The sequence below is a fragment of the Larus michahellis genome, chromosome 2 (assembly GCF_964199755.1).
Source record: "Larus michahellis chromosome 2, bLarMic1.1, whole genome shotgun sequence".
NCBI classification, from domain to species: Eukaryota; Metazoa; Chordata; class Aves; order Charadriiformes; family Laridae; genus Larus; species Larus michahellis.
In genome coordinates this window covers 40,495,177-40,639,355 of record NC_133897.1, presented here as the reverse complement: position 1 = coordinate 40,639,355, position 144,179 = coordinate 40,495,177, and the positions used below count along the sequence as shown (strand labels likewise).

At 41.2% G+C, this 144,179-nt stretch overlaps 1 protein-coding gene and 1 long non-coding RNA gene across 9 annotated transcripts; one reads left to right on the top strand and one right to left on the bottom strand.

The window, feature by feature from the left end:
• Positions 1–25,002: 25,002 nt before the first annotated feature.
• On the bottom strand, positions 25,003–38,651 carry LOC141738892 (uncharacterized). Its single transcript, XR_012585515.1, has 2 exons — positions 38,087–38,651; positions 25,003–26,144 (listed from the first exon to the last, which is right to left on the bottom strand). It is a non-coding gene; the product is annotated as an uncharacterized LOC141738892 (long non-coding RNA).
• SATB1 (SATB homeobox 1) lies at positions 38,210–132,358 on the top strand. 8 transcript variants are annotated; one of them, XM_074574997.1, is made up of 12 exons: positions 38,224–38,427; positions 60,607–60,842; positions 64,662–64,838; positions 65,659–65,785; positions 66,513–66,636; positions 84,467–84,578; positions 87,227–87,681; positions 96,141–96,353; positions 104,599–104,754; positions 127,220–127,423; positions 127,929–128,024; positions 130,635–132,358. In XM_074574997.1, the coding sequence occupies exons 2-12, from the start codon at positions 60,632–60,634 to the stop codon at positions 131,121–131,123; spliced, it is 2,364 nt and encodes a 787-aa protein (XP_074431098.1). In that variant the 5' UTR covers positions 38,224–38,427; positions 60,607–60,631; the 3' UTR covers positions 131,124–132,358. The 8 variants fall into 8 exon arrangements, with proteins under 8 accessions (XP_074431099.1, XP_074431098.1, XP_074431093.1 ...); XM_074574992.1 differs by having other exon boundaries at positions 130,632–132,358; XM_074574995.1 differs by having other exon boundaries at positions 38,234–38,431; positions 130,632–132,358.
• Positions 132,359–144,179: the final 11,821 nt, after the last annotated feature.

Genomic DNA, 144,179 nt, shown 5'->3' with positions numbered 1-144,179 from the left:
ACTATGTGCTATTCTACTGAAAATTCACTATGTGCTATTCTACTTATATACTCACCACACAAACACACAGATGTGCACATACACTCACTCCTATCTACATCAGCGACCAAAGCTGAAAATAAAACTGGTTTTCATGTTGCCTGTACCTATATCACAGTGATGTTGCAAGGCTGGGAGTTGAAAATACCTGCCCAGCTTGCAGCTGTCATATAGGAGGATTCCTGAGCTCAGCACGGAATTTCTACTTCTCAATTTTCTTATTGTTACAATAAATACATGAAAACAAACAAACCATGCATAACTCAAAATAATTTGATCTAACTTTTACTTCCCTATATCTTTACTCTTTCCCTATTTGAAGACCTCTTGCCATATTTTCCTAGTCCTTTCCCTACTATCCTCTTTACTGAGCTCCTCACATCTGTCCTCTCCCAAATGTTCCCTATGTTTTTAATCAGATCATCCATGCAGAGACATAGATGTGATCACATACTGCATTCCTCATCAGAGGACTTTGAAGACATCACCATCACCCACACAACAGTGTCTCCTTTTCCCAGAACATCTCCTCTCTGATCACTACAGATGGACCCAGTCTCAGGCTTCCTTTGAACATCTCTCTCCTCGCACAAAACTCATCTCTGTTTTCAAAAATGCTCTCTTCCCTCTGTGGATAGGGGATGCATTTCTATTTACAGTAATCCATGTATAGTTGGTGGCCAAAATTCACAAATATCATACAAGTATCCAGGCTTGAAACAGCTAATCTCAAGAAAGTTGATTTAGATCAGAGCAGCCTCTCTGCTGAAAAGATGTCACACCATCACTTCATTTCCTCTGCTGGCTTCCTGTTGAAGACAAGGTCATATTCAAGATTTTAGCCTGTATTTTCAAATCCACATATACGACTAGTCTGAATTATGTGTGGGATTGCTTTGTCCTCTGCGATCATGACACTTTGCATCAGCTACTCTCCAGATGTGAACAAAGTGTCTCAGTGCAGAAGCATGTTAGTGCAGGAGACAGAACTTGGCTGGCAGCTGGTGCACATAGCTAGAAAGGAATTCACATCCGGTATGCACAGGAGGACCACAGACTCATCACCTCAAACACAACATATATCCCACCACATAGCCCACAACATACATCCCACCACTCATTCCTAACGCAACACTTCACAACAAAACAGTCTGAAACCAAAGCAAGCCAGAAGATCGATGGACAAACAGACATCTTTGCATGTATAAATGACAGGCTAAAAACATGAGTTGCTTTATCCACAAAGGATAAAGCTTTAACAAATATACCCCAAACATACCGTTAGGTTGCTTAAACCACTGGCCTAATATATTTGTCATACATACACTTTGTCATGCAGATAGTGTCCACGCTGCCCACACATGGGCACATACCTATAGGCCAACCACAGGTCAAACACATCAGTGTCACACCAAACGAATCCCCATCCCACTGTGCTCATTACAAGTGCTTATTTATACATTGACTACTTCTGTGACTGAAAGCAGGTGGGATCTGGACATAGATTTGCACAGTTTGCACAGTTTGCTTAAAACCTCTTACGCAGGTTTTAACTTGTGTCTTAATTCCTTGTTTCATATTCATTTTTCACCAGCTTGAACATAAGAGCAAAAAAAATATGAGTCAGTCAGAAAGAGTATGTTCCTTCATAACTAGGAGCTCAGATTTCAGACACAGGATCTGCTTTAGCTTTTGTATAGCTCGAACAAATTTACATTAAGTGACAAGTGATGTCATACAGCTGAAGGACATAAATGTCAATATGTGATGTACGGTTTATATAGTCACAGACTCAAAAAAGAACTGTAGTAGGGAAACTGGAGTGATTATTTTTTCAATACCTCGGAGAATCTTCAGCCCCATTTATCTCCGCAGGTGCTGCATGTGCTCTGCACTTTTCAGAATAAAGCCCCGATAGCCCTATTGCTGTAAGGACAGAAACACAACCAGAGTGGTCTCCTCCTTCAGATATGGGAGAATTTACTCAAAATGTTTGTGAACAAACTGTCTTGTATATTTTCTGCCTTCAAGAAATGTACAAAGTAATCTATAAGGATGTATAAATGACTCACTTCTCATTAGCTGTGGGACTCTCTAGCATCCTTCATGCATTTAGAGATTGGAAGCTGTCTATGTTACTGGGTAAGCCCATCACAACCAAATCTGCATGAGGTCAGAGCTGGAGCTTCAGAAACCACCAGGAAAACAGAGGTTTGCTGTTCATGCTGGGCTGCATTAGCCTTATGGTATCATTTCCACCAATGTGTGTGAGGTGAGGTCTCTCTGAGCTCTTTGTAGCCCTTTCCACTCCAGCCCCTGGTTCCAGCCTCACAGAGAGCGGTTTGTGAGGCCCACAAGAGAGGAAAACAATGAGATGATCATGAGTCCCTCCACCTCCACAGGAACGCATGAACCTACATGGAAACTCTGTCTTTGCTGTCGATATGGTGTGCACAGTTTGTCCTTGAGATAAGACTTTAAATTATGACTGAGGACTCCCACTCACACAAGTGCCTCCAGCTTTGGCCTTGAACACTCACAGCTGCCCAGCAGGCTATTGCCCTTTGAAATCACCTCAGTCAAAATACACCAACATAAAACTGGTTTCTGCCCTGAACCACATTACAACAATTTCTCCAAACAATGATTTTGCCAAACTCAATCTAAAATAAAAGGACCTTTTATTTTAAAGTGCATCCAGTACCTTCCTTAAAGTTCCATCCAAAGCAGGCAGGTGTTACGGAGTGGGTTTTGAAGACCATTTTCTGACTTCTAAGTTAAATTAGCACTTTTAATACAACCAAAGTAGCAATGTGGTAATGGAAACCCTGTATTTGTACAGGGAAGGTAAGACTATTAAGAGAAAGTCTAAAAAATCCCCTAAATATCACCAGTATGCAAAATGGTATGAAAATACAATAAAAATACAGCTATTTAAGGGAACAGAACATTAATATGACTGGGTGCATAAAGAAAACTGATATACGTGCCTATCAATATGATGTTTAACCTCTTGGAAATCAGTTAAATCAACCAAGTGGCTGAAACTATTAGTCTAAAACAAAGCGTTACCACTTCAAATGCACAAATAGGCAGATTCTGATAATGGGGCTGCTTCTCTGGTCCACAGTTTCTTGCCATGCTCTATGCTTCAGGGTTGCTTGAGCAAAGTGAGCTGATACAGTGGGAATAGGAATGCTTAATCTCAAAGGCAGCAGTATTTTTAAATATATTTTTTAGCACTTTGTGATGTATTTGCCTGTGTCAGGAGACTTAAATATTTAAACAGGGTGACAAAGTTCATTTCAACCTCAATGACAGTCAAACCCCTTGACATCCCCCTTTTGTAATGTGAGCAGAATTTTCTTCATAGAAATAGCCTACCTCAAAGCAGCAAGGGGAGGAAAAAAAAAAAAACACACACACAAAACCCATCACCAAACTTCTGTTCCAACTTTTAAAGCCCTGAAAGCCTTTGCAATGCCTCTCTCACCTTTACCCAGTTAGCCACCCCACCCATTTCCTACCGATAGCCATTTATTTTTTAAACCAAGCTGTAAATACTTCAGCCGTGGAAAACCAGCTGCCTAGTTCATGGCTTAGCACAGAGGCGAGGGGAGGCTGGCCGCAATGGGTGACCTCCCCGGCAACCGGGGCCTGTTTCACCCTCATCTCCGGCCTCAATCTTCCCGGGCCAGCCCGGGCTGCCTTTTTTCTGTTTCCCGAGCACAGCTTTCAGGTCTGCCGGAGGGGTGTGTCTGTCCTCCGGCAGACCCGGGGATGAGCAAGCGCCTTTAAAATGTGACAGAACAAGAAACGCGGATTTTGTTTCCTCACGCGGCGCGGCCTCCCGGGCTATCGGCGGGCCCCGGGTCACCCCCGCAGGGAGCCATCTTGTGGTCCGCCGCGGCAACGGCAAGCGGCGGGGCCCGGCCGCCACCGCGGGCCTCTCCACGCCCCCGCACCCCCCCGCTGCTCGCCGTCCCGAGGAGACGGGATAAATCCGTCCCCAATTTTGGCTTTTCCGTGTAGTGCTCGCCGTCGCCCCCGGCGTACCTAGCTCTCAGGCGTGCAGCAGGACTTTGGCAAGAGCCAGAGGCAACATGGTGCAAGTTAGCGCGTTAGTTTTTCCAGCTGAAACGCTGAAGGGAAGGCCGAGCCATGTGGCAGAAAACATTTTTACTTATATGGGAAAAGGTGATGGTTCTCCTCAGGTAAAGTGCTTGGCTCATCCCCTGGCGTGGTCACCACCAGCCTGAGGGGAGAGGCAGGACAGAGCTCTCACAAGCCCCGCTGTCGTGCTTTGAACGGCCGGCCCAGCCCAAACCACGGCGCCCATCCTCACACCATCCCTGATTTTGAATTCCCGGTACCAGAGGCACCCACCGCAGGGGTGAGCACCTATGGCCATCCCAGGTGGGCTGCGAGGGGACATGGCATGGGGGAAGCTCCCCTTTGCCTCTCTGACGCTGGGGGAAGGATTAGCCTCGGTTTAGAAAAGACCATTCACAAGAAAGGAAAAGGTATTTGTTAAGTGAAATATGGTTTATGCTTAGTAATACAAGGGTATGAAACAGATAGTGTATTTTGCATGGAGAGTGAGTAGCAACCACGCTGACAAATATTAACTGTAAGGGGAAATAACCTCAAGAATGGCTCAGTCAAAAAGAGTTTAATCCGCTAAAAGGGATTACTTTGGGGCTTTTTTTTGTTGGTTTTCTTTTTTTACCAGTAATGAGGAGTGGGTGCATGGAGGGGCTGAGAGGATCAGGGCAGGAAGAGAAGCACCTGGAGCTCCCCTCTTGTTGTTTATCTCTCCTTGAAATGGGGGCCAGCGTGTAAACCCCCGAGCTGCCGGCGGAAAGAAAACAGAAACCAACCCACTCCCAAGCGCACCTGAGTGCTTGCAGCCCTGTTCTTCGCACGGTGAATCGAAAAGCATAAGGAAATGGGAAAATGATGCCCTGTGCTCTTCCAGAGCGTTGCAGTCCAGTACCCAGCCAGACCTGCTTTTCCAGCACTGGGGTGTAAAAGATGGCTCCCTACACATGGCACAGTGAACACAGGAGTCCCCCAGACCCCATGTCTTCACACAGGAGCATGACTGAAGCAGCTGATCTACCCACTATTTTGAGATTTATGTACACCTTGGCCTCTTCTTCCTCCTTAGCTTCTTCCTTCCGTAATCAGTCAAAATGGACGTGGTCTTCCACACAGTGGATAAGATTTTAATTATGTCTAGTGGGAAATGAAACAGTCATTGCCTCCCTGCCATACAGCCCTGGGAGTGAGGTGGGAGCAGAAGCTTCACAGGGACTTCTTCAGGTTCCTGTACAAGCAGGGAGAAGGCAAAGAAATTAAGTTTCTTCTTCCCCCTCCGCTTCCAACTTGCCCTATGCAACAGCCAGTGTGGCTAAACAAGAACAAGAGGATCTTGTTATTCCAACATATTACTCTAGAAACAAAGCAAGTCTGACATGTTCCTACCTCTCCCATGCTGCAAACCCTAAAGACCATTATCAGTCTCTGTCCCTCTGTCATGCTTGTGCAAGTGTTGGTGGAGTTGCTTACTAAAGCAGTGACAGAAACAACGCAGCCTGAAGAAATGCTTTGAAAATAAAAAAAAGAGTGATTGTCCACAAAACATTTGTATCCATTGCATTGCCTCATGGAGTTGTTGGATGAAGCATAAAGACAGCAGCCTTCAGCAAGCTTTCGCAAGACAAAATGTCTGCTGGTCTCCACCATTGTTAAACCATCAGAGTCACAGTTTACAGGAAAAATGTTCCTATCATTCCTCTGTGTGATACAGAGACGTGGAGTTCAGGTCCCTGCTTGGTGACTCTCAGGGGTCCTGCAAGCCCCACGGAGCCTCAGCCTTCCACCTGCAAAGAGCAGCTTCCCTGCTTGAGACAGCAAATAAATAACCAAAAGACTGTGACACACTCTGACATAGTCAAGGTGGAGCCCATAAAAGCACTGGAGCTAGAAATTCCCCTGCCACCCTCAGGCAAGGGGTTCTGGGGAGGATTTCTGGCTCTGAGGGATGACGACCACCCAGGCCGGCACAGCAAGCTGGCACAGGGCGGCTACGTCAGTGTGGCACTGTGCCCAGCTCGTCAGCTCTTCCGAGAGAGTTTCCTCACTGCCCTGGGTCATGTCTTTCTCACAAAGATTTTACAGGGATGTCATAACTATACAGCCTCCCATATGCACAGTTAAGAATTAGAGCTTTCCTAACCCTGCATAATTATTAACATGAGAGCAATTAGATAGAATATCAAATAGCTTGTTATTAAAAGACCAATGAAGAACATAAAAATCTACCAATTGGCATAAAAAATCTTGATTCCAGAATACTAAAGCCCATAACCTGTGGAGTGTTTAGTTTCTATCAAATGATTTATGTGCTATGGGGTGAATTTTTCAAATTCCACCTGTCCTGTGCTATGTGTGAACAGTACAATTCATCATGTAGGTCTTCAGGTAAAGGGGAATTGATGCCTAGTGTGGCCGGCTTTTGCCTAATCCCACACTTTTATGGTCAGACCTTAGAATATTATTTTAAGTTCAGCTAAAACATTAATTGGGGATTCTGATTTATAGCTGATTTTTTTTCCTCATTGAACTGATAAAGTAAGCTATTATGAGAACTTTCTGGATGATAGATGTCATTCTCTTGAGCGGTGTTATTAGCACTTGTCCGGTTTCGGAAATATGTATTAAAGAAAAAAAAGACACACTTAGGGGCTGGTGTAATTATGTAGCCCTTCAGAGTAAAAGAACTATTACAGAGAACACAGCTTCATAAAGTTATGTTTATCTTCTTTTAATTTCTATTACTTCTTCCAAGTCTTGTCAGCTTTACATATAATTTTACATTTTGTCAAATGAAGTTGATAACACTAATTTCACAGAAATAAAGGCCAACATTCATAAACTACAATAACAAGCTAACACATGCCTGCGTCTGTGAATGGGAAGGGGGATAAGAAAAAGGCCTTGTTTTAGTAGGCAAACAAATTTCAGTTTGCATTTCACAAGGGATTATCATTAGTCTTGAGCAAACTCAATGTCTGTGAACATCTTATATTATTCTTATGGTCCACAAGTTTTGCAGAGCTAGCTTGACTTTGCAGACATTTCTTTGATGTAATTTAAACTTTTTTTTCTTTTTTTTTTTTAAGTAAGAATTAGGACTGTACCATGACTTAGCAGGTAGGAAAAACCACACAGCTACCTAATGTGCCAGATTTATGGATTTACACAGTGCTGTACTTTAAACAGTGGTTGGGTCAAATTCTAGGGTAAGTTGCTGTGATTTATGCTTTCTTTATCCCGAAAGTATTTTACAGTGTCTTGGCTCTCTTTTAGTGTACTTAAACACCTTCAGACTTTCTTAATTACCCAGAATCATTTGGATTCACAATCATTGACTAATGTGTGAGTTACATTCTTATCCCTTCACATGAATCCTCCACCCTTAGTCTATTTTACTATAAAAAGCTTTGACAAAGTTATGGTGCGAGTCACAGGATGTGCTGCTGTTACACTAATGAACTCCTAGTGAATAGTACAAATATTAAAGAATTGTTACTCTGTTGTAGGAATCGATTACAATTATTTTTTTTTTTGCAAGCAACGGTGGGGTTTGCAGCTCTTTTCATAACACATTTCTTTAGAAGTGAAGACATACAAAAAACTTCTGGCAGAAAGTTACTTTCCCATTGAAAGTTACTACAGCTTGTCTGTGGGGAGAGAGATTTTCATATAATAAAAAAAGTCCAAGAGAAAAAGACATAATTGTAAATAAACAAAACAAAACCACTATTTCATTGTAATACCCATGGCCCTTGACCACAGATGATCCAAAATTTGGGGGAAACTTTCCTTAACTGGCATGAACAATGTAAATCAAGCCAGAAGCCCAAGCCTGCCGAAATGTATACCAGCCACTGTTTGTAAAAGTGAAATGAAAACTAGCACATTGAGAAAGGAACAACACATCTTTGGTGTCAACCTTTCTGCAGTCTTCTCTGTAGTGATAACAGTTGCTCTCCCCATTTTCCAGAGAGGTGTGATGGACAACAAGGAATGGGAGAGTGCCTGGAACAAGTGGTGCATCTGTTTGAAGCTGCAGGCAGCAGCTGGGCTGGGTTCAAATGAGTTCGTTGATGGTAATTCTTGAAATGACTTATTCTTGGTGGTGTACTTTGATTAACTCTTTGAAAAAAGTTACATTTAGATTTTATGAGGCAGGAACTGACAGTCATTCTGCAATAGCGTGGAAGTTCATAGTTTACTCAGCAAAAGCTTGCATTCTGGTGTATTTTAGAAATGTTGGTCACCTCAGTACTTGAGAATCCATTCTTGCTGGATTCTCTTAGTTCTCTGGAACGGAAATTAATTTCATAGTTTCAGAGTTTGAATTTCACTTATTATTCGTCGTATTCGTAGAACCATGACCTGAGCAAGGTCTCCACTGTGCATTTAAGAACAGTTATGAACTCGCAACAGGCTGTCCCTGACCCAGCAAACTCATCTAGTTTACCAAGAGCTACCAGTTTAAACCGTGCACCGATAAATTCAAAGGATGGGGCCTTTGTCTTGAGGAACTGACAACTGATCCAAAGCCCTCTGATGGCAAGGGAAGACCCTTACTGACCTCAGTAGACTGTGGATCAAGCTGTGGTTTCAGACATGCCAGAATAAAAGAGGGCAATGAAAAACAGGAATGGTCATTAGTACCATAATCTTAATATAGCATATTAAACGTCTTTAGATGCATGGTGTAAAATCATTAAGAACACATTTCTACACACATGCATTCAGGATCAAATTTCAGGCATGGTCGCTGAAGAGCTATAACCACTAGAAAAGACACACAGCATAATCTTATCTGCAAGAAATCAAAAAGCTGCTTGCAACAGCATGTGTCAGAGAAGAGCTTGTTAGTTTTATGAGGAAGAGAAGTAATGGGCTCTCCATAACGACTCAGTCACAGTCAGGTTTTTCCTTGACCAGACTGCATCTGTATTCTCATCTCTACCTGCCTCCTGTATTACTTGGGCTGTACACATTTTTGTTGGCGTTAAATTCACATTCCCAAAGGCCTGTTCTACACATTGTGGAACTAAGGTTCCTTACATGTCTTTTCCACTGTCTTTTGGGAGTGTAGGAAGTGAATAATATTCTTTCCATGACACGACACATGCCCACATCCCTGTGTTGCCAGTTGGTAGTAGACGCAGATTATTTAGCTCAATGTATTTTACCTGCCACAGGAGAACATGAATCTGGTTGAGCCACTTACATCGCGCTATGCTGGAAATGTCAGACAGTGTATCTATATATATCATATGTGTATGCTATAGCAATAGGAACAAGAACAGCTCTGGCTGGTTTTGTTGCTATTGTGATAATGCTGCTAGCTTGTGAAAGTTATTATGGGAAAACTCTCTTTGAATAATTTTCATGGTGAATCACAACCACTAGGTTTGGAAAATGATTAGATGATGTAGACCAGCATTTCTCAGCATTGCAGTGGCCAGTAATACCACTGCAACATTTAATTACCAACATTCATTTCCCCTTACATAAGGAAGAAATCAAACAAAATGGGGGAAATACAAACAGTAAAGAAATATTCACCGTTGAGTCTAATTGTTATTTGGTTTTAAGTGAAAAGTGTGGACACACAAGGAAGTCGGTTTTTCAAAAAAATATTTCTAGGCTCTCTGTTGATTTAAAGAAGCTTAAAAACTGTAGGCTCAGAAATACTTGCAAAAAGTTAAGCAAATGCCTAAACGTTTGCACGCTTGAGAGGAGCCTACTTAGTTGTCAAAATTAACTGATAGTCTAACTTTTAAAAGTAATGAACTGTGTGCATATTTACACGCTCTTTTCATGGAGAAACACAGAAAGCATCATCTTCCTGTGAATACCTATTCGCTGCAAGAAGTTTCAAGTGTCATCAGCAATTGATAAAATAAAAGTTTCTCCAATGTCTTGCAGCTTCATTTAAAGCCATCCTACAGGATATTTAAATGCCAACAAGTTTGCTATTTCTTCTACAGGGAATAAATTTTGTGCTGTTCCTTTCTGAAAAGTTCTTTCTCTCCTGTGCTTCCCAAGGCGAAGGAGTAGTAAAAGTACTTTAGGTACCCAAAGTCACGTATGCAATTTAAAAGAAATAACCTACCAAGAAGAAAAGGCAGTGTAACAGCCAGCTGTTGTTGCCCACTACGTGCAAAAAATGGGATCCATAAGTAGATATTTTCCACTGTTTCACAGGTGGCTTGTTCTGTGATGCTCATCACTCTTGCCGTACGTGTTGTTGGTTAAGCCATTCTTATGAGTTTTTACTGTAAAATTTCTCCTCCAAATGTCTGTGAAGGGAAAATAGTGATTAAATCAGTATCTTTTGAGAGGTGGAAACCTTGAGGCCACGTCAAAATTAGTCTTGGTGACCAATAGCTGACGACTCAGATTAAACTATGCTTTTCCGAGACCCACATTGCAAAGCAACACAAAAGCGAAGGCTTTTCTTTCCTCCTTGTTCTTATGGCTAAAAGTTATAAAGAAAAAAATGACTTACAGTGTGATGAACTGGCTACCTTGTGATTCGCTCCCAGTAACCAGAGGAAAACTTTATCTGACCTTGTAGGTGTGTGGGGAGAGCTGTGAAAAAGCACGCATCACTTGTGGTAGAGACTGCATTCTGATTGCAAAGAGGTTAATGAAAGTAGAGCCCAGGCTCTTACCTGCCCTCCCTGGTTAATCCAGCTGGTCATTTTATGAAAAGGAACCCTTGTTTTGGACTAGAAGGGGTTTGGTGCAAAAAACATTAGGGAGGAATGCAAGTTGTCTTTAAATGATACAGAGGAGTTGGCAGCGAAGAAACTTTCTATTTCCTCCTTCCCACTCCCCACTTCACAGTTTGCCTCCCCCTGGTCGTGCCGACACAACTAGATGTTAGGCTGTGAGATAAACCAGATCCCTGAAATGATCCAAGTAAAAATAACCCTTCTGACTGTCTTATGACTGAAGTATTACTCTTCCAGAGCTCTTGGAGACCAATTTTAATGCTTATTTTATTTAAAATAAATAAGACAAAAGTGATTAATTGTCGTATCAGAAAAACACTACTGTTAAGCATTATAAAGCAGCGCATCATGCCTTTTTCAATTCATAGATTTTTTTACGGCCAGAAGGGACTAGACATTATGAAGATGATTTCAAGTTCATGGAGAATAAATGAATCAAATTTTGAGTGAGAAGTAAAAATTGACACCCTAAACTTACAACTATATTGGCAGGATACCTAAAAATGCAAGACTGCTTATTTTAAAAAGAGAGAGTGAGAGCTACCCTTAACAACAAGAAAACATGCAAGACCAAGTGTAAGTTTTTGAAAGATAAATTTATCCCACTTACATATTACTGCTGCTTGCTAAAGCTGTCTCTACCTAGTTTAAATAGATTGTTGAAAAACCTGCTAAATAATAGAAATGAAAAAGTGTGCATTACATACAAGGGAAGCGGGAGAGAATAAGCAGATTGCCTGATAATCAATGTCTGTCTAAATGCTTGGCAGGGATAATTTTAAAAGCCAGTGCTCAATGTCATGCAAAAGAGAAGAGATGGAAGATCATGGGACAGCTCCTTCAATAAAACGGCAGTGGCATTTTGGTTGCTAAATTGTTAGTATAACATGCACCGTATTGTAATTCTGTTACTTTCACAAAATGCGTATTATGCTGTCTATGCTAAAACACTTTTTTAAAGAGTTGTCCGTGAAAGACAAGGCAATCAGACCTTAGCAGAAAAAAAAAATCATTAAAATTTTGCCCTTATCAGTGCCCTGATAGAAAGCGTAGTCTCAGAGGGAGTTTTGACCCTTAAACTGAATATTGCAACTTTCTGCTTTCAGTCTAGCGTAGTTTCCTGGGTTAGAGAGCACAGTTACGAAACACTTATTCAAGGAAATTTCATTTTGATTCCTGCAGCCGAAGAAGATTCAGCATCATTTTCTCATCTGCTTCTCCATTTCACTTACTTACTTGGACATCTTTCTCTCCTCAGGTTGAAGCAACCTTTCACCGGCACCGTTCCAACCATCTCTTTCTTTCAGCTTCATCACTCTCGATGGTGTGGTGTAGTATTAGCCTGTTTACGTTTTAGAGCCTCTTCTCCCACACGGTAGGTAGCTGGGACTTCTTTGGCTACAGAAAATTAGTGGTGGGAGAAGCTCCACCATTTTCTAGAGATTTTAGAAGAGTAAAAGATGCTCTATATCTTTCAAGGTAGAAAATAAGCCCAGATTTACCGAACCCTTCTAGATTGCAGGAAATTTTATAAGCCTCCCAGAGCTTAGAGTAAAAGAGGAGCAGAGAAGAGCTTATCTACGATGCAATATAGTAACTAAAATGCTTCACTATTTGAGCTTATGGCAGTTCATCCTTTTCTGGAACAGAAATATAACTTTTGAAAATGTTACTGCCATTTGAAAATCATTTATTGCTGAGCTTTAATAATAACTTTTTCTTTCGAGTGCCATTTTACTATTTGCCTATTCATTAGGGTCTTGTTCTCAGCCATAACTTCTAAGACCTAATCTAACACGAACAAAATAATATTTAAATCGAAAAATTTTTGAACTGAGATTAGAGCACTTGTATCTTCTGCAGACTCTTTGCCTCAGTGCCAGGTAGTCTATTTCTCCTTCTGACATGAATACACACATGGTTTTACTAAGTTCTATGTGGCAGATACCTTGGCAGTATTTCTTTCCCACATCTGTACTTATCAAAAATCTTTACAAAATGCTAATATAATCTGAAATGCTGGGAAGGAAACATTAAATAAAGGGACAATTTACAAAAGGTTGATTTTCATTCCAGTTTATTGGTGGACTTTATTTTCTTAAAATGTTGACTTTTAACACCTGTTATTTTAATCTGGATTCCAGGCCTTTTGTGGCCATTGTTACAGTTTGGAGACAGACAAGAGGACAGCGAAAGCCTGGATGAAAAAGAAGATTTACAACACCTTTTCCCTCGTTAGTTACATCCGTGTAATTATAGCAAAGCACTGAGTGGGTACCACTTTGCCATGCACCTGAAGCATTTTTTGCTTGACAGTGCACTGATAGTTTAGTAACACAGCCCCTACTGTGACTGACAGTTGGTTTTGGACTAAATCATGTAAAATTGAATAGGAGACAGTGGCTATTGGCTAGTTCAGCCAAAGTCTACTTGGCAGGGTGTGTTAACCTCCGTGAAGCTCTGCATTATTGCACAGCTCCATGCGATGCTGCTGTCTGCAGCACAGGTTTACCCGTAGTTTGGCTACTAAGAGTAGACAAAGGCAGTGCTGTAGAAAAGCAGAGAATCATTGAAAAAGTTTTCTTTAGCTGCAACAAAGATTACACATGTGCCAAACACATCAATATGGCAGATGACCTGACAGAACTGGTAGTTAAAACAATTCAGGCTTCTTAGGAAAGTTGTTCCTGGGGTAAAAGCTTAAACCTCAGATCACTCAAAAGAAAATTATTCTAGAGCATCATTTCTGTATTTAACACCTTGGGAAGAGAAAATGAGTAAATTAAGACTGTTACTTCAACACTTTTGTCTGTTTTATTTAGTATTTTCCAAGAGACAGTTCAATGCCATCTGAATCTCTAAATTACTGAAATGGAAAGCATTTAAGTCTGTTGATTGGAAAAGAAACTAATACCATATTTCTATTGAAGAAGCCAAATCTGAAGGTGATCCAAGAAATTGCATTAATGTGAGCTTCAGCCCAGAATCACAGATGAGGCTAGTCATCAATCACCAGGGAGAGATGAGAAAATAAAGCAGGAGAGTGAGAAGAGGTTGGATGGAAACATGGTGTAAGTCCTGACATCTGATCTCTGCCAGCAGAGCCCAGTGTTGATGGGAGCCCCTGCCTGAGCTTTCCAAATGAAGTTTGTGCTCTTCCCAAGGGTGCCAGGACTGCAAGATTCGGGCTCCCAGCTGATCTTCTCAGACCCCAGGGAGAGAGGAGATTGTAACACCACCCCTTGTCCTGTTGCGATAGGACAAGGGGTAATGGCTTTAAACTAAAAGAGGGTAGATTTACACTAGGTATAAAGAAGAAATTTGGTACAATAAAGGTGGTGAAACGCTGGAACAGGTTGCCCAGAGAGGTGGGAGATGCCCCATCTCTGGAAACAATCAAGGTCAGGTTGGACAGGGCTTTGAGCAACCTGATCTAATTGAAGGTGTCCCTGCTCATTCCAGGGGAGGTTGGACGAGATGATCTTTAAACGTTCCTTCAAACCCAAACCATTCTATGGTTCTATGATTCTATTCTATATAGGCATGCTTTTCTCCAGGCATCTAGACCAGTTGCAATTCAAGGTAATTAAAAGTAGCAGCCCAGGATTCAATTACTTTGTTCAGAATTAAGCATCAAGTGCTTGGAATAATTTAAGGTAGCCAAGATATCAGCCCAAGGCTCACAGGTATAACCCAGGCACTACGGGAGAGCTGTGCCTTTCTGCTGCAACAGCTGCAGGCCAGGCAGGTGACACGAGGGTATCTCAAATGGTGCTAGACTCCTACGTTCAGGCAAGTAGGCTCTCTGATCTGAGAGCTCAATTTCTCTGTATAGCCCACAGGAAGATGTAGGCACCTGCATCGGTTGGTTCTGGGCACTGAAGTTAAACAACAGGATTACAGCCCTCTGAAAGCATTTACAGAGGCAGGCGGCCTTGCCTCTTCACCCTCACAAATAGTCATCCTCTTCTCTGTGTCAGTGACCTGTCACCGCACCATCAAAACTAAGATGGGATTGAGTCTACTGTTGGGTCATGATGCAGTCCTTTTCCCTTTGCTATCACCTGTCCTTCCCCAGGAGGGAACTTTGTTGAAGTGAGGCAATGAAAAAGCTTTGCCTAATGCTGAAGCCTGCAGCTTCAGGCTGTCTTAGTCCAGGCTTGTGTCTCTCACCTCTTCTGCTTGGCCTCCCTCTGACTGCCTAAACAATTCACACAGGGTGGAGGAGAGATTTGTGCAGAGAGGTCGGGAAAATCCCACCCTTGAAAAAATGCTAGGATGGTGAAAAGGGGACATCTGTTGTACATGGCCTCTGGCAGGTCCAAATGTCCAATTTGAATGAAGCAAAATCAGGGCTTGCAGGACAGGTCTCTATCTTCCATGTGCGTGTCCTACTAACCTCTAGGTTACTGGCTTCTCCAGAGTCACCTTAGAACACTTGTTTCATCCTGATACAAAGAGGGAAATTTCTGAATTTTTGGCAGGATAGTAAAACCACCCAGTTACAGTCTCAAGACATGCACCCTCTCTCCATGGGAGGTGAGCAATCACGCTCCACGCTGTTCCCTCAGGTACTGGCCCTGCTCCACAGGCTGATAAGGAAGGATAATAGGTCTATGGCCCCACCTCCTTCCTTTGCCTTTTTGACATCCTGCTCCCCAAATCTGAGTGACAACAAAGGCTAGTGCCGTAGTTCTTGGGCTGCCTAGGACACCCACAAGGCAGCCTGTCAGGTCCTGCATGGATGCCAGGGATCGGCTGGGAGCAGATCCTCCACAGCAGAAACAGCTTTGGAGACTCAAAAGCACTCGCTTTCATTTCCAGCCACTGGCAGCATCACCTTGGGTTACCTGAATTACTCCGGGATCCAAAGTTTCCTTCCTACACTGCCATCCCTCTGCTGCGTGACATATCCCCTACGGGTACCAGCCAAACCTCACCTGTTCAGAGGGCAGGAAAGAGAGGGAAATTAAACAGACGTTGAGAAGGCTCACGCAAAGCGGAAAGATAATGACTGCTCCAGCCAGCACTGGCAGTCGCTGTGCAAACTTCCCCGTGCAGCACTGCCAATGCAGCTCGCTCCTGACTGCGACACACCTGCTTGCTGAGAGCTGTGCTTCGCTGTGCCAGGGCTGCCCACCCCACCGACTGCCCGCCACCGCACTCCCAAATGATACATGTGCAGTGGAGGGGAATCAAACCACCCCGTTCACTCTGCTTTTACATGCAAAGAGACAAATTGAGACCTACAGCTCTCAGTCCTGGTGTGGTAACCCACCCTTCACGTCCTCACTGCATGGATACGTGCCACACACCAAACCAGGAAGTCACACTTTTCTGTCCGTAGAATCCTCTACGTGATTTGCAGAACATCACTGAGCTCATTTTAGAAGAATTCATTGCTGGAAAATGATTTTCAGTGAATGTTTTATTAATCAACACATGCCAAATCATATCTGCAGGAAAAAAAAAATAAAAATACTAAAAGAAACCCAAACAAAAATAATAGAACAATTATTGCTTGAAGATTCTGATTGCCTATAAATTATAACTCTATTCAGCTCCATGACAATTTATGTTTTCATTTATGAAACCATTCTTGTTATTAACTTTCAATCTTGTTTACTGGGGAAAGTAGGAATACACCAAGCAGGCAAATCATTTTAAACCATGTCTTGAAAACCTAGGGTTATGGCACACGGGACACATTTATTACCACTGTTTTAGAGCACATGATAAGTTTCAAATGGGGCCCTATTTCAAAAGGCAGAGGTTGGTTAGGACAAGGCAACTTACCATGACCGCAGTTCCTAATGTAAAAGTGTCAGTGTGCTTGGTATATTCATAATGTGTTTATTCTCATTACAGTTTTCAATTTGTCAGTGTTTTACTGGCATGCAACCACAGAGCAGAGACTGCTATTGCTGGTTAACCTTGTTATTGCAGACAAGTTACAAGTCCTGACAAGAGTTTGATAACTGTGCCTACTTATTTTAAGCCATACATGAGGAAAGGGTAGGAGGTTCAAAGTAAGTTATGCTTTCCTGTGTGAGTCCCCATATGATCACTCAAAGTTACTGTAAATATAAAAGCAGAAGTGCCCGATTGCCGTTTTGTCACTATGACACTAGAAAAGAAGGTAGTCAAAAAACAGAATCAAATATGACGCTGAAGTTACAAAAGTGTAAAACCCTGGAGCCTTAATCCTCTAAAGCAAATGAGTGGATTTGATCACCTGTACAAGTGTTTGCAGGATGGAGGACTCATTTGCTTGCAAATAATCTTTCCTGGAATCTATATGCCAGAAGAAACAGTGACCAAACAGGTAAAGAGTGGAAATTACTATTTCTTATGGAAAAAATATGCTTTTCTCCTCCTCCTGCTCTTTCTCTAGACATGTGTACTACCTATTCATCTGCCTCAGCCCCTTCTTATATCTTGTTGTAGACTTCGATTATAAACTTGCTGGGTCAGAATAATCTCTTTCCTATTAATTTAACAAAAACAAAACAGCTTGCAAAAAAACCATCATCCAGCCCTCATCCTTGACTAAGGCCACATATCACTACTGGAATGTGAATGTAATCTTACTATTTGACCGAATGCTCCACAGCACTTAAATAACAAACATACAGTGGTGGAGAAAAAAAAGAAATTAAAAGTTTAGGCAGTTCTTGGATGCCATTTCACAGATCATGGTAAATCAGCTAACGCTTTTACAGCTTCCCCAAAAGAAATACCTAAATAAAATTGTTTTGATATTCAGAGACGTTGGCCATGTGCTGTTCTTTAGAAGTGAGGATCATGGACATGCAGCCCTACAATTAATAGATTCAGTTCCTATTTACATTTTGTTTTCTAAATTAAGAGGCCACGAAAGACTGACAAAAAAAATATCAAAGGAATAAAAACCATGAGAAAAGGTAAAAAAAATAAAGGAAAAGTCATCGATCTTTAACAAGCATCTGCCAGTGGCCATTTGCACATCAATTCTGATTGTTGTCCTGCTGTGGTGCTGCCCCGTGTATACCTTTGGTTTGAGCAGAACTTCCTTATCATTAAGGTCCATTAGTGTTCATTAGTGTCCTACAACATGAGCAGCCGACATATGGGAGGCAGAGCGGAGAGAGGCAGGATTCTGTTCCCAAACAGCATCTGACATGGCTTGGAAATCCTGCTTCTTCAGTCTAGGAGCACACTGCCTCTGTATCTTACACATTACTCTATATCAAAGGAGGTCCATTTTACCAGAAAGTTTAAAAAAAAAAAAAAAGGCAGCTAAACTTAGAGAGCTGTGGAGCTGCTGTAAAATTAAGAAAATCCTTTTCTCATTCATCTTTTAATGTTCCCTCAAATTAGATGGAGAGGAAAGATAGTTACTGGCTTCACCCTCACCCTTCTCCACCCTATCATTTAACCACAGAAAAGACTGATTTATAACAACAGTAACTTCTGTACTATCAGACATCTACAAGTTTTTCAGTCTGCAATTTTACCTCACATGAATAGATACTGCAGACTTAACACGCTTCAAAAAGTTAGAACCATTTTAATGAACTACTTCTAATGTGACTACACTTCTGAGAACATGCAGTTCTTTCAAATGTGTTTCCAAGTGAAATAACGCTCCTGAGATATATTAGAACACATATTTTTTCCTGAAAATACAGTAGAATTATGCTTGAATTATTCTTAAGTATTTGAAAGCTGGTTATTTTCTTCTTTGACGTCTGTTTTGACCCAAGCTTGGTTTTAAAAAAAAATAAAAATTAAATGCAAAACTGTCCATTTCTGCATTCGTTGTTTGCAGTCCTATGGATGTTCTGCATTAGGGTACTCCACCTCAGAGTAGAAATTTCCTAAATAATTTTACAAAACTTCAAGATGGAACAACGATTCTTCTGGTAAAATGTTTGTTTAGAAAAACTTCCTCTTTTAGTACAAGCTCCCTGGTACCAATTTTGCCACCTTGGTAAATATTTGTAGATGAGTCAGAAGCCTCCAAACAGAAGCTTTGGATTGGGAGCCTGACTGAAACACTGACAGTAATACGCATATTCATGTTTCACTTGCTGACCTTGTATCTGCTACTTTTATGGGAAAATCAAATGCTTTTCATTATTACATTCAATTTCTGCCCTATATTTCAAGCCACGTCTAAACTCTGCTTCTTGAGGCTCATGCTGATGTGTAAACAGAACGTTTCTTTATGAATCATACAGAGATGTCAGCACCATGGGTCTTGCGTAAAGTTCACACACTTGATAAACCTAAACCTGCAGGGACTTTTTGTTGGGTCTGTGAGAGTGAAATGGCACATTTAAATTGATTCCGTTTACATCCAGTGCACAAAGGAGACTTCTTTTTATACTCTGATACACCTCGATATCAGGAGGTGAAACATCAAAAGTAATAAGGAATAAAGGGAGTCATGAACATTCCACCAAAACACGTATACTTCATTGTACATGAGATGCCCTGCCAGGGTTAATCCCATTTTTGTCTCCATGGCTGGCAGTCCATAGGGACTGTGATGTCTCCAACACAGCTATGTTACACACACGGCCTGTGTAACTGTCATTGGGCCAGTAGATTTACATGGAAACATACTGTTTTGGAAAAACATTGGAGTTTAATTCAGGTTGGTTGTTGTGTTTTGTTTTGTTTTTTTTAAATGAAGTGACAAGAACTTAAGAACTGACAGGCCAAGATCATTCCATATATACCAACCCCGATCCCGTCAATGCAACTGGAGAGCCAGGGAGGTCAGGCACATCTCTGCAAATGAATGTTGGGGACATGAATCCCGACAGAAGCTGCATTCAGAATCTGAGTCCCCTACAGAAATGCAGGGAATATGCTGGAAGGAAGAGGCTTTTCCCTCAGTCATGCAAGGTAAAACCACAGCAGGTATTGCCTTGCAGGTCTGTGCACTACCCAGAATTTTCAGCTGTCAGAATGATATACTTCCCTTACTTACAGCACAACAAAAAGAAACAATCTTTAAAACAAAGAAAAGTGTTTATTCCATTTTTTCCCCCAGGTTTTAGATTTGAAAAGATGTGGCAGAGAAACCCTAAAGTTCAGGGAAAACAAGACAAGGGAAATCATGGCTACATGATTAACATTCTCACTGTTACAGCCACAGCAGTTGATGGACTATGGGCAGGCTCCTCATGATAAGGTGGGATATATAGGACACGACAGAGAAGGGTTTGAGTGGACAGTAATACAAGTGTTACAGAGTAAAAAGGTGAGTTATATTCCCATCAGCGTGCGACCTGCTGACACGGTTTTAAACAGCACTACTCTTACTTAAAATGAGTGTTAAAACACAGTAATTAGCCTGGATTGTAGAATAGCTCATTTTCCTAGCGTTAGCAGGATTGCAGGAAGAAAAACTGTGAAAAGCATAAACCAAGTGCAAGCCAATATGGGAATACCTCCATGGTTTGTGGGCAGACCGCCCCATTTATTGCAAAGGCATTAACTCTGACATCCTCTCATGGTGTTTGAAAGGGTAACAAGATTACCCTTAGCAATATCAGAGTTAAGGAAGTATGCAAGAACAAGCTGATTATCAGAACCAGCACAAATATTTTATGTTCCTGACTGAAAATAGTTGAAAGCAATAGGAACAAGTATCTGGTGCCAAAAAAATAGGAATAATATCACTCCAGCATGGGATTCATCAGCCAGCTCTCGAATTTGAGCCCAAACATTACTGACAATTCTTTAAAAAAAAAGTTCAGTAACATGTTTTTAAAAAATTCAAATGCTTCTGCAATTACTGTTTGCATCCAGATCACAAAGAAGAAGTATCAGAACGCGAAGGGAAAGGTCTGGCAGCCCTGCTGAGCAAGATGAAAACACAACAAGAGCTGGAAGACTCACAAAAACAAACAGCCCCTCCCAAGCCTGTTTTTTTGGTTGGTGTTTTTTTTTCCACATTTCCCCAAACAAGAAATTAGGAAAAGTGTTTACATATTGAGGAAATTATCCCTACAGGGTTTGAGAGATACTTCTCAATACTGATTATTAGGATATTATTTATTCCTGCTTGCTGAGGGTGTCCTTTTAAACTGAATGAAATCAAAGGCACATTAAGGCAAACTTCCCCCCTTCCTGTTTTTGGGGCAGCCATGGAGAGCTGTAAGAGCCCGTGGTGGCAGGAGACCAGCTAATCCCTGGTGGTGCCTACACCTGCCGTGTGGCTGCGGGGGCAAGTGAGGGTCCCAGCAGGTTCACAGACATCTCCGCCATCCTGATAGAGGGACCACCGAGATCCATGTCCCGACTGTGCGTGTTGCCGAGCACTGGACTAGCTGGGGCAGCCAGGCAGTGGCTCGTCACCGTTGTCCACAGGGAGGAGAGATGGAGGAAGATGCCTGAGCAGTTCCCAGGGCAAGATCTGTGAGAGGAGCAGGGGCCGGGGCTCTGGAGGCAGACAGAGGCACAGGTGTCCGCAGCCGGAACGCCGGAGGGAGGGTCACCTCGCCAGCGTGGGCCCAGATGGCACCACACATGGCTCTCCCCCTGCCGGAGCCGTGTCCACTGAGGCAGCACCTAAGGTCACGGCAAGGCTTGGCAGAGACCTTACAGAGCTCCCTCTCCCCCCGCAGTCACTTGGATTTGGAAGGCCAGCGGGTTTGCAAACGACAAGCTGCTCTCCCCTGATCCGGGGAGGAGTACCTGGTGACCTTCCAGAAGACAGTGCCCACCCGCCCTTGCCCTGTGATGGGTGACCTGCCTGCTCCAGGCACAAAAAGAAAAAGCAAAACAAAGGACAGTGGTGCCCCTCCACCTATCCCAAAACTACAGGCGCAGGGTCGGTCGTTCCTTGCCTGGGAGGCCACCGCAGCATCATTTGGCTTGTGATATATACCCAGAGCAGATGAGAAATGTCAGGCCTGGGCTCATGGCGGCCGCTTTCATCTGCCTGGTGCTTGTGCACCTGGCACGGAGTTAATGCCGGTGCTTGTCAAGGGGCCTTGGCCAGTAGGAATGGCGCCTGGTCGGCCTGTTTTGATGCTCCCAACAGAACTAGTGCTTTCTGTCTCATGCTTGAACATTATATTCCTCCTCCCTGCCTTTCCCAGCCATGTGGGACCTGCAATACGTGTGCCTTAGATCCTGTTGGTGGACAGGGTCTCTGGTGAGACCTTGGGCCACGTGTGGGACCAAGCACTAGAAGGGCTTTGCCAGGGATACAACAGCAACTGTGGGAGTGGGGACAAGTCCAAGGGCACATCACACAGTAAGTCCCAGGAACGAGATTGGGACACTCCAGAGATACCGTAAGGGTATGTCTGTCATGAGGATATAACAAGAGTCAGAGTAGATGATCCTGTCTGGCTTCGTTAAGGAAGCCTTGAGAATGACGTAAAGTGGCAGGATAGTCAAACTCCTGCACAGGACCACAAACTCCAGGAGTCTTGTGACTTATGCATAGTTTTTTGGGGCTTTTTTTACAAGTTCCAAGAGCATGAAACATGCCCTGAATGTAATGAATACAGTTCAAATATACATCACTCAGCCTGAAGCAAGAGAGAGAGGACTGCACTATGCATCTCAGTAAAGTATTAATATAATAGGAGGTGTACCAGCTCAGCTAATAAAACATTTCTCATTCTCACCCTTGAGTTTAATTTGTTGTTGAGGCACACACCAAAGGTTGAATATTTCAGCTCATTGAAGGAGTTATGACCCAGCACCGTACCGGGGCTACCGTATTCCAAAAGACTGAACATAGCTGTTAATCACAGCTTCCCAGCAGATCCAGAGAGGGAATACCATAAAATTTTTTAGTAAACAGTGCATCTGCATTGAATAAAAACAAAAGCTCAGTTTGAAATATTTTAAAGTAACTTTCAAATGAAAAGAAAAGGCATGAATTCTTATTACGCGTTTCCACAAAAGCCTTTTCTGCTGCTATTATGGTGTACCTTCCTGGGATAAAAGTGTGGTTTGCAGCGTCTACTTTACAATGTATAACTTTTAGCACTCACACTTTATGCTGTAACACATGCACAGACACTTTTTTTTTCTTCTCTGTCTTCTTTTGGATATGATTTCTTAAGGCTTGTCTACACGGGGGAAGTTAAGCAGCATAGCAATTCTGGGATAACTACTCTGTGATAGCTCCCTATGGACACTTCATTGCAATAAAAAAAAGACTTTATTCGGGAATAATTACTCTGCATTGTGAGTGGAATAATTATTCTAGAATAAAAATCAGCCTAATTCCAAGATGAAGTGTGTACACCCATGCAGGAGTTTTTGTCTATTTGTTTGGGGTTTGGTTTTTTTACCTCAGAATATGAATACTGAACGAGAATAGATGGAACATTTTTTTTTCCCCTGGAATAGCTATGTTAGGCCATTTTTCCTTAAAGTTATGAAAGAAAACGTCTGTCACCTGGATTCTTGTTAGTTCAAAGTGCAGTTTTTCTCAGTCCAAAATATTTATGTTGGCAGCCAGTAACAGGCTGATGGGCCTTTGCTTGACATGGTTTTTCTGTTCCTTGGTAACAGGGGACTTGTGCTCCTCAGCATATTCTTCAGATAGGAGATCTGTAGCTGGAAGCCAAAGTGTTACAGATATTATTTTGCGGGATCATGCTGCAAGTATATTCTTTTTTGTACATCTCTAGCAAACAAGAATAATTGTCTCTGCCCCATAAATCCAGAAGAGTCAAATTGTGACTGGCAAACTCTTATCTAATAGTGTTTTGTCTCTCCTTTCTCCTTAAATGCAACTGGCTATTTATTATAAGCAGTTAGGTAATAGACAGAGATCAGAGAAGGCCATGATGGTTTGCCTGTAAAGCAAAGCTGAAATAGCTCTCCACCTGGCCAAGACACAAGCCAACCACAGGCATCTCTCCTCGTCTTTTATCACTGATCTTTCTCCAAGTTCACTCAAGCATCCCTTACCCTCCTGTATTTATGACCTCTCCTGCCTTTGTATTTTAACTGGCTCTGCTCTCAGGCTGTGGGTGGAGTGAAATGTGTAAAATCACCTGCCCATGATGCTGTATTTCCATTCAGCTTCAGGAAAAAAGGTTTATTCAGTAATTAAAAACTCTTTTTTACCTTTAGATGTGTCTAAGCATTTCTAGCAGAAACATAAGTCACGCAAACAAATCCATTCCTCATTCATCTTGCTGGCCCGCCTCTCCCTTTTAAAGACATGTAATTCTGTTTGAAGGTGATCTTCAGGGTCCTTAGTCCTTTCATAATATGGCCTTTCATTTCCCTCCTTACCCTTCAGCATTTTTAAGGCGATCTGGCAGTAAAGGCTGTTTCAGATACAGAATGGGTTCATGATACTACTCGTGTTTAATGCACAGTCCAGTGGAGATATTTAAAGCATCACATGAACCATAAGGAGTTAAATTCAACTGGCTTCAATATGAATCAGCTTTATGTGCAGATAAATTGCCAGGCAAAGAGCAAACTGCAAATGGTGCTCTTGATTCTGTGTACAGCAGCACTTTTGGTAATTTTTAAACATTCTATATTATCTTTTAAACAACAGATGGTGTTAATAAAATTATAAACCACACCCCATAAAATGCCAAACAGCAATAGCATTTTCCACGGAAATAATACAAGGTATAATATTTCCGCATTTATGAAAAGCTGAGCATGAAAAACATTCACGTTGCAAAAGATAAGAACCAAAATACTGCTTTTCATTTCTTGTTAATGCAGCTTCAGCATTTTAATTAGTATCAATTACTGCGAATAGGGGTTTGGATGTGTTTTAACTTGTTCAAAAGTTTCAAAAAAGAAAGTTTTTATTTGTTTTCTATGAGTCTCTCACTGCAAGTTCAGATGTGCAATGAGAAAAAAAAGGATCTACTTTAAGAAATGGAGCTTGCTTTGAATCAGTTAAAATGAAAGAGATGGATGACATGTTAAGTTTTCTGTGAGCTCTGAGTATTAAATTACTTAATAAAGAAAAGTTAAATTTGGCAATGCTGGGTGAGTAATCAGAAAATAATGAAAACACTCTTAAATAGGTGACAAGTCAAAGCTCTATCAAGGGCCAATTCTTATTCCAGGAAAACTCACATTAACTTTGATCGGAGAGCTTTTGGTACTTCCACAGATGGAAAAGAATACAGACTAGTTAACGTAGAGATCTTTATTCTACTGACATTTTTCAAAAGTTTATAAACTAGATGGAAACAGACTGGCTTTCCCCTTCAGATTAAACTCGCTGTCTGAATATCACTTCAGGAGAACACTACAGTAGTTTCTTAGCTACAGTATGGAGACATATGGACAAAACAAGTGTCTTCTATACATGCAGGAGAATGCCACCAAGCCTGTCATCACTTGGGTCATTCAGCACTTCCTCTGCCTATTTTGAGCCCAGCCTGCTGCCTTATCGCATTATGCTGGAGGGAGAATCTGTTTCTTCTCTCCTCCATCTATCTTTTTGGTATTCACAAGGCAGTACTCTTCCCCCCACGAAGCCCACCAGTCATGGCAGCTCAGCTACTTAAAGAAATGAAAGCGAAGAGTGTTTGGTAGAGAGCTGGGCAAGAAGTCTGGTGTTGAGGATCTGAGCATAGCTAGACTACAGCACAACGAAGTGTGAACCCAGTCAGACTCTGCACTTAATTATGGAAAGTAGTGATTATGCAGGATGAAAGTCCCGTCTCAGCCAACTGCTGCCAGGTCTACCTGTTTTAAGGTGTTCCAGCAAGGTGTGTGGCTAAATCTTCATAGCTCCACCCTCCTTTCGCAGTCTCCTGTGGCATGTGTGCATCTTCATTTTATAGTCTTCAGGGCTAGTCCTCTGAGTGCAGTTTATATGAGTCAAGAGACTCACGCTGGCGTTACCGAGATCAGAATCTAGCCATTTGTATGTCTGAGCACATATTCTCCTTGAAACAAGTTTGTGGTAGTATATTCAGGAATGTTTCGCACTTGGGTTCAGATCTGGTTCCAGCTGGAGTTCCCTTGTAATGTTCCAAATCTCATTAAGTTAATGAGAGGGTTTTTTTCCAGCAATTCAACGGGATTCCCTGTTTCTGTGCCCACATCCTCGGCTCAGCCTCGCACACAGGAAGCCAGGGCGAGTGTCGGGAACGAGAGGTCATGCTCCATCCCTGCCACTCCCTTTGCAGTCACAGCAGACAGGCCAGAGCTGACCAGGAGCCACGCTCGCCCACCTCCCTCATGCCTTGCCTTTCTCTGTTCCCCAGTTTTCTCTGTGTTCTGGTATGGTCAGAAATTTGGATTTCGGAATTGGAGCCAGGAAAGCTGCACAAATAAAGAAAGGAAAATTAAACAGGAATTTTGCGTGTTACCAAGCTTGGGGAGTGCACACTGACATTACAGTGATGGGCAACAGTGTGACCCACACCTACAGGTCAAGCGCAGTCATTTAACACATGCTCTTCTCCTTTCCAAGTATATTACCAAATTGACCTGTCACATTTGGCTGCCTTGCTGACCATCCCAAAAAAAGACATTGCAGACAGAAAAGATTGCCCTCAGATGAACTGAGGGATGGCTGGTGACAAAGCTGACTTATTTTCATGGAAAGAAGACTGCAGCAATCAGGACAGTCAAACCAGTATCTTTAATGAGAACTAGATTCACCCACACAAACAAGTTGTATGGACTGAGAGATACATATCTTCTCATATCCAAATCATATACTTCCTATTAGCACTACAATTATTATACAGACTCACTAAGAGAAGACAATCTTCCTAAATATTTATTTAGTGATGGTAGAATTGCTTACAAAACCTCTCTCTCATTCTGAGAATCTTTTACAAGACTCCCTTGTTCCCAAGTTCATTATAGTTACTTATATTATTACTGTAAATCTTTCTAATGCCTCAAATGTTTGGCTCTGAAGAACATTTTTATAATGAGGGTGGGGCAATGCAAAACTTTTCCTCTCCTAATTCATTGCTAAATTGTATTTGCAAGTTCAAATGCCAGAGTGATGAAATCACAATATTATTCATTGGATTTTGTTTGATTATTTGGTAGTGTTGTAGGGAACGTATCTATAAAACAACATGAAAAGCAAAGCAACAGAGCTTTAGGGGTTTTCCGGAACTTCTCTTCCGCACACATCAATTTTACTGTATGACTGTCCTGAAAGATTTATGCTTTGTGTTTTGAGGGCCAGGTTTTAAATGGCTTCACAGAATAAAAATATTAAAATTTAAATGCAACTTTAAAAATGTGTGTTGGACCTTTGGGCCTTCTGAAGAGGTCAAGTTCAAGACACTTATAAAAAGACCATTCCCAGAGAGACTGCATGGGAAAGCCTATTAACATTACTGCTTTCCCTTTATTTCCCCTTTGATCATAAAATAAGGTTATGGGTGGCAAAAGCTGTAATGGTGGGAAGATCCCAAATAGGATAGTATGATTTAATCTACTGAATATAAAAAAACCCAAACCACCAACAACAATATGGTGGGTTACCAAGCAAGACTATGACTACAAAGTGCCTTGCTAAGGAGAAACAAAAACAAAACCAAAAAAAAACACACGAAAAAAAGCCCTGTACAAGTCCACAAGAGGAATTAAATTTTAAAAAAAAAAAAAGGAAAGAAGAAGAAAGACCACTTTCATTCTACTTCTTCTTTAATTAAATCCCATTTTGTTCATATGACAAAAAACATAACAACTATTATTTAAAGAGTTCCTAAATCCTGAGTAAAAATAAATAAGTTCCGCATCTAGCATAAGACATAACAAAGGACAATTATCTGTTTATGCTAGGGACATGCCTCAAAATCTACATATTCCATATGGAGAATATCAAAGCCCTCCTTTTCCTAACTTCTGCAGGCCTAATAGTGACAGTGACTGATTTAGGGGAAGAGAGGGAGAATATACAAGTCTGCATGAGCACTTCTGGGCTCATTTTCATCCAAACAAACTGGTTTTTGACTTGTTATATATTTTTTATTCTAAAAGCTGGGGGCTTCTTCTGAATTTTGCTGCTTGAAGTATAATTTGGAAAATATACTATATGAACTGTCTTCCATTCTTCCTCTGGCCATTTTTTACTATGTGGGTATCAAAAGGTCCCTAGCACCATATAGACTCAAGCTCATTGATTTTAAATAGTCCCATATAAATAAAAGCAAAATTTGGCTCTGAACACCTCTAGCAGAAAACTCTGTTATTGTCATGAATATCTTAAATGTAATCGTTTTTCTTTTAATTAACATTCTAAAGAGAAGAGGAAGTTGGAAATCCAGATAAATCTGTTATGAGTCAATTAAGAAGCCAGGATTAGCATATGCAATCAAGATGGGTGCAGCAAGATTTCATGGAAGAGTTCATGAGGAAGCAACCAGGATGTATCATTTGCATGGGCAACCTCCTTGGTTTGTGTTCTTCTCAACCTCAGTATTGTTGACTTGACTCACTGCATGAATATTGCCAAGCAGTAGCAAACCACGATTTCATTTTCCTGCTTGCACGGATACAACTTACCTCAACATGTGGTTTTAAAAAAGACAAATCATATGGACTACGACAAATAGTAGTGGTCCTTTTCTTCTTTCTGCAGATATCCTTTTTTATAAAATCTCTTTCTAAACCCCGGTTGTATAAATATTATCAGTAGATACAGCAGTCTGCCCTACTCTTCCTTGATCAGATAGATCATATTGAATACCCCTCAGGGACTAGAAGTGGGATACTTCAACACAGATCACCTGAGTAAGTGAAGCTTTTATCAGGGGGTGACTGACAAGTGGAAGATACAAAAGGAGTTGATGAACTCACACCGGCTACTATCAAGATGAGTATTTCTATTCTAAAGCCGATGTCAAATTTACAAGAGAATGTAGCGATTTGTGTGTGTGTGTGTGTAGTAAAACAAAAAATACATGAGCTTTATGGGTACAAAGCCTGAAACCTTTAACATTTTTGAGCTGATTATCATAGAGTCAGGTCACCATGGAGAATCTTGCAAGTCCACTATCCATGGTGTGTCTTTTCTACAAATAAACTGAAGGCGTGAGTCTCCTGGGACAAAAAGTTAATATTTTCCTCACTTCAGATTTCACAGAAAGAAGAATTCAAGGCTTTTAAAATATGATACTCAATGGAAACAAAAGCAATTTAATATATATCTGTGATCGCAATTGTCCTGAAAGAAGTTGTCCATGGCGCTGCAGAACAATACAAATTTAGCACAGCAGCTGAAGGACAGTCACTACCAAACTCATTTCCAACATATGGCGTAATTTTTCTTAGATCTACAGATTTAGGAAGTTTGGTGAAAACTAAACAATTTTTCATAAGTCTCAAGCCTCAGTTACCATGGTTCATGTGAAGCCATACACCTAATACCAGTTAAGACGACTACTTGTTTTGAAATGACTAGGACAAGGGTATAGAACACGAAGAAAACAGAAAAACTGAATTTCAGCCACCAAAGATAAAGCTGTCTTAGGAGAAGCTCATGTCTGCCTTTGCTGAACTTAATAATCAGTAGTTACAGTAGGCTTTGCACACCAGCACTTTTCCTCATATTGACTAAGATTTATATTGATATTAGTTTAACACAAGGTGTCATCCCTTCAAATTCAGCAAAGAAAATTCCCTTCAAATTCAGCAAAGAAGATTATACTATTTCACAAATGTACTTTCCTAATTCGAAGTTTCCTGAAACAAAATACAATACTGGGGTTTTTTGGATTCTTTAAAACATGCTGCACAACTGAAGCTATTTCAGTAAATACGAAAGATGGCATGGCCCTGACATTGCAGTAAAGACTGACCACTATAATCATGGCAATGATAAGCCCTTATTTTAAGACAGGAACTTTGAAGTTTCAAAAGAAACACACCCACTAGACTTTTTTTTTTCTCTTACGGAATCTTGCTCCATTATGTTTCCATACATCATAGTCAATCCAAAAGGTAAGGAACCCTGAACATCAGAAATGCTCTACGTGGACTACATTTTTAGAGGGTGTAAATAGATTTGAATATATCAATGTATATGAACAAATTAGGGCGGAAGGGTGTGTTTCAGATCCTTTTCAATGTGTGCACACTATTAAAATCTGTCTGAGATCTGTTTGGAGAAAGCAACAATTATATTTCTTATTAAAGAATATGCAATTACAGCCCTCTTTACACTTCCTGCTTCCTTCAACAATGAAGACCTGTCTGCATTGAAGATTATAAAGTCCTGCACTGTTTCACTAGGTCACCAGACTAAACAGGCCAATCCACTTTCACGGCAATTTATTCCAGATTTTCTCTTTTGGGCCAACTTCTTTTATAATAAAACTGGGCCTAGCTGGAGATTTACAGCATTGTCACTGCAGGAGAGTTAGCCCCTGTGAAATTAAATAGAATGCTGTTTTAACTTAAACACCAAAAATTTTTGTGAGGTCCCTAGTGTATTGTTCTCATGTCTATTATCTTTAAAATCTTCATCAGACACTGAAAAAAATGATCTTCAGAATTCCCAGTTTTCCACCAAAGTTACCACAGCCACAGCTGGTGCAAACGCTTTATGTACTAAACCATTATTTTAATTCCTTTTTGTTTGTGGTATTTGTCTGTCATCAGAAAAACCAGAAAGTCTACAGTTCAGATTTCTCAGGATCATAAATGGTTTGATTAAACTACAGATGTTAATTAAGACCCAAATCTGTATCTTCATGCATAGCCAGAATAACCAGCTTGTTAGCTAGGGAAAGCCCATGATATTTAGAATATTCCATATTGTAGGATGCAGATCACAAGTGGAAGGGTTCCAGGGCAGCTTTGTAACCTCCTCTTCAGTTGTATCAAGCAGGTTTGAGGAAGGAAACATGCATGGGACAGACTGTCTGAACTGTGCCCAAACATCCTATATGTGGCAAAAGCAGTCAGTTACGCTGTGGCAGGGGAAATCTGTGCACTGGGCTGCTGTCGTGTTATTACCTTTTTATGGAGGAATATATTGTCCCCTGATTTTGGAAGTTTGCAAGTAGGTAAAATGAAATTATTTTTAAAGAAGAAATAAGCATCTTTGAATAGCATTAAACTTTTCCTAAAAAACAGTCAAAATTTTAGTATGTATTTTCAATTTAATTTAGTTAAATTCCTTAAAAATATAATTCCAACCTTCTATCCCACAGGACTCAAATCAATATGAGTGTCTAGCCATGCTAGCCATTACGGCTTCTAATGGGAAACACTTATAGTGAGAATTTTCATTATAAATAATATGCAATCCAACAGTTTCCAGTGCTATCCTTTGTGATACAAAATAAAAATGGACCGGAAAATCTACTGAGAGAACAGTTACCAGCAGATACTAAGTACTGGTGTTAATATGAAACCAACTGTTATGAATAAAGAGATACTGATTTATAAGGCTTATGGCCTAATCCTATAAAGGATTTTGGTGCTCCAAAAACTTTGGTGCTCCAACATCAATTTTTTTGGCCCATGGTCCCCTACCAGGTACCCAGAATCATGTTTTAAAAGCACGACTTTCCTGCAGTGTACAAGGAGACTGGAAAACAGCCAGCACAGCGTGTCTTGACCTCAACATAAACTGAGTGGAATTAACCAGGGAAAAAATGAGGTTTGTCCCAAATCTAAAATCCTGTCCCCCTCTAAAGCTAGAGCTCTACCTGAGGGTTACCTCTAAAGACAGGGCTCTACCCAGGGCTGTCTGAGAGATGCATCCATCCACTCAGTATCTACACCCTGATTCTTCTTATGAAAATAGGTTCCTGTGATCTTTCCTTCAAAACTTATGTTTTATTAAAACATAGCTGGAGGAGAAGCTGGCTTCCCATCTCCCTCTATATAACAACTCTGTGATTAGAGCACTCACGTAATCATGGGATTCATCTCTCCTGCCCTGAAAGGCCCCAATTCACAACTCCTCTCACCCCAGGGAGGACTCTGACCATCAGGCTGATGGTTATTTTAGAAAAGGCAGTCTCGACCCTTCTGCTAAAACAGTGCCCTTGAGCACAAACAAATTCAAGATTCCTTAGATCATAATCTACTGTTTAGGTTATTCCCAGGGCCGGGGCGCAGATTGAGTTTTCTTGGGATTATTTCTGTCTTTGCTATGTTAAATTGTTGTGGAATACACAAAACACCCCCCTCAAAAAAAAAAAAAATGGTCCTGGGAGTAAGTACCATCATTACCACTGTGACCTTGCTGCATTTTGTCAAGCCAGTTGTGTCAGGGAGCCTGGGGCATGCTCCAGGAGTGGTCAGGAGGTCAAGCTGACCAGGACAGTTGGGTAGAGGAATGTAGTGGTCCTGGTGTCCAGAGGACTTGGCCATGAGCACTCCAGAAAGGCCGGTCAGGAGTCCCAGGTGGAAAAGGAACTAACTCCAAGGCATGATTCATGAGAGGCAAACGTAGTGCTTTGAGGTTTAGGCAACTGCGTAGCAGAGGTTTTCTGAATCACACCTGTTCGTTCACATGCTTAAATTCCACCCAAGTCCCACATTTCCCACCATCCAGACCCTCTTATTGACCAAAACACAAGTATTGATGGAGACATCTTTGTGCTCACCAAAACGTCTTTTTATTTATGAAAGCAACAGCAGCAGTTGCCGAAGACAGTTAACATTGAAGTCATTGAGTTGTTACCTTCACAGCATAATCCTTGTCATAGCTCAGCTGCCAGATTGATTATTCAAAGTATGGTGCACTTATGGCCGGGAAACATATTGCAAGGCTTTACTCTAAAACTGCCCTGTCTGGAGATAAACCCCAAAGGAAGAATTGTGCGTAAATCCTCTTTTCACTTCACAATATTCCTGAGGTGAAAATATAATTTTGCGGAAGTAAAATGTTTATTTTGACATTGTGACTAATGTCCTCCACGTCATGACAGAAACATTAGCAGAAGGCCTTACTAACTACATGCGGTAAACTCCAGACCAAAGACACATTGCTTTAAAACTTCCTTATTCTGGGCATGTTCTGTTTAGGCCTTTACAAAATCTCTACATTTCTAATGACGAGATGTACTTGTGTCTCTAAACAGCTGAGTGGTGAGGTGTTTATATTATCACCTATAGCAGGAAACGCCTTTCCACTGGACTTACCAGGAATACAAGAAAAAAAGGTGATTTTCTCTTATTCCTTCTGGTTTTATAAGCCTATTTACTAAGATCTGGTGGCACACCTTGTAACTCCTAGTTAGGCATTCAGAATAGCAACTTGACTATAAGTTAAATATAATTTGTGAAATATATGCCATATTTGATAAAAAATGCATGTAGTCAGAATCATATGATGATTTAATTTGCATAGATGTAAAACCTGAATTTATTATACACAACCTATATTCGTAAAAGTAGACAGTCACCTGGTTTCTCTTCACTGGTTTAATTTGGTAGTCCCTTACTAGAGGCAACAGAATTTTTAAAAGCAGCCAAGACGAACCAGACACCAAGGGGAAGGAGAAAAGAAGAACAGACAATGTGCAGAAAAAGTGGTTCACACAAATATTAATACAACTCCTTCAGTTCTTTCAAAAATGATAATTTTAGACTGGCAGATGATGGAGAGGGCAGTCAGGCAAAACAGAAATGAGTTTGGTGTCATCAATGCACCTCCAACCAGTTGATCTTCTCTTCTGTAAAGCAGAAGTTTTAAGAGGAAATCTACAGTTTACATTCTAGGTAATCGAAAATACCTCCTGTAAGAGAGATGTGGAGCAGAAAGTAGTTACCATCTTGGAGAGAAGCTGAATGGACTGAGGTGCTGTGCGGCAAGGTCTGGGAACATGAACCTTCAATGAATGATTGGAGGAAACTTAGAGCCAGTCTGGAGACGGACAGATGAATTTGTTATTATTGACATGATGCCCATTTCAGTGAACAAGTTTTCAGCAGAGACATTCAGGTAGTGAGGTGGCATAGGCCTAAGCTGAAGAGATTGGTGTCTAACCAACAAAGAGTAGAATAATCAAAAGACCGCAGAAATACACTGAAAGCAGCAGCCACATTCAGAAAAAGTCACCTGTCTTCCACTGAGCCAACAGCGAGATGAAACACCAGACAAGGTTATGGTACAGCTGATAATGGCCACTTGCATTTAAAATACGCACAGAAGGCCACTCATGGTTGTATTTTTTCACTGCCATTTTCATCTACAACAGATAACGCTAATACCGGTTGGAACACAGTTACTCAAACCAAGTCTTAATATTTCATCAAGCTGCTGAGACAGCTATGTGTAGACCATGCTAGTAAGCAGGGTTTTTTGCTATGTTTCACAAGTACTAAAGTATAAATAGATTACAAAGCTTAGGCTGCTGTTTTTTGTATGTTAAGAGGGAAAAAAGAATCAAATGTTATTTTCAGTTTCTGATATGCAACCATGAAGAAAACAAGCAATCATAAGAAGCACTAGGTGGCATGTAGTGTTTTCCACTGCTGTAGCACTAGCCATATACTACAAGATGGAAATAAACCATACTTGATAAGGTACATATTACTTGGGAATGACGTAAGTATCTGAGCATTACTGAGAGTTCTGCTGATCATCTGTAATTTCAGGCAGAAGATGGCCTTTTGTATCAACCATGGGTCAACATAACTCTCAAGTTTGCACGTGTTCATGCAGCGTTTCTTCTTAATAATGAACATTTCATTTCAAGCCCCAGCTAACATCAGATACAGAAAAAAACCACAACCACACATGTATCTATTTGGTTCCTGGATCTATGTGGATGCTTTTAACCCCACTCCACTCCTCGTTCTACTTCACTTCCCAGCCCTCTCTACTCATGTCTAAACATAAAGATATTTACATGTCTGAAAGGAACTGGAAAGCATCTGTGATATTTCCCAGAGGATCTGATAGCTCTTCTCACACAAAAGCATATTTCCACACCATTATGTCACAGTAGCACTTCAATAAGGGGCATCTCAGGAAGGGCCTCTGACATAGCTTCAATTAGCAAATTCACCACTTTCACTACCTCACTTGAAAGATTCGAACAGAAATATGTTCAGTTAATATTGTCCTTCACTTGAATCGGACATGTCTATAATCCTTATAGGACGGGTCAGTAGTAAGATGGTCTTTGGATAAATGTACTTTTACACATTGTTCAAAGTCTCTAAAACTCATGAGACTTTGAAATCATGTGGATTTCTGGTGTTCCTTGGCAGGCTCTAAATCCACAAATTCATAAGTGGCTGTGTTACTGTGATTCATATGCCACTTTCATTTTTGGCAGGTAATGCTAGTGGTATTGGAGAATGATTATTTGAATGAGATCTGCACCCACTTCCCTCAAATTAGGACTCTAAAAAAGCTCAGAATGGAGCTTTCAGCATAAATATGTAAAAATATATGTGAACACTTATTCTGCATATGGGTTGACTGTACAATTCCAGCCATCAGGGATGAGCAGGATGAGCAGGACTTTCTATAGTTCCTGTAGAAGGTTGGGCAAGCAAACATCTGGGGGTGGACATTGAGGAAGAGGAAATATCTACGTGTCAGTAATAGGAAAGTTATATTGCACACCTGCTTTTTAGGCATGCCATCTGCGCTCAGTCATACCATAACACAGCTTTGATGACACGCCACAGCTAAAGGGCAGGCAATATACGTCTTGCTTCAGTGACATGAATGACACAACTTGGTAAAACTCACTGCTTAATGACATAAATCATAACTCTCAAACACGGTATATGGTTGTCCCGTGTGTTTTTCAATGTTTAGACCCATGCTAAGTATTTTGATACTGAAAGCACTGAAGGAGCATTACGGTGGAAACTGATGCACACTAGGTAAGCAAGAGCACCTTATCTATACTAATGCCGGACTTCTCGTTATATTTTGTTGGCCTGGAACTACACCGTAACATCCAGCGAACATTGTTTACAGTAACCTAATAACGAGCAATTCTGTTCCCATTACTGCTCACAAGCTCATATTAAATGTTTCTTGTTTCCAAAGTAAACTGCCCTATGTAGTTGAAAGGTGTCACCACACTTTTAAAAAAAATTCGTGTCTTTAGAAAAGGAAATATGACCTAAAAAGAAGTGTGTACATTTTGACTGATACACAAAAATGATGAAAAATAAGGTTTATATTACATTTCTTTTTTAAAGAAGCATTTTCTATAGTGCACTTGAGAATCTTTAAGAGGGAACTTGGTCTAAATTCAGTTCCAGTCCTGGATCTACTCTTAAATCCATATGTGGCCTCAGGCAAATGTGTTAATTTTCCTGTTTCTGTCTCCCTGCCTTTAAAGTGGGGATAACGCGACTAACCCAAATAGCTTAGCTGCAATTTATAAGAATGAGTAACTCGATTATTAGATTTTTGAGACATGAAACATGATTATTCTTAGGATTTACTGACCAGCCAGTCAGAAGAGTGTGATAGAAATAAAGGAGATGGGTCTTTGACAATAGACGGATGCCAGCTGGTCAGTCAGTCAGCCTGAGTAGCTGTGCGAGGAGGCAGCTCTAGGGAGCGGATAGTTGGCCTCATAAAAGTGAGAATGCCCCCTTTGTACCGACTTTCTATTTATTACCCTGTGGTACCTAAAGACCGTAAAAAGTTAAGTCGTCTCTGAGAAATGAATGGGTCCAAAGCACTACAAGAAATCAGATGCAGGCAAATAAATTTTTATCTGTGTAAGAGCTAGATGTTATTTTCTAGTGCAAATGTCAGAATTGATTAAAGACTTAGCATTTCTGTTTAAAATGAGCGAGTAGTGGATGATACATTTTAAAGGCAGAAAAAGTCAGGAGCCTGATAACATGGACATAATGGGGTAAATTAATTTCTGCTGTTGCTGCAGTAATTTGGTACTCAACATATTGGGTCCAAATTTACACCACTGTACATAGTATACATAGGAGTGCCTTTTAATAACTGACAAAAATACTCTCCCCGCTGGCAAGGTCAGTATTATTAATTGTTATTCCTGTTATTAACCTTTGGGCTTGTGTATCCTCCATGGATTAATGATTATTCAATAACTGTGCTACAAGGCTGCACTTTCTAATAGCAATTAATAGAAGGGCGTACCACCGGTTAACTAGGAGAAGCATTGACGTAGCAACTTCGTGGTCTTGGTCTTGTTTCTGAGACATGCACAGGTGCTTACAGGGATTGTACCTGTCAATTCCCAGAGCTGAAAAAGGAAATCTGCCTCAAAGTCAAAACAAACAAAAAACGGAGATCGGGCTGACATCCAGGGTCCCCTCTCTTCTCAGCCTCCTAGGGAATAAAGAAACAGCCTCAGCTTTCAGGGAAACCTGCACTCATTGCCAGGTTCACTCTCCAGGAACTCCACTGCCAAATCCTGCATCAGCGAAGATGGGAAAGAAGGTCTTAAAAACAAAAGAAGAGGGAACAAGTCCCTCCCCGAGGAGAAGTTACACGAATAAAGGCAATTCTCAAACAGCGTTCCTGAGGAGCACATGGTGCCGGGTGAAACACCAGGCGAGAGAACCGGGGGTGCTGCGCGGCGGGGCCCGGCCCTGACGGGGCAGCGGGGCGGGCAGCGACCCCGGAGGATGCCTGCCCGCACCCCGCGCATCCCCGTCCCGCGGAGGCCGCCAGCGCGGCCGCGGAGCTGCTGCCTCGGCCGCTTTAAATCGCCGGTGGCGGTGGGGCGCCGCCGGCACGAAAGGGGGCCGCCGCTGGGGCGCGGGGAGTAGCGGGCGGGGGGCGCGGGGGCAGGTGTGGAAAGAAAGGAGCGGGGGGAAGGATGGAGGGATGGGGGCAAGCGGGGAGGGGGGGCGGGGGGGCGCGGTGCCCAGGGGAATGCAACGCGGGGGGGGTCGGCAGGGATGGACACACACACACACACACACACACACACACACACACACACACACGCAGCCGCCGCTCTCCAGCCGCCGATCCGTGTGTGCCCCCCCTCCGCCGCAGCCCCCCGCCGCCGCGCAGGCAGAAGGCAGCAGGCGCGGAGCGGGCAGCGGCGCAGGGCGCGGAGCCCCCTCCCCGCCGCCCCCCCGCGCCGTTCCCCCGGCCGCAGCCGGCCTCCCGCCGCCGCGCTGCCCCGACGGCACCGCCGCCCCCTCCCCGGGGGCAACGCGCACCTCCCCGCCCGAAGGGGCCGTGCGAGGCAGCGGGCGGGGGTTGGGGGTTGGGGGGGGTTAGGGGGGACGCGGGCACACACAGATAGACAGACAGAGAGACACGCACACAGACACACAGAGGCAGGGCTGCCCCACGCCGGTACCTTGCTGCCCTGGTGTTTTCCGTCCGGGCTCTTCCTTGCTGAGGCAGCTCGGGAGCGCAGCCGAGCGGGCGGGGGGGTTGTGTGTGTGTGTGTGTGACTGTGTGTGTGTGTGTGCGCGCCTGTGTGTGTGTGCATGCGTGTGCGTGTGTGTGTGTGTGCGAGAGCGAGCGAGAGCGAGAGAGACTCTCCCCCCTCCCCCTCCCCCTCCTCCTCCTCGCTCTCCTTCCTTTAAACGCCCACTCCTGATGGGTGAAAAGACAACTTGAACTTCAGTGCAATTAACTTCGCCGGCGCCTCGGAAGCCGGAGGTGTCGCCGGCCTCGCCCGCCGCGCTCCCATGAGTGAGTCGGTCCCGCTCCTTCGGCGTCGCTCCTCGGGGACAAGGAGGGGGAAGACGGAGAGGGGGGGAGGGACGGGGCCGCGACGGGGGCACCCGCCGCGGTGATTTACGGTGCCGACCCGGGAGGGCGGGGGGAGGCGCGGGGTGTGTGGGGGGGCTCCGCTTGTCGCTGCCGGAGCCGGAGCCTCCCGGTCGGCATTGGGCACACACACCTGCCGCCGCGCCGGGGGCGGCCGCCGGCCCCGCTGCGCTCCCCTGCCCGCCGCCGCCTCGCCCGCCGCCGACACCGGGGGAGCGAGGAGGGAAGGGGGGGGGCGAGCAGAGGGGGGGGTAAAAAACAACCTAAGCAAAAAAAGCCTAAAAGTTTGGCAAACTTCTTCCCCGGCCCCGCGCGCCTCCCGGCAGCGGCGGGCGCAGGGCGGCGGCACCCCCGACGGCGGGGGGCGCGGGGCGAAGCGGCGGGTCGGAGCGGGTGGGGTGAGGGGGGGCGCAGATGGAAGTGTGGGGGGGTCGTGGGGTGGCGCTTCCGCAGGGCGCGGGGAGTCGGCGCGGGGCTGCACACCCCCCGAGCGACGGCGGCGGATCGGCCCCGCCGGGGGCGCGCCCGTGGCGGTGGGTCGCATGTGTCCCTGTCCCCCGTCCCTCCCCCCCCGCCCGCCCGCGGCACGACCCGGCGCTGCCGCTGTCACGGGGAGCGGTGCCAGGATCTCGCCTCTGTGCTCCAGGATTTTATTTTTGATTTATTGTTTTTCTTTGCCGCTCCGTCTCCAAACCCACCACCCGAGGTTTTGCTCAAAACCGTCGTCCTTTTGTCGCCGTCTCCGCTCGGTGCCCGGGAGGAGCGCTCCTGACAGGCACCTGCCCGGGCCGGAGTTTCCCTCTGCCAGTCTCCGGGCTTCTCTGACTGCGAGAGAAACTTCGCTAAAATGCAAGTTTGATGCAATACTTTGCAGCAGCTCCTAAGCTGAAATTGAGTTGGATCTGACGAAAGCTCTCTGCTGGTTTTAGGCAGCCCAACTGAGCGCAGCGCTTCCGTGCAAATAATTCCCAAATTCAGATGCAGAGAGACTCCAGGGCGTATGATCTGGTAGTGCCCTTTCGTTCCGGTCCCTGCTACTTGGGTGAGAGTTAGCAGCAGTCCCTTCTTTCTACTTTGTATTATTTTGGTACGCTGCATTTCGTATATTTGTCTGCTGTAGTCTGCTGGCAAACATTAGCATTCAAGCTTACATTTTTGACAAATGTGCAGACAGGAATAGCATGAATAGGCATCTTAAATATTAACAACCTAAGCATCTGTTGTGAAACAAATTTAATATATTTACTCTGTTTTTCTCACATTGTTAGAAAAGGTTACAATAAGTGTAAAATTTCAGCTGTAGTTAGCACAAGGAATGCTTGGATATTTCACTATCTCTTCAAGCATTTAACACAATCACCAGATAGAAATGTGTCAAATCAGGCGCACTATTCAAAAACAACTTGAAACAGTAAGCGTAGAGTATAAAGACATGAATGTAGGATGTTCTCTGCAATTTGTATCTTCTAATTACTCTGCAGCACTATTTGTAGAATTTTAGAGTGCTCTTTTCAGTCCCGTATTCCTATATGCTCTTTTATACGTTTATACATACACTCATTTTCTAATTCATTTTCAATTTGAGATTGTTACTGGTATTACCTTGCTTTTCAAGTCAAAGCAATGGTTTGCACAGAAATGTGTAATAATGTAGAGTAGGTAACAAAACGAGCAGGCAGAAAATGTAACGTGTTTACATATAAGCATGCGTCTAAATAGACAGCACACACACACATAATAAGGCAATAGAAGAGAAATTAAAATCACTGGCTAGTATGCTATGTATGCCCACTCTTGAATACAAACGGCTAGTGGAAAAGAAACAACTGACTCCAAGGAATTCCTCCGTCCCTGGAATAAAACTGTTCTGAGTAGAACAAGAGCACAGAAGAGTGAAGTCTCCGAAAGGACAGTAGAGTTATTTCAGGAATCAGTGCATTCCTTCCCTTTTTCCCACAAGTTCAAATATGTAATAAATAAGTCCTTTGTATGCAAAAGAGTTTACTGGAACAAAAAAAATATTTAAATGGAATGCTTTTTGTGCGTGCGCTTTGAAAAACTGGCCGTTTCCTTTTTATATTCTTTGTTCTTAATACTTTAAATGGGAAAGGAACTCTCGCAGTTTCTCCTCTCCTGTTATTTCAGCGATAACGCGTGAAGCCTTAACCTGCTGCTGCGCGCTCCCGAGAAAGCGCTGTACAGCAGAGAGAGCCGATCTCTTAACTCGCTCCTGGGACGGTGCCGCTTTGGCAGAACGAGGGGCAGAGAGGGTCTGCCACCCATAGCCTGGGTTTGTGCGGGAGCAGGGCACCTTTCTGGTTTGCAGCGTAGGCCCAGCGGGTTGGCTGGTGAGCATCTGCCCTCTTGTTGCTGTGCTTCCCAAGGCAGGGCAGGCAGCGCCAGCCCTGCCTGCAGCCCTGCCTGCCTCCCTGCCAGCATCCCACGGGCACCTCCACCTTCAGTCCTGCCGGGGACGGCAGGCACATCCACCCCTTCAGCACAAAAACATCGTGAGAGTAGGAAAGTCCTGAATAAGCATTAACTCAGCCCACATTTCAGGTCTGGGATAGAGAGGGGTTTAAATGTGTGCGACTGCCATTCAGAAGATGGTCAGCTGAAGTCTGATGTCCTTCGGAAACAAAAAAACAACCAAACCAAACAAAACCCAAATCTTTTAGTCTATCAACTACTCAATTTTTGGAAGCATTGTCACCTTTTTACTGTCACCTGTTTTTTCATCTAAGCATTGTCAGATAAACTTGAAGTCTTTCTTAAGGTTTCCAGCTGTATTTGGGGAAAAAAAAATCAAGGAGATTATTTTATTAATAAAATAGTTTGTAATATATAGAAAATATATATTAAAAGTAGATTTCTGAATTAAAACTGGAGGAAATATGACTTCTGAAATGTTTTAGTCATATTTCTGGGAACTACGCTGTTTAAACATAGATACTACTGAAGCATTTTATTGCCTTCTTGTATATAACTGCCATGCTCTCTCTAGATATATTTAATATATATCCAATGAAGCCACAAACTTTCCTTCTACAACAGTTTAAACACATCTGGAACATTTTACTTTCTTATAATTTATGTTAATAGATGTAGAGTGTATATACAATCTTCTCAGAAATCATTGCTTTTTCCAAAGGGGATTTTTTTTACTTTCAGTCAGGGAATATATTTATAAGAACAAAATAACTCAAAGTATAGGCAATTCTATATATCATTTTATTTTCTGTTATATTAGGTTGATTATATAAAGCTCTCATTTAGAGCGATGGGATGATGAAATTACAGAGGAGTGATTGGCTTTTGTTTTTTCGAATGGATCAAGTTGAGGGCTGCAAAAATGACTGGTTTTGGTAAAGTTCTTTGAGTACGTAATATTTTTCATAGAATTCTGACAAATTAATTTAATAGAAAAGCCACAAGTCTCTTAGCACGGGAGGCTATATTTTCAGGTAAAATGGAAGTTCTGCTTTTGCCATTATAGGCATCAGGCTTCAGTAATCTGCTCCTCTTGTGGAATGAACACTTTCTACTTAAAGCTATCATGCACCTACTGTTTATTTACGCTGCATTAAACTGACAGCACGGCAATCAGAGGAAAAATATGGCTTACTTTCCTGAAGTAAACACCAGTTTATAGGTTAGTGCATGTATTTATATTCCTGTCGCCACTAAATAATGGCTGTCTCCATTTTAATATCTACCTGTGGTGTCATCCAGGGCAGCTGGCTCTTCCTTGTTTAAAACGAGGAAAAAAAGGAAGGGGGGTGAGGAAGAAAAAGAAAGTTGTGTTATCATTCCACTCCAAGAGGAACTTAATAGAAAAGTGATTCGGTATTCCATTCTGTGGCATGCAGAAGCCAGTTTTAAAGGCATAGCATTCAGTTTTACTTGGTGTATTTGAATTGCATCTCAAACAGGGAAAACAGAATTCCTTAACAGTATTTGTCTATCCAAGTCACTGAAATTGTATATTCAGGCAACGGCAGATTAAGGGCAGAAGCATTTTATTAATAACTGAAAGCACATATGTGTGTGTGATGAAAAATGTTCTGCAAATCTGTCACTATGCAATCAAGTGCATTTTTTAAACTTTAGTTGTCACAAAGTTGCTACTGATTCTAAAAAAAAAAAAAAAAAAAAAAGTAGTAAAACAGTTTGACGGTTAAAGAGTAACTTACAGTTCTTATTGCTTGTTATACTGAAATTTTGCAACTTTGTAAAGTCCATGTCAGAAAACCCTATTGATGTTACTTTTAACCTTGGGCTAATGCCTCCAAGTAGCTGGCATTTGAACTGGAGATAACCGCACTCAGAATAACCCACAGTTTGCAGAAAGCTTCCCTAAATTCTCCATCGGAGGATTCCATTAATAACCTCTACCCAAGCCCTCCGTTTTTTCCCCAGATTCTGGAATCGTTATATTTAACATTAAGTTAGCTTGTGTGTCAGTTTCCAAGTGAGAGTGGTATCATGAACTCTCAACAGCCCTGACCACAACTTGTAACTGTTACTTCAAAAAGGATATACTATAGCGTTCCTTTCAAAAATGTAGGTGTTTTTGAACATTTGGCATCCTGTGGCACCTCAGCTTAACACAGTTATCACCAACACTTCATTACTTAATTGATACCCGTTTTGTTGCTTTGCAAATGTCAACTTTCTAATGGTTTCTGCACTGCATTGCTCTTGGTAAGTATAAACTTTGACAGAGATTAATTTTAAAGAGACTTGCCTGTATTGATTTTCTTCGTATGCCCTGATCTGGTCCTCGTGCCGTGTATTGGCTGTAATCTACCCTTAATCTCTGTAATCTGGTGCAGTATAGTAGCAATGGCATAGTAATAGTAGAGTACAGTAGTAGAGTGTAGTAACATACCCCAGGCACTGTCTGAATTGTAAATATCTGCTTTTAAACTTGCTGGGCCTGACTTTCCTCCCATGCTCACTGGTGTATCACTGCGGAGGTTGGTAGACCTTTGTCTTCACAGTCCTGGCAGGGGGTCGGTGTTAGGTGTTCAGATGGGCTGAGGGACGTGCTAACACTTAGTATTTATGCCAGGGTCACCTTCTAGCTATTCATTTAGAATACCGATACGCAGCCATCTCTTTGGGGATCGATTTTCCTGTGAGACTGCATGCATTTGTGTATGCTGGACAGGCTGTAAGAAGGTTTCCTTTCACCGGACCGTAGGCTATCTCCTCACTCTGACCTGTGGTAAAGCATCGCTGGAAACAGGTCTCCACCTCTGTAGGTTCACAAGAGTTAGCTCTCGCCACCTCGTGCCTTTCTGTTGTGAACTGCAGGTCGGATCGGCAGAGGAGTCTGCTTGCCTGCAGATGGACCTCAGTCACCCCAGCTGCACCTGGGTGCAGAACATCAGGATGGGCCACGTCTATCAGCTGTGTCGGCCTTGCATAACTCCCAGCAACTATCTGCTCTATCTCTTTCCCTTGGCACCTTATATGACATGATATGACCTGAGGAGATGAGGGAGGTGCTTTAAACCTCGAGTGCATCTCATCTTCCCAGGATCCTGCTCTGACAGGATTTATTTGGCCAGCAGCAATCATTTGTGTGTCGTTCCACTTGCTGCTCACTAGAAGAAGTGGTGATGCACTCGGATCATATATACCTGGAGGATTGTCTCATAATCTTTTCTGGTGTCTGAAGTCCCGGTTCTGGTTTCAGCCCTGACAAAAATGTGTGATCTCGGGTAAAATAACTGCCCGTGCCACGTTTGCAGTCCTTAATGCTGTAAGCCTGATTTTGGAAATGCTCAGCATTCGCAACTTCATATGAAAGAGGAGGAAGCTGCAGCACACAATCCCTCTATAAATGCGGCCTTAATATGCCCCTGGTTTATTTCCCCAGCTATAAAATTAGTAATATATACGTTTCATAGAACACTGAAGGATTAATTAATTCTTTGTATTTGTAAATCAGTCCTAGAGTGGAAAACATTGTACGGCACAAGTGCAAAGAATTGCTGCTCTGAACTCAAACCCACATGCAAAGGTACGACAAAGGTATTTCCTTTTCAGTAACTGCATTTAGAATATATGTCTGTTTGAAACAGACAGGTAATTAAGAACATTTGCAATGAACAGGATAAAAATTCTAAATATTATACACGCCCTGGATTCCCAATTCTAATACATTAAATAAAAGACAGAAAGAGAGGAGGGGGGAGAGAGTGTGCGTGGATGCAAACTCACAGAAGGACCAGAGGCAAAAAATGAAGCAGAGGGAAATCACAGAGTGAGTTTTAAAATGTTTATAATCAAAGATTAAATAAATATTTTTGTGGAGAGCCATATTAGAAAGTTTTTTAATCATTAACGCTTTTCATCCTAGGTGGGCTTCCTTGATAAATGTAAGAAGTCTCAAGAATAATTAAAGGCATCTTAAAACTTAAAAAATGACAGTTTTAGCTTCTAAGGATTCATTGTAACATAATAATACTGTATGCTTCTTAGTGTTACTACTGCACTAGACATTTAATTACAGTCTTTGTGAGACATGTTATCTGTATAGTAACCAGTGCATAAAAAAGAATGATATATACTTTTACATACAAGCTCTTGCTTGCCAGCTTTCTTTTTAAGATTAGATTAAGATCTCCAATCCAGAATGTTCATGTCTTCAATGAAACAACTTAATTTTACACAATTTTTGGGAGGAATGGGGCATTTATTGTAACTGTATTTCTTCTGTAGTTACACTTCTTTTGCAGTAATACTTGAACAGTTGTTTAGCAGTTTGGGGTTTTTTTTCTGTTCAAAGGCCCAAACTCAGCATTTCTTTGCTTGATCAAAGGATAGATTTTAGAATACCAAATGAAAAAGCATGTTTAAGCTATATATTGAGAAGTAAGATTAAAAAAAAATAAAAATCTAAGAATAGTTTGGTAGGTTTTTCACATGTACAGCTTAATGTTTACAGCTTGCCTTTCCCACATCAGATATTGAATATTGTCTGAAATATGCTCTGGATAATGTAAATTTATGGATTCATAACTTGGTCCACACTTTGCTGTGGAAAAGCAAGTACGTTTGCAAGGAAGATCAGGTGCATAAAACGAGAGTTTTTCTTTTGCTACATCTGAAGATTCCTATAATTGTGCAGGTTGTGAAAAGTGCTCTTCCGCATATGGATCTCCCCGCAGTTCCCCGTGTTTTGCACTGCGGTCACTGCAGGACGAGGCACAACGGGAACCGCATCCAAGCATTTTAGAGCAGAGCTTTTCAATCGATCATATGTGTGTCCTCTTTTGGGTTTTGTTTTTCGCTTCTCAACTAGCAGTCTTGCGCAGGAACGGTACAATATTGGTGTCGAGCCCCTAGTTTCAGTATGCTTTGTAAGAAAATCTCACAGTAAAATCAATCAATCAAAATCAATCTCTGTCCTATTGACTGTATGTTATTGACTTGCTTTTTCTTTCTTTTTTTCTTCACTTGACTCACTGAATACCGTAATCCTTTTGGCCGTTCCTGGAGAATTTTGTTACAATCTTTTTAAGATAGGAGATGTAATAATTTTGTAACATTTTTACATTTGAAACCCATGTTTCCACTACTTCCTTTATTTGGACTGCATGGCCTAAAAACAACAGTTAGGATACTCATAGGTGTAGTTACTATTTTGTAGGCGTTCCAGATGAATTTTATAGGTACCACGCAAGAAAATTGAACCAGCAGATTTTTTTTATATGTGTGGCATGATGATGGATATGCCTTAAGAAGCATTATACTGCCTGATAAGTTGTATTTCCAAGCAGTATTTCATATAGGTTCTGTCTCTTTAAAAATGCAGTCTCCTCTATTTGCCCTATTAATTGTTGATATGTTGCCATCCACGAGACAAAAATTAGAGCTGTAATTAAATAATCATGTGATGCTCCTTAGTGCCAGTGAGAGCAAACTCATTTTTCCAGGCCCTGATGGTCACTGATTATTGTATTACTACTGGCTTGCTTTATTTTTTTTTAATGGCTCTATATTGCTGGGTTACCTAACCACTGCCCTTCTTTTCAAAATTAAAGGAATTGAAGAACATTAAGTCACTTAATTGGCCAGTGGTCTGCGGGGACACAAAGTAGTTGTACCTTCTCTGCTTTTTGGTCACTCAGTTGGTTCTACCGGGAGAACTACATCAGTGGTGTGGTTGCGTGCCATTTAATTTACACTGGTGTTTTGGCTGGGATGGATGCATATAGGGAATGCCAGGAGAATTACAAAAGGAGCAGGGTATTAAAATTCAGAAATGATTAAAATTGAAATAAAAGGATGCTGCTTCTTTGCCAGTACTCTGGCAGTCATAATGACACATAGAGATTAGTTTCCACCTTCATCTTTTCCTTCTTTCTCATTTCCTCTTGTTTATTGTTGACACATTTTCCTTATGTCTCTGCTTCTCAGCGCTTTTTTTCACTGTTACATGTTCCTACTTTTTCTCTTTCCTTAAGCATGGAGAAGCTTACTTAACCTTATTATAACAATAACAGAATCAGTTATTAATATTTAATATGCACATGATTAAAATTTCTCTCTTAAACATAGGTCAGCTCTATTATTAACTGACATGTTATTTTTCATTAAAAAATTTTTATTCTGCCCTTACGGTTTCTCAAACACCCTTTACTTTGGTGGTGATTTAACACATAATGTTTAGAAAACTGTGTTAGGCTAGTGAAAAAAAAGAACTTACCAGTCATGGATAATCAATTATGCATGAATTCAGATATAACAGATGGAAACTGGTGAGTTAAAGTTTCTCTTTAGCTTCGTGATTTTTTTGTTTTGTTTTTGTGACACCTGTCTCTTATGTATAGATAAACATCTAACATAGCATGCTGCTTTTCATGCATCTTTGTGTTTTTTGCTTTTTGGGTTTGGGCTTTTTTTGGTTTCTTTTTGGTTTTGTCAGTGTGGCATAAACTCATTTTCTCCCGTTTCTAACTTACCCTTTTTAATTTGTTTGTCTGATGGCATTTCTATACTGCCTTCTCTAGGCCTAAATTGTCCTGTGATGCAGCCGGCATTTAATCTTCTAATAAATTACACAACGTCATTTAACCTTAAAATTGTGTCAGCACTATATTTTAAATTCTATGAGTTCACTTCTGCCTTCAGCTGCTCATGGCCTATAGTGTTATGACATTAAAGCAACAGGGTAGACTGTGGCTGTGCATACGTATTCATGTATGCATATATGCACATTCTTGTGATTGTGATACTTATATAGGCGTTCCCTCCAAAGGCATTAATTAAATTTCTTTCAATCATTTGACAATGAAGCAGATTGCCTTACTGCTTTTTATTAAAAAGTTCAGTACGGACTGGGCGTAATATTTCTTTCGGTCATGGAAAGATTTTCACAGACCTAAATCAAGCAAAAAAGACGATACCACTTTGCGATATGCCCACAGCGACAGCCAATTGGTATGAAATAAACGGAGAGCTAAATGTTTTCTTTTTCTTTTTACACACAAAATAAAGAAATCTAAAAGAGCTTTAAGCATGGGCTTGGCTGTGAGATGATAGGGCTTTTGCGTAGTTCATTCGCGGCAGAGTATTGAAGGATTCTTGTATTTGAAGGTGTCCCCTGTTTCAGAAACACGGGGGTAAGCTGATTTGGACATTACTTTTCTATGACTGCAATAATTTGGAGCATTTCTTCACCTGGCTCCACCCGCCTTTGAAGTGGCACGTTTTCAGATGTGGTGCAGAGAGATTTTCCATCTGTACACTTAGGAAAGAAAAATGAGTTGAGAGAATGCACCATATCTTTTTCACGAGCAGAATATTTCAAAATTTCTGGTGAGCATCTTACCAACGTTTCCGAAGAAAGAAAATCTAATACAGGAAGGAGTTTGTAGTATAACCTGCCAGAAACAAATTATATAGAAGAAATCCTAAGGAAATGAACACGGGTGCTGTGAAAATAATTAGTTTCAAATGTTATTTCTTCTATCACAGCTGAAGCTCTGCTAGGAAACTTCATGTGCATGCCTCCATTTCTTCTTACTCAGCTATTCTTACATCAATGCAGAATGCAAACCTTTCCCCCAAATTTTTGTATTTAATGCGGGAACTCATTTTTACACACTTATCCAGGCATTTCTTTTTAGTGCTTGCATGAGCATAAATGAACTATCATAAATATTAACTTAATTTTGCCTTAAAAATATAGTATTCTGGTGGGTTCCCAACTCCTGCTTTCCATCTCAGTTTGTTTCCATTGTAGCCACTTAGCAGGAAATCTAGAAATGCAGTTGTTTTAGCAAGTACATACATTAAATACTTGAATACATTTTTGTCAATTTCTCCTTTTTTTGCTGTTTTTCTAAATCGGGACAAGTACTTTGAACATTTACAGGGTACTTGGAGTAACATTTTGAAGTGACTTGTTGTTGCTTTATGTTGTTTGCATTTAAACTGAGTATACTCTGACACATGTATAAATGACCTTTATCTTAGTGACACTGCATATGCTAAACCTTTTTTATGTTAGCGCCTGAATATTAACAGGTACCTTATTCCTTAAAAGAGCTGCGAATATTAACAGCTAATTGTTCCTGAAAAGAACTGTGCAAAACTCATTCATTTAGTCTTTGTTACCGTGGAATCATCGGAGTTTGAGATTGGAAGGAGCCCTAGAAGAAAAAGCGAATTCGGCCAAAACCACCAACTTTCAATTTGTTTTACACCAAACCCACATATTTTGCATGTATTTTATGTACAATGAATATTGACTCCTGTCAAGTTTGGCCATAATTAGATGCGCAGTTTTACTTAAAAGGTTTTGAACCTTAGAAAAAGTGTAGCAGAACCTGGGCAGAGCTCTGAGTTAACAATGAAACTGGAAACAGGACATTTCATGTGGTTTTGGGTTTCATAATGAAAGTTTGACATAGTTCAAGTCATCAATCAGTTCTAACCATTTCCTTAAACTCTTCCACATTTTCAATTTTTATTGGTAGGTTTTATTCATACTATCAGGTCAAAGAAAAAGACGATTGCTTGCCCGTTGATGAAGTATTCCTGTGTAACAAGTCACTGCTGTTTGAGCTCAACGGCGCGAGCATCTGAGCTCTAGCTAATAATGCCGGAATAATCCTTCCGTAGTGCTAACCGCAAGGGTTCAGACTGTTCTCTACCATAATGTGCGGCTTTGCTTGGGCTGTGTGAAAATCATCCTCACCCAGAATTGTTGGATTAACTTCTGGATTCCTAAATGCATCCTTTTATTTTTTTTTTCTTTTTTGACTGGGAGAGAAATGCGGTGGTTGGAAGGAGTCAAGAAAGGGAAAAGAAGCGGAATTGGTCAACAACATTGCAAAACATTTTGGAGAGAACTTGGTGCTACTTTCCTTTTAACAAGTAAAAGTAACTGGAGCTCTGCTGATGTATATGTCTGGGGATCATGATTTACACACTATTAAATTAATAGAGTTTCTATTCAGACACATCCCTAAAATAACTGCTTATCAACCAACTCTTCTTTCAGGGAAGAGTTGTATGCCCTTCTTACGCCTAGGAGTTACCTAGTGCTGTGACAATGAAGGTTTCAACAGGAACCACTCTTTTTTCATCTCCCCATGACCCACATTTAACATCTTCACGAGAAGCCTAAAAATTATACCTCTGGGGAGAAAACTGTGAAATTCACGACTTGCTGAATTTATGACATAGGTTATTTGGCTGATTCTAAGATGCCAGCTTTCCTCCTTTCTTCCAGCTGCCTAATTGCATTAAATATTATTATATAAAGTTCTATTACATTTTTTTTGTTTGTTCTTTTTTGTGGAAGCAGTTGGCTGTAGCTGCCACATGGAAATTACGAGCATGACTCATCATGGATCTAGTCTACTGTTACGGATGGAAGAGAATATGGTCCACAAAATGCCTTTTTTTTTTTTAAGCTGAAGCTTTTTATTTGAAGCAGTTCTGAAATCCAGAGTCATAAAAAATATTGGCTTATATTAAATAGCATATAGATAGTTGAACTGCTGATACACTTAGGAAGTGAACTCAGCTTGTCCGCATAGCAGGTAGAGACTGTGCAACTACAGAGCAAGATTTATGTGATTAAGCCATTAATATTCATTACTGTGATCTTTTATGGGAAGGTGGACACCTGTCTATTACAACTGCAACCAGATAGGATTTCTTGTGGCAGCCAGAGGTGAAGGGTATTCTCATTAGTGGTCACGTTCACCCTTCTCTTCATTGCGCCAAATGGTTTTGTTGGGTTTTACTCCATAATTTTCTTCCAGCATTTTGCTTCTCCGTGACTCATCTGGCACCAAGGGGCAAACTGAAATGACTGTCAGGGCCACATCAGCGAGTGTATGCAGGTACTTCAGCTGTACAAGCATCTTAGTCAAAATAGACGTACAGCTGTGAAAGGGACTCAGGCAAAATGGTGCGGTAGTTTGATGAAAAGTAACTTGTTTCACCCAAACCCACATTTTGCATATTCTTATTCAACTCTATTTTTAAAAGAAGATTCCGTGATTGAAATACACTGCAGAAAATGTTTGCAGGAGTAAACGAGCCTCGTCACAGAGGCAATCAATAGGGAGATGTCTGTTTGTATATGATTTTTCATATCTGCAAGCTAGCTGAGACATCTAACTACAAAATGCTGCACCATGGGACACTGTGTAGATATCTGATACTTTCCAAGGGATTTGGGGTCCGTAAACTAATGAATGCACTACATGTAGCCATATATGTAGGTTTTTCACCTCTGACGAATATCGTAAGGATAATTTACTGCACTTAATAAGCAATTAAGTGCAGTTCGATACAGCTGACTGTTGTAAGTTAAATATTCATTTTACGTAACTGTTTCAGGACATCGTGTGTGAGAGCACACAAACGAGCAGAAATTGCTCATGCAAAATATGAGAGGGGACGACAGCTTGTGTGCGATGCCTTTCAGTGAAATGAAATTCATAGCACTTTTGCTTTTTGACAGGCATCCTATCCAGGCTGGGGCAGGTTGCAGTCAAAAAAAAAAAAAAATAAAAATCTAGGTTGGTATGGAACTTTGGAGCTCAGTGTGGGGGATGTCGCAGAACACTGTGATTCACATCGGTGCACATCGGCTTCTTGGGTCGTATGTAAATTGAGATTGCCGCAGTCAGGTTGGTTCAAGTGTTTTGAGTGGTGTCAGGCAAGTATCGTTGTTCAGGGCAAAGCGGAGGGGAAGTCGATCTGAGGAGACTGAAAAACGGCTTCAATCAGAGGTGCGGAACTTGTAGGGGCCACGGGACTGTTTCCGCGCCGCAGCAGTGGCTGTGCCAAGGCTGGCGCAGACAGACATGGGACAGGGCAGCGGGGTGCATCCTTCCCCTTAACCCACGCTTCTGGCTAACCCTTAACCCCGGCCGCAATTTGGCACAAGCCCAGCGGGGAGCCATCCACCTTTTGGTGACAGATCTTTACCTTCAGAAAGCCAGGGACTGGTGTTATCATTGCCTTGCTGGCCAGCAGTTAGCCTTAGCCGCGCATCACCCCTTGCAGTGGGGAAAAGGAGTTCAAATCCCCACGGAAGCGAGTTTCCCGGCAGTCCTGCTGCCGCTGCACAGCTCTGCATCACCTCCAGCATGGGCTGGCGCTTACCAGTTACCCAAATGGCCACAGAGTTGTCAGAAGTACGTATGTATAAAACCCAATCAGCCTCATCTCCCCAAAGAAATCTGATAAAAGCGAATACACAGCCATGCTGGTTTTGCTCCGCTGCCAGGTCATTTCTGTTTGCGTTGCACAAGAGCCAAGCCGCAAGACTTGGGCCCATATTTCCTAATTTATTTTGAACAAGAAAAGATTGGAATAGAGACCTTAGGAGGCACCGAGGCAGCATGCCACACTGGAGAATTCGTTTTGTTTTGCAGCTACTGAGACTGCTGCTCGAGAGTTAATTCACCCCGAATTGAAAAAATGCAGTCCAACTTTTTAAGTATTTGTCTTATTTCAGCACAACCCAGTGCAAAATGCACTTATATATCATAAACACAGAGCAACAACTTTATTAAGGATTAATAAGCTTTATTAAGCATATATTTGTCCGCTGTATGTTGACTAGAAGCTATGAAAAATGTGATGTTACTATTGCCGCATGTTTAAATGATTGCCTGCATATGTATCCATGACAATATCTATTCATCTTCTGTTCTTTATATATGTTTTTATTCTAAATATCTTTATTCTGGTGGAACATTTTAATATCAAAGTTGACAACAGTGAAGTGCAAATTGGAATAGGTCAAATGAAAATCAGATATCTTGAATCTTGAATTTATTCCAAGTAGTTTGGTATTGATAAGAGAAATCTGATTGTTGTCTATATGTCAAGACGCAGCAGTAATTCGTGCTTTCTAGTCAAAGCAAGGGGTTCCACGCTCAGCCTTCCACATCTAGTAAATACTTTACCAGGCATAAGTGATGCACGGGAATTAGATTAATCCATGTTGTAGGGAGTTTATAAGGTTTAGTACATATATGCAGTTTCAAGAAGAGAGTTATTTTCCATAATCATCTATCTCAAGCATAGGAAGCATATGCATGATTATATAATTAACAGAATATTTGTTTGTCAGTGTTTGGTTAGTGTGCATAATAATATCATTATTAGGCCTTCTGTGCTCCTGTATTATCAGATTGTTATCTCCCTGCTCCTTTAATTCACTGTCTCTGCTTTTTAGATTAATCACTTTGTTTTAATCTGAACATTTAAAGGGTTTTTTGACCATGAAGGGAATGGTTTGTATACACCAAAGCAAAAGTTATTTTAGAACAGATTTTAACCTTTTCTGTTGTTGCTTTTATTGTCGTATCTGGTAGTTCTTTTTTAAGGTGATGTTTTAGTCCCAAACCTTGTTCCAAATCCTATTTTTAAATATCTGTTCTATTCTAATCAGCTCTGCATCTCTCCAATTGTCTTTACTGTCCCTTTTCCTTCATCATACTGCAGGCAGCATACTGCCAGCTGAAACTCTCTCATCTTTCCTGATTGTCTTCTTTAGTGGTCAGTCTTGCTCACCACTGAAGTTTACTCTATCAGACTTTCCTGAAAAGGATGAAAAATTATATAATGTTTGTATTTTCCATTTTGCCCACAAACTTTGAATTTAACTAGTTAACACCGGTTTTCCTCCAAGCATTCAAATGTATTGGGAAAGAATAATTCTCTCGGTTTTTTCTCTTCTTTTTTTTTTTCTTTAGAGGGACTGAATAATACTCAATCTATCTTGTTGGAAAAAAAATTGGTTTCTAAATAAACAACCCCCTAGACAGTTATCCCTTGATCATATGGTATGGAAGACGTCATCTACTTTTTCCCTTGTTTTTCTCTGTGAAACGAGGTTCTTGGGTTTTGGTTTTTTTTCCTTTTCAGCACTCTCGGTAACAATCTTAGTAACCTTTTTCAGGACATGCAACATGTGTACAACTTTCCATGTTTCCTATGTGTTCCACCTCCACTTGCGCTGCTTTGAAAAACAGCCGTATGTAACAGCGCGCTCATTTTCGAGCATTGCCATTTCTTTGCTTCTGAGATTATAATCTATTTTGTGCCTTGCTGAATATGATAAATATTTCATGTATTTCACCCTATTACCATTTTTCTTTTTCCTGCATGCCCTGTATGCTGTTTGTGCTTATTTCGGTGAACGTCAGCTTGTTTCTTTACCTAGTCTGGATGCATTCCTCTTGTTTTATAGGAAGCAATATATGAGTAGTGATAACTCTGCTCCTCATAAGTTTATCGATTTGCCTTTTCTTTGTTCAGAGTCTGTGCTACTTTGTGCATTACGGAATTGGTATTGGCCTCCCCACTTGCCTACTTTGGCGGCTGCTTCAAGTTTGTATGTGCAGTTTGGCATGGGGTTTTTTTTCGTTGTTTTTAGGTTACTACCCTAAACATTTTGGCGATATATCTGCCTGTGCGATAATTCATGTTTGCTTTGGTTGATGATGCAACTTTTCCTTTTAGGCATGGTATACTCAAACACTATGCATTTTATCAATAAAGAAGTTTATTTTTTCCCTTATCTCGCAGCTTGTACAAACTTGTTGCTTTCAAGTTTGTCTAGTTGGGTTACTTTTTCCCCTCTCCCAAGTGCATTGTGGGAAACAAAGTTATGCCTGTCTCGCAGTTATTTATTTTGTCAATACATTACCACCTTTCAGCTTTTTCACCTCATACGGGTGGCCTTCGGGTCCCGCTCTGCAGAGGTGACGCAGGGCGAATTTCTGTGCCATCCCGCGTGGTGGTGGGGTTACGAGCACGCAGCGATGTACGTATTGCTCTTACCTAAAGGTACCTTTGCGGGATGATTCGGCCACACTCATCCTCCTCGCGTGGATGATACCCCCCACGGAAGCGGGGGGGGCGACTGCCTCTCACCCAACCTTTGGTCCTTTTAAAAACATGCCTGGTGCTTTTCGCTCATCGCTGACGATATCAAGGGGCGAGGGGGTTGGGGGGGGGAAAGGAAAAACTTCCTTCTCCCCCCGCGCTGCCTGCTGCCTCCCCGGGGGCCGCCCCCCCCCTTTCTCCTCCCGCCGCCGCCGTTGTGCACCTGCCCGCCGCGGCCGGGCCCGCGCAGCCCCCGCGCCGAGGGGCGGGGGCTGCGCAGGCAGCGCCAGCAGGATATTGTTCAGCCTTCACCCCCGCCCCTCCTCCTCCTCCTCCTCCTCCTCCTCTTCTTCTTCTTACCCCCCCCCCCCCGCCACCGCTTCCCCCCCCACCCTCCTCCCCCTTCCTCCCCACCGGCTCGCCCCCTCCGCCGCGGGGCCCCATCTGCCGGGCGCGCGGCGCGCAGGGGGGCGCGCTGGCCGCGCGGCGGGGCGCGGAGCGGAGCGGGGCGGCGGGCATTGTGCGCGGCGCAGGCTGGGCCGCCTCACCCGCACCCGGCTGCCTGCAAATTCGTGCGCGCCCGGAAGCCGCACGCCTTCTTCCCCCGGTGTCGTTCCCCCCCGCCCCCCCCAACACCGCCATCTCCGCTCACCTACCGCCGGCCACCCCCCCCGCCCCCGACCCATCCCGGCCCGGTGCCCCCTCCCCGCTGCGGTGCCCCTCTGCCACCTCTCCTCTCCCGACCCCCCCTTTCCCTTCCCCCGCCGGCCTCCCCTCCCCCACGCCTCTCTCCTTCACCACCGCCACCTCCTCATCCTCCTCCTCCTCATCCTCCTCCTCCTCCTCTGCCACTTTCTCTCTCTCTCTCTCTCCCAGGACGCGTCGGATGATCCGGGGCCGCCGGGGAAGGGCTCCGGGCAGCAGCGGGGGGGAGGCTGCCCTCCTCCTCCTCCTCCTCCTCCTCCTCCTCCTCCCCCCGTCTCGGGGCTGTTTTTTTTTTTTTTAAAAAAAAAAAAAAGGCAAAAAAAAAAAAGCCGGTGGCCTCGGTGTTATTTTGTATTAAAATGAGGAGGAGGAAGAAGAAGCGGCGGCGGCAGCAGCGGCGGCAGCGAGCGGTAGCGGAGAGGAGAGGAGGCTGCGAGCAGGGGACGGCGGCGGCAGCAGCGGGAGGAGGAGTAGTGATGAGTCAACTAATAATTTAATGGGGACAGAAACAGAGAGAGAGGGAGAGGAGAGGAGAGGAGGGGGGGCGAAGGGGGGTGGGGGGGGGAAGAGAGAGAGAGAGAGAGCAGAGCAAGGCAGCTCCGTCCGGGGACACACACACACACACATACATACATACATATATCCATGTAACATCCAGCAACAACCACCAAACCGGCCTAAATAACAACCATAGTCGGCCAGCCAGGGGAAACGAGAATTAAAAAAAAAAAAAAAAAAAAAAGAGAGAGAGAGACAAAAAAAACCCCAACAAAGCCTACCATTATTATTCTTTTCAAATTATTATTGTTTTTTTTTTTTTTCGCTGGCTTGGTTTTTGTTGTTGTTGTTGGCTTTTTACAACCTTTCTATTTTATATTTTTTACCCCTTCTTGCGAGTAACTCTTCTCGGAGTTCCCAGATTTTCTGCCTTTTTTTTTTTTCTTTGCAGAAGCAGAACCAGTTTTTATTGTGGTTTTTTTTTTCTTCATAGAGAGGGTTGGTATTTTGGGGGGTTGTTGTGTTTTTTGTTTTTTGTTTTTTTTTTTTTTTTTAATTATAATTTCTCCCGGTTTTGGACTCGGAGGGAGTGAAACCTCGTCACTTTTTGTAGTGGTGGTGGTGTGCCTTGTTGTGTGTGTTTCCTTCCTCCCCTCTGTTCTTTTTCTCTCTCCCCTCCTCTCGCTCCCTCTCTCCCCCCTCACTCGCACAACAGCCCCCGGTAAATGAGAGGAGACAGGTCCTCTCTGCTTTTTTTTTTTTTTTTTTTCTCTCTCCCCGGACTGCAAAGGCGAGATTAAAAGTGGCATTTTAGTGCCTTTTTCCTGCAATTTTCTCTACACTTTTTTTTTTAATTTTTTTTTTATCTACAGTAGCGATCTCTGGGGCTGAGGTTTCCGCAGAAAGTTTGGGGGCTGTTACGGTGTGTATTTTTGCGGAGGGGGAGGGGAGCGGGCTCCTTCTGTGTGTGCTGCTCCTCTGGGTGCCTATTGGAGAATAATAGTGTAAGTGACAACCTAGAAGTAGACTTTCTGCTCTTCACACTGGATAGAAAAGCTGCCTTTTTTTTTTTCTTTGCTTTTTTTTTTTTTTTTTAATAACACCCTTTCTCACTTGCTCCTGTACGCGTTGCTTTTATTTTTGAAAGGATAGCTAGACTTAAGTCACCCTCCACCTCAATTTAGACCTGCTACTTTATTTTTTTTTTCAATTATTATTATGAATTCCTCGTTTTGAGCGTTACACTTGTCTGATCAATTTGATCTTCAGCTCCTTCTTCCGTTGCTAAACCTCGAGAACTGGCTCTCTCAAAAGATATTTAATCTGTATTTTTTTTTTTTTTTTTGTCCATTGCCATTTTTGCTCATGGCTACTCTCTTTCTCGCTATCTATTTTTGCCCCTCCCCGCCTAGAGGAAAATAGCAACAAGAAAAAGAGAAAAAAAAAAAAAATATTAGGGGAAGTAGTCCTCAGGTCTGCTGCCCCCCCCTCCCTCCCCCCCCTCCAAAAAAGGGGGGGGACCTAGAAAACATCAGTCTTGAACTTCTTCCTCTTCAAGAGATCGGGCTGCAAAGGAAACCTCCTTTGTTTTTGTTATTTATATGCTGTCAAGTTTTGAAGTGGTGAGTTTCGGGTCGGTTTTGCTAATTTCACTCAGAAAACTGCAGTGTTTCTGTTTCTAGATAAGTACTTTGCTTCTTTGTCTCTTTAAAAGGTCACAGGGAAAGCTTGGCCTGGATTGTGAGAGCCATATGGAACGGATAAGTGCGGAGCCTCTCTCAAATGTGATTATGGGTTTTTATGGGGGAGGGAGGGAAGAGGAGGGGAAAAGGCATGGGGAGGGGGCTGATTCCGGAGGAGAGAAAGAAATAATATAATACCGGCGGCGTTACATCGCGACAAAAGGAGATAGCGCACCGACTCTCATTCAGAAATTGCGCGGTGTGCCCGTACGCGTACGCCCGTCTCTGGGAAACGCTGCCTTGAAATTGTGCTCTTCTCTCCATATGCCTGTGCTGAAAACTTGTAGTTGTGAAAGATGCCTCAATGCGAAAGCCGGGGAAACTCCTTGGCCTGGCACCGGCGGAGATGCTGGTTCTTCCCTTGCAACCCTCTCCCTGGGCAGGCCACGCTGGTTGTTGCTCATCACTATTCCAAACTGAGGTTTCAGTGAACTTTAGCCTTGGGCATGGAGTTTAAATGAGTAAATTAGGTGTTTTATGTGCATGTAATTTTGCTTTGTAACATAAAGCTTTTTACAAGATGACTAAGCGGTGAAAGGATGCCGATGGGTGGGTATTCTCAGGCCAAGCGAAAATGACCCATTTGGTGTTTTGGTTGTAGTCAGTGTATTAACTAAACTGCGATCTATCACTTTTATTCACTGTACGTGATGTAGTGCGATTCTGACTCATGATGACTAGATACTTTTTGTTGCAAAGAACCTCCATGCCTTAGAGTACTTCTGAACTTGCCAAAAGTGACAAGGATTTTCTTGTTTCAGGCTGCTGCTTTATTTTTTTTTTAACACCCCCCCCCCTTTTTTTTTTCTTTTCTTTTTTTGTTAATCCCCTTATTCTTGAGAGAGACCAGTCTCAGAAAAGCAGCCCTATAGTGTGTTAGCATCATCAGAAACATCGGAAGATGTGTAACGGTTTGAGTCTGTAATTCTTTGCTTAGGCTGCAGTTAACACAGTAAAAAAAAAAAAAAATCTTTTCAAAAAGTGGCTAAAACAGGCACGTTTACTGTTAATGAGACACACGACCTAAAACAGATGGGATCAAGATGAATGGTAAATCTTAGCCTGTCACCTTACAGCATAAGGAAAAAAGGAAAAATAACGATTTTCTGAACTTCAGCTGTTCAGTGGCATTCTTGAGGTTGCTTGTAAACGTTCAGATTAATATATTACCTCTTACTTCACCATATCGGGAAAAGCAGCACGGTGTTCAAACAAGAAAAAAAATAGTTTACGGGATGGTCATTGGCATATAAACTAACAACATAGAAGTATAAAAAAAAATCCCAAGATGTTTAGGCTTTAATAGCTTTGCTATGAAATGTGCAGAAAATGTATTGAATTACTAGGCAACTGAAAGAAAGTAGCAATTATCAGATTCACACTAGTCTTTCTAAATATGACTTCCCCAGTGTTAGTATTTGTACTTGCGAATGTAAATACTAGTTCATAAATTAATGTCTAGTCACCTGTCCTTAGTGGTGATTATATTATATAAATAACATAATTGTCAGCATAGTCACACCTTTCTCGGGTAAAACACATAACAATCACACCAGTATTGATGAATGAAATCGTAACCAGAAAGATGTCTCTGTTCTCAGCAACTGATTATTAATTTTTTTTCGATCTACTTGGCAAAACAGATTCTGATGAGTGACAAAAATCCTCAAAACTTACTCCGTTATGTTCTAGGCTTGGGAGATTTTTTAGTGATTTCACTGGAATTGTTATTCCTGAACGGAGGTTTCAAAAGTTTATAAAAAGGGGGAAATATAGGCATGCTAACATTTTCTTAATTTGCTATTGAAATTAATTCTGGGTTTTGGTTTCAAATAGCTGTGCCAGCACGTAATTTAGCATCACTCAGGGTACGGTTTGGGGTTTTTTTTTAATATTTAAGGGCTAGAAAAGTACTATAGAAATTGTGGGTTTTTTTTCTAGCATTGTTTTGTGAGACACTACCTTCTCTTCTCGGTTATTTTTCTTAATTCAATGAACTACTCCATTTAACACTTAAAAGCTTAACATCTGAAAAATTTCATATGCATGTTTTGAACTTTGCGAAAGTTGATAAACTCTTTGTATAATGTTGGTTAGTAAACTCAAAAGCAACCATCTCCCGCCACTGCTTTCTGAAGTTAAATGCTAAATTCTTTTCTAACTTTTGGTTTTAAGGGGGGGAGGACTTGTAAATGGTCAATATTCTACATGTCCAATAAATCTGTTGCTCCCTCAACTGAAGTTTTAACAGTGTCTCTATTGTTGTGCATCCATTTTTTTAATCGAGTAGATCGAGAAATGTTTCACTTGAATCTTTTTCTTTCTCTATCTCTCTCTCTCTTTTAATGCAATAAAACCACCTGGGATTAATAAGAAACCTTTCTGTGAGATTTGTAACAATAGCTGTGTTGGAGCACATACCTTGACAATCATCATCATTTATATGAGTCTTAGTCTTTCTCAGGTTCGGTAGAATATTTCTGAAGTTGTTTGTTTTTTTTTTTTTTTTAAAGGGGTACTATAGTTGGCTTTTAAAAAATATTTCCACCAGATTATGATGCGATCTCTCTATAAACTGGGGTATGAGGTCATTTTTGGAGAATAAGTTTGTTTCTTTTAAAAAAGGCATCTTCTTTCCAGTTAAAATAGATATTTATTCTTCTTTATGAGCTTACGATACATATATATCTCTCTCTGTACATGTGCAGGCTGTGTACGTATACATATGCGCACACGTGTACAACATATATATTTTTTTTTTGAATCATGGCAGGTGATCTTTAGAGGCGGGACTGAGTATGGATCATTTGAACGAGGCAACTCAGGGGAAAGAACATTCAGAAATGTCTAACAATGTAAGCGATCCGAAGGGTCCACCAGCCAAAATTGCGCGCTTGGAACAGAATGGGAGCCCATTAGGAAGAGGAAGACTTGGAAGTACAGGAACTAAAATGCAAGGAGTGCCTTTAAAACACTCTGGACACCTGATGAAAACTAATATTAGAAAAGGTAACACTTTTGATAATTCTGCATTGGAGAAATATGATTTATAATATTTGGGGGGGGGGAAGCATACTTTTGCAGACTCTGCTTCATTTATATTTCAGGATTAAATCTCCATTCTAAAATACTATATATTCCCAACTCTGATATAAATCACATTTGGGAAATGTAAGCTTCATGCTTGGGTGGAGCATCTTGCTTTACAGGGTGGAGTCTGATTTTTGTTAAGGTAAAGGCTAGCTGCCCTGATTAAAGCAAATTCCTACATTGCAATAGAAGTAATACAATGCCTTAATTCTTTGAGTGAGCGTTGGGCTAACGCAAAAATCCGTAAGAGTAAATAGCGAACCCCCAAACCAAATTCTCGCCTTTCCTCTTAATGATGGTCCAAGCTTGGAAGGGCAGCAGTATTTCCATAACAGTTGCAAGTTGGTTGAAAGGAGAGAGTGTAAATCTTTAGGTATCACATTGGAGAAGTCATTTATGATGTCAATCTTCGCAGTTTATTTTCTTAAGTACAATTCATTATTGAACAATGAACAACTTGGGTGTCATATTTTTCAGTGGCTGGTTTGCTGTAATTAGACATTTACACAAGGAAAAGGCACATTTAGAGTCATTGATGTTTGTATATGGATGGCTTTTGTTTGCATTGAAAATACTTTTAATGGACAGTAATCTATAAATTTTGCTTATGAAAATGTGCAAGTCTTTTTGACCGTGTCCTGCAGGTTTTCTAATTTAAATCAAAATATCCTGCATGTAATTTGGCGTTTGTTTTAAAACAGCCTCTACTTTTCTCAGTATAATCGGTGTATGTTTATAATCCATATTTTTCTAGCATTTGCTAAGCAGAGTGCAAAATGCAACCAAGACTGTTAAACGCACAAAGTTAGAAGGCAGAGGAATTTCATTGTGTCCGATGCATAACATTTATCGTACAATCATTTATTTTTTCCTCGGTTTGACGAAAACAAAGAATATATTGATCCTGAAATGAACAGACACAGCAGTCCGTATTGTTAGATCTTTATCTATTAAAAATGGAAAAACAGCACTTCAGCAAATTCTTTGGCCTCTGCTCATGATTACCCTATTTATTGATTGTTTGCCAAGAATGTATGCATCTTAAGAAAGCCAGGGTAAGAGCATTAAAAATATAATTTATTACGGCTTTTCAAGCAGAGTGCATTAATATTGTACAGTGAAGCAGTGGGGCTATATAAAAAGGACTTTCTGACGCCTGCAAACATATAAGTTCCATAAATTCCTAAATAGGAGATTTCAGCTGTCTCTGGTATTATGTGATATTTGCACAGCAAACTTTAATGCCAGGACAGTTTTAGACAAGGATTCTACAGACTTCACTGCTCCTTATGGCAGACGTGCTGTTTACACAGACTCGTAAACCTTCAGCAAAAGCTCTAACACTGCCTTCAGGTTTAAATCATGCTGTATTTTTAGCAGCGAGCACTGACCAATGCTCTCCCCTTTAATACTAGAAGGTTATGAAGTTGCTGCACTTGGAGGTCTTGCCAAGTACTAGCAGGAGCGATCAGCCAGCTGAGATTGTGCTCTCCTGTATAACATTTTTCACATTAACAGAAGGACACTAGTGACAGTTTGCTAAAAGATTTAGTGGCTCGATTTGTAGTCAGACGGTACCTGTGTCGCACTACCAGGATCCACCTCTGATAATCTAATCTACGCTGTACATCAGAATTTAGCCAGGAGGTTGGCTCTCCCGGGTCGGTTAAAGTACCACGTTTTTCAGGACGCTGCACCTCACGAGTCCCTGTACCTGGCAAAAAGTGTGCTGACGTGCAGCGAAGTACCTGTGCGTTACTAGTTTTGTGTCTGACCGTAGCTTAATTTGTAGGAACCGATAAGGGGGGGAAAAAACAAATACGCTTTTAGCTGTCTTGGAGTGTATCTGCACTATTTGTTAAAATGAAGCTTTGTTTACATTTTATCTTCAGGTATTAACGGTGAAACTACTTAAGAATTTTGAGCCCTCTCTCGGAGTCAGAGGGTAGTAGGTCAAATATCAATTGTGAGAGCCTGGAAAGGGGGGAAGAAAAAGCCCCACCACGTTTTTGCAGATGAAGTGTGTGTGTGTTTTAGAAAGCTCTCCATAGCTTAATTAAAACCAATGAAGAAATCACCAATTTGCATGTACTGCTTTTGCTTTGGTCTTCTCTCCCTTCCTGACCAGTCTCACTTAGGTTTAAAAAGAGAAAAAAAAAAAAAAAAAAGAAGAGAAAAAAAAAAAAAGCTCCTTCCTGCACTACATAAATATTGGCAAGCTTTTAGTCTTGTCTTTCATGCTGAGCCTATTGGGCAAACTGGAGTGAGTTTGTGAGCTTTTCCAAGCGAGCCTGAAGGGGTTTGTTTGCCAGAGATTGACTCTCTGGTGAACAGATGTAGTTTAAATATACGTGCTTAAGAGGTATCTTTTTTATCGTGATTTCTTGCTATACGTTAGAGCACAAATCAACAGACGCGGTCTTAAAAGCGTGTATCTATTGTCAAGAGTAAATCTTCTTTTTCCACTCTGGTATGTCTGGTGCACCTTAGCAGATTAGGAGGTTTCCGTAAGTCTAGAGGGCAGTGGTTATAGAGGCATTAACATTGTAGGACTAATTGGAGTTCCTGGGTGCCCTGTTAAAATAACCCTTGTCATCATTTATGCTAAAGATGATACCCCTCTGGCAGGCTGCCACAAGACAGTTCTGTACATCTGCTTTTAACCCTTTTGCTTTCTGTCATTAAGAGATCCTAACCTGCGCCGCTGGAGGCAGCGGGACAGGACCGGGGCCTGAACCCATGGGTACGAGGTCATCGTGTCATCCACCTCCGTCCGGGAGGGATTGTCACAAAGTCTAGAATTCTGATTGTCGGGAGAGACTTTGTCCCTAAAACAGCTTAGGTCATTTGTTACTCGCTGGCTGTTGTCAAAAGGGAGGAAAAAAAATAAAAATTAAAAAAAAAAAAAAAAGAAAAAAAAAAGAAAAGACGAAAGGCAAAAAGGTTGTTTGCTTAATAGCCTACGCAGCATAGGGAAGGGGTTGTCGTATGATGCTGCAAAACTAGAAATTAGTAATTACTTTCAGGCATACCAAAATAGCAATGAATACCAGAAATATAGAATGTGAAGTGCTGGAGGCAACAAACAAACAAAAAAATACCCCAGACTGCAGGTACACTTCTTAAACCGGCATTGAAATCATGATTTGTTTCTTAAAGATGCGACTGAAAGTAGGGCTCAAGTGCACTCAATGAATGAAGCACGAATTAGTGTTAACTTTTGCCTTGTTTCCTTGTGTGCTCTTTTCAGAGCGAATGTATAACACGCAAGGTGATTTGTTGTTGACGTTGAAGGCAATTAAATATTTTTGGCAGGACTAAGAAAGTTTTAATGTTAACGAACAAAATTATGTAGCTGGTACTAAAATGGCTCACAGTGAAGACATCTGCAGTATGTATTTAGGTTCTCGTGCTGCCTGCTACTCACAACAAATCAGGCAGGACACAGAGAATCAACTTCTCTTCAGTCAACCTTGTTATTTCTATAGAAGGTAATTCTTTAATCTGTATCCGATCAAGCGAGGTAAATTTGCATTTCTGCTTTTCAGAGAGATGGATGTTTTGTAGAACTTTCTCTTTTGGGGGGAGGGCAAGGGGAATATGTTTATCAAATATTTGTGATGATTCTTGATGCCTCCTCTGCCTGTTCGTACAGGTTCTATTTACATAACGCTGTATAGACCCACCTACTCTACTATAACTCAAATTTAATATGTTAAATTTAATTTTTTTTAATAGGAAGTATGCTTCCAGTTTTCTGTGTAGTGGAACATTATGAAAATGCCATTGAGTACGATTCTAAGGAGGAGCATGCAGAATTTGTGTTGGTGAGGAAGGATATGCTTTTCAACCAACTGATTGAAATGGCATTGCTATCACTTGGATATTCTCACAGCTCTGCTGCCCAAGCAAAAGGTAAATAAGATTATGAAATTGTACGATGAATTATGTTTGTTTGTGGGGTCTTGGGGGAGGGGCAGGATTGATTTCAGGAATGCGATGCAGATTTCACTTCTGAAACTTCTTGCGGATTCTGTCTCTGTATATTATTTTTTTTCCTTAATGTATTTTTGTTTAGTTAGTGCACGTTTTGTTCATGGGGAATGTGGAGGTAGATTCTTTTTTTTGTTGTTGTTGTTTAAAGAAAAAAAAAAGACTTCAACTGAATCATTAGTATGCTTATTGACCTTAATAATCTGCTCCACTGAGGATCCACAAGGAAGTGTAAAGCATATTTGAGCAGATGGACTGTTGAGAGTCAACTTGCATTTATGACTGAACATCCAGCTCTATTTCTTTTATTTTGTTCCTGATGGTTTTATAGACTGCAAATATTATTATTTTTTTTTGTTGTACTCAGTCCTTGCATTGCAAAATCCTCTCTAATTTATTAAGAGGAATGCTAACTATTATATCATGTCCTATTGAATTCATGGGAACTTAGGAAAATAGACTTCTATACATATTAAAAAAATCTCTACTGTAATGCATTTGTATAATTTCATAATATAGATAAAGCATATCCTTGGTGGTGTGTGGGTGGGGGTTTTTGGGGAGGGTGTTCTTTTGTTTTGCCAGATTTAAGAGGCTAGAAACAAAGGTGGTGATCTTGTTAAAATCAGATATTTCTTTTGCCCCTAGGAATTAACAGGTAAATTACTTTTTTTTTTTTTTTCAATTTTTCCCTGCCCTTCCTGCCCACTCCCTCTCTCCTTGAAAAATAAAAATCCCACAGGGCTTATCCAGGTTGGGAAGTGGAATCCAGTTCCACTCTCCTATGTGACAGATGCCCCTGATGCTACAGTAGCAGACATGCTGCAAGACGTGTATCATGTGGTCACACTGAAAATCCAGTTACACAGGTAAGTTGCGTACCAGTTCTGGGACGTGAACTGTTACTTGTCTGCTCTCACTGTTAATATTGCTTGTATTTAATTCCCACTGTGCTGTGCGCTCCAAGTACAAAGGCTTATCTAAATTCCTTTTTAGTTACTCCGATTCTTGTTCAACTTACAGTATAGTATTGCAGAAAACTTTTATAGCTCTGATACATAGGTTTTCTTTGGATATCTCATTAAAACTATATTGCATTTTAGTCAATTAAATGATGCATTACAAGAAGGCATTTTACATAAAGTTTACTTAAGAGAAAAATATTTTTGCATATCATGAACGGTACCATCTGTGTGCATTTTGTAAAAGAATGACTTGCTCACACTTATTGTTGCTGTCTAGGTTCTTAAATTTCACCGTGACAAAAAAGAAAAAAACGGTTAATATATTAATGCTTTTCATGATCAGTCGTGAGAAAGCATTACACCTTAAATTGTTTTACCAAGCGCATCAGAGCAGGAAGGTAGAAGTAACATGAAAAAATAGTCGCCACATGCAGCTGATGTATAATTCATGCATCAATACAGCAGATGTGTTGTATAAAGTAATTAACTAATCGGAACAATCAGGAGACCGAGAGCAATCTCCAGATGCATCTGCTTGATGCGCAAAATGAAATCTGTCTGTCTTAAAGGAATGTTCTGCAGCAGGATGCAATCTTGTAATAATCCCTTTTCTAATCTGTGTTTCAAATAGTTGCCCTAAACTAGAAGACTTGCCTCCTGAACAATGGTCTCACACAACAGTAAGAAATGCTCTGAAGGACTTACTGAAGGATATGAACCAGAGTTCATTGGCCAAGGAATGTCCCCTTTCACAGGTACTTAGCATAACATGTAATAAATAATAAAGCACTATAGGCAACGCTGATGTGAGATTTGAGATTTCCACAGGCTGTAGCAAGTGGTACCCGTGGAGTGAATCTGCCAAAAATGCAAATTCATTTGACCACTTCATGATCTTTATAAATACGCCTGATTCATTTTGAACGTAGTCTTACAACATTTCCCATGGGGAGTCGTGAAAGGTTGTTTACACCACACTAAAATTGTCTCACAGCAAACTGGATTTTAACTGGTTTTTGTCTTCAGTCTTTGAACTGCTTTGATGTAACTACTTTTTTCAAGCACATGTGTTCAAGACGTTAAAAGGCTCTTTACTTACTGCTGTCAAAAGTACTATTGAATCTGAATGCTTGTTAGATAACCTACAGTAGTTTTAAATGCTAATTCATAAAATGAGACAGTCTTTGGCATGCTATATGAGAAGGGAATAAAGAATAAAGCTCTTTGGATGATGTGTTGTTGTTGCAAACAACCAAAGGAAAATCAGCCATTTATTAGCTCTAATCAAAATATACCTAAACAAAAATGAAACCTCAATTTATGCATTGCTAAATACTGAGCTGATGCTTTCCTCAAGCCTTAGTTGTATTGTTCTTTTTTTGCCATTCTCTTCGTTGTTCTTTTGTCAAATTCCTGTGAAGGCGCAACTACTTCTGCGCAGTACAGTGTCCAGTGATGCTGTGGTGGGAACATTGTATTTATTTTCACCTTTTACATTTTAAAATGTATTTTGTTGTGGTGCAGTGGAGATAAATTCAGTATACAAATAAATAACGCTGGTTGTGGTAGGGAGGGGAAAAGGGAAATTAAGGAAGTCAAGGTATTTTTATGGGGATTTTATTTCTCTTGCTCAGAATCTTGGAGACTTTGTCTCCAAAAGACTTCAGTTAATCTATAGAGGACAACTCTCTTTGTCTATCTGTCTTTCCAGCAGATATATTAGCAGGCTGTTTTCCCGTCACTTTTTTTTCTCCTATGGTTAGATTGCTTTCAGTGATGTGGCTACAATATAGGAAGTTTTGAAGTGGAAATAATCAAAATTATCTTCACTGGTTGCAAACCATTCCGGTAATATGTCTGCAAAGTTATCTTGTACGTACCTACTATAAAAGCATGTGATTTTTTGCACTGCTGGCTTATGCCAGCACTGCAGATAATTTGGGATTTTTCTCCATTTTAATCTAATAGCGCTAGTTTTTACTTGGTACTTGATAGAAAGCAAGTAAATTCTGTCAAAATGGAATATTTCATTTCTATTTGGACATCGTGTTTCACACAACAGCTTCCCTATATATAGGTAGATGATGCAATGAAAAAGCATAAAAAAAAGTTCTTAGATACTTCCCTAGAGACGGTATCATGATACTGGAGACAATTCAATAATTGTACTCTTTTAAAAAGTTGTTTTTAAACTATACTGAATTTTTCTATTCTAATTTTAATGGACAAAAACAGTCTTGCCTAATAACAGCTTTTGAAGTTAGCACTTGAGATGACCAAAATCCCAGATTACAGAACTCTGATTTGGGGCTGTTTGATTATTCTTTTGCACTTCTTTGTTTGTAAAAGAATATACTTAAAGCCGTGAGCTTCTTTCTGTTATTAGAATCGTGCTTATTACTTTTGTCGTCTCTATCTTCACCAGTGTTGCAGTTTTTGGGTTGCAAGAATTTAAATAGCTACTGCTTCTCTCTTTTTTCCCTTTAAAGATCAAATCACATTAAACTTAAAATACATTTATTTATTCTTAACTTTTGGAAAAACCAGCTGTTACAGCAGTTGATTGAGAGCCCGTCAGTCAGTCTAAATCTTCCCGTTTCCCTCGGGGAGCTTGAGGGAGGACGCCTTGATCTGACGGTGTCCTTTTCACATGATGAAACTGATCTGAATTCTTCCTGTATTTGCCTAACTAATAACTCATTGTGCATCGCTCCTATGGAAAGGACACTGATTTGAGAGTGCCTGTGTTTTGTTACACATATTAAATCTGGAGAATTGCCCTGCAGTGGTGTGCTGCGGCAGCAGAGGTGAGAAGTAAGAGCGAGGCGGCGGTTAGGAGGCAACGTTCCTGTAGAGGGTCCATCAAAATGCCAGCGTGGGAGACGACTCTGAGAGCAGAGAAGTGGCCTCTCCTCTTATGTACTTCCACGGGCATAGGTAATGCCATATGAAGTGCTTCATCACAAATGCAAGCTAATGCAGTGACACCGTACCATAACTTATTAACACTGTTATGGATATAATTTATTAACCACAGAAAAATGACTCAAAGTGGAAATGAGAGTAGTTATCGTTTTCTGTCACTGTCATTAGCAGTGCTCTGTTTTGTGTAGGTACGGAAGGATTTGTTGCGAGGTATTTAAGTTGCTGTGCTCAATGCGTGGCATCTCTGAAGCCCCATTTAAGCATGGAAAACTGAGAATCATTGTCCTCACTTAGAATTTACAGTATTTCCTTAATTAATCTTGCATTTTGCGTATTAAAAAATTGCTCATATTTATTCAGAATACCGACATTCTATGTACTGAAAAAAAATACCAAGCAAACTATTTTTATAGTGCAGGTATATTTAAGAGCTTGAAAATACGTGAGCAAACAAACTTTTAGATCCAGTTCATCTTAATTATAGAGTCTTGAAAACTTAACAGCATCATCTACTTGAGTGGGTTTTCTTTTCCTTTTTCCTTCTAATTTTTTTTGCCATTCTCTTTCTTGTCCAACTGAAACATTGCGGCATACGGGTATGAACTCTTCATGCCTTCTGCAGTAAAATACCAGTGTGACTTTTGCTCTCATTAGGAGAGTTGAATACATGGTCTCTTTCGAATCTACTGTAATTGTCCCACCCCGCGACTGCCGGGGCCACCATGAAAGGCCAGGTTTATCGCTCGCTATATGAGCCCGTATCGCGGGGAATCCCCATTGACATGACTTGGAGTTCTCAGGACGTACTGGAGCAAATGCATGGCTCTGGAATCGCAGAGGTTTTGTCTCAAATTTTCGGTATCAAGCAGGAAAGGTAAAAGGATGCTGTGAATTTTGCATGGGAAAGCCAAGCCTGTTCTGCATTATGCGCTGCAGTGTGTATTTTCGTGCTTTACCTTGGGTTTGCAGATTGTATTACTAGAGACTAGCAGCATACGCAGATGCTGGGTGAAAGACCTCTTGCATTTGATATGCGATACCATTTCTGCTTCCTCTCCAGACCCCTTTTGATGGGGAAGGCAACTTGGAATTTAATCTAGGGCTCAATTTTGGGCCATCTTGTGCATTCCATTAAATTGGTGCATCTTGTGAGTGGCCTAGATCTCATTTCCCTCCTGTTTTGGCTCTTTAGTCTCCAAAGGGTTGTAAAGAAATTGTTCTACCATCAGTTCTTATTTCCAACCCCTCGCACAGAAGCTCTACTCTACCTTAGTCTGTTGGGACCTGCTCTAAAGTGATCAGGCAGGCAGGCCTGTTGCATTTATTTATTTAATGCTAGTCCTTCCATCTCTTTACTCAGTCTTCGTCCTAGCATTTTCATGCTTTGTTTTCACAGTTGTACTCTATTTTGGTTTTTAGTGCAGAACTCTCTTATTACTTCCACAGTTAAAATAACTGAAATACTACAGGGTGTGTTTATACTGATATTAATAAGGGTTTATTTTGTTTTGTCCCTATTGAGTAATCATCTCTCTGTATATATATAGATAGATAGATAAGCTTTTATGAGGGAGAGGAGAGCAACATGGGCTATTTGCCCAAGAAAAGGCTGGAAATTCTTTTGATAATTCTGGAACAAACTCACTATGTGCTTTTGAACATTTAGATGTACCCATTCTCTTGAGTTCCTGTCACCTTTTCCATGAAAGGAAGATAACAAGTCACCTACCAAACTAAGAGATTGTAGAGATTAATTAGTATCCGGGCACTGTTTTGAAAATATGGCAGTGACCAAATGACGTTGACTTTCCCACTGATATTATCTCATGTGAATTTTTTCTAGAAAGATTTTCTAAATGATTGTTGTTAGTATTCTCAAATAAGCTTGGGTTTTTTAAAAAAAAAAAAGAAAAATTTTTTTGCACTTTATCAAATGACTGCAAAAGCATTTCTGAAGCAAGATATTAATTCTTTCTCTTCCCCTGTAGTATAGCTAGCCTAACTCTCAGGACAACCAATAGCCAGTGCATTATAGATCAGAGAATCCAGGCCTGATGTGTAGCAAAATCTCAAGTCTCATGGTTTATTGTGTTTTAAAATATTTTGTAGGGACATGCAATATTGCCATGGAATATATCCAGAGTCTGTGATACTTACGGACAGTAATTTATGGGCATTGTATTACTATTTTGAATTTTTTGGAAGATATTTGTGTGTGACACCCCCCTCCATCCCCCCCTAAGTCTGTAATGTCTTTTAGATAATTTTGCTCTTGATGCTGAGGGAATGGCATTTTTCCAGTTAGAAGGATATACGATCGCATTTCGTAAAACGTATGTGCGCACAGAACAAGTGCTGGTACGATACCGACGTCTGAATAGTTTTGCACTTGTGATAAATATAGCTATCCTGACTGCATTTTGATCAAACTTCCTTGCTGTAGCGAAGGATTGTCTGCATCTGACATGGGCATAATAATATAGATCATATACTTCCCTTTTTGTTCAGACATCCTGCCCTGAATTTGCATGCTATTTTATGCAGGCGTCGTGCAGAGACACCAGGCAGAAAGCTTGCTCGGAACATCGGTGTTCTCTCAGTTCACCTGATCTGAAGGCATCTGGCCATTGTAGCAAATAAGCAGCATAATAGAAATACTCTCGCATTTCCTCGCTGCTGTTCAAACCCCCTCCCCCCAAATTCCCAACCATAAAAAGTGGGGTTAGCTAAAATTAAAATTTCCAGACCTATAAATAACCAAGGAATGAGGTATCAAGAGTTGCCAAAATACATACTTTTTATGAGCAATTTTTAATTCATGCTTACAAAACTGAAAGGTGTTTTTTGCCCTCCCCTTTCAATTTTACCTGCCTAGACCTGAGATCAAGTCCTTGGATTTCTTTGTTGCTTGTGATTCTCTTCTCTCCTTCTCTCTTCCTCCTCCCCCCCTCCCCCAATAATTAATAACCTCAGTAAGGAATGCAGCTCCTTTTTCTACTTTAGAAGTTGCTGTACTTTAGATTTTAAAGATGTCATTAATTATTTCAGGGGAGTAAATCCTTGAGGGCCTGGGCTCAGGTTTTGGCAGGCAGGGCCTTTCAACCCACCCCTCAGTTGCTCAAGAGCGTTCACTCTGATGTCTCTTCAAGCTGATGTGGTATCTGGATTATTTTTTTTTTAAACATTTTTGATTAACTATTCAAATTTGTGACCATGATTTTTAGTCATCCAGGTAGAACGGGCCGTACAGAGCCTATTGCTGGTGGGATGGGGAAGGTGAAATGCACTGCATGAGGACACTCGCAGGGTGCTCAACTGCTGTTTTGGTCACCGATTTATGTTCTTTAGGTGCATCTGAATGCTCCCAGTGTTAAAGCTATGTCAGTCTGTCTACCATTGTTTTATCTGGGCAGCACCCTATTAAAAGAGGAAAAAAAATAGCTTTTTTTTTTTTTCCTGCCTCTTCATTAGAACTATAATGAGGATGTCGAAGTCCCTTTCCAAAACAGTTATAGGGTCTGGGTTTATTATGGGCGGGAGGGGAACATACCTTGTTTCTCAAATAAATGCAGTTTCTGACTTCAGAGGTCTCTGCAAGGTGTCAGCGTGTCCCTTAGTATCTGTCCTGTCATGAGGTCTTGCGTTTCTGCTTCTGAAAGAGTGGAGAAGAGTCCAATGGAGGGATGGTGCTAGTTTTGATTTTGTGGTGTAGTTTGGTTTTGGTTTTCTTTTTTTTTTTTTTTTTAACAGTCCTAAAGTCAGCTGCATGGAGATATAAGCAGCTGTCTTCCGCTAGGCTCGCCTGTGAACAAAGTACAGAATTCATGCTTTTTTAAGGGAATAACATTTTTGGGACTGTGCTCCCCACTTTGTGTGCTAACAACTTGGGATTGTATCTTGGCAATTTTGAGAACTGTGTCATGTGAATGATTATCTGCGTCATATGGACTTCAAGTTTTAGGGAAGTGACAGAATAAAAAAGGAACACAGCACGTTTTCTTCTGATACGTTTTCCGTCTAAAATGTGCATGTGTTGTAGAACTGATCCCCACTCCACTTCTGTTTTCACTCAGTGATCCTGAGAATGGTACATAGAATAACTTGCATTTTAAATATTTGCGGTTATGTTCTTCTTGTTTTATATATATAAAATCATGCTTTTTTTTTTATTTTTACATTCACTGGGTTAGGAGGCAGCCAAGTAATGCACTGCTACAAAATTCTGTATTCATTCATTCATGTTTCTCGCATACTTCTTAACACAGTCATGGCCAAGTGTGAACCCTGATTTATTTATTTTTTTCCATAACTTTATTAGAGGGTTAGCAAGCCACTCCTCCAGTGTTCTTTAAAGCAAGATTGCAAATAAGTCTCTTTTTTTCTTCTTATTGGCAAATTGTTGGCTGTAGAGTACTGCACAAGTATAAACAACATGAGAGATCCTTTAACATAACATGAGAGAGCCTTTAGTCGCTTTGCTCCCTAGCTTTGGAACTCATTGCCAATTGAAGCAAGGAAAGCTCTGGCTGTTGGGACTTTTAAATCTAGACTTAAAAGTTATTTGTTCTGTTTAGCATTTTTAAAATGATTCTATTAGGAATTGTATGTGCTTCAGTTTTAATTTTAACTCATAATGATTGTAAAGCACCCTGGGATGCTTGCATGAAGGGCGCTACAGAAACCCAAGATTGTATTGTACTGTGTTGTAATGTATTGTATTATTACATGGTGCTGGAGTTGGACCACGGACAATTCATATAGAAAGCATTTGAATACTTAGCTAAAGATAAGGAGTGCGTGTGTGTGGGGGGGTACTGTCGCTTCTTGCTTCTTTTCCCCCTTTTCTGTCAGTTATTTTATTAAACTAAATTAACATGGCAGTTATTCCCTAAGAAATGCCAGCATAATTTACTGCTGCAAAGGGGCTCAAAATGTAAACCAGATGATAAACTAAAAATAAAAAAGTCCACATTAAGATTTAATTGCACTTCCCTTTCTATATTACGTTCTTATGTAAAATACATTACAAAACAGTACTTTCTTTATCACTTCCTTCACTTTTAACTGAATTTCATTAACAATAAAGAAATATATTGTCTCTGTTTCAGTAATGTCATTTGACAGTTAATCCCTTAACTTGATGTACATGTCTTTAAGATATTTTTTTTTCTAAATATTTTTTTTTCTAAAGAACATGATAGCACTGAGTGGAGCCAAGTATTGCACAATCATGTGATTTGCAAGTTTCCCAGCTCGCAGCTTTGCCAGTGCAGGTCAATTCACACCTGCCACACTTATGCCATTCTGGTCCTCATGTTGCTTTTCCTTGGTGATTGTCAGAGGTAGAGAGAGTTGTGCGTGCGGCTCCTTCCTTCCCCCCCCCCCCCCCCCCGCTCCAAATGTGTGGTAAACCTTGTGCATTGGAAGTGTCTGCTCAGGAATTAAATGGAGTTTAATTTCTGTCCATTAGGAAGCTGCTATCCACATCGCCAATTAAGCCTTCTATTTAAAGGGCAAGGAGATACGTATGTCTACGTCTTAATCACTGCTGCGACTGGTTTGCAGAGACCTTCCCTGACTGGTTCAGTTATTACTAGCAGTGGTGGGAGGCACAGAGATCGGTGTGGTTATAAAACCTACCCAAAAGCTGAGCGAATTCTGTAGGTGCTGCAGCGTCACTGTCAGCAGATCTAAAGCTGAGGTACGCCCGTGTTAGGGGACGCAGGGCTGTAGGCATAAAGATGCGTCTGGAGAAAATTACTTGAATTGGTAATAATCTTTTACCTGACAGGAATGAAAGCTAAGCAGGACCCACTTACTGAGAGGCAATGCTAAGAGACGAACACCTCTTACCTTGTCAGACCAGACTCATTGCAGGTCCTCACTCTAATCATAACTTAGAAGAAGAGAGATGCATTTCTCAAACAGACCCTGAGCAAAATTCTCAGAGCTTGCTTCCTCCCCACTTTATTTCCGCCGCCCCCCCCCCCCTTTTAATTAATAATTAGGTTCTTCCTTTTCATTTCCCAGAAATGTGGTAGGAAAACCTAAGGCGAGGGTGAGCTTTGTCTCTCTCTCTCCTTGGACACTTCTTTAAGAACAGCACAAACAGTATCAGATTCACCTGGTGCCTTGCAGCAGTGATCGGAGGACAGGTTTTTCAGGACAGCAGCAACCTCAGACCTGCCTCACTCCAAGCCATGGAATAAACTACTCAGAAGGGAAAACTTCTGTTCCCCAGGGGTGGGAGCACATGAAAGGTTCTCCTCATATACACCTGTCTCTTAATTATTTTTATTTTACTTTCTAAGTACTAAGATTTCCTACATTGAGAGCAGCAGTTCTTTCGTAAGCTTGCACTGGAAGAGGGGCAAACTGCGTTAAAGCATAATCTGTGCTTGGCTGTGCCACCTTTCGAAAGGATTTGATGCTCTTCAGTAAACTGTTGTGGAGAAGGATGGGTTTCATGATGACGACAAACTGAGGGACATGCGAAGGATGCTAGTGTCAAGGGCTTTTCTAGGGATGGAGAGGAGATTTCAGCTCCCTAAGTTTACGTAGTATATTTGTATTTAAATCAGTACATCTGGATTCTCTCAGAATTGTGTGGGGTTGTGTGTGTATATGTGTGTGTATATATATATATATGCACACGCATGTATCACAATAAAATTCCACCAAAATATACTTGCCAGCTAGTATGTCCCCAAGCTCTTAAAGCTGTGTTCCTTATTCTGCACTTGTTGTAGGGAGGAACTTTGTTTGCTAAACCTAATCTAGCTACACTTTTTCCGTTTCTATGTTTTAATATAAGGGGGGACTCAGAAAAAAATCTGAATAAATAAATCCTCAAAGTGCATGTGCATATTCCACATGGAAGGTTAGCCTGAACATTTCTTTTTCGAGATATGTTCATCCAATCTTGCATCTTTTTATGAATTCTTCAGAGCATCTATACTTTTCACAAACTCTTGTCAGTGAAAGGCAGCAACACAGAGGTGAAACTAGTATCTTGGCTAATATAGCTGCTTAAAATGTCCCCTTCATATGATTTTACTTAGCAGAAGTTAAGAACCCATAGCAAAATTTATACTCTAACTCATTTTTCTCCTGAAAAATTTTTACATTTTACTGAGGACAGAAAGTTGTTTGCTCATGTGCTTTTAGCCGCATAAATAGAATTTGGGTCTATATGATTAAGAATAATCAGACGTACAGGTGGCTCATAAAGAGGCACGTGGCCTGAAACAATAAATCTGACACTTAACCATTTAAACAAAGGGTAGGCAAGGGATGTTATGTTTGGCACTAGAGGAGTGTTTAAGCAAGCAATCAGAGGCACGAGAGATGCACTGACTAGGAGCGGAAATCAATGAAGTTCAAACTAAAAGCTAGTCATACATTAAAAAAAAAAAAAAAAGGGTACCTATCTAGTGAAAGAGATTACCGTGGGATGTGGTGAAAGAGCCAGCACAAGAAGTTTCAGATCAATATCAGATGTTTACTCTAGCTCAGCCACAGGTAACTTGGCTGAATTCAGAAATTGCTGTATGAACTCTTTATGTAGAGTCCAAATAGATGCTCAAAATGGTCCCTTTTGGCTTTAAAAATCTGCAAAAACTCGTGTAGGAAAAGGAAAAGAGATCAAAGAAAGGGCTTATCCTAACCACCAAAAGAAATTCAGCAAGACAACTGTTAGTGCTACTGAGTCTGATGACTTCTTGTCTGGACATTGTGCCTTAGGGCTCAGCTTCATGCCAGACATCTGATGCTTTGCCTAGCAGAACACTGGAATCCGAGAAGAGACTTGCTGAATATCATGTCCTATTTCCCAGCAAGGAAATCTTCCCTAACGTGGTGGATAATGCTAAGCAATTTTGAAGAGCCTTTTGCAAAAACTGTAGTGAAAACAACCATTGCAGCTGGTTGAAGATAGAACAATTGTCAACGTATCTATCAGGAGAATGTGTATACTTACATTTTGTGGAAAAGTTTTACATGCCCAAAGCTGAATTTCATGCATTCATAGATCTAAAATGTTCCCTATCACACTCAGCATTTGCATTAGGATAGCATTTGGAAGCATGCGCATTATGATTAGCATTTCCAGACAGGGAACAAGTCAGAAGCACTCTGACCTGGCTGTAACAGAGTGGTTGGAAATAAAAAAGGAAGGCTGAAGGTGTCTCTTACTCCAGATTTTCACCAGATCAGTCTGTGAGATCTCCAAGGCCCCACCTACCCCAGCCTTTATTCCTGTACAAGAAATGCTGGTTTGCCCTGTCCACATCTGTTGTGCATGATCTGGATTGTCCTCCTGGACTCCAGCTTCCTCTAGTCTTGTTCCTTGTGTCCCTAGAAGAAGAGGTGAGCGTAGGCGTGCAGGCTTCACAAAGTGCATTGCCTTGTCAAGGAACAGCAGCAGCCTGGAGAGGGAAACGGTTGGAGCTGAGGACCCCATCTCCGCATTACAGGACTGGGAAGGAAGGATGGAGCTTAGCCTAGAGTAGCTCAGCTCTGCTCCTATGAACTTGAAGTCCACCTGTGGTTGGAGCACGGCGTCTCAGTTTAGCTGCGTCCAGCAGAAATGCTGCCTGCGCGCCTTGAGATGGCTTTGTGATGGGCATGGAAGTAGGAGCAATGGAGAGAGCCCTGGAATATGTGCATTCCCAATTCAAGCTAAAAGAGCAGTTTAAATCAATCTACTTGCTTCATAAAAGCTTTTTCAAACAGATTCCTGGCTAAAATGGATAGTGTTTTCCTTACCCATGGAGCTCTCTGGTTTCAGACCTCTTCCAACAAAGGCACTTGCAGAGTCAACATCTTCACCCCTCAAAATATAGGACCATTTTCATTCCATGAAGTAAACCAAGAATTAATTTATCAATTATTGATTATTTTGTGTTTCATATTTTATCCAAGTTGATTTTAGGAAGTGTTTATCTAGGACTTCTACTACTAAATACCTGCCATGTACAAATAGTGTGCAATAAATATAAGGATCCTTAAAAAGATTCGTGTTGGACATCTGACAATGAAGACAAACGTGTCTTATGTCTCCTTATCTCTTACAGGTTGAGGTTGTGACTTCTGTTTCTGTCTCTTTTTTTTGTCTGAGGTACTATGCCGTAAAGCTCGTAAAGCAGTTATGAAGTTCTTCAGATCTGAGTTAACATTTCCCACCTACCTATCTTTCTCTCTTTTAAGCTTTTAACCTTTATAGATACAAGACTAGTATCTGGGAAGCAGCTTTTTATTTGAGCTTTATTTATATCCATCAGTGGGAGATGCTCGGAAAACATTGGGAGAATGCTGCTCTGTCATGCAGCAACTGGGAATTTACATTACGAAATGGTAAAAATAGTGCAAGGATCAGTTCCTTTAGATGCTGAATCCTCATTTCTGATTTTCAAAAATCTTCTTGTGTGTGGGTATATTTCTATACATATGTGAGCATACATATATATATGTGTATATATGATTGGGTTTCTTTTTGTTTTATATCTTCCCTCATTACATTCAACGTAGTTTTAGGTTTATGTTAATATGGGCATTTCTAATACTTAAAGACAACATAAGGCAGAAAAGGAGGAGGAGATAATTTAGGCTATACAAGGATAGGAGAAAAAGAGGAGGAAAGACATGATTATATATTGGAAGAAAAGCTTCTGCCATCATTTAAAATCTGCCTTTAGGCAGTTTTAACTTATATGACCAGCATTTGCCATGCAGATCCTTACTTCTCCTGACCCTGGCAACAGTATGGAGGTCAGATAGCCATCCAAGTGCAATGCCAAAGGCACAAACAAAAGTTTTTTTCTTCTGTGTCCATCTGTGGGTTTTTCCTTTATCCTGCGTGTTTATAGGGCATATGACAACAAATTCCATTGCATTACTTGTTATAGTTCAAGGTAATGGACCAAGGAATTTAACATAATTCTTCATATGCAATTAAACTGTCCATTTCATGATTCCTTGTCCAAAAAACAGCTAGTGGCTGGATATATTTGGTCTTTTACTCGGAGTGGCAGATGATAATTCTCTGCCATAGCAAAACACTAGAAACTGCTTTGCCCTGGTTGGGTTTTTGCAGTATGTGGGCTGGCATAGGCTCAGGCAGGCTAAAATATTTTGATTTGGGGGATAATCTTGCATTATCTGGTCAGGGCTTGAAAGTTCCCTTCTCATTTGAAAAATGTTAACATGGAGCCTCATGAGAAGTAAGCACTCCTAAGAGTTTGACTTGTATTAAAACCGATGCTGCGATTTCTACGCAGACAGAAGCCACTGATAGCAGCTAGGACCGCTCCCCCCCGCCCCCCACCCCCGCCAAATCTTTAAGTTCTGTTCTGCAACTTTATCACTATTCAAACTAGGTCTAGGGACAAAGGTTTGTAGCTTTTTTTTTTTTTTTTTTTTTAAAGGCATGTTAGGGTTGCAGCATTGGAACATGCTACCCTGCTGATGTCTGGGGATGTAAAGTGGAGGATTTATGGAAGAGAAAATAGAATAGAGCCTTAAAAGTTTGGCTTTAAAAAATGGAGCCAGTAGTTTGACAGATTGTTCAGTAAATGTTCATTTTATTGAGAATTATAAAAAAGGTGCTTAACGCCTCTGTGCCATTAATATAATACATTAAAAGGTTACTGTCAAGATTAGTGTTTCAGCTCTGAAAATTGACTGTAGGGTTTATGGGCAGCACTGCTCATATTCTGCTTGGAAGATGAGGTATCTTCTACTTACCACTTGACAAAACCATTATGCTGTTACCAGGCTTTCTACTGAAAAACTTGATAAATAGTAAAACATAAATAAAATCTTACTTGAAAAGCGGGAGAATGGTTCCTGTTTGTCTTATAGCCAGATTTAGCAGATGTGGGTTTGAATGTAAAACAGTTGTGAAAATAGCCAGTGTCAAACTAGTGCAAAATTAAACTTGTGGGGTGTTCTGTTTTCAGTGTCTGTTATTGTTGAAGCACTCCATTTCAAAAGCATGCATTCCTTTCTACAGAAAAAAAATCAGATTCCTTAGTTGAAATTAATTAGCATTCAGAAACCAGATAGCATGTTTTTGGGTATTCATGAGATCTCTGTTTGAAAAAATGTTTTTAACTTGTAGAAATGTGTTGCAACACACAGATGGGAAGAAAAAGAAAAAAAAAATCTCTTTAGCAAGCACTGTGTGTAAAAGGAATATTACATTTTGCACGCTCCTGATTACCCTGTGTAAACAGTTTTTGACATCTGTCTTTATAGTTTTCGAGGAGAGGAAGACTTTGTTAAAAGAACCATTTTTATACAGCAGTCACCATTTCAGTCTTGCTTTACCTGTATTATGAAAGCAGATGGTCTGCATGTCTTTTGAATATTTATAACTATCAAAAACAATCTCTTGCTATTCACCCTTAGGCTTATGAGATGTCAGGACTGTTCTGGTTGAAAAAAAATCATCTTGGGTGTTTACAGAAAGAGGATTACATTAAGCTGAAATGACTATACATTTTCCAGTTTAATATTTGTCCATCAGCTGTTTAATCGTATTTAGATAATTGTGTAAATAAGTTGTTGCAGCCCTTGCCCCTTCCACTGAGCAGGCTTGAAGCTTTAAACACCGATGAATGAGTTGCAAAAAAGCTTGGATTTTTTTTTTTTCCTACTTAAACAACCTGGAAGGCCCAAATAAGTTTTGGTTACAACGCTCCTTCTGAGGGAGATGTTTCATTTGCAAAGGAATCCCCGGTATCTAATTCAACTGAGTTCTAGGAGGCTGCTGTGTCTGTTACTCTCTGCTAAGTCTGTTAGTATGTATTTGTTCTGTGCAAATACTGCAGCCCAACTACCCCTTCATGAGGCATGAAAACAACCTCATTCTGCCCATATAAAAATAATTTTAAGGTTATTTAGGGGAAGTTTTGGGACTGTGGGGGTTAAAAGCTTTTTTGACTGGAAGCTGAGCAATCACTGATAACAGATTTTGCTGTGGTTGGTTGATTTGGCAGAAAAGCATGAACAGTTTTGGTTTAGATGATTGAATTAACCTGATTAACATTGTTTTTGTTGTTTTGTAAAAAGGACAACAGTATACTTTTAGCGATGATCGAACAATACTTCACCTGGTTGGAGAGCAGCGTTAGAGGCAATGACTCAGAAATCCCTCCCTGGTAGCACCCGCAGCGATGGCCGCAGCGACCAGCCGGCACCAAAGGCTCGGGTCCTTCCTGTGTCTTGCAGGACACATCTTGCATTAGATTCTGGCACAACACGCGAGGTGTCTGATGCTACTGTTTTATCAGGCTCTATTTGATGAAAAGAGTTCTTGTTGAGATTTAAGGTCTTTCCCCAGGGAAGTTCCCCAACTTCTTTGAGAGATGACGGTGTCTGGTTTTCAAATGTCTGGTATTTAATCTTCCCGAGAGAATGGGATTTGGTTCAAACTACGCTGGGTGAACCTCAGCTGAACTTCAGAACGAATTCTACCCCTACCTCCACACAGTTGTTGGATGCCTAATTATAATTAACTTATTTGGCTAAAAAAAGAGCACTTGGGCTGCAGCAGATGGTATCATTCCAGAATAGTGGGATTTCTGTGAAAGTGGCACCATTTCAGATGAGATCTCCTGATTCTCAGAACAGGACTGCAAGTGATGTGGTGGGGGGCGGTGGGGGGAGGGGCTAGGAATGGAGAGAGGGGAAAGAGGGCAATTTGAGACTGTGGGTCTGTGACCAGTTTTTGCATTCTATCCGTTTTCTTTGCGACGTGTGAAAAAGAAATCAGATGATGAGTGATGAATGGGATGCATTTGAATATTTGTATGATATATTTATATTCGTCATCCTTGTACATGGAAAGCATCTGCCTCTGTGCCTCACAGATAAGGAATGCCCGTGTACAGTAGTATCTGAATAGGATGGTTTTCAAATACAATCACTTTCTTGATAAGTATAAGCCAAGACATAGAGACCTCCTCACATATAATGACCTGGGAAATAAGAAAAGCTTCAGTGTGCCTCCAGTCTAGATCGTGGATCTCTGAAGACCACCAACTCATAGGGTTAATCTTCATGTTTAGGCCCTAAGCATAGTGGGCATTTGTATATGTAGGTTGCCATTAAAACACACAGGAATTCTAAAGCAATAGGAATTATATAGGAATTTCTATAGCAAGTGCATCTCTCTGCACTGACGTGACTGCGGGTTTGATGACAACATAATAAATAAAGCATAGAAACAATGAAATTCAATGTTGTCAAGTTATTTTCTGAGTTAACAAGGTAGTAATATTTTATCTGGCTTGTAAAATTTTGCCTTCAGTGAATTAGTAAATAAATCATTGATTCCTCCTGATGAGGATTCTTAGCGTAGGTAATATCACTTGAATGTTTGCATGAAGTGTTCTCAAAGAAAAAGCAGGATAATCTTCATTTAAAAATGTGTTCATAATGTCTGTGGGTTGGGTTTTTTTTTTTCAACTTTTAAGAGCTGGAGCAAAATCCCAATATTAGCCATCAGAGCCTGAAATTCACATTGTGTCAAAGCAGCTAAAATTCCTAGCAGTGTTACTTAAACAGACCAGTCCCCTATTTGGTTGTAAAATAAAGTGATTGCATTAAATTTATTCCTGGAGAAGCAGGGGGTGTCACAAACTGCTATGTCATTGGCATATCTTCTTTGTAAAGTGACATGGAAGGGAGCACTAGGAAATCCTAGACAAACATCTTCATCAATAGTAGGTAATTTACTGAAATTATTATCGATATACATGTTTTCATACTTACTGAAGTTATTTGGGCAGGAGAAGACATCTGAAAGGAGCAAAGTAAAATGAGAGCAAACCACCTTGAAGTCTAAATGACATCCACAAAATAGGCACAAGCTGATATGGGATGGTGGCCCGTTACATCTGCAGTTCCCCATTTTGCCCATGCAGATCTGCAGTGACTGTAGGTTCATATAATTTACCAGTTCAGATCCAGAGGACTTTCTAAATCACACCTAATGTATCATGTGCCCATGTTTAAAATGGCTTAATCTGTAAAGGAGCTTAAACAATAATTTTGTAAGTATTAGGCATTAATGATACTGCTGTTATATTGGAAATTTAAATCGGGTTCAGCTGCGCTTGGTTCAGGTCATTCAGGCTAGAGTTGCCAGTAGTCTATTAAGATTTCATTCTCCTTTTATACCACCGACAAAAGGCTTCTAGCTAATTTCAGAAATGCCAGATTAATATCAAGGAATGGTAAGAATTTTGGTGATTCAGAGGAACATTAAAATAGCTGCCTGGTGAGTAGAGGGTATCCACATTTGGCATAAATAATACTGCCTCACTCTAGCAGTTCTGAGCCTCCACAAATAGCATGGTACTGAGTAATAGCTTAGAAAATGGTTATCATAAACTTCACTAAGATCAATAATCAAGGTTTTACTCAGAAGCTGAACTAGCCTTATAAAAGAAGACTTATAGTAATATTTATTGCATTTTTACTCCAGATTCTTTCTTCCAGTGGTTATTGTAGTTTGTGTAACAAAGGGTTGATGCTGTACATTGATTTTACGACAGCACAAATATAGCTAAATGTTATGTGCTGAATAGCAAAGAAACATAATAATCAGGGCTTTGTCTTCTTGACTGTCATTGTTTTCTCAATATGCTGGACAATTCCTCTAGTTAAGCTAAAAGTAACTACTTTCCACATAGAAATCTAACGGGTGGCAAAGTTCAGTCTATTGAAATTACATTTGCTAATTTTGTTGTTCGTGCATCATATAGTGAGTATAATTTTCAAGTTGGAGCATTATCTCCTTTTGCAAGGCTTAGTCTTAATTGATTTTGCAAAAGAATGTACTGGAACTGAAAGTTTTATGCATTGTAAATTCCACTATTTTAAAATTGGTCAAAACTGAGCAGAAGGTAAATTTCTCACTGTAGCTATCTGATATCTCGAGAACCTTTGAGAAAAAAATCATCTCTATCATCCTTTAGTCTATTTTACAGCTAATATTCAGTTACAGAATTAGACATGACAATGAGAGCTTTTCATAAGGCTGTTTCTGTGAATCACTTAAAATAGCCTGTTTAGGAAAAGCAAGGCTGGATTCATTTTGGGTTGTTACATACATGTTTTATTCTACTATAAACCCCCTCATTTTATCCTACTAATAGGACATGGGCATATACTTTCACCGTACGATTTTCTGGGATCTCCCCTGTGATAAGTGGCACAAAGGGAGTGGGCCTGGATAACTTGGGGCATTGTTAGCATCTCTGGAGTCAGCGTAGGGTTTGTATGCCTGTAAACTTGTGTGGGTACATGAAGGGTCAATCGAATTTAAAAACATAAGTAGTATGAACAAAATGCACTTTCAAGATTAGCATCTTCTGTCCAGAGCCCATCCCATTGCCTGATGTTTCTTGGTCGATAACTTTGTTCTTCCTTTAGTACATCTGCTTTTTTTGCTCCCATTTACAATATACCTTGGTTTGTTTTTATGCTCAATTAATGAGTTTTTTAAAAGGCTTTGGACGACAGGATTAAGGATGCAATATGGTTCTCAAACTCTAAAAATATAATGATTTCAACAATTGAAATAATTTCTGCTTTGACTCGTACTGCTCTGTATTACAGATATTTTTTTTTTCTTCTCCCCTTTTCACACAGAGTATGATTTCTTCCATTGTGAACAGCACTTACTATGCAAATGTCTCAGCAGCAAAATGTCAGGAATTTGGAAGGTGGTATAAACATTTCAAGAAGGCAAAAGATATGATGGGTAAGCAAAAAAAAAAAATAAAAAAAAATGCCATGATGGTGGATACATACCATTATGTGTCACGTTGAGGTCTGTCATAGTCATATGAGAAGCCAGGTCCCTTCATGATAAGTTTAGGATGCTTTTGATGAGTAGATGTAGAAAGTACATATATAGTGAAAGAATTCATTTAAATAAATATTTGCTATTGAAACAGCCAAACTGTCTTGGGTTGCCAGAGATGTAAAGCTGTCATTCTGTAAATCTAGAGATCTTCTACCGCCCAGAATAATTGTTTAAAAAACCTGTTCGTGGAACTGTGACGGACTGATTTTTTTAATGTATGTATTTTTTTTTCTCACTCTGGCTAATGTACGTTTAAAGAAACAGCGTTCTATAACTGTCACTGCCTTCCAATAAGTACGCTATAATCTTATGAATATCTTTCCCTAATTTTGGGACCCCGATTTCAATTCATTTTAACAAATAGTTGTTGTGACAATTGTTTGCTTTTTGTAGTAAGCACAAGTAAATTACTAGAGAAAACTGTCCCCCATCAGTGGGACATATTAATTCTGTAATACCTTTTATCGTTCTGTACTGTCCCTTTTTAAAACTATTTCTTAGACCTGTTAACATAATTTTGAACACTTTATGTCAGAAAATTTCTACATAGTTTTCAGCAGAATGAAGAAATGGGACCTCAATTTGAATTGAATTTTGAGCTTGACTTAGCTTTCAGTACTTGAAGCAAAATCATTCATCTACCAAAACGGGTTCCTTGCCTTTTATAGCTTAAGGCTGTAATGAAGACAATGCATCACTTTTGTGATAATTGCTTGAATTACTATTCCAAGTGAATGGCCCACTTGGGTTGATCTCTACTTTCCGCTAGTGAAAAAAGGCGGCTTCTTGCCTTTATGTACTTTGTACCTTCTGTGCTACACTGAACCCTTCTGAGACCGACAAAGTCAGTGGTAAGACTTCGTTTGGTTTCGGGTGGTCCCTGTGTAAGGCCGGAGAGTGCCTGCCCAGGGGGGTGACCTTCCCACTGCATCCTCTCCTGCCTCCATCACTGCAGCGCTCCTGTATGGGGCAACCCCTGCGAAATTTGCCTTGCGTGGTCTGCCACGGGAGGTTCACCATCCGTTCGTTCGGGAACAGTGAAACCAGTGCATAGGAAACGTGCGTGTGTGTATTCCTGTGTAACCTAATGCTGGGGAGAGAGGCTGTGCCGCCCCCAAAGCCTCACAGATGAGGAGCAGCGGGTGCTCCGTTGAGGGACTGGTCCAGGCTGTGGGCACCAGACCTCGCTGCAGAACAACTCGCTTTCCTTTTTTTTAAAAAAAATTTCTGCCCATGATAGGACAGAGGGGGAAGGCAGGGCTGTGGGTGGTAATCCACGTGCCAATTTCTTCTTCCAGCTCTCATCCCTGTGGAGGAAAGGGTGGTCTTGCAGCAAATGACTGTTAGTGAAGACCATACTTACTATGAAAAGTTCAGATTGCCTGTTTTTTTAAAAAAAAATACCAAACCTGCTTTACTAGTATAAGAAAAAAATTGCTACAACTCTTCTGTGAAGATACTGGAGTTTTGGTTTTTAAATAAAGCATATTTTCTTAAAGCTATTTCCAGACCAGCACTGCTACAAAGCTCTAGTACTGAGATTCTTTAAAATGAAAGAAGTGACGTACATTGATAAAAAGGATCCTCCTTTACATCAGCCTAGAGTTATTTTATATTGTCTTATCATGCACAAGAGGGGAGCTGGAAGAACTCTTGTAGTTTAAAAAACTGTGTGGTTAATTAAAAAGGAGGGTGTGTCAAGGCAGATGAGTTAATATAAGAAAAAAAATCAACCATGTTGCAAGTCACTGAAAAAAAACATGCATACATGGTTGCAAGATAAAGCAGCCCATCTGTGTAATTTACATAAATTATACTAGTTCCTAGCAGTCCCATACAATTGATGCAGCATCTAGAAATTAGCAGAGCATGGGGAGGTCCACACCCCACCCTGCTTGTTACAGATTTCCAGTGGCTGGGAACTGCAGATGTCGTGGCGGGGACACCACGGGAGGAACAAAACCAGTCACCAGGGGCTTCTCCCTCTGGTCGGGCTGCGCTTTCCTGTACCAGCCCCCCTTGCCCTTTGCGCAGATGCACCTACCATTTCACCCGCATCTTCTGCAGCACGCAGAGTGGTTTACCATCTCTCATCTTTGCCCCCTCTCTAGAGTCCCCTGTGGCCATCGCTGCAGGGATGCGCTCTGCGGCCGCACGCTCCTGGTTTGGCTGCATTGCGCTTTTGGAAAACTCTCAGGAAATTACTCCTTCACCGTATGGGGTTTCCAGCACGTGGTTTTGCCTCTCATGTTCTGCTGGTTCCTCCAAGGGTTTGGTGACAATGATGGGCAGTTTGTTGGATGTTTTTTTTTAAAAAAATGTTCAGTACACCATTATTCATAGTTAAATTTTGAAGGCAAATAGCTGCAATGATGTTATGTGATGTTATGGGCCTGCTGCTCTAGGCTGGAGAGTACAGTAAGCTTGAACCTGAATGAGCCATTTTATATTTATTTCTTTTTATTAGCACATCTTGCGAGGACCGTGAAGTTTGTGATTTTCAGTCTTATGTTGGCTTTTTCAATGTCTCTTTTCCACCGTAGTTGAGATGGATAGCCTTTCTGAACTATCCCAGCAAGGTGCCAACCATGTCAACTTCGGTCAGCAGCCGGTCCCAGGGAACACAGCCGAACAGCCTCCATCCCCTGTTCAGCTTTCTCATGGTAGTCAACCATCAGTTCGGACCCCGCTTCCAAACCTGCACCCTGGACTTGTATCTACTCCCATTAGCCCTCAGCTGGTAAATCAGCAGCTGGTAATGGCCCAGTTGCTGAACCAGCAGTATGCAGTGAACAGACTTCTAGCCCAGCAGTCCTTAAACCAACAGTACTTGAACCACCCTCCTCCTGTCAGTAGATCCATGAACAAGCCGTTGGAGCAGCAGGTCTCAACAAACACAGAGGTGTCTTCCGAAATCTACCAGTGGGTCCGTGACGAACTGAAACGAGCAGGAATCTCACAGGCAGTATTTGCACGTGTGGCTTTTAACCGAACTCAGGTCAGTTGTCTTTTTTTCTTCTTTTTTTTAAATCTGAGTCCCTTCTTTCTCTCTCTATTTAGTAATTATCACCTTTTAAGTCTCTCTCCTCATTTCTGCCTTGTCACTTAGCTCCTGTGAAGGAACCACGCTTCCTCGCAGGACCAGTGTCCGTGTTGATACAGTACAGAAATCTTCAGTGACTGGTTTGTGGCAATACCCGCTGTTCTTACACACACCTTGGTTCCTCTCCAGTTGTGATGGTTTATGAATATCTTAAACTTAATCTTCCCTGGAAAGGACATAAACAGCTTTACGCAGAACCATTCACAAAGTCACACGACAGATTGCCTTTTGGGTTGCAAAGGTATACCCATGCTGACCACATGCATGCACTGAACAACCTGTCGTCTTTTCACAGGTGTGCCCTGAGATGTGTTTTTTATCCTTGTTTGCATTTATTTTTATTATTTTCTAGTGAAAGTCTTAATAACATCATTTCAGGCTTCTGAAAAGATTAAAAATTAAAAGCTTTATTTTTAGATCATCTTCTCTTTTCATTTATTTTTGTAGTTTGTTGCAAAAACAGTAGTTGCTGAGATTGCCGATGTCCGCGTCAGAACATATACTTCAGCTCTTCAATGCAGAAAAAACTAGCCCTAGCAAAGCTGATAAGTAACACTAAAATGTGTTATTTTTTACACCTGTTTTAGAAGCTAACCCTGTTATAATTTATTCTGCTCTATGAATTTAACTTAATGCCATGTTGCATGGAATTTAATCAAGCAGAAATTATGGAAGAAATGTCAGTATATCCAATTCAAATAATAAGATCTCAAAATTTTAGAAGTCTGTTTTAACAGAAAATACAACAGGATTTTTTTTAAAAGGAAATATTTTAAAAAGATGTAGGTAAATGTAGGTAAATTTTCTTTGACTCCACATCTTTAAACTTAAGGAACAGGTATTTGTCCATTGTAGATTATCATAAATAAATCATAATTTGGACTTCTCTTGAAATGTTGATGTTTCTCCCTGCATAGCTTAGAGAATAAAAATCCTGTTTCAAATGCACTGCTACCAGGTTTGGATCAGTATGTCATTTGTAATTGTTCTGAATTATTATTGCCTTAAAAATTTTTACATCCTCCTTTAGCTAAAAGAAAGAAGAGTCATGGTGTGACTTCTCTGTAGAGCTCTGTGTGTGTGTATATCTTTCCTCTTAACAGCAGAGGAGGTTTTCAAGATCTGGGTCTTTCATACCAAATTTCATGGAATACATGAACTCATGCAAGGATTACTTAAGTAAGTCAGGTTCAGGCAGTGTCTGTTGTCATATTTAAGAATAAGTGACATAAAGTTTTGTTTAATACAGTATTTAATATTTTGACTGTTGATACTATAAAGTATTGAAATAATAACAGTAGCTTCAAATTACCGTGGTTTGCAGCTGCCATCTTACCTGGGCAAAAAGCCAAGCAAATAATTCAGAAAATAAATAGTTAATTAGATATTTACTCCTTTCTCAGACTTGCCTAAAAGCAGCTTGTTTCCTCTCAGCTTCCTCCCCCCTCCAAAGTCATTTGTTCATTTTCTGTCAGCTAGTTTTGCATACAGCTTTTTGGTCTTTATCGTTTGTGCGTGAACACTGTTTGTTACCTTGAAATATGAGGACAATTGGTTCTGACTGGACACTGAATTTATATGGCACAGTATAGAAAGATGTTCTTGAGATGCAATGAATGCAACCGTAGAACCAGATTTCTAGGGCAAATACTGTTCAGTATATATTTTTCTTACTACAAATGTTATTAAATATTTGTTTAAAGTTCAATTCTTTCACAGATGTTGTGGTTAACCAGATTGGTAAAATGTGTTCAAAGTGACCCAAAACTGGGAGGAAACCCCAAAATGAACGTTGGATACAAATACTATGAAGGGATACGAAATATATATGTAACATATTTGGGCAATTTTCAACCAAATCTGCTTGAAAGAACACAAAGTAGTATCCCTATATCCTACAAATTGTGTTAGCTAGCCAAATTAGTATTTGCAGTTAGCTACATAAGATTTTGCAATATTTCTCCTATATTGTGGTGAACGTGGGGAACAGAAAGGAAAAAATACTAGGAGTCTAGGCAATATTAGCCGCAGTGTTGCCAAGAAATATCTCAGCATACTTTTAATATGAAGCGAAGCCCCGCTGAAATCCAGAGGAGTTTGTTGTAGGCACGTTTCACTTTTGCAAAACTGAAAGTTGCTAATTGTACCCACAGTAGCAGCTACGTCCAAGTATAAATACAGGTAGAGATACCTGTGATTGTTATAAGAAAGCATGTAAATTAGTTTTGCTTGCTGTACTTCGGAGTTTGTCTCAGGTTATTCAAGGATACATCACATTTAACTAAAATTAGGGCAGCTCTTTAATAACTGATGAAATTTAGATGCTATTTTCTAATATTGAAGTAATATCTTTTGGGGGTTTTGTGGTTGTTTTTTTTTTTTTCCTGGCTAGAGCAAGTGAAAATGCTTGTTGAAATTCATCTACTGTTTTCTGAGATAAAAAGCTAACTCAGGCTTACCACTGACATTTTTGAAACTGTCATAAGCATATTTGAGCCCTGTCCAGGGACTGTATCATGCCATCAGTTTCTGAAGGCAAAAGATCTTACTGAAACCGGTTAGGAGTTCTGTGCAAAAAAACCCCTGATGTCGAGATATGGTCTCAGATGAGGGGAGAGATTTGCTTTCAGTGTAGAAGTTAAGGAAGGAAGTGTACTGTAAACTAAGAGTAACTTAGCTTAATGTTTTGTCAATAAAAATGGGCTTCGGTTGAATTGGCTGAAGGTGTTGGCACCTCTTGTCTTAGAGACTTGTGCCCTGCAATATGAATACAGAATTTCTTGGAGGTTTTGGGTGGCAAGAGGGGGTTCTACCATCTTAGTGTGGTAATTCAACAGTTGGCCCTAATTTCCAAGAATTTTTCGTTCGGGGGAAGAATGTTCTGCTTCCTCCCAGCCCAAAGGAAAGAATTTGGTAAAATTAATTCTGAAAACTAGAGTATTTTTTTTTTTTTAAACTATCATCTATTTATAAGGCAGAAAAAAACCCTCAGCCACACCTCAGAAAATTTAAAGTGTGTCTTCTTGGATAACTTCCCCCCTGCCTTCAAAATGGTAGTTTCAAAAATGTGTGGTTCTCAGGAACGTGCGTCGCGAAGTTTAATCCAAGAGGAGTCCAGGAGGCTACAACTTGAATGGAAATTAGTGTCTATCCAGGCACAACAGAACAATTGTTGTAGGGAGCAGAAGTGGTTTCGGAGGATGGAGCAGCTCTCCGCACGAGAAATTTCCCAGTGGTCCTTCTAGGGAGGCTTCAGGGGGTCTGAAGTGTTATTTGTCCTTCAGCAGTTGTGATTCCAGCTCACTGGCTGCAAAGAAACAGATTGAATCGCGTTAGCACCTCTTTGTAGTGCTCCATGGAAAAGTTAGTTGAGTCAGGATTCGTGCTAGCAGGTCCGAGCTTCACCTCAAGCATGGCTACCAAATGCATGTGCCACCCTCTGTTTGCTGGGGTAATTTCAGTAAATTGAGCTGGTTACGTTTCGGTTGCCGTTCGGCCGAATTAATCAACGTAGTATTTTTTCCAGCTGATGTCAGTGCACTGTGCAGACACCTCCGCTCTCTTGAAAGAGCAAGTTCAGTGTTTTCCTGCGCTTTGCTGGCCAGAGAATGGCATTTGTGATCAGTTCGCTGGCCTGGGTGGCACCGAGCAGCCGGGGGGTGACAGTGCCGATGCATTGGGGCAGCCCCCTGTGGCGCGGTGCCCCACGGCAGCCTCTTCGCAGCCCCCCGTCGGCAGGGGGGCTCAGCCTGCCCCTGCAGATTTGCAAATAAACTGGGAGACTCCCTGCTCTTGTTCTTCTGGAGCTGGAGCAGAGCATCAACCACCTTCGGAGCCCTCAGCAAATAAACAGGCTCCTCTGCCATTTCTGTCCTGCCTTTGTAAATGTAAACGCGAGTCAGGAAACGGAGAGCTTGGCTTCCCACAAGCAAGCCTGACATTCGACGGGAAGGCGTAGCTTAACCCGGTGCGTGGCAGGGTGACATGTGCCTACTGCGCGAGCAAGGAATTGTGTTAGTCATGGTTGTGGTTGGAACCGTGACTGGGGGCTGCCTCTCTCTCTCTCTGTGCACTTTCAACCATAACATTTGCTGCATGAACTCGGGCGCTGCTGTACGGAGGTGACCTCTCGGCTCCATCTTCGCGGAAGGAGGGGGAGTGCTTTTTGCTGCTTTGGCTGTGTCTGACTATTGTAATTTTTCTTCTCCCCACCAGTAGTGACAGTTTCTCATCTCAAGGTTTTTAGGAACTTCCTAGTGTTTCTGCCAGGTACCTTTTCTCTCCCTGTCTTTTCTACTTCACCCCCATGCTTGTTTGAAATATTAGCTGCCAGGATGCATTGCCTTTCGTTCATCTATAATGCCTTTTCCCATATGAGAAAACTTCAGTGTATTTAGGACTGTGCTCATGCTAATTCTGGGCAATTGCTATTTCGAGGAAGAACACTGGGATGCAGTAAACGGCTCCGTGTAATTTTAAAACAAAATCTAAGTTTACACAAACCACCTTCTCAGGCGCTTTTTTTTTTCTTCCACTTTGTCTTTGGCACACTTTATTTTCCAGTAAAATGAAAAATGAAGATGGATTATTCAAAATTGATAACAGTAATGGACCATCATGTAATGTTTTATTGAATTTGAGTTCTGTAAATTATGTGGTAGAGAGAAATTTGCCTGCTTAAGTATAACAGAAATTGCCACTGTATTCATATAATTCTTCGTAGTGTAATTTAAGAAAAAGCACACTATCCATATCACTATTGAATAAAAGGTAAAAAGGTGCTATTACACTATCATGACAGCTCTCCTCTTGCTACTAAGCGACATAGATAAATGTGTCTGCTTATAACTTACTTGGCGGGGATCCAGGCTTGTAGGTGGAGCTTGCAAATAATCTTCCACCTGGACATGGGATGGGAGCACCCCGCAACGGAGAGGGATAGCGTTCAGGGATGTTTTGCATGTTTTGGGGAGGTTTGGGCAAATTGCATTTTTCTTCTGGGAGCTTTGAAGTTCTATCAGGCTGATAAAATCTATTTGAATCAGTGATTATCTTCCAAGAGGAGACGAACTGAGGGCCAGACAGGCACTGTTTTTGTTCATATTGGCAGACACTTTCGTTTATCTGCATTTTTAAAGAATTCATAATTAGCTTTTGAAAGCCCTGATAATATTTATTGAACATTTTTGTGCAATTAGTAATGAATTATACTTGTGATGACACGTAAACTTTCTTTTTTTCAATGGGACCTGGTAACATTTTAAGAAAACACATTTCCAGTGCTAAAAGAATACAAGGGAGGAAGAGTGAGGAGGACAGCAAGCCTGACAGTGTTTGTAATCTCTATACAAAACACCATTTAGCTTTTATGCAACCTGAAGGACAGTATCAGGAGGTCACACCAAGACTTATATCTTGGCAAACCAGTTCAAGCCTGGTAAAATGAACAGTAAAACTCTGCACGTCAGCACGGGGTGGGATGTAAGAGCCGATGTTTTCTTTCTAGGATTTTCCCATCTTGTCTAACAATTTTAGCTGAAGTTTTGTTCTCAGAAAATTGCAGCAGTGGCAATGAAGTAGTATGTGAAGCAGGCAAACTGTATTGTAAGACTTTGCCTGCACTTGGTACTGCACCTTATTTGTCATGTTATTTCCTCACATATTCTGACCTTTGGGTTCAAAGCTCCTAGAAGCAAACACCTCCCTCCTCCTTGCCTTCTTCCCGCTCTCTCATCTCCCTTTTCTCTCTGCCTCTGTGTCCTCTGCTCTGCTCTTAGCTCATGCAAGGAGCCATGGCACTGATGGGGGAAGGAGCGAATGATTACTTAATGGCATTTCTAATCACCAAGAGGTGTCCTGCAGCAATGGTCATACCAAGAAACGCAGGAAAAAATACAAAAACCAATTTTCTTTGTTTACTTATTTCCCTGGGGGGGCTGGGGGGGGAAGTTATACAAGAAAAACAGCCTTTTCTGCTTCTTTTAGCTGCCCACTATGTGGCAAAGGCTTATACAAGCAAATATTTTCTATTATGGGCTAAAGTATTTTTCAAGGACATTTCCTGTGGCTGAGAGTGGGCTGGCTGTTGGTAAGGAGTCTCCTCTTCTGCCAATGATCAGTCCACTTCAGTTTAGCTTTTCTTTCTTCTTTTTAATCCTGGTGCGGTGTTTTCAGCACAGTTGCAGTCAGAAATCACACGTGTTTACACCTCCATCACACATGCTGTGCTCTGCACACAGCTTTGCCTTGTCTCCGGTGGCACAAAATCATATTTTGCCTCCCTTGGAGGATGGGTCGTGTAACCCTACCACTGATCAACACTAGTAAATGTGTGTTTGAGTTCTTAGAAGTAGAAAAAAATGCTAGATGAGTTTAATTTCCATATTTGCTACTAAGTAAATTTATTATTAGACTAATGGTTAAGAAACATTCTAAAACTTATACTCCACCCAAATGCCACTTTTGTCTGTAACTCTCTTATTTACCTTCTGAGTAGTTTCTGCTTGGATACCAGAAAAGAAGAGGGATGAAGAATAGTGGTAAGAAAGTATCCCGCAGGATTATTTTTTTTTTTTTAATCCTCTTCCAAATTATTTTTCACGTGTAGTGCTGGAAAGACTATTTGTGTTCTTCATCCCATTTCCCTCTTGCGTGTGCCAGCACAGACAGGGCCATGAGGACCACACTGGCCCCAGTGTAGTGGTTAGCACCCCCGTCCTCATCCCCCCTGAGAGATCGAGGGGCGACGGGGCAAATGCAGAGCTCAGAGCTGCTCTGTGTGGGCTCTGACCTTTCCTGAGAGCAGTGGCTTTGCAGCAGCACCTTCTTAAGGAGCTTTTTGCTGGTAGGATGGGACCTTTGACGGAGGTGACAGCTTGCATAGGTGCTGTGAGCACCAGACTTCCCTGCAGAGGAGGCTGACGCTTGGGCCGTAGCTTTCTGTTGCACTCCCTTAGGAATGGATATCTTCAGTCAGGATTGCCTGTCTTTAGCTTTTTTATTGCCTGCCTCCCTCCCTCCATTCACTCCTCCATGGTTCCAAATAACTCACAACAGTTCTTTAGGAAAAGAAACATCAGGTTGTGTTTCTTCTTTAAAATCATATCCATGTTCCTTGTTACATTAGCAATAGAAGCCTCTCATATCAACACTCGCCTTGTCCCAGCATGGCAACGGCATTCATTCTAAAAAGAATTTCGCGTTTGCTTTTGGAAAAGTTAGTTTTCTTATCACCACCTTGTTACTTCAAGACAGGAGAGCATTTTGTATGTCTGACATATTTAAAAGGCAAATTTGGCAGGGGGGAGGTTTCAAGAACCCGGTGACATTAAAGTTCTAGTTGCACTCACAGGTTCATAAATATTTCATCTTTTAGAGTAATTAGGTGTCCCAGGCCGCCAGGCCTGCTCCATTGCTGAGAACCGAGATGAAATGATTACGTAGGAAACCTGGTGTGGTCTGTACGAGCTGCTGGCAGCGGGCTGTCGTCTGCAGCCTGCCCACCTCTGGCTCGTGGCCACGGGTGCCCTGTTCGCTGTTTTCCTCTCATTCCCCACTGCTCACCTTCTTCTGAAAGTGGTCAAAGGGAGCAACGGTAAATGGACTTAGGAAATGACACCTGCGCAGCGGGTGCTCAAATAAATAGCCCGAGCGGCGGGCTGGGTGAGGATTAAGGTTGTCCTGGTGAGGAGAGGGACAGGATGGGAGGAGGAGGAGGGTGAAGGAAGGAGAGCATCCAACTGTGAGCTTCCTCACTTGTTGTTAAACTCCACTATACAACTCTCAAAATATTGCCTGATAAAAAATATGGACCTGAGTCAGTTAAGCAGTACATTAGGAACGTTGCAAGTTTATCGTCACAGATTAGTTGTGAAATATCACTTCCTTTCAAAGAGCTCTTAAAGTTGCTAGAAGTGTGGAAAGCCATTTTTTTTAGGTTGGCTATGCATTTTGTCTGAGAAGCCTGAGAAGACCCTGGTGTCACGCCTCTGGACTATCTGTATTTCACTTACTCTTAACGACTTGTGATTGTCTGTCGACTGTGAAAGATTTCATGGCAAGTTAAGCCAGTAAAAGGAAGGAGACCTATTAGGCAGATTCAGTTGATGTTGTATGCAAAACAGATGCTTAATGAAATTAAGGGTACAATTGAGGCTCTCTTCTCTGCTACCTAAAATGCCATTAACGTATTCCTACGTGGAGCGAATAGTCCATTTGCTGCTCTCGTCCTCAGCCCAGTGGAAAGAAGGAGGAGGACTGATAAGCGGTGGGTTTGCAGTGCGGGGTTGTACATGGGCTTCACCTGGGCTAACTCTCCAGCCTGTGCTTTTTTTTTTTTCTTCCCCTCCCTACAGGGCTTGCTCTCAGAAATCCTCCGAAAGGAAGAGGATCCCAAGACTGCCTCGCAGTCCTTACTGGTGAACCTTCGGGCTATGCAGAACTTCTTGCAGCTGCCGGAAGCCGAACGAGATCGAATTTACCAGGACGAAAGGGAAAGGAGCTTGAACGCAGCCTCTGCGATGGGCCCCGCACCTCTCATAAGCACACCGCCCAGCCGGCCCCCACAAGTAAACCACTCTCTCTCTCTTTCAGATTTGCTCCTTGTGTTTTCTCCCGGCCCTGCCGGGTGATAACCTTTCTTAAAAAGACGAAAGCTTTTACTGCTGCATTTTTTTAAACGCTCGTAGCATCATTATTCGCAGTGCATATCACAAATTAAATTTAGGAAATATAATGGGTAATAGTAGCAGTTTATTACTGCCAATTTTCTAGTTTTAAGATAAATTCTGTCCATTATGGCCCTTACAGAGTGTTTTGCTCATTTTACTGAGATACGAGCTTTACTGGGCCTGGACCGTGCTACCTTTCAGCTGTCTTTTTTTCCTATAGTTCTCAGGTGTTGGTTTTAATGTTAGAGGTTCACATAGGGATTTTGAAGGATTTGGACCACTAAACTGAGTGGGAATGAAAGCAGAAGTATGAGTACATTGTATTGTCTTAAAAATTATTTCCCAGGAAACGAACAGGCAAAACTAAAGGCATGAGGGAAGAGGACTGCATCCCAAAATGCTGGGCGCGCTTTCAAGCTGCTTGACAGCTGGATAACATAACAGACTTGCTATATCCATTGCTCGGAAAGATTGGGATATGTTCATTAAAGCTTCATTTAGTATTTGTTCAAATGAAACACCTATTGATTTCTGCAAAATCTAGTGGGACTATTAGTTTAATTCTCCGAAAATTATAGAGTTTGATAGAGTGGGATCTAGAAATTGAATGGGTGAGTCCTTGTGCCCGTCAGGGGAACTTAGCTTTTAGGGTACATGAGAAGTACAGGTGTGAGCCATAGGAACGCGTAGGATTTCCACAAAGAAGAAACACGGCTGTGAATGAAACACTCCAAAAATAGTGTACCTTTTCTCAAATACTCTGCGTTGCTGTGGCTCAGGGTTCTACCTATGCAAGGACAAACCAAACTGATCTACAGATATGTGAGAATCGTGCAGGATACGCAGTCCAGATTTGCTGTACAAAGCAAGGCTTTGTGGTGGTGGGAGTTTTGTGATGGCTGAGTGTATAAACACAGAGCAGTTTTTTACTAACCAGGCTCAGGCATGTGCCTATGACTGTACTCCGTACCCATTCTGAATGCTATAAATTCCTCCAGGTTATTTTTCTAATTTCCCTGCAGCTAATGGATGCTAAGGACCAGACTGAAGTAATGAATAACACAGTTGTAGGAAAAGGGAGGAGAGAAGACACTTTGACCTGCTGCAGTACTTTTCACAAGAAGAGAAAAAAATCTTAGCAGAAAGAACAGACTGTGCTAATGGTCTAGTTTTGTTATCATTAACTGAGTTTAGTCTATGAAATCCACTAAAGATACTCTTCAAGATAAAGGATGAAAATCTATTTACATAGTAATGCGTTAGTGGGAAATAGTTAAATACAGATAACTGTGTTTAAAATAACATTTGAGTTTGTTTTAATATCTGTACCTGCTCCCACAGCCCAGGTAATTCAGAGCAAAGGCTAACCCTCCTTCTTAACTTATCTCTTTCTGCCAAGGTAATGTCTCACTCTGTCTCAAGTGGTCTTGGGCAATTTCACAGCTAAAGAACAGAGTTAATTACAGGACCTTCCAGAAGGATGTCGAGTCAGAGGTAGTCCTTGTATTGGTTTTAATTCACACTTTAAACTGCATAAATCCCTCGCAGCCAGAAAGAAAGTGAGACTTAGGGGTTTTCTTAGCTGACAAAACATACTGCAAGTCCACATTTGGGGGTCGGAGGTGGGGTCTGTCTGTCTCTACTGTGCTCTTGTTCATAATTACTTTTCATTTTTTTAGTGGAAGTCAGGAGTATAGTTAACCTAATCACGATGGTTCAAAGTGGAAACAGCATACGGTTTTGTTTTAATCCGTTTCAAAAAGAAAACAGGTTTATACCGAAACCTTATAGACTAATACTTGAAGTCCACAGAACAAAACAGTTTATTTTCTAGCCGTTATATTGTTCTCTGTCATTCAGCAAAACATACGCACTTTACCAAGTGGATGGACCGAGGATGTGGAAACCTCTGAGTTGGGATTCACTAAATGTGAACCCTGGATTTGAAAATTGAAATGTCAGTATTGGTAACATAAGTTCACCACTTAATGCTAGAAATAGTAATGAAATGATTCTAGTTGTTGCACTGGCAAGTATAACTTTACAGATCGTAGCAGAAATAAATTATAGTCAGGATACGGCAAAATTATTAATGCAAACTACTACTCTGATACCCCCCCAAATATCCACAGTTTATTGAATATTTGATACTAAGGAAATAAAACTACTAGTGGCGTTACTACCAAATTTATTATAAGCAATTATTTGAAGTTCACTATAGAGGAATACAGCATATTTTTCTAGTTTAGCTGTGAGCTTCTTGAATAACTATTGAAAGGCAAAACAGACCGTTTATCCTCACAACAGAATTTACGCAAGAGCCAACATATTTAATATTAAATCTTTAGACCAGTGTAACATTTTAAACAATTAAACTATGAAACCATGAAAAATGGGAGCTAATATGCCACACATGAAGGTTTATTTTGCAATTGCAAGTTATCAGTTTCGGAAGGATGTGAAAATAAACATCCTGAAAAGGATCTATTTTGCATTTTTGTGTTGCCAACTGGTGGCCAGACAGTAGAGCAGACTTAACCATTTAGCAGCCGAGCTTGTTCTGTGTGAGTTTTGCATGCTGTTACATGCAAAAACAGAAAGCGTGACCTTGGAGGTCTGATAGGATAGTAGGAACTCACCAAGCATAAACCCTGGTGCCTGAGTTAGAAGGAACTGTGTTGAATTTATCTCATTTTTACAGCATTCTTACTAGTTGCTACTTGAGCTAATGTATCTGGATTGTTTCCAGTTCTTTTTTGAAATCCTTTAAGAAGCTCTTTGTCCCCCTTACTTCTCCCTTTCTCTCCGACTTAAACAAAAAAGCAAAATCTTACTTTTTTTTTTTTAATTGAAATCATTAGCCTCTAATGCATGAGCTTTTGGGATACGTGTATAGCTCTCTAAGCTGGTCAAGTTGTAAAAGTCTGCTGCTGCCTTCCACACTGGTGGACTGAGCGCAAGGAGATGGCGTACACAAGAATTTTTCCCTTGGACGTTGTTCACCTTGCCACCTCCTGGGGCAGAAGCCTGTCTATCAGGCTCTTTCCTGGGCCAGCGAAGTTTATAAATACTAGCATCTCCATCGGGTAGGTATTGCATGGAGATACAGTTTAACCTCTCCAACCTAGAAGGGAGAAAAAAAGGTCCTTTCTTGTTCTTTTTATCTTTTTTCCCACTTCAACATCTTCATCTTGCAAATCACCCCACAGAGGTCCTTTCTGGGTATCCCAAGTTCAGAGATGAGTTTATTGCACGTTGGGATACTTCAGAGGATGCTGAGTGTGGAGCTATGTTCAGGATGGAGGTGCTAGGGATGGCCTCTCCCTCTCATCAGGGCAGTTTGCGGGGCTGGGGGGGAAAAGACTCCCTCCTCCTTAGTACAACTTGGTGGGAGGATGGAGACAGGTGACCAAGTCACAGATTTTCTTTTACAAAATATTCTGGTTAAAGCTTATTAGCCGTTCTGCAGTAACGAATGCTTCCTTCTCAGGGCAAGTCATGTCAGTTTCAGCAGAGCTGAGGAAGAAATCCCTGCCCCCCATATTCCCCAAAGAAAATTTATGCTAACTCTTGGGGCCCATCATCACCCTGTGTAAACCAGAGTACGCGTAACGTCAAGAGCAGAATATAATTTTAACAAGGCAATGTTTCAGGAAGCGTCCACAAATCATTCAAGAGTCATGGTTCTGGGTACTCAATTGACAAAAACCTTCATTTTCATAAATATAATCCTGGCCTCTTCTGACTACAGATAAATTACAGTTCCTTCATGCTAAAGCAATTTCAGCTTGGGTCCCAGAGATAGGATGTCACGCTTGAAAGACTGGTCTTGAGGAGGACACTGCTTTGCTGGTGTTTGAGGACCAGTGAACCTCCATTGCAAGGAGCTCTGGATAACAGCAGCTCCCGTGAAACTTGACGGTGGAGCCCTGGAGTTCAAACACATGCACATGCTATACGTCACGACCAGCAAAATTTCTATTTTTAAGTCTGCAAAATTTGAGATTTAGGCTGATAGTCTTTGTGCCAAGTTGCATTTTAATGAAAGTAAAAAAGAACAAAATAATAAATGCAACCTTCTCACACACACACCCCCCGAAACCACCATGGAGGAGAGTTAATGGAAACCCTGACACTTAACTGTAACTGCACTTCCAGGCGCCACTGTAATAATGGAGTAGTAAACCTTGTCCTGATAAAAGCTGTTCTGAAAGCAACAGCGTTTATTGTACCTCCTGTGCTATTTGCAGAGCAGAACTGAAAAGTAGTTTGTTTTGCCTGGAATGAACTACTTTATGAATTTTAATGTACGATGTAATATTAAAAGCTAAACCAGGATTAAAGAAGATTTTTGTTCCCAAGCTAAAACGGTACTTATGAGAATGTGTTATAAAAGATTTTTTTGTTTCGGTTTCGGTGGGGAAGAAATGAGCTTCCATGTTTGTGAAAACCTCTTCAGATTGGTTATTCCTTCTATAACAACCTGTCCTTTGTTTAGGAAAATTGAATTAATCCAGAACTTCTTCCTGCTGTCATCAGTCTTATTTGATGAGAAGATATATATCTGGGCAGGCCAGGAGAGGATGGATGTGTTGTTTTGGGTTTTTTTCCAAGTCTTTCTAAACAACTAAATTGATTAGCGATAGGAAGATGGCCAAATGATTTTCTGATTCTCAGTGTGTTGTGTTTGTAAAATAATGCTCCCCTGTTCAGTTAGTGTTTGCAAAATTTGGTTACTGTCAAAAAAAAAAAAAAAAATTTAGCTGATCTGTGGTTTCTTTCCTAAACAGAAAATGTGGCTGTAAGTGTGGGTGGGGTGAGAGGTTGTGCTTAAGTGTGGATGAGATGAGAGATTATGTTTTGTTTTGTTTTTCTCTCCAAAATGAATACTTTTTCCACCTCCTCTCCCAAGTCCTGAAGTTGCACTGTTGGGGGCTTTTTTGTTTTCCGTTGGTTTTTTTTGAGGAGGAGGGTGTTTTTTCAACCCAACTTCAAACAGCCTCTGTCTTGAACTCAATTCTAAATTCAACACAACAGCCTAGATGCTTGCTATGTATAAATTATGAAAGAGTTTTATGTATGGATATTCTCCAAGAGGTTAATTAGCGTTATTGCATGGAACTCATCAGACCAGAGCAGACCAATGGTCCATCTAGTCCAGCCACAGTCTATACTTGATCTTTGAAATTGTTAAGAGGCGGGGGAAGAATTTTTATACTTGGCCAATGATGTAAATTGGAGAGAGCGAGGATATGGCAGTGAACAACATCTCTTGATAATCCCCAAACCCATCATTTTATGACTTTAAGACTTTCATTTTCCTAAAGCTCTTTGGGCTAATATGACATTTTGGTGCAGATATTGGTGTTTTCTGTTGTTTGCTTCCTAATTCAATAACAATGGAAGGCAGTCGGGCAATAGCACTCCTTCTTTTTTTAACTTCAGTGACATATTAGATGCTGTTGAGTTTGTTGTACCTGTGTAAAGATAGATGTGATCTGCCAACCAGAATGAGGATTTTCAGTAATTCCCCTGGGTTGTGCATATCCATATTAAATTGGGCATTGAAAAGTGTGGACCAGGACGCGCAATTTAAATTATGTCTCCAGCATGGTGTGCGAGTCTCGGTTTTTGATGATCTGGGTGTTCACAGCTCAGTTAAGTAGTCTGTGAAGTGCTGCTACAACATGAAGCTGTCTTTTGATGCTGCGTAGCAATCAAAAAGGCAGCGTGCGTACAGAAAAGAGTCACGAGAGTAAAGTGTTTCCTTCCCAAAAGATACTGCGGACTTGTGGATCCTGGATGAATACCTTTGTCTTCTCATCCTCCCATCTCGACCCTCAAAAATTAGTTACAGGTTAGACATATTTCTTTGAGAAGGCCTCAAAAAAACTGACAAAATTCGGACCCAAAGTCCAAGACGGTGTGTTGAGAAAGCTGTCACTTTTCTGTTTTCTATGTAGCTTAGCCTGATTTTTACATGCAAGCAGAGAAGCCTGTCTCCAGTTGTATATTTAACATCCCCATTGGTTGTCAGTTACCTTTTAGTGAATCCTTTTAATTTAAAGATTATAAAACTGCCACTGATTTTTGTAATTTCCAAATGATTTCACTGTATGGTGTTCAGGAGATACACCTCCTCTTGAGGCCCCATGCTGATTTGCCCAGTGTGAGGCATGCGTTTTCCCCTCTGTGGTGGGGAGAAAGGAGGTTTGTGGTGCTGCTCCTCACGCTGCCCACCGCCAGGTGCCTCAAATGTTTCTGAGCAGCCGTCGGCCCAGGCTTGGCCATCCTCTATGGCAGTGTCACCTGTGAAATGTCACACCGCAGAAAAGGAGATGCCTCACTCTCCAGGTCATGGCTGCAAAGCACCAGTTGTTTTCTGATTAAAGCAAATCACATGATAAATTGTATGCCACATTCTGGGACTTTTCCTCATTTCCCTTTTCATTTAGGACTCCTGTATTCAGACGCCAGAAAGCGCTAATGCCTGTTAGAAGGCGGCAAGTAGAAGTGTGTGTGGGTGCCTTGTTTTTGCTGGGGTTTCGCCCCTTGCAGCTAATGGGCATGTGTTAGCACAGCTCCTGAAAAGCCTGATAGACAAATCAGGCTCAGCAAAAGTGGCATGCGCTCCCAGTTCCTGGACTAGATTATTTTGTCTTAAAGGCACTACGGAGGATAGTTAACACAAATTGAGCGTGACATTTCTAGGAAAAAATGGGCTGATGATTTGCCTAAGTACGTCTCTCACCCAAAGCCTTTGACTTTCATATCATGAGACCTGTGACATAGGAAAGCTCATAGAGAGTGAGATTAGAAGATGAATTATCATGTTGTCATGATTTCCCTTTGAACCTCAAGGGACTTTAGAGCACAGGAAGATGCTGACTGGCACTGGATTAAACTGATAGTGAAAGTGTGGTTTTAGACACACACTTAAGAGTAGGCTGAATCACCCTCTGGAAGTGCCAAGCTCTGTCCATTAGATTTAGAGGTAGCCTGAATGACTAACTTAGACTAGATGTGTAACTTCTGAATGGCTAAATTAATTCAGCTCTCAACAACTTCCATATGAACCAGTAGGTTTGAATCAAAGCCTGAAGATTTGATTTCGCATCGTCACCTTGTGGGTTCTCCGTGGAAATCCAGTCTATCCTTTCCTCTGGTCCAGTTCAGGATTAGTGTCCACTGATCTTGGGCACGTATTGCAAGAGTAGCTGCTAAATAAAAAACTTATCCTTAACTATTGAGAATATTGTAGCATAAGCTGAGTACCTGCTGATTATTTTGTACCTCTCAACTGATATTGCAGAAACTGCTCTGTAACCTTGGTGGGATGATTCTTGGTGTTGAAACATCACTTCCACCATTTCCAGAGGATAAAGGAAAGGATAGTTTTCTGCACATCATGTCACTAGTGACGTATTTTTTGTAGTTTTCCTTAATGTTGCAGATGCAGCATAAGAGATGGTAGTATAATCATTCTGTCTTGTTTTCATGTGGGGTTTTTTTTAACCTGTATGTAAGTGAAATATAAGTAGAATAAATAGTTTTAAGAAAACCTTATCTTGATTTCATGAGTGAGTGGTTAAAATATGCGCTATTCTAACTTACTGCTTTCTTAAAAACAGCTTAAGGATTAAACTGACATTATTTTATGAAGTTAAATCTAAAGCCACAACTTTTCTACATTATCATGCATTTGAGTGTACTGGACATAAGGCATGAATCAAGATGTTATCTGTTAGGTTTTTATTTCATTAGAGATTCTTTTACGCTGCAGTTACAATTTTGACTTAATTTGGGGGGGGGGGCAAAGAAATCGTGTAAGGATTCACAAGTCTCTACAAGAATGTTTGACAGGTTTCCACCTAATTTGTTTATGACATTGAAATTCACAGTGGTCAGTTAACGATAACTCATATTTCAGATGCATTCACCTGTTACAATATGCTGAATTTTCTTGTTTCCCAGTTGCCTGAACCATGGATAACTTATAACGTTAAGTCTCTGAAAAGCTGAAAGAATATCAGAGCGAGATTGAATAAAAGAAATAAAATGGAAACGGGAACTACTTGGGGAGGGAAAAAGAGGAAAATAACTTTTTCATAATGAAAAATGTCTCGTAAAATATATTTTCTAGGTCAAAACTGCTACTATTGCTACAGAGAGGAATGGAAAAACAGAAAATAATTCCATGAACATTAATGCTTCCATTTACGATGAGATTCAGCAGGAAATGAAGAGAGCTAAGGTGTCTCAAGCACTGTTTGCAAAGGTTGCGGCGACCAAAAGCCAGGTAAAGTTCCCGGGGCGCAAGAGCCTCCCTGTCCTGCGGGATTTTTTCTCCCCTCTGATTTTGATCTGTTTCTGTGTGAGTTACAACGAGCGGCCGGGTGGGCACACCAGCCCCGGACCACAGCTCGGAGCTCCTTGCTGAGTCCAAAGGTAACCCCTGGTTACCCTTGACTGGGCAGGGTTGAGAAGTGGCTTCCCGAGACGCATCCCTCCCTCTTTCCCGCTGGCAAGATGCCTTCCCTGCGTGCCCGTGGGTTTTGCATGGCTCAGAAAGCATCAGGCTCATCAGTTCCTAGCTGGTGTGAACATGGCAAAAGTTGTGTGGGAGCTATATATGTTGCTGCCGAATTCATCTCGCGGCTTTGGCGTTTTGCAATTCCACGCGCTGTAACAAGGAGCGCTGGAGTTCCTTTTTTTGTGAAAATATTTGATCAGAAAGGGGCCTGGGTGCAGCAGACCCTTTGGTAAGACTGCATGGGAGGTGGGGAAGCACTGTCCATGTCAAAAAAAAAAAACCAACAAAAACCCAACAAATTACGGTTATATGAGTTACAGCAGAGAAAACAGGTATGATCTTTGTGGAATACGATGGCTGCTTGGTTACCTGCGTGTGTGCATACATATATATTGCATATTCAGTTTTGAGCCTTTGTTGTGTGGTTTCCTATTCTGTTTTCTTCAACTGAAGAATTTTTGTCAAGTTTAGTGGCAAGAGAGGGAAATCAGCAATCACTTGCTGGGTGTGATTATCATAAGTGACATGTCGCCTGGGAAGGATCACTGGAGTATGCAAAAGCATTGATTTAGGTGAGAATATACTCAAGAAGCAAGTAAAGGAAAAATATATGGAAAAAAGAGAAAGACTAGAACCGCCGTTATGCCAACACTAGAAAGAAACGGTAAAGGCACCAATGCTTGCAATGTTGAATTTTCATGTTAGATTAAAAGTTCAGTCCACTTAGTCACTATTCCTTTACTTTTCTAAAATTGCTTCATAGAAAAATACAGCATCTTCCGGGGAAAGCTGATAATGATCAGTTAGACCAATGTTTCTTGGGCCGTCAGCATTTTAGTGCTGGTTTTCTTTTTAACAGTCTTTAACTTCCGACTTCTGCGTTGTTCGCGTTTTGGAGTTTACTCCATTTCATTGTACAGAAAGGATGTTGTCTCTTAAGTTATATGCTGTAAGGAGCATTTAAAGGAATATTTTGGAAATGTTATATCAAAATGATTAAACTCAAGCTGTGGACTGTAAAAATTATAGCTTTATAGGCCACATGCCTGCCTACCCTTCAATCACTGTCAAAGTGATAATTTCTACAATAATATGTTTCTTTTATTGTGGGATTCTAAACACCAAGTGCTGTTTAAACATTAAACTGAATTGTTTATGTTAGTGCTGTACTCAGTGTGTCATACATCAGGCCACTATAATCTCCCATGGAATGTAAAAATTCTGTCATGAATCATGGCTTGTATATCGGAAATTACTGTAATTTTGATTGGAAATTACAGGGCTCTTGAAATGTTTCTAATCAAGATAGAATGTTACAGCAGCTTCCAACCTGTGTGCTCCTCAGATGTCTTTATTTACATGTCAAGACTTGGGGTTAGAGAACTGTCCGTTTTCTACACCTTCCCCTTTCCATTGCTGTTCTCCGCAAAACTAAGGTATGAAGCCAATCTATCGGTCCACGTAATTTTGATCTGATCTTATTTGTGTGATAGTGTATTTATTTGAGCATGTAGTCTTAAAATTTCTAGGTGGGACAGCCCTTCCAGTGCTGACTTCAAAAGGGACAGGTAATCAAAGTGAAGCACAAAAGCTTCCAGAGGATGAGGTGCATTTCTTTAGAGTATTGGTATAAAAGTTGGATTCTTGTGTGAACTTTGCTATCAAGTACAGAAAGCAAACAACACCAAATGCATAGTTCTTTTTCCTTTTATTGTGGAGATTATGCCTGTATAGTCTTCCCAGAGGTTGTTTTTCTCCCAGACTTAAGCAATGCAATGTTAATTTATGTATTCGGCAAGCTTTCAGGTCTGTAGTTAGCCAAAGGGCCATTTGTAGTACAAATCTGCTTCATGGAAGTAACCTCATAGGTGAACTGACTGTGTTTGGTCCTCTCTAATGAGTTGACTACTAGTCAGCCAATCAATAAGTTTAAAATCTGTAGCAAAGCTGTGTCCATTAAAGGAGATACCTGTCTCGTAAAAAATTCTGCATTGGAGCTTGTCAGTGGTGCAGAGAAATGTTTCTTGGGGCAAAGAAGTCTCCCTTGCACAAAAAAAGAGGCTTGTTCAGGCATATTCTTTAAGAGAACCTCTCTTGAGGGAGTTCCATTGGTTGTTTTTTTTCATTTGGGGATATTGGTTTCCCTCTCGGAACTGGAAATCCTGGGATAATCACTTCCAGTTATAGTGAAAAGCCTGGAGGACATATGTTAGAAAATGATGCGGTGGTTAACAGTTTTGGTTTTAAACATCACAAAAATTGAACAATACTGCTCTTATCTTATTTTGGATATAAAACCTGGATTTAAAAGCTGAGTTAAAAAGTCTGGAGTTACGGTACAAAACAATATGTGACCTAAAGCAGCCCTGCTAGTGGACAAAGATAGTTGCTTTGCTGGAGGGCCTTTTTATTTATTTATTTTTTAAGGAACTGATTTGGGTCAACATTAGATTGGGTGCCGAAGCAGCCAGCGCCTGCAAGGTGGCTGAGCTTGCCTGAGCCAGGAGACTGCAGATAATGTTCTGCTGAGTAGAGCACTTTGTACGGAAGAGCTATTAAATGATGCGCTACAGAAGTTTCTACTTAGGTGGCACCGAGGTAAAAAAATGAGCATCTTCCCTTGTGCTGCGTTAGTGCCTTTGGCAAGAGTTACCTGATTGATGGAGGACCACATACGGACCTGATGCTCACCGAACCAGCTGGCTACAGGGGTTGGTGCGGCAGAGATCATAGCGCAGGGCGAGGAAGGGGTGATGGGAGCAGGAAGAGATTGCAGTGAGATTAGTGGGATCCTGCTCTGCCTTAGGTGAGTGATATTTGCGTACGTGTAGTTTCACGGTGCACTTTGCTGGCGGCTTGTTGGCTTTCCCAAAGGAAAGGGACAATCTGGCACATGGGATTGAATGAGTTTGGGGACTCAGCTAGAATATTCCTTCAACCGTTGAATCCTTTTCCCATATAGGAGTGTATGCATTCTGTATATTTTTAAAGTTTCTATGTTTTTAAGGATTGATAACAGGACAAGAGGTAACAGGCACAAACTTGAGCATAGGAAGTTCCACCTAAACATGAGGAGGAACTTCTTTACTTTGCGGGTGGCAGAGCACTGGCACAGGCTGCCCAGAGAGGTGGTGGAGTCTGTGTCTCTGGAGACATTCAAAACCCGCCTGGACGCGCTCCTCTGCAACCTGGTCTGGGTGACCCTGCTCTGGCAGGGAGGTTGGACTAGGTGATCTCCAGAGGTCCCTTCCAACCCCTACCATTCTGTGATTCTGTGGTATATTATCTGCAGAATAAATTCAAATTCTGTTAAGTTCAAAATATATACTGTAAAAGCTACTATGGATATACTGAGGAGCTAAGGAAGATATTCTAATTCAAATTGCTCAAATACATCATATCTTTGGGGAGTTTTAGAGCTGTAATTGGCAAAACACCTAATGTCAGTATTTAAAATCTTACGGTTTTATTGCAAGTTGTCTGCCTAATAGACCTACGTATTTTTTGTTAGATTATGTTGAACAGAAAGCTTTAGAAGAATGCATGCAAAAGGAAGACAGAAAGGTTTATCAAGTGCTTTGTGTCTGCTCCCAGGTTGTTGGTTTTTAGTGGTAGAACTGCAATACTAGCAATATTGTTTACTAAAATTTAATCAGCACACCTGAATAAGTCAAAATGAAAAGATTCCACGCATATATAAATTTGTGTGGTATACGTTACTTTTACAATTTAATCATATTGGGGTTTTATTAAATTTATAACGTGACAGTCTGATTTAAGTAATTATGAAAGCACATTCTTAATTTCATTATTTCAAACAAAAAAAAAGTTGATTTGTGTAATGATCATTAAGGCATCATGGTTCAGTAACTGTGCATTGGTTACAATGTTTTCATGTGGGAGCCAGAGATGAGTTTTTTTTCTTGATGGTGACAGATGCTGAAATCTAATTTTATTCCATAAAAACAGACAAACAAACAAACAGAAAACCCCCAAACCTAAGAGCCCCGAGAGATAAGGCAAGTAGGGACTTGTAGCGTTTCTGTGTGTTTGCTGCGTTTTGAGAAGTTACATTTATGTTAATGGTTTATCCTGAAAAGCTGTGGCCTGCACGTGCTAGTCTGAAGCAGGGAAGAAAGCAAAACTTTGCTGAAAATCAGCTTACATTGCTAAAGCTCTCTTAAATTTAGGAAATTACTTTTTGCAAAAACTGAAGTAATATCAACTTCCGTACCTGTGAGAGTCCCATACACTACAGTGTAAGGCCGTTAGCCTGCGTTATTATACCTAAGTAAGTTTTACTTTATAGTAGAATAAATAGGTAAAATCGATACTTTTCTGTAGCATCGATCCTGCCGATTGCTGTGTATGGCCAGGTGGATGCCGAATGCCCTCCCTTCACACTGAATAAAAATGCCTATATGTTGAAGGCAAGACAAAACCATGCCTCAATTTTAATTGTAGAATAAAACTAAAGGAGTGCTACCCATACCTCCAGAAACCTCACCTCACTACAGAGAGTTTTGACCCGTTACTTCTGAGCTGTTGCGTTGTGTTGCCCAATTTCCCGTCCTTCTGTCCCCGTCCTTCTCTTTGGTTAGGCAGTTAGCCCCTTGGAAATGAGTAGTTTCGCGTGCAAAGCGTGGAGGTAAAATCAGTGGTTCAGACCACACTAGAGACTCCATCCAGAGCCATCAGGCAAGTATTTTGTGCAGTGGTATTTTATTAGAAGTGTTTGACTTTTTGCCTTAGTCTGCACCTGGAGAGTCCTCCTCCGAAGGGCTGCGTGGGGAGGTGCACGGGGTAGGCATTAGGCAGAGCATCTAACGCTCCTGAGTAGAGGGGAAAGAGTTAAATGGGAAGGGAATGCTAAACATTGGCACTAAAATTGCTTTTGGCATGCAAATACCATGCTTTTCCTGACATAAATATTTTCAGAATAGGCCATTAGAGTTCAGGTATATAAAACCCTGCTTTTACTGGAAATTTTAATGTTGTAGTAAACCCGGAGATTTATAGTGAAAAATTGATGTCTGTTATCTCACTTTTATCTTTTTAACCAGCGGTTTTATAAATGCTATATCTTTGATCTGGCTTTTTCCATCTAGAGACTAAGCTATATACTCTAATAGGAAAGTCGTTTTTAAACAGCTTCCCACACTGAACAAGCACGGTATTGTGGATCTGGCACGAAGATGTAACATGCCATTACCGCAGATATAGAACAATCTATCCAACTATTTTCCAGCGGGGGGAAAAGAAACCTTTTTAGCACCACGAGTAACCCTCTGTGGTAACAATCTGGCTTTGAGAGAGGGATCTAGAAATGTATTTCCAAGGCCGTGTCCTCGGGGCGCTGCACCTCGGGCTGCCCCAGCGGGTCCAGCCCTGGGGGCAGGAGGGGGCTCGGTCCTTCACCCTGTCACCCCACGTCTCCGTCAAGTTGTCTCCCGCCTTTGTCTCTCTCAGAGCAGCTGAGTCACTTCCTGGGTTTAAATCTTGGTGTAAAAGCCTTCTTTACCCCCACCCCCCCACCCCCCTCGGCGTACAATGGATTCTCTGTGGAGCAGGGAGGGATACTGCACGGGGAGATGCGAGGTGGAAACAAAACGTGCTCCGAGGTCTGCCGTCGTTTTCACAGGTCCACCTGGAAATAAACCCCTCACCCTCGTGGGAAGGCGAGATACAGCACTTAGAAAACATTAGCTGCAGAAGCACACCACACAACAGCCTCTATTTTTATTATTTTCTTTTTTTTTTAATTTATTTTCCTCCCTTCTCCGCTACCCAGGGGTGGTTGCTCTGGCAGTTGAAGAAGTGCCATGAGCAGCAGGAGTCGGGACGGGATCGAGTGTCAGCAGGGATGGGAGAGGAAGAGTGTGAACTGGGAAAGCACGATGGGCTTCTGCGCACGATCAAGAATTGCCCCATAAAGCGGCGTGTCATTCAGTGAAACTGTGAAACTTGGCAGATAGACCTGATTTGTTTCTTTCACAAAATATCGTGTTGCAGAGTCATAGTGTGTTCTGTCTCGCCCGGGTTGGATAGGAGTGGATTTTCGTCTTTCTATTGCAGGAACAAAGTGCTCAGAGCACTTCAGGTCCTTCCTCTGCCCGGTATCTTAATTTCTTATACAATGTCTCTTTGCAGAAATAAAGGTTAAAGGCTCAGGAAATTTCCTTAGGAAATTTTTTTTCAATTTTTTCTCAGAAAGCGGGTAGAAAAATTGAGTTCAGTTAACTCAGTCATTGCTCAATCTTCGTAGATCTGGAGAAGGGCTGTCGTGGATCCTGGCCGTATCCCACATTATTGGTATGACCTTGGTGGAGTGGGTTGACTTCAGTGAGTCTTGGGTTCCCGCTAGTAAAAAGTAGACAGCAACTTCTTGAATCACCAAAGATGCGCTGAAGAGAAACCGCCTTAAAATCTCCGAGGTGGTTCATATCAGCGTGCAATTGCCCATGGAAATCTGCATAGAGGGAAAAAATAGCATTAAAACCTGAAATACTTCAAGCCAAAGAAAAAGGTACAGAATGGAAAATACTTAACTGGTAAGAGGATTATATTGACCTCTTCAAACAGCTCCTTGGGGCCAGGTAGCCCTTTCAACATGTAAGGCAAAGGCTGGATTTGTTGACACGTGGATGAAGAAGTGCGTTTCCTGAGCGTGCTTTACATGTGGGGTCAAACGGGCTCCGGCTACGGGTTCCCAGCCAGGCGGGTGGCCGCAGGAGCCGTTTAAGCGCTGCTTACAATCCGCATAGAGTCTGTTTAAAGAGCTGGTGGCAGCTTTGGGAAACGCTGGGTATTTGAGCCCTAAGGAGAGTTTCCCCGGAGGGATGCGGTGCACACCTGCCTGAGGTTGGTCGGGAGTTAATGCTCAACGCCTCGGCGGCCTCAGCCTCCGCCTGCTGCACATCCCGGAGAGGGGCTGGGATTGGGAGCGCTCAGCACCCAGCAGGATGCGGCCCCGCAGGTGGCCAGAAACAGCCCAAGAACCCGGATTCTTGGTTAGATGGCTTTTTTTTCTTTTGTCTGGTGAAAGGAGCACAAACGTGTGGGAGCAGCTAGGAGAAGAATAAGTTTAAGTCATTAAATGTACAAATGAAAAAAAAGAGCCAAGGAGAGAAAGCTCTTTACAAAATATGAAATTCTGTTAAAGCAGCAAGACGGCACAACATAAGGAATGTTTGGTACATGTTATTGAAACTGAAAAATCAGAGTATGGAATGAATTATAATTTAGCATAATCCATAATTTTACAGTTTTCATTTTGAATTATTTATCTTATATGATTTGATTAAAGATAAAACTGGCTGACAAGATCTTAAACATCCCTGCATGTCTTAATGACAAATGAAAAAAGTCCTCATTATAACTTCACCATTTTTAAATTTTTATTTGTATTGTTTCTATATAGCTCCCTTTTATTTTTAAAGCATATTTCAGATATGCATTGTGTACATGCGATTCCATAACCCATCAGGCTTCAGTGTTGCCTCAGTACCTCTGATTCAGTAAATCAGATCATAGGCAGCATGCTGTCATATAATAAGGTGTCTGATCCTTATTACCAGTTTGTTGATGCACAGACTCCTTCAAATTGACCATTGCAACACATGGTTTCCCCTGAAACTAGCTGTGATAATTAGCGTGGCTCTAATGAGACAGAATGTCACTGATCTTGTGCTGAACTGTCGAGTATCGACGCTACGGATGGGAACTGTCAAAGCTTGCCATCTGTGACAGAGCTTGGCATATTCCATTTGCAAGGTAGAGCATGCTCAATAGACTGTTTTTAAACAAATGGTCCATTTCTTGATTAGGGCTCTGTGTTCTGTTACCGTGGAAGACTTTATATCATAGTTAAACTTTTTTCTTTTTTTCCTTTTTTTTTTTTTTGCTGGGGTAAGCTCGTTAGGAAATGAAAACGTTACTAAATCTCAAACCAGTGCCTTCAGTCCTCTGTTAGCTTTTTGGGGAAAGGTGGGGGGGAGCTTATAGTGTATTTATTCTTCCTCTCCCCAGTTATCTTAATGTAGCGCTTCTAAGGCTAGCAGTTCCACAAGGATTTTATCTGCCTTTTTTTTTTTTTATTTTTAAGCAGCGAGAGATAGGGACGGTGTAGCTCTGAAGGATAGAGGAGCAAAAATTAAAAAGTCTTGGATGACGCGCAGTGGGAGCACGTGTGCTGGGGATGAAAGATGGACTCGGTCAGGAGAGTCGGGCGCCCGGGCTCCTGAGACCGGCCCCGCAAAACACCGTGCAAAAAGTCCAGCGCTGCTTATCATTCCAAAATATGCTTTGTTGCTTTTTATTTCCTCCTTCTCTGGCAGACCACACAGGGCTTGTTCTGAAGAACATTTTCACTAATCTGATCAGGCAGCCAAATACGCCGGGAAAACTGCTTTAATGATCCCACTAATTACCTCAAGTCAATATGAACTGTATTATTAGACTGAGGGAAAATATTCCATTAGGTCTCCCCCTTGGGAGTTTCTCCGCTTTGTGATGTCACCGAAGCCTTCGCCCTCTCGCTTGTAATTAATTTTATTTACACACGCAGGCACGCACAAGGTCACACCTGCACAACCGGAGCTGGCCAGGGAGCTAGTGGCACTCAGGCTTAATCAGATCTGTCATAATTACCATTCTGCATGTTTCTGACACACGCTGTGAAATATTTCAATTTAACTGCCGCTACCAGCACAACCAGATGTAGTGTGAGTGTGGCTGCATTGGAAATATTATTCCTCAGGATAAACTCTCTCCTCCTCCTTTTTCCTCCCACCCCCTCTCCCTTTTACAGCTAATGTGGCACAGAAGCTGATGTATCCTGTAAATCTTGAATGCAGCGCTAGATTGATAACAGCAGATTAGACAGTTTAACCACAAACAGCTTGTTCATTTTTCACAAATGAAAACCACATGTGGTGTAACTAAAATTTCAGGCTCCCTTTTTTTTTTTTTTTTTTTTTTTTTTTTTTTTTTTACCCCTCCTCTTTGGTTGTTGTTTCCTTTTGTGTGTGTGTGTGTGTGTTAAGGTTTGCTTTTCACTGTAAAGGAGAGAAATAAAAGAGTAAACATATAGGGGGAAAGAGACGCTGCCGTCTTCGGAGATTATTTCTCCATGACCTTTATTAAAAACCTTCCTCGCTTTGGCAAAGAAATCAGATATCGCACGGGGGTTTTGTCTCTCACTCTGAGACTTTCTAATCTCTGGGTTTTATGCCCACTTATTAAAGAAGTCATCCTACTGTGCTGTTTTTCAAAATAACGTGCCAGCAAACACCTCGCTTCAAGAAGAGCTTCTAACCAAAAACGTGGTCTTCACTGCTACCTGAATTTAGCAGAAATAAAATTTTCCGCCAAAGTTTTTCACCACAAATTTTGGCTCTCTGCTAACTCTTCCCTCTACCTCTTCCTTTGGGGAAAAGATTCTTTTGAAAAAAGAATCCTCTTTAAAAAAGAATCCTCAAAGTGTCTAGAATTTTGGCAAATGGAAAATTGATTATTTTTTTTATTAAAACATTCCAGTATTTCTTACGAAAAACAGATATGGTTAGTTTTTAGGAAATGAAATGTTGTCTGTAAATTGTTTTGCTTTTTGTATAAATCCATTTTTTTCAGTTAAATTGTTCAGCTTGCCCTAATTAAACAGCCTTCAGTACTTAGTAAGGGTTTTTTTTGAAACCATCTACTCTTTAGTGGATCACTGTTGGCTACTTTTGCTACACAGAGAAAAAATTAATGCAGTGTTGATAGAAAGTTTTAATTATAAGGTTCTATAACAATTCTTACAGCAAGGAAAAAAAAAATTAAGTGCGCAGACTGCCACTGAGCAGATTCCCCAAAAGCTGTTGCAGGTATTGTCAGGCGAGAGGAATGGTGCAGTGCATCTGATAGAAATTCATCAAATCTAATCTGTAATAAGGCTTCCAGGGGAGGTTTAAAAAAAAAAAAAAAAAAAAAAAAAAAGTAGCTTTAGTAAGAGATTGTTTTATCCATTGCCAGTGATTTGGGATGCAGTGGCAATATTGAAAGTGCAGGAGATGTGGAGCTAAGACTCAGTGTTCGAAGTCAGTCAGAAGAAGGTGAGCAGGGTAGTTTTTGAAAGCCACTGAAGGCATGGTTTGTAGCAGAAAATTTGGCTACAGAGATGGCCCCCCCAGACTGCTGCCGAGGGGGTTAAAGACCCACGCTCGTACCACTTGGCCAGCAGTTACCGGCTGCATTACGAGTCTCCCAGAGCTGAGCTGGAGTAGGTCGGCGTAGGTGTGCCATCAGTGTCCTTGCTGCACTTCCGTGACTGACTCCCCTGGGGTCCGTGCAGACCCCGAACAAGGGGAAATCTTGTCCTGGAGGTGCATCTGGAGCCCTGGAGGTGCTATGGCTGCAGAGGTCTCAAAAATGAGCCTGGAGTAAGGGAAGAGGAGGGCAGGAAGGGCTCGCGTTGGAAGAGATAATGCTGAAATGAACCATCAGGATTCTTGCAGGGGTCCGGAAATCCAGCTCTCGTTTCTTCGCAGAACTATTCGAAAAATGTTGTGCAGTCGGGAAGCACTGGATTGCCGAAAGAAAAAAAGCGTGGCACCCTCTCCCACCTCCTTTGAGTCTTTATTTTTAGTTTTTCTTTCTTAGGTAGAGGTGTTTCGGTTCCTACACTCCAGATGCGTGAATCAGCTCTTCCTCAGGCAGCACCTGCTGTCTGCCTGACAAGAGGTGCTGTTTCTGGCAGGATGGATTTTCTTAATCTCTCTCTTCCCGCTTTTTGTATCCTCACCTTCTGTTTTGTTTTCCTCTCGCCACCTTCGCTAATTCCTCTGGTTATAGCTCCCCTCTTAGCCTTCCTTAGACTTTTTCCCACCCCTTTCCTCTCCCGTATATACCCTCACCATCCGCTCTTGCTTCATCTGCCCCTTTCTCCTGTCCTGCTGCTGTCCCCCTCTATGCCAGAGCTGCCCCTGGGACATCCCACCCCAGGTGCATCCCCCACTCCCACCCAGTTGCATTGCACAAGTGCCTGCTTGTGCGTGGGGTGCAGGGTGGGCACCCTGGGGTGGTGGGGAGCCAAGGGCTGGTTGCCAGCACCGCCAGCTTCGTGGGTAAAACATCGTTCCCGTCCCCGCATGGCGACACGCGTTTAGCTGGGAAAAGAGCCACGTTCTTGATTTCTCAGTTTTCTCGTGCCTGCTGTGGGCAGAGAGCTGATTCGGGAGGCTTTTGAAGATTCAGCGTATCGGTGTTTTAACATGAAAAAACTAAAGCGCTATTAAAAAGAGAAAAAAAAAAAAAGAAAGAAGGGGAAAAGTCTGAGCGAGCTGCACGAGAGTTAATGACGTACGGAAATGAAAACAAAGCTGTAGTGGCAGAGCCGAGAGGAGGCTGAGGAGTTAGCGAGCAGCCCGTGGTTCCCGGCAATGGGGGAAGCAGGGTACCAAGTAAACAGCGCAGAAAACAAAAGCGAGCTCAACCCGTAACTAAACAGGAAATGACAGGGTAAAATTCCTCCCCAAAAAAACCCAGAGCTGCTAAACACGTTACTGCAAAGAATAAAGGCATCTTATGCAAACACAAATATACGGTAACGGTCCGATAAGCGGTTTGTTAAAGGAGTGACAGATTACTATTCAGGTGAAGGGTTGTTGGGCAAAGGAAGGAGTAAGAAATAATAGATGTGTATTTTCTCCCTGAACGTTAAACTGGATAATTCAAAATTCACACGACACCTGAAAGCGTTACAGGATTTCTAGGTGCAAGGTGAGAAAGGAGACAGTCTTTTATTCCAGATGATGATTTTTAATTTCACTGTTCCTAATAATTTCTCATTGTGTCCATTTTTTTATTTTCTTCAAATCAGACTTCTAAGTCAAAATTCAGATTTTTAGTTACAAATTACCCCCAACGGTTGGCATATAATGAATAGGCTAGGGCAAGCACACAGCTAGCTAAGTGGGGGAGAATTCCAATTTGCAAATATTTATCTAACTCCAAATCTGCCAAATTTTATCTGAAAACACATTGTTATTCAGTGGTCATCTCATTTTTATTCTTGTTCAGTGTCATGTTCCCTTACTTCAGGATGGCATTTGAGAAGCACATGAAAATAGTTTTCAGAATCTTTGTAAAGAAAAGGCTTTTGGACTGAGTGGCCCTTAGCAGAATTCCCTGAAGTTTTGGATCCCAACTGAGCAAGATTTGCCCACACATCAGTTATGTCTGTGGGTTTACTTAGGTGACTAGGTATTTTGCTGAGCCCGGTGCTTAGCATCTCTAGTATATGTAACACGCAGAAGAAAGCTCTACAGATATAGGAACTTTCCACTGTTTATATAAAAGCAGTTATTTTTTCAAAAAAAAAGCTATGAAGGTCTCAAATAAGTTTCTTTTTATTTTTGCTTCGGGGCAGCCAGTTTGCTTCACCTCTGAGAAATCAATTGCTACTCTTATTAAATATGAGGAGAGAGTCTAACTAAAGGGATTGATCCTTTTCACTTGGGGAAGGGGGACGGGACAGAGGGATCAGGGCAGGAAGAAATGTGCCAGCTCCACGCAGCGCCTGATTTAAGGGCAGAAGCTGCTGCCTGGAAATACGGCTGGGGCTGGGACTCAGCTTGGCTGGCACTTTTCTTGGCCGGTGAGGAAAAGTCTAACGCTGAGCACTGCTCTCTCTAGTAGCTTTTCCCTTGTGGCTGTTCTCGTCCCCATCCTAACGGCAAACTACCTGAAAACACTCTTGTGTTGGTTCCCACCCAGGAGGGAAACCTGATCTCTCCAGCTTCCCGTTTGATCCAGCTTTCCTATTCTTTTGAGTCTATGCCCCAAGCAACCACGCTACAAGTATTTGAGCTTTCTCAGGGCTTCACTGCCTTTATTTTTCCGTGGGTGAGATACATGCTTCTGGCTGCTCCCTTCTCATTTGCTGGGGGGCGTCTGTCTTTCACAGGTGTGGATTTTAAAGATTTTCAAAAAAAAAAAGTGCATTGAGGTGATGGACGTTATTAATTTTCTGACTTTTTCTGTGGTTAACAAAATCTAGAGAAAAGTTAGAGAAAGTTTCTTTTCAATTTCCTTAAGGCTCCCGTCACCCTGGGCATTATCAGAGCGATGAGCGCTCTTCGCTATGAAACCGGGAGCCACAGAAGCCAGCTGAACTGCAAGAGACAAGCTAAAAGACATTTTCTCAGAATATTTAAATGTCTAATTCAAAACTCTATGAAAACATTTAGGCCGTAAAAATGTGAAGGGATGTCTGAGAATGGATTTGAGCTGTGTGTGTTTTGGAATGATGTCGCTTGTTGGAACATCTTGTCAGCTGAACTGAATTTGCAATGAATTCCAAATAACTATGAGCCTGTGATTCCTCAGTGTGTGGTAGATCTTCCCCTCATCCAAAATGAATTCTGGAAAGAAAAAACATATGACAAGAAACCACAGATTTAAATTACTCCTTCTGGGAAATTATAATCTTTTAAAAAAAAATAATAAATCTAACAATGTGTTATACACACATACAAGTAATTACGGAAGTGACACTTTGGCCTTGTGGCCTTTTTACTGGAGGTCTTTCCCCCAAAGCAAATGTTAAATCTCTGTAAGCAACGTAATAATAAACATTTGCTGTTCACTTGTAAATTGATAGTAGTAAAAAAGATTTTTAAAATTGCCAGGCTCTTTCTATTAAAGACCCTTCTCTAACTAAACTGCAGATATAGCTGCCATACAAAAATTGATTGTATGGTTAAGAATAAATAAATATGGGCTATTAAGGGTCATGGTTGGATTTAGGGTTGTATTTACTTTCAAGGGAAGCATCGGTATTGCAGTGAAATCAGTACTTCGCTCTACTTAAATAAAAGATAAAGGGCCATATATTACCAGTCATCTTCTGTGAAACCCACTGACCCATTTTATATGCCTGTACTATAAAAGGTAATGTACCAGACTAAGACTGACTTATTTAATAATTAGCAGTTGGTTTTTCGTGTTTAGATATTTTTTTTTCAATTGTCAAGTCCATTTTTTGTCACGGGTATCTCACAGTTACAATGACAATTGAATCGTGTGTGTGAAAGAGGAAGGGTCTGGAGTAGAGGAAGGCAGAATAAAGCTTCACCCACTGTTTTTTGCATTTATTACTTTTCCCCCTTCTTTTTACATATGAATATAGTTGCATTTTATGTAAGATTTTCAAAGGCATGCATATTAGGTTTTTGATTAGGGCTTGTGCCTATCTATCACTGCTAGGCGATTGAAGGCAACACTGTAAAGAAGATACATTTGAACACGGGAAAGGGAAGGTGGAGGAGGCTGAGAGCAGAGAAACCGAGCTTGGGAGAAGCCCTTCATTTGGATTATTCAATTCCCTCTGTACTCAACTAAAAAGTAATGGAACTGATGTTTTCAGTCAGGTTTAGAGTTACGGGTTAGGTTTTTTCTTTCCGAGAGCTCGTGGTACGTCTCAAGTGCTTGTACACAGGGAACACACCCACCAATTTCGATCCAGCCTCCGACCTTAAATCCGACAAGTTTTTCGGTGGCGTTGGCTCTTGGCCACCCACCGGGGCTCCGGGTGGAAGGAGAGGTCTAATACGACAGACCAGACTGTGGGAGCAGGGCCACGGCTCTCCTGCTCATTTTGTTTCTGTACTTAATTGCCGCTTGTCATTCATCGAATTTGAGAGGTTGCTTTAGCAGGTTTCCTATTTATTTGTTTGGATGTTTACAAGAATAGAAATACGTATGTAATTTTTAAGTGCTGCAGCTAGAGAGGAGAACAGGCAGAGAGAAGAAGAGACGTTAGGAATCCTCTTCCCCAAAAGTATCACCAAAAAATTGCGGTGAAATACTGTCGGTACTGCTGCTAGCTGTTTGGTCATTTGTTTTTCACGACCCAGAGAAGAGGTGGAGGTAACATCCAGGCAGATGGCGTGGCTGAATAATAGGTTGGATAAGAAATTTAAGGAAACGGCATAATCTGTTTCAGTATTCTTCAAAGGAAGTTTTTCCTGCTAGTGAAGTTTACCTTTCTTCTGAAAAGCCCTATGAGGTTGTGGGGTTTTCAGTTTGTTTGTTTTGCTAAATCTCATCTATTATGATGGCAGATAGAGATTTACTTAAAATTCACATCTGGCTTCCCCTTTCGATGTTCTAGTAATGAAAGCCAGTAAAATAGATAAACCAGAAATATCTGGAGATAAAGGACAGCTTCAGGTTTCAAACTTTCTCTGATTTAGGGGAATGCTCAAAGGCAAAGCCTCGAAACTTAAGGCTGATTAGCATAAATAAAACACTGAGGCAACCATCTTTCTGGGGACATTTATTATCACTTTAGGCCAAGTCTCAAGAAGAGGCATTCATAATCTGGTATCTCTGCCCCTCTTCTGGAACAGGCTGAAAACCAGCTTTTTCTGCTTGAGTTAAAGATACAGAGTTTTGTGAGAAAAACAGGGAAACCCCACAGTATTGAACGTTCACAGCAGTTTTTAAATTAATGGAAAGTATATGCTTCACAGAAGTCAGTGCTTAAAATTACTTTCAAATATAAGCTAAACTGAAAAGATTTTCACTAACAAATGTGTTGGTTGGTATCAAAAACTAAGTCTGGTAGATTATTAGTTTTCAAAAAATTTTATAAAAATATCCAGTAGCATCTCTTTTAATAGACTTCATTTCTCCTGTGAAGAATTCGAGTCTATTCAGCTTTGCATAGGAGATAACCAGGACAATTTATGTATTTTAGGAAAGATAAACCTGCAATCACAATAAATTTACCTGCAATCAGGAAATTCCAGAAGAATTTAAGGCTAAAAAGAACTCCTCTCATCATCTAGGCTTGTTCTCCTGTCTGAACCTGTAGGTATTTCACCCAGAAAGAAGTCAGATTTAAGTAATCTCAGCCTGAAAATGAATTTTGAATTAAACGCACCGTTCTTACGCTGCGGTGGGTGTTCCCTGCCATATTTTTCTGGATAATAGAAATGTAACGCAAATGGCATTTCCCAGATAAATCAAAGCAGCGTCCATTGTTACTTATTTGTCGTCTTTGTTTGTGCTGAAGTGACATTTATTTTACTTCTCAATGCCATAAGCATGAGAGTACTGATTCAGAACTCCCTGCATTTTCGATCCTGTTGTGTGAGAAATCTCAGTTGAAGGGTTTAATGTGTTTTCTAATCAATGTGTAGGGGAAATTTGGCCTTATCAATTTAAATGCTGGAGATCCTTTCATTGCATTATGGAAGAATCTTCTGTAAGCAGAGATTATTCTTAAGAACTTCATAACATTTAAAGGTTAATATGTTAGGTAAAGAACAATATCTTAAGACAAACATTTTTATTACAGGACATGAAGGGATAGTTCTGATTAAATTACATGATTATTTGAATGGGAAAGAAGACAAAGTGCATCATTTCTTGCCCTCAACTTTAATGCCTTTAATCAAATAATGACCTTCTGGAAATAGTTAATTTTAAGCATTTGGAAAGATCAATACCACTTTGCCACCAAAAAATGGCCCAGATGATGAAATTTGATGTATTTAAAGTACCATTTCACCCTTTTAACCTAGTAAATAATTTAAAATGCTTTCAGTACTCCTTTGCTACCATTATGTATCTCGTTCAAAGTATTATGACTTTTCCAAAAGCAACCTTTCTGTGCAATGAGCAGCTTACAAGTCCAATACTGAAGACTAAGACTATATGCATATACTGTAGTGGTGATGTTGGCCTTTATTTCTTCTCTTCTATACGTGGATTCTGTTTTGAAAAGAAATGGAAATATCTATGATGAAGGCAGCCATTTGCAACAACAATGAGATTTGTAAAGCAAGTTGGATGGCTTTTGAAGGAGAAAAAGTCAATATTTAAAGTTTAGTCCATGAGTTCTTTTCCTTTGTTTTGTCTATAAGCTTTTGTGTTAAAGGTGAAGGATTTGGGTTGCTCAGACAATTAAGAGCCCATTTTACCAAGTGTAATTTCATATCTGCGTTCTATAAACTCGAGTGCCTTCAGCATCGTAAATAAAAAAAAAATTGCCCTCTATTAGCATGTTTGTGGGCAGATTAAAAACAGTCTTCATTAGCATAAGTAACACTTACAGATTCTTTTAAAAGTAGAAAATTATTTGCTGAATGATAAATTGCTAGCTTTCTAGTTAGTTGCTGAAAATGTGCTCATTCAAAATGCCTACTTTAGTTTAGTCTACAATACTCAATTTTTTGGAGTTAGAAGTACTGTTTAATGGATTATGTAGTTAGTCTTTGTTCACAGTAGATGCTGAAATGCAATTCACGCTTTCTGAGAAAATGTTTGTATCAAATACCTCCCTATTTAGACTGATTTCTTTTAACACCATATATTTTTATTACACTATATGCCCCAGAGAATGATACAAAAAAACTCTTAGCTATACTATACCAAAGAAAAACTGTTCATATCTTAGCACTGATACTCTAAAATGTTTTGCCTTCTTAGATTCAGATTACAGCTCTTCTAAAAAATGTTGGAGTCTTTGTTAGTTATTCTGTAAGAAATATTCCTCATTTGGCAAATTGTTACGACTGTAACAAATTCACCAAACAAAAGAGTTCGGTTGCTCCACCTTGAAGCCTTTTCTTCCCAGAGTAGATGTGTTTGTTGCTGATTTGGAAAGCTTTGCCCAGAGAACATATTTCATGATTGTAATGCTACCCTCTTTGATGTAATTAGGGTTGGTATTTACACCTTAAGTGCAGATTTCAATTACCTTTTTGTTTTTTCTTTTAATAAGAAAGATACCAGAATGCAAGTATAGTTTGTTAGAAAGTCTACATGAAAGAGAAGAAGATTTTATATAAACACAGCACAGGTCAGACTGAATAAAATAGCATTTGGATACATAAAATGCATAGATGCTTTCTTTAAAATAAGCATGCTCATGGGTCTTGCAGAGTCTTATGTTTGGCAGTTATCCTCTTTGCGCTTTTCCTGCAATAGTTTGGCAGTTCGGCTTTCACAGGTTTTTTTCCTCTAATGTCTTATGTTTCTTTACTAAATCCCTATCAGAAAACCAGACAGAAGACTCTTATTTATTTTAAATATCTTAGGTTTAGCATCTTTTTTTTTTTTTCACCATTTTCTTGCTTACTGTAGCAAGACCTTTGCAGATGGTACTTGGTTACTTGAAAGTGCATAACAGTATTTTCTTTGTAGCAGATGGATTTAAGACTTTTAGTTCCCAATAAATGTAGGTTTACAATACATAACTTTACAGGATTTGTGTTGTATATAACAGGTTTGAGCATATTATCTCAGAATTCATCTGCATGGCATTTTCAGCTTATCCAGGGCCCATGCCAGTATTTTAAGTAATAGGGAGAGCATAGTGATTGATAGCAGCTAAAGGCGTGATTTTGAATAGAAACAAAGGTTTTAGAACAGAAGGTGTCAAATTAAACTTTGTCAGTTTGAAAAGTAGTAACATCCTGAAAGTTCTCCAAACATATTTACATGTGGCTAATGTTTATATTTTGCTTTGTACTCTCTTTATATTCAGTGTAATGTTGCCTGGCAAATTTACTCTGTTTTAAAATCAAGGTTGTTCCCAATGTCATTGCAGAGTTTTGGGGGGTTTGCCTTGCTGCATAGATATATCAGCTTAATTATTTTAAGGCTGTTTTTTTAACGATGTGCTATATATGCTGTATAAACCGGTTGTGATCTAATCTGAGTTATAAATATTTCCTTATTATTTTGTGGTCCTTTCCACTTCCTGAAAGACTATAAAGACAAAAAACCCCAGTGGCCCAAGCCCTCCCTCAGAATAAATTGTTAGACAGAAATTGCTCTAGCCTTAAATGAGTATAAGGGGGGAAAAATCAGCCTTATTACATTCATTCGTAAATTCAGCTGCATTAAATTCATACAGCAGTTCATACTTCTTTAGATCAGAACCAGAACTTACAAATTTTACAGAACTTAAAATTCACCATTACAAAAGTCTGTATGATTACTTTTCCTAAAATTTACAAAAACCTTTCAGACATTCTCATTTAGCTGACTTTTATGAATGAGCTTTATGTTCTATACAGGATTCTGAACCTGAAACTAAACTGTTTGTTTGTTTTGAACCAAAAGAAAGCGTATCGGTATAAAGGTTTTAGTCTTTTAACAAAGTAAACCCCTACAGCCTCTGTTACTGCCCATTCACTGTCTCTTCTGAGAATATTTGTGAGATCAGCTTTCATAAATATTTTCAGAAATAAACCACGAAGACCAAAAAATTGTTTCTATCCCTGTAATTTTAGAAGGATTCAGTTGGTCGTTTCCATGTTGCCATCATGTGTTTCATCAGAATATGTCTACTTCTTTAAAAACATGACGAACCCAGTGGAAAAGAGACATTTTGGTAGAATAGCAGTCTATTCTGTGTACCGTGGCAGAAGCATCTGATTTCAGTATCTCAAAATCGCTGCTTCCCTGAAAGGCTAGCAGAGACATGCATCGTCAAATCCTTTTTAGATAAGGAATTAGAAGTATTAGTTAAGTGCAAAAGTTGATAGAAAAATACTGGAAATATAATGTTAGCCATCAGTAATTAATAAAAATAAGGTCTGATCTAGTAAATATAGAAACAGAAAAGACGTCAAGGGGAGAAGAAATTTCTTAGTTAACAAAAACTGTTGTTGTGAAATACATTTAATCAGCGTAAAATGTGATTGCTTAGGAATTATTTTTACTGCTGGACATTTAAAAAGAGTTTCTACTGTCTTTTTTTTCAAAAAAAACCCCCTGTGATTCACTTGGTCACCATACAAAATCTGTGCACGTTCTAAATGCACGGTGCAGTTTCTTTTCCAGCCTGTCTGTATACCTTAGAGAGGTGTCATGGGAGGGGACAGGTTGTTTTGTCTTTTTTTTTTTACTTTCACCGAGCTGCCGTGTTAGTCAGCTCTGCTCTCTGTTTCACCACCGTGAGAAAGAGGACCAGCAGTTTCAACGTGAAGCAGTGCAGACTCCGGACAACCAAAGGACAATTTTTATGCTTCAGGGTGGGCTGGGCTGGTCTGGTTTGTTTTTTTTTAACTAAAAATTTTATAACTGCATTTTAGTTAAAAGATCTAGATTTGTTTCCTTCATCTTCTTCTCTCCTCCATCCCCAACAAACTACCTATGCTTTCATTGCACCTCTTCTAACTCTCTGAAGAAAACTAATAGTGTCGTTGAGCATAATCCAGCACGTGTCCTCATGGAAGCGAGGTGGGCAGAGAACTGCAAGCAACATGTTGATTTTATTAGGGGCAGGGAGAGTTCGTACATGAACCTGCTGACACATTCCAGGGTGCCTCACGATGTGGAGGGAGAATCCACAGACCCTTGCTACTGTTTTAAAAACATGCCATGCGATTCCAGCTGGGATGGGCTGTACGTTACGTGCGCTGTATGAAGGCAACATTCCCAGTTTGGCCACATTTCCCAGTCAGCTTGCTAAACCCTGGGGCAATACCTGGCATCCCCCCTTAGCGTGTGGTCAAGGCCTGGGGTGTGCTCCATCCCTGGGGTGCCGCCGCCTCTCTTCCTTCTCCCCTCCCTCCCTCGCACGCCTACTGAGCACCCGGCGGATTTTGGCCCCATTTAAATTTTTTGCCTTCTTGGCTCTGCTACCGCCCTCTCTTTAACATTTGTCATTTTGAGTATTTCTGTTTCTCAGGGGCATTTTCTCCTGTGTCATTTGTTCAGTTTTCCACTTCTATCCAAGAGAATATACTTCAAGTTTTTATACACACCTCACTAAATATTTTTGTATACAATATGAATGCACTAAGATTATTTGTTTACTTTCACCTCTTCCTATCGTGGCAATATTTTTACACTACCTTTATTAACTGTTAGCTAAAGATATGAATGTCTTCAAGAAAATACATTTCTATATTGTATTTGTGTATCTATTGTATCTAGTAGTAAACTAGTCTGGATAAACCATTTTTCAACTACCAGTACATATAAAAAGGATCTAAAAGCTTCTGTACATTTATATTATTTGTTGATTCAATAAAATGTCACATTATCTTTCCTACAGCATTAAGAAATAAAATTGCATGGACCTAGTTTTGAAAACAGATCTTTGAAGCTAAAAGAAAGGAAGTATGCATGTTTTATACATGTAATATTTTGTTTCTAATTTTAATATACAAAAAAAATGCTGCTGACGCACACTGTGCTAGCTAGAGTGTTTGCACTCTTCTTTTAAAACTACCAGTGCACAATTCAGAAAAAAATCCTCAATTAAATTCCAAGAAGATGTAAGAATACAATTGTTAAATTTTCAAGATGAACTTGATGTCTCTTTTAGAAGCAAATTAGCAGCCGCGGCAGTTCTTGCAGGGGATTCTGTAGCTGACTTTGTAGTATGTATCCCAAAACCATGTCTGAATTAAAGTAAGTGAGCTCTTGGGAAACTCACTGTCCTGTGATGTGGAAATGGTAAAAAGGGTATAGCAGAAGCCTGAGCATACCGTGCTCCCCCTCAAGCCCTAAGAGTGTATGTAAAACTGAGAAAGTGTTTTTTTCTGGGTCTGTGAGAAAAATCTTGAAAGAGAGAGTCATCTGTCACTTGAACTAAGTTCACCTGCAGAGGCACCTCTACTTGTAGCAGATAGGAAGAAGGTGTTACTTGGCTGCGCCTAGTCAAAGGATTCCTGTCTTTTGAAAGGACATTAGGGATCTCCTCTACGGCTGTGCTTTGCGTTAGGCAGCCCTACAGACAAGGCAGATATTTGAAGTACTTTCTGCTTTAGAGTATTAGTACCAGGATTTTAAAAATTGCTCAGCAGACAGTCTACCAGCTCCTGAAACACGGTGTCGATGCTCTCGGATGGGCGTAGCCTTGCATAAAAGAAAAGAGGCAGCAGAGAGAACATGCTGGTGCCAGTAAAACACCCGTCCTGCGGAGGGGAGCGTGTAAGGGATTCTGCCTTCATCAACGGTTCGTTTCTAAGCAAACAAACAGCAGCGCTGTGGTGTGGGACCAGGGGGAAGGTGCTTTCCAATACGCTCGTGGTTGGCGAGGGTCTGTGAAATAGCGTGGCCGCCTCTCGCTGTATCGGTGTTTGCTTTGAGCCCAGCCTGTACAGCGAAAGGCCTTTCCTACCGGGGGTGAGCGGGAGAGAATGCAGCGCCTCGAAAGTACACGTTTTGCCCCTCGTGAAGTGAGGGAAAAAACTAATGTTTTGCTGGTGTTATCTTCAAGGGGTGGCTCTGTGAGCTGTTACGTTGGAAAGAAGATCCCTCACCAGAGAACAGGACCCTCTGGGAGAATCTCTCCATGATCCGAAGGTTCCTCAGTCTTCCTCAGCCTGAACGCGATGCCATTTATGAACAAGAAAGCAATGCAGTTCATCACCATGGTGACAGGCCTTCCCACATTATCCATGTGCCAGCAGAACAGATTCAGGTTAGTTTACCTTGGCCAATCCCGCAGAGCGCTAAGTAAATAAAGCTTTAAACGGAGCAAAGGAAATTAGTGTTTCTTTCCTCCCGGCCAGGCTAAATGCAGGTCTCCCGGTACGAGATAAGAGCACGCTGCCGTGCGCCACCGGAGTTCAAAGGAGAGTGTGCGACCACCCACGGTTTTTGTTTCGGTTTGGTGGTTTTTCGCAAACGTGCGTGGCCGCGGTGGCACGGAGGCATCTGCGTGCCGGGCAGGGGGAGCCCCCGTGCTGGCTGTCCCGGGCTAGGCAGGCGGCAGGACCGAAAGGCAGGGGCGTTTGGCACTGGTTGTCAAACGCCTTGGCCGGCGAAGCGGGAGGACCTTGTTGGCGCTGTTGTCCAAAAGCCAAGCTTGAACCCTCAACAACAGCACCTCGCCCCGGGTAGGAGTGAAGGGAAGGGGATTCCTCATCCCACTTTAACCCCAGTCGAGACTGGGGTGAGTCAATGTTTGTTTGTTTTTCCTTCAGAGCCCCTCTCCCACCACCCTTGGGAAAGGAGAGCATAGAGGCGCTTTCTTACCAGGCCTGCTGACCGCTGGACCTTGGCTGGGTGCTGCTCCGCAGGTGAGCTGGCACAAGGGCGCCGTGGCAGGGAGAGAGAGGAGGGGATGCAGGACCCACGCCACGGGGCTTGGAAACAGCCACGCTCTGCTCCGGGGCAGCCCCCCTCCACGGGCACCACGAACCAGGCGGGCGGCTGGGTGTTTTGCTAAATGCCGTGGCCCGGGTCGGCGGTGCGGGCCGCTGTCTCTCTGAGCTGGGGACTCTTTAATCCCTTCTCACGGAAGACCTGAGGTCAGCCTTTTAACTGCTCCCTCTTAAAGGGCAGATATTGCCCCGTGCTTTCCCAGCCTCAGCTGAGACCCAGAGTATCATTTGTATTACCTATACAGCAAAATCTTTACAAAGCTAGGAAGGATAGAGTTATCTCGCAGCCAGAAACAACACGAGTGTATATTAAAGATAAAGCAAACTGAATAAGACAATCCCTTAGGATATTGAGTACTAAAATAATTGTGAAAGCCTGGAAACTTGCTGTTTGATTTAGCAAAAAGAGAGAGAAAGATCTATATTAAGTAATAAAACAGCACTTGTTTGAAAATGTACATTGTTTTTAATAAAATCGCTTCTTAAGGGGATAAAAGGAGAAGCTTATGCACAGTATAAACATTCAACCACTATGCCACTTACTTAGATTTTCTTGCCTTGTTGATAAAAGTTGTGTGTTTGATCTCGCAAATATTATTCACATAAGCAGTTGCATTGTAATCTCTTAATATGACTGGTGAGAGTAATGATCGGGAGATCGGGCCTGAGTTTTGTCTCTGCTCTTCTACATGGTAATTGTTGTAGATGCATAAACATGTAGCTAAGACACAAGTTTTCAAACTGTATATACAAAGCCTCCAGTCTTGTAAGAATTTAATGTACTGGGAGTAGTCTTGCATCTCTTTGGGATTGAAGCCTTGAGTGGGACTGCTCACAGACCAGAAAACGTGAAAGGATGTGAACAGGGTTGAGGCAAGAGCCCTAATTCCACTAGCATTTGTGTCAGATCTTACAGTAAGATCGCTTAGAGCAGTGGCTTCTAAACCAGGTGCTGAGGCGGACGCGAAGTCTCCACAGCCACGAGTGGCACTGCGAAGTGGACAGAATTATAATTCCTCCAATATTTATACAATCTGCACAGTATTTTGTGCTTCTTAGGGTCTGCTAGTGAGCTGCCACTGGAAGCTTGGAAACCACTACCGACACACAAAAAATTGTCGGGGAGACTCGCAAAGGGAAATGAAATGTAGTGATAGCAACTGCTTGTTTTGCTGCTGTTGTTTTTTAATAATAACTGGTGGTTTGTACCATATGACAAGAAATTTGCTGATCCAAAATATCTTACTAACCAGTGCTTCCTGTGCTGTGAAGCAAAAGAATTGTCAACAAAAACAGTAGCTGATAAATTTACTTTTGATTTTAAACATGATCTTATAGTGTACTGTACTCGGAGGTAGATGAGAAAAACACTTCTGTCCCTAGGGCTCAGTGCCTCACCTTTTAAGAATGTTTCTGAATCCGTGCTTGCAAAACTTCATTTTAAGCTCTTGTTAATTATTTACATCATGATTTGCTTTATCTTATTCTTCTGATGTGCATACTGGCTCATTTTTATTGCCTGAGTTTTTGGAATGCAGCATGTTCCCTTCTAATAATAATGGTGCAACTTATTTAGAGCTTTGCATCTTAGGGCTTTATAAATATTAACTAAATAATCCCCAGCACAAACACAGAGGCAGGTAAATATGTTTGTTCCCTGTTTATACATTGGGATACTTGAACACAAGCAAGACAGACCCCCTGCCGAGTCCAAAGGCAAGAGAGGTCGGAGCCAGAAGGGGAAATACAGATTTCCTACCTCCAGATCTCTTTGTCCTTGCCGAGGCTGGGTTTTGGCAGCGTGACGTTAGGCACGTTCCACCTAACGCGTTCTGTCGTAAGGCTTGCAAGTTTGACGAGACTTCAGCACATGCTAAGGTCAGATCAGCAGAGGGATATTTCCCCTCTTAGCTAAAATGCTCTCCTCCCCCCCCGATCCCCCCAGTCCCTTAGTCTAGCCATTGCTAGCGATATGCAGCCCTTGTTTTTGGGCGGCAGCTGCTGCTGCTGGCAGAGCTCCTGTGCGTTTGCCCTCATCTGGCACTTTTCTCACTTTGCCCTTGCTACAGTTCTGGCTAAAGCTGGTCAAGTTAATCCTATACTATGTCACCTACTTAGCATTTTGTCTTGTCTGCACTTGACTCACGGAGCATGTTCATTAAAATTTGTCAGCTAAACTGCACCGATGTCACGTCATCGGCGCTTTCAGTCAAACAAAGCCAGAGTGTTCCTTCCACCTCTCTGTCCATATCCCACCGTCCCTTGATCCCTCATCTCTGCTCACGCACAGACAGACACACATGAGGCGTTCAGAGAGTTACTAACTCGTATTTTAATTCTGGTTCAGCAATAGTGGCCTTTTTTTTTTTCTTTTTTCCTTCCCCCCGGCCCCTGCCTTTTTGTTCTTTGAATTTACTAAGCCTCTGTTTATAGCTTTGCGATCCCCCCCTCCAGATTTTCTTGGAAACACAAAATATGAGCAAGAATATTTGTACAAAAAAAATGCTCTGCTTTGTCTTGCAGCAGCAGCAGCAGCAGCAGCAGCAACAGCAACAACAACAGCAGCAACAGCAACAGCAACCAGGTCCCAGACTACCCCCAAGGCAACCGACAGTAGCATCACCAGCTGAATCCGAGGATGAAAATCGTCAGAAACCCCGACCGCGAACAAAGATTTCTGTTGAAGCCCTAGGGATCCTACAGAGTTTCATCCAAGACGTAGGCCTGTATCCAGATGAAGAAGCAATCCAGACTCTCTCCGCTCAGCTTGACCTGCCCAAGTACACCATTATCAAGTTCTTTCAGAACCAGCGGTACTATCTCAAGCACCATGGGAAGCTGAAGGACAATTCTGGATTGGAGGTGGATGTTGCAGAGTACAAGGAGGAAGAGTTGCTCAAGGATTTAGAAGACAGCATCCAAGACAAAAATGCAAACACGCTTTTTTCAGTTAAACTAGAAGAAGAGTTATCGGTAGAAGGGAACACAGAGATTAATGCTGAATTGAAAGACTGATCTAAAAGTATTATTTTCTTTCAACAGTGCCACTGGTATTTACTAATGAAATGAAAATTCCATCTTGCGTTCTGTCAAAAAACCTTTATTATTCATTGTTTGGCCAATGAATCTTCCAAAACTTGCACAAAAGTTGAAAAAAGGATAATGCAGACTGCACTAAATGTTTTACTCTGTTTTACAAACTGCTTCGCAGCAACAGATGAAGCGTTGAGGATTGTTTGATATTAATTTGTGTTCACTGGATACACTGTGAGTGTACCCAATAAGCATGATACCAGTGATTTTGATTCTGGAGCCTTCAGACAAGCATTACAACTTTTGTGATTTACTGTTTTTCGTTTCTGTTTTATTCTTGTTTTTTTAATTATTACTGTAGCACTCCACACTTGATCTTTGGAAACTCACATTTATTTAAAAAAATAAAATAAAAAGAGTTTGTTACTCTTGTTCTATTGTATGTTACAAAAGAACTATAGACTGTGGAATGCAGTTTAAAGATAACATATGCCAACAAATGCCTTGTATTATATGGCACTGCCGTAATTCAGATTTGTTTTCTTTTGGAAATAAAGGTCACTGTATTTTTTTTTTTCCATTCTCATTGTTACATGGTTTTAAAGAAAATGAAAAAGAAAATGTGAAACACAATTTAGTCCTCATTATTTATTTGTAGATCCTGCAGCATCATGTTGTAATTAATTTTTTTGGAAGTTTCCGTTAAATGTAATATTGCTTCTCTTGTTATCATACTGATTTTTTTTTCTATTTATAAATGTATTTTGATGGGCAGTAAAACAAAGTGTCTTAAAAGTTTTAAATAGAGAAAATGTGCTTTACACAGTTGCCTATAAAAAGTGCTCTATGTTATCCAAGCAATTCATACTATAAGCTTCACTCTTATTGTTGTATGCAATTTTTACTATCATGCAAATAAGCTTAGGTAAATAAAACTAATAGATCACCTTAGAAACTTATGCAATTAATGTGAAAATAATTGATGTTTGCAATGTGTCTTCCTTTGGTTTACAATCAATTTTAAAGCTACAGCTGTATAAATTTTCTGTATAAAGGTGTATTTCTTTTTTATGAGTTTATTGCTATGAAAACACCAGTTATTTTGTTACAGCTGGCTGTTTTTATAAGTGTATCACAATTTTCTTTATGCAGAAATGTTCTGACTAGGAGTGGTTATTGACTGTAACTACACAATTAAAATTGTTTGTATGGTATGATATGGCAGGGTTTGTCTGCGTATGTGTATATCTGGGAGGAATAACTTGTTCTCAGTGCACATTGTACCTTCTCGCCACCACTTTGAAAATGACATTTCAATTGTTCTCCTTTAAAATCACAGACAAATTTTTTTAATGACCTTCTTAAAATTTGAATTTAGATAACATACTTCAAAAAGAAACACAGTTTGGTTATGAAAATCATAACCTGTCTTTTCTTGGTTTAAAAACTTGCCTGCCCAACAGAGATAGCAGGATATTATTGAGTCAAAAGGCTATCAGGCATAAACATATTTACAGTTCCTGGCAGTAATGCACTTATAATGGATACAGCTGGTTTTATTTTACACAAGAATTATGCTAACACTATTCCTTGCACTAATGTATAAACATTAAAAAAAAACCCCATTGATAGTCACGAAGTAAATAGGAAAGATGGGCTTTGCATATAGTAGTCCCCTTCTGAGCAAGATTATTTTTAATGATCACTAATAAGGTTCTTGATAAAACCGTAACAATTGGTGAGCTCTGAATTTATGCAAGGCTCATGTCTAGGCTAGAGAGAAGTCTGCAGCTGAAAGTCGTGAAGTACACACCATCGTTCTCTTTTCCAAGGGGAGAAACACTTTACACCCAGTGCAATTCAGGATTTGAATTCATTGCAGCTCTTCTGAAAGTTTGCAAAACTCAGGATAGGTTTCAAAGGCACAAATGACTTTTAGGTTGCAGCAAATTTCTCCTTTTAACTCCACTAAGTTCTTTAAGAAGGTACGTATTAGGCAGCAAAGCAGTTTTTCATTCCACAAGTTTAAAACTTGTTGCAGGTGCTGCAGCTCCCTCGGGGTTCCTTGAGCAGCTCTCAGCTGCGGCACCTCTTGGCTGATCCCGGGACTGTGTTGTGGCTGCACCATGATTTGGGCTTGGCTTCCAGTCCAGTTAAAAGAAAAGAGCCTTAGTACCACTCCGGGAGGGAACCAAGCCTTAGGAAGGACATGGATGTGTAATTTGGCCTGGCAATCCAAGGGAAGAACAGTCAATCTCTGCCCTTGCTTAAGGGACTTGTAGTAGCTATAATATATTGATAGCCTAAAGCTGTGCTGGTTGCAAAAGAGCAAAACCTAAGCTTAGTACAGGGAAGCCACTGTGGTTACTGTTGGATTTCTTCACCAGTTTCAAATGGGATCATTGCTTTGTACAGCCACGCAGACGCTCGGAGCTGGAACAGACCCCTGTTCACAGCCCTGGGACAGGATGAAATGCAGCCCCGGCAAAGCGAGCTGATTTGATGTGCAGGACAATGCCACTGGCACCCTTGGGCTGGCTGAGGTGCCAAGTGACTATTACAATATGGCTGCTTAAGAAAAAAAACCTCCAAACTTTTAAACATAAGCGTGCATACGTAGGGTAGAAAGGAAAATGAAACAAAGACTTTCCTGGAATATACCTGTCTTCGTACTAAAAGCTAATACGTGCAGCACTCCTAATACCAGAAACAGGGCAAGAAGTCCAGCACCCTGTAAAAGCATAGGAGGAAACGTTTATAAAATTGGTTTTGCTATTTTGAAAGCAATTTCCTTTTCTTTTATCCTTTTAAGTTTTATGGGTGCTGAAGTAGAGGCCACGTGTGCTTGCAGATGGTTATTATAGCTGTTTCTTTTCCATTATTTTCATTTTTCTTTCTCCTAGGCTAGCTGAGGTTATCTTCCAAGTAGTTCAACCTCTATAGTCGCATATTACCTGCACAGAGGTTTGAATCAGTGCCTTTTTGTGTCCCAGTGGGTGGGCTGCGAGTCCAGTCTTTTAACTTGGCCTGAGTGCCCAAAAGCCTTTTTGTTAAATCCTTAGCAGCACTTTCAAAGGTGATAGGGTATTAAGGATGCCAACTTTATGTGGATGCGAGAGATTTATACTGTTAGGAGTTAAGGTACTACAGCATATTCCACTTTGACTCATGGACCAGTTAGACTACCTAGGAAATTACCTTATGTCCTTTTCTGTTCCTTTTTCTCATCATCTGGCATAATCCTACCAAAAAAAAAAACCAAAAAAAAACCCAAAAAAATACAAACCTTTCCCTTTCTGCAAAGATTAAGAAATCAGATGGACTTCTGTAACGAAGAACACAAAGCAAGACATCAAAACACCATTAGTTGGGAAGTTGTTAGTAAAACTCCCTCAGTAGGACTTCACTAAGAGTGTATAAAATTAGTATTTCGTATATACTTAGGGAAGTATGAAGAAAGAATATTGCTTGCTAGGAATAAAATTTAAGAAGCAAGGAAAGCCTAAAAAAGAGGGAAATGTGCTGGGTGGGGATGGCAGGACTTAGGTTTTGCTGTAAAACTGAAGTTAAGTATTCACCATGTTTTATGGTGTTTACCATAAAAAGTGGAGTATTTTTACTCCCTGCTGATTCCCATTAATCTATATTTAACTGACAAGATTTATGTGTATATGACAGAGTCCCCAGTGTGTGTTTTTCAAGCCTGAAAGAAAACCAAAGAGGCCTCAGATTCCAAGAAGTCCATGGCTGGGGGACAGTCTCAAGCCCCAGTCACACAAAGGTTGCTTATCGCTATGAAGACTCCCTACCCTAAAACGCAGGATTTGGATTTGTGCTTGGTATAGCTACTTTAAATTGGTCAGATGACACGGAAAAAAGTGTCCAGGTTTTGAAGTAAATGATTCTGCTTTTTTTTTTCCTTTAAGTTGGGAAGGTGCAGCAAACGGAAAAAGAAGGGAAGGTTCCCCGAAACCAGTGATTTTGTTTCAGTGATTTACTGAGACGGTACTTTGGTTGTGTGCACCAAACATTGCTAAATTCATTTGCCAAAGCAAATGCCCCTTATGTTAAGAGCAGTATCAATTAGATACCACAGAAGATCTACTTGAGCACCAAGTATTAGCAAGCCTGCTTAACTTATTGAACTTGTGCTTTGATGTCAGGTACATTGCAGAGACAAAAGGTATTTTGATTTTTACATAATGATTTATATTGTGATTTGAATAACAGTCCCATAGCAAAGCAGGGATATAAATATACTCCCAGGCCCTTTTTTGCACACAGATGTAATTTTAGTTTGCTCTCCTCACAGCACCTTGTGTCCACACAGTCTTTAACTACAACAAATGAGCTAATAATTCAAACTGCGCTCCTCCTTGGAGCAGGAGTAGCGCTACTTGGCAGCGAGTTTGTTTGCTTTCAGGTTCATATGGGAGCCTTCCCCACCACTCCACCGCTGGCAGTCCTCCCACTGTCCCATGCTGCATTGTCTCGCAGTGGCCTGGTCCGGGAAACCCTTCCTGCTCTGGGTCATCTTGCCCAAATGTCATCTCTCCTGGTTACATGCCACTACTCTAGGTATATGTGCCACAATTTAGTATGAGACAGCAAGAAATATATCTGATATTACCAACCCTTTATCACCACCATTCACACACTGAGCCCTGCAGAGTTTCTAGGATATGTCACTTGCACTGGAAAGACAGTGCCGTCTGGACCAAACCCCCCCAGCAGGCAAGTAGTTTCTGAGCTGATGGCATAGAGGGGGCAAGGGGACATGCGTCACAGAGCAGAGCAGGAAGAGGAAAGAGGAAGCTGCCAGAGAAAGATGGGAGCATCGGTAAAGTCACAATAGCTACCCTTGCATGGGGGAACAAGCTCCTTTTACAAGCCATGCTACAGCGATAACCAGAAATACTTCAAGGTTCTGCCAAGACTCTATAGAAAATGTTCCTGACCCGAAATGTACAATGGTCTCCAGCCATGGATTTGCCTTGGCAAGCAATATCTAGGGTAACGCTAAAGCCTCCTCAGCTGTCTGTGGCAAAAGAGGTCCCCTAAGAGTGTATCCTCTGGTACTGTCCCTGTGTGTGGGACATGCGGGATTCTTTTCGTCAGCTGCAGACTGACAGCTACTGCGGCAGATGCAGTTAGGACTCCCTTTTCAGATTACTTGCTTACCCACACAATATGCTAAAGCGACACCCAGGCTGTAAAACCTCTCATTTTCCTCCCGGATCACATCCAACCACAAGCAGCATGTTTGCAGCCTCAAACCTACTTTTCTGAGCTGTCTCCTACAGCCCAGCTCCTCCTTGGACCAGATGATCCACAGGAGTTAAAAAAAATCAAATGTGTTCTACGGCCCAGATGTTTATCACAGTGCAAGAGAGTAGAAAGAACATTATGTCTGTGGGCACACAGAGCTTATATAAGCACCCACAGTTCTGAAGTTTTGGGGCAAATAAATTGCACCAAGAGGCTTCAGAGACAGATTTCATACTGCTATAGTCACCTCAAAGCATCAGTTGCAATGATTTGAAATCGCTAGGGCCAGAAAAATGCATGCAGAGTCCTACTAACTTTGCAGGGGAGTTTCTCCCAGAACAGAATTTAAAGCAGAGAGCACTCTGTCTTGTTATTTGCATTACAAAATAAAGGGCCCTTGCAGGACCAGCTTTACAGATGTTGTTGCCTCTCCACACCCGCATTAAAGCAGGATACTAGGATACTATCACATCCTGATAACCAGCAGCACTGTGGGCACCAGTGCTTCCTTTCTTACCCCATCTTGAGGGGGCTCCCCTGCAGGTAGCATGCCCCAAAATGGCTTAACTCTTCTTTACTCTCCCATCATCAACCTAAACACGGTTCTTCATCCACAGTCAATATTTTTATCTGGGGAAAGCAATTTAGAAAAAAACTTATCTGAGAGCAAACCACTTCAGGGAAAGGTAGACAAGGATGTCCTTTCAAAAGTGTAGGAAAAGCGATTCTTTATCATTATCAGCATGACAGCTTGGACTGGGAAATAAGTACAGGTGGTGTTGTTGGCTTGCCTTAGTAGGCAAAATTCTATATCCCAGCCTAATAAGGATTTAATATCAGCTGAGAGACTGAAGGAGACAGAAAAGGAGGAAAGGTGAGAAGAAATATCTAGATAAAAACTTATGGGGGACAGTCATGCCTAGAGGTGACTGGAGGATGGCAAGACTAGTTTAAATCGAAGGGGGTCTGAGTTAGCCACCAGGAAAAACTACGCGAGGAGCACTTGTGGTTCACATACTGGATGTCCTGCAAAAATGCAGGAAGAATGAACAGTTACAGAGTTGTTTCAGAGGAAAGACTAAATAGAGAAGGCTTGCAAAAAAGCAGTGGCAGATTGCTTCTTTAGCAAATACCTGCACAATCCTAAGTGGTGCATGGAAGGTGAATACAGAAAGAAAATTCAAAATTTTAACACAACTAGACACAATGTTTGAAATTATTGACTAGCAGGACTAAAAAACAGAAAAAGGGAGCAGTTTTCTGTATGTTTATCTGCAGAACTCCCTGCTATACACACCCCTTCATACCAAAAGCACAAACGGCTTAAAAAAAGTTCACAGAATTTGTGAAAGCAAAAGGTTGATCTGACCTTCTTTTAGAGAGGCCAAGGGCTGCTTTTCACTCTGTAGTGCCGGACAGCATGTGAAGATGACGCTATACTGTTTTTTTCTGTGACCCAGTGATGGTATCCATGTGGACAGTGTCCAGCATCCAGCCAGGGATATGTCTGAGTCCTCCACAGTCACGTGAGACAAATTTGAGTGGGCTGAAATTTGCGCTGTGCTCTTCATCAGATTTGTGTGCACTTGTTCATATTCAGATTTTAAAACAACTGATCTGAATAATTTTATTGAGGAGTAGGTCACCTCATATTTACAAAACATTCCCTCCCACTCATGCCAACATAGAAATTCATATCCAAATCATTTTGGTCATTACCATGGTACCAGTGCAGTCACTATTCACAGCTGTGCTCTAACTGAAGCAAGAGTAAAAGTAAGGCTCCTTTGACCCCCCCATTCATCTACAAAACTGGGCTATTTTTTATCATGTGGTACCACCTTTCTTTCAGCCTCCCCTGTGCACATCCCACTTCCATTCAGAGTTAGCTGACCCGTTCCTTTCTGTTCTTCAAAAGCCCACTGGAAATGTTCATACCGGGGAAAGATAAGTGAGAGCTTCCAGGATGACTGGAAAAAAAACCAGGGGTATATATTTGCATCATCCCTGCAGGGGACATCGCTCCCAAGCTTTTTAGGGTGCGTTATGGGATGTTTGGGAAAAGAATCACGGGCATGTACTGGTTTGATCCCAGGTCTCTTCCAGTTGTCACTGGGCTTTCTGCAACATGCTGTGGGGAGCCAGGAGCAGAGGGATGGTCACTGCAGCTGGGGGTACCTCCCCGGCCGCCGCGTAGCACATGAGCACAGCGCTGCTTGCGAGCGCACTGTTGGACAAAAAAAGCACCGTGGGAAAGCAGATCAAAGCAATGTGATTGCATTTCACGTTTGATACAGCTCATTCCTGAAGCCAGGGTGAATAGCCTAATCCAATGTATCATTCCTGTGCAGGCAGACCCTCGGGCTGGCATCGTGTCCCGTGGAGCACTGCTCCAGCGTGCAGCATCTGCCACCGTCTGCCCTAGGGCTTGGCTTCAGACTGCCCTCCTCCTTTCCACCTCCTTTTGGGAGAAGCTTTGCACAAACTTTGAAGGCCAAAACCCAGGCTGCTTCAGGCCCTTCAGGGCATTTATTCCCCTGCCACTTCCTGCACTTCTTGATCTCTGATCCACACTCCTGACCTTTAAATATGCAAAGGGGCAGATTTCCAGTGATTTATCTTCAATTTCACATGCTCTTGTTTTTTGTAAATACAAGTCTATCTGCTTACCCATTGTCTCCCCTGTTTAATCAATACGTCAGCTGTTGATCACAACCACTGCCAGACAGCTAGTAGATGGGACAATTATTCTCACAAGGACTTTTAAGTCCAGACTTTTAACCCACTGGGTCCAGCATGGAGCAGCTGCAAGAGCTCTGAGTAGCAGCTGCCCTTTTCCTACTGCAGCTGCTGAGCCGCTCTCCTGATGGGCTCTGGCTACTTTGCTAAGGCAAGAGGAAAAACTACTTTCTTTCTAGACATTGTAATATAAAGGCTTAACTCACTGCTGCTGTAAGAAAGGAGGTGAAATGCCACAGCCAGCTCCCACCCAGTGTGGTCATGGTGTAGAGTAGCCTGGGGCAGCTCCATCTTCCACCCAGCCAGCAAATGACTAAGAGGCACAAGATATAACAGGAAAGTTTTCTGCCTGTCAGTTTTCACACCTCAGCTTGTTGTTAAAGAGGCACTGGGGCAGATATTCCTACAACCTAAAGATGCCTGGAGCAGTATCAGGCTAAGGATCCTGCAGCTCCTGGCTCCCAACTTATCTCTTGAGCAAGGGTCTACTGCAGGTTGTTTCAAACCTGCCTCCTGAACTTCACTGGCTGCCTTGGCGCATGGCTTCACCAAACCCATTAGAATAGCGTCAAGAAGAAAAACAAAGCAGCAAACGTGCCACATGTCATAAATAGCTATTCTACTGAGGAGGATCAAGCAATTTGATACCAAACTTGACCCTTTCCAAGATATATTCTTGGCCACTGGACTGTAACTCTTCACCTCACTTCCCAACTATAAAATTGTGGTTGGGCAAAAAAAGTGTGTGGCCAACATATTGGCTCAGCCACCTCAGCCCTCAGTTCTGCTGTGGCTCCGCAGAGGTCAAGGACCACCAAGCAGAACTTAAAACAGTCTTTGTGTTGCTCTGACTTATGGTAGGAGTTGGCCTTATGTTCACCTGGCACTGAGACTGGGCCTAAACAAATTTGATTTAAGGCCCCGCTACCCCACACCTTTTTGGTTTTGCTGCACGCACTGTTCATCAGTATCAAACCACCTGTATCGCCATAGTTTAGGACTATGAAGTTATAGCTGCAAAGTGTTACCACTCCTAGTGGCTATAGGGGCAGGAAATTGTTTCAGGAGGTTTGTGCTGACTTCTCCCAAATGTTCAAATCCAGCTGCGTAACCTGCGCCTTGCTGCCCCATGGAGGGATCCCTTCCAGTGGGCAGATAAGAGGGTCGTTCAGTAAAGCCTAATGATCTGATTGCTGGGGCTGTATAAGAGCACGCTAATGGCCAACCAGTGAAGGTGCACTAGGAGAAGAACACCAGAGACAAGTGAGGAACAGCACAAGGGAGACATGTGAATGGAAAGGATTGCCTTGATACTGAAAAAAACGAAGGAACAATAGAAAGAGGAGGGAAAAAATGAAATAAAAGACAAATAGATGACTGAAATATACACTGAGGGCAGTAAAATGTCCCACCCCCCATCTATACGCATTTTATTTCAGTATTTCCTCCCACATCTCCCAAAGATTTGACAGTTTTTCACTCAGCTGGTAGAAACCAAATAGAAGCTATTTCCTCCCCAGTGAAGGGAGTGTTTTAAACTTTGATGGACTTGGATTCTTCTAAGTTCTTTTTTATTATTATTCATTCTTTTGGTCTTATAAGCATGGTGTTTATTTCATCCATGCATGGGAAGAGGGGGAGGAATGGGTAGGCTTGACTTGTGCTAACTGTTGGCAACAGTTTTTTAATTTTTTGCAACATGCACCCAAGTATCATGAGACTGAGTAAAATATAAATAAATATGCTCTTTGGAAACCGCATACATCTTTATGGCCTACGATACCTTCAAATCATGGGAAAACACATGTTTGTTTGTTTGTTTTTTTAAAAAAGATTTTGGTGGCAATGCTACCTCCCATTGCTGTAAACAAGGTCAGGAGGCCAAAATTAGTATGTCCTATTTTGCACAAAATAGTCAACAACTTAAGATGTTTTTGCAATAATCAGAAAATTATTGACCGGTGTCAACACCCCCTTTCTGATAAACTGTTGAAATGTTAATATTCTTGGCAAAATTGTTTTTGCTCTAATTACTGTATCCATCTGCTCTATAAGATTGATTATACTGTGAGAATGTTTGTTCTCTTGTCTCCTGCAATGATGGGCCTCTCCTTGGCGCAGAATTAGTCCTGCCTCATCTTTACACAGAGACGAATGTGCAACAGAAATCAAACCAACACTCAGCCCCAGTAAAGCCGAATAAAAATTCCTTGAAGGAGTTAATACAATAGATATTAACTGGCTCTTGGATGGACCATGGCTTGGAAAACTGTTGCCCTGGCCCAGATGAAAATAGCTGGCCTTTGTCCAGCACAGGATATCGGTGACCACTAAGGCCACCAAAAGCCTGGAAGCCCGCAAATGCTGGCGTATCAGCAGTGTTACTGATTCAGCTGAGAAGTTTGGCTAGTTGGCAATGCCAGGCCCCCTCTGCACCAGTTCCTTGGCAATGAGCAGCCGAGTTGTCTGAGGAGCAGAGTGTTTCCTGTCCTACCTTCCATCAGCACCTGCAAAGGCTAATGTTACCTGGATTGGACTGGTTATTTTTGGAGCCAACATATAATATATGGGCTATCTGTGGCATGTGCCAAAAAAGATGTCTGGTATTAATCATTATTAAAGCTGATTAAAACAAAACAAAACAAAACGCAATAAAAACCCCATACATTTTCTTATGAAAAAAAAAATCAGTGGAAAAATAATTGTTTTATTAGAAAGATGTTGTTTTCCCATGACAAGTCAGGGAGAAATTCAAAATTGCATTTCATTTTGAACTGGTATTTCAAAACACATGCATAAAAAAGTCATGCAAACTCAAAAAAAAAAATCACTTTCTTTGAGTATTATTGCACAGCAGCTGAACTTTTTCATTGGAAAATGATGCTTTTCTCACACACAGAAAATCAAATTTGGCAAAAGCATTTATTTCAGAAATACAGTTTTCAGGGAAAAAAACCACAACATCTATTCTTTTCCAGATACTGAACTGTGTAGTCGTGTCTAAAGCATTAAAAAGCCACCAAGACTCAGGCTGAGATTGCTTTCAGGTTTTTCATTTTAAAAAAGATTTAGAGTCTTTGTAAAAATCTTCCAAGTTCCTGACTCCATAGGGTGCACTCAATGCATATGCCTATCCTTGCAGAAAGAAGCTTAAAGGCTAGAAACTTCCAAAAAGGAAGAAGGACTTTCTAAGTGTTGAAGGGATGGCTTTTTCACAGTTTTAAATTCGTAACATATGAGTATATACAACTTTTCCTGAACTGTAATGCAGCTTAAAGAGCATCTGCTGGATATTCATTCACACCTTTGTGTCAACCCTTGATTTGTACCAGCAGGGAGTATTAAGTTGTACTTAGCTGATACAGGCTGTTCCCAGGGCCTCAGCTAATGTACCATGCAGGAACAATTTCAGAAGAGTTTAGGAAAGAAGAAGGAGAAGACTAACAAAAATATTGTTATTAGATTTATTGGAGATAGAGTGGGAAAATGAGGTTTTTAAGAGAAATTCCTCCTCAGAAAAAGATTTTGTATTCCTGTTTGCTTAGTGTGCTATTACACTACTTAGAGATTACTTTTTTTTAAACCTGAGAAAAGTTTCGGTGGGGAGAGGGTGACTACAGTCCAGCCCCACCATAAAACCTCTCTCTTGTCTTCTTCTGGTCTTACCTTCTCCGCCTGCTTCTTGCAGCTGTTCCAAACCTTAAGAAGACTCAGCACAATGCCATGTTGCTGCTTCCATTGCCCAGAGCAAGAGAAATGCAGGAGCACTTGCTATAGGAAGAATGTAGTAGAAATTTCTCCAGTCTTCACGCTTCAAATAGAGTTTCTCAGGCCTGGATATCAAGCACCTAAGATATTCATGCTGCCAGCACTCCCACAAGGCCCTTGTGGCCTTGTGTCTGGTGACCACCATTCAAAGGACTTTCCACCTGGAAATGACAGGTTTCTGTTATTGCCAAAGCCAGGGAGTGAAACGTTCCCTTTCAAAATGAGCAAAGTTGTAGTTAGGTAACTGGGCGATGTAAGCCCAAGGTAACTTCTACTGAAATCAGTAGGAATTTCCAATCAGATTTTGAGCTGACAACTACTTTCAAATTATTTTTCAAAATCTTTTTCAAGCTGTTTTTCATTTGTTTAGTCATACCAACCCTAAAAAGCCAGATAGGATTCTCGCAAACATCATGGGAAATCCATCATGGAAGGAAAGCTTCAGCATAAAGCTCTCTAAATCTCAGAAAGGCGAAGGATTGAAAGTTACAATCTTTACATAGTACAAATACAAATACTTCACAAAAGGACACCAACGACAGTGAAAACCCCACGCTCCACAAAGAGCCACTGGGGAAATCGAGAAGCCCAAAGAGAAATTAGGGTTTCTCTAAACATTAACTACTATGGTTACTCTTTGTGCAGGGACCTGAGCGCTTTCTCGTTGTCCCCTGCACAAAATACATGGAGGATTGCACGGACTGAATTAGGCTTGAAAATTTCCTGCCTGCCTGCAGACTCAGACTGACATCCTGACGTTGTCCTACACTGGAGGACTCTCTTAAAAGCTGTCTTTACAGGCACACGGGATGTAATGCAGTTTTATTTTTAAATGAAATCTTTGATTATGGAGAACAATCCCATGGCTAGGGATGCATGCTACAGAACCACAGAGTCTGTGGGGGACCATGCTTATCGCCGCAAAATCGCCTTCTCAACTGTTCAGCATTGCTGCCGTGTCATGTTACAGTAATAACTGCAGATGAAGAGCTTTTAATTCATTGATAAAAGCAGAAGGCTGGAGTAGCTGGCTAGCCGTAATGAAGCTTATTATTCTGCAGCTAATTTGCCGATTATATTAGAGTTTTATTTCTGAGCACTTGTACCAGAAGACAGCATTATCAACACAACATCTAAACATAGAAGGTCCTGGGAAGAATGTCAATGAGCTATCACCTACCTCTGCAAAGGTCCCTGTTATTAATAGTGAGTATCTTAACTATAGATCAAAAACTCTCCCTGAAGAGGGTGCAACCTGTGTAA

What these genes read in the sequence shown, in the direction of transcription:
- SATB1 (XM_074574992.1), top strand. Translation starts at nt 60,632, where the DNA reads ATGGATCATTTGAACGAGGCAACTCAGGGGAAAGAACATTCAGAAATG. An exon ending in GAAAACTAATATTAGAAAAG is followed by an intron (nt 60,843 to 64,661) that starts GTAACACTTTTG and finishes TTTTTTTAATAG; the next exon opens with GAAGTATGCTTCCAGTTTTC. An exon ending in GGCTGGGTGCTGCTCCGCAG is followed by an intron (nt 128,025 to 130,631) that starts GTGAGCTGGCAC and finishes TTTGTCTTGCAG; the next exon opens with CAGCAGCAGCAGCAGCAGCA.